Source organism: Dermacentor albipictus, chromosome 10 (assembly GCF_038994185.2).
Source record: "Dermacentor albipictus isolate Rhodes 1998 colony chromosome 10, USDA_Dalb.pri_finalv2, whole genome shotgun sequence".
NCBI classification, from domain to species: Eukaryota; Metazoa; Arthropoda; class Arachnida; order Ixodida; family Ixodidae; genus Dermacentor; species Dermacentor albipictus.
Genome location: NC_091830.1, coordinates 24,429,955 through 24,552,168, shown reverse-complemented (window position 1 = coordinate 24,552,168; position 122,214 = coordinate 24,429,955). Strand labels below are relative to the sequence as shown.

General features: G+C 43.6%; 6 protein-coding genes and 1 pseudogene across 10 annotated transcripts; 4 read left to right on the top strand and 3 right to left on the bottom strand.

Annotated features, from left to right (window-relative positions):
• Nucleotides 1-5,298: 5,298 nt before the first annotated feature.
• LOC139050421 (golgin subfamily A member 5-like) lies at nucleotides 5,299-29,027 on the bottom strand. Of its 2 annotated transcripts, none has more exons than XM_070526773.1 (15): nucleotides 28,838-29,027; nucleotides 25,018-25,453; nucleotides 22,540-22,833; nucleotides 19,849-20,068; nucleotides 17,893-18,016; nucleotides 16,753-16,849; nucleotides 15,856-15,962; nucleotides 15,367-15,590; nucleotides 13,309-13,414; nucleotides 10,724-10,822; nucleotides 9,924-10,073; nucleotides 7,714-7,789; nucleotides 6,778-6,877; nucleotides 6,275-6,338; nucleotides 5,299-5,522 (listed from the first exon to the last, which is right to left on the bottom strand). In XM_070526773.1, the coding sequence occupies exons 2-15, from the start codon at nucleotides 25,445-25,447 to the stop codon at nucleotides 5,415-5,417; spliced, it is 2,199 nt and encodes a 732-aa protein (XP_070382874.1). In that variant the 5' UTR covers nucleotides 25,448-25,453; nucleotides 28,838-29,027; the 3' UTR covers nucleotides 5,299-5,414. The 2 variants fall into 2 exon arrangements, with proteins under 2 accessions (XP_070382874.1, XP_070382875.1); XM_070526774.1 differs by lacking the exon at nucleotides 28,838-29,027 and adding an exon at nucleotides 28,648-28,800.
• A 175-nt stretch (nucleotides 29,028-29,202) lies between these two features.
• LOC139050424 (diphthine--ammonia ligase) lies at nucleotides 29,203-51,849 on the top strand. Of its 2 annotated transcripts, none has more exons than XM_070526779.1 (8): nucleotides 29,203-29,570; nucleotides 29,656-29,747; nucleotides 33,090-33,274; nucleotides 36,312-36,385; nucleotides 39,217-39,335; nucleotides 45,681-45,745; nucleotides 47,818-47,909; nucleotides 50,525-51,849. In XM_070526779.1, the coding sequence occupies exons 1-8, from the start codon at nucleotides 29,548-29,550 to the stop codon at nucleotides 50,664-50,666; spliced, it is 792 nt and encodes a 263-aa protein (XP_070382880.1). In that variant the 5' UTR covers nucleotides 29,203-29,547; the 3' UTR covers nucleotides 50,667-51,849. The 2 variants fall into 2 exon arrangements, with proteins under 2 accessions (XP_070382880.1, XP_070382881.1); XM_070526780.1 differs by having other exon boundaries at nucleotides 45,681-45,749; nucleotides 47,822-47,909.
• Nucleotides 51,850-54,881: 3,032 nt separating this feature from the next.
• atms (RNA polymerase II-associated factor 1-like protein antimeros) lies at nucleotides 54,882-79,062 on the bottom strand. 2 transcript variants are annotated; one of them, XM_070526775.1, is made up of 15 exons: nucleotides 78,723-79,062; nucleotides 77,983-78,075; nucleotides 75,217-75,338; nucleotides 73,418-73,484; nucleotides 72,181-72,282; nucleotides 71,170-71,275; nucleotides 68,385-68,453; nucleotides 67,114-67,202; nucleotides 65,850-65,966; nucleotides 65,756-65,773; nucleotides 65,458-65,475; nucleotides 63,301-63,426; nucleotides 60,890-60,992; nucleotides 59,738-59,876; nucleotides 54,882-57,825 (listed from the first exon to the last, which is right to left on the bottom strand). In XM_070526775.1, exons 1-15 carry the CDS (start codon nucleotides 78,788-78,790, stop codon nucleotides 57,605-57,607), a joined length of 1,458 nt encoding a protein of 485 aa, XP_070382876.1. In that variant the 5' UTR covers nucleotides 78,791-79,062; the 3' UTR covers nucleotides 54,882-57,604. The 2 variants fall into 2 exon arrangements, with proteins under 2 accessions (XP_070382876.1, XP_070382877.1); XM_070526776.1 differs by lacking the exons at nucleotides 65,458-65,475; nucleotides 65,756-65,773 and having other exon boundaries at nucleotides 78,723-79,059.
• A 933-nt stretch (nucleotides 79,063-79,995) lies between these two features.
• On the top strand, nucleotides 79,996-94,377 carry LOC139050423 (zinc finger protein 782-like). Of its 2 annotated transcripts, XM_070526778.1 has the most exons (4): nucleotides 79,996-80,227; nucleotides 87,076-87,157; nucleotides 90,534-90,677; nucleotides 92,280-94,377. In XM_070526778.1, exon 4 carries the CDS (start codon nucleotides 92,425-92,427, stop codon nucleotides 93,388-93,390), a length of 966 nt encoding a protein of 321 aa, XP_070382879.1. In that variant the 5' UTR covers nucleotides 79,996-80,227; nucleotides 87,076-87,157; nucleotides 90,534-90,677; nucleotides 92,280-92,424; the 3' UTR covers nucleotides 93,391-94,377. The 2 variants fall into 2 exon arrangements, with proteins under 2 accessions (XP_070382879.1, XP_070382878.1); XM_070526777.1 differs by lacking the exon at nucleotides 90,534-90,677.
• A 3,990-nt stretch (nucleotides 94,378-98,367) lies between these two features.
• Nucleotides 98,368-106,075, bottom strand: LOC139051064 (uncharacterized). The gene is made up of 5 exons (XM_070528114.1): nucleotides 106,059-106,075; nucleotides 105,921-105,953; nucleotides 105,622-105,680; nucleotides 98,718-98,862; nucleotides 98,368-98,580 (listed from the first exon to the last, which is right to left on the bottom strand). The coding sequence occupies exons 2-5, from the start codon at nucleotides 105,933-105,935 to the stop codon at nucleotides 98,464-98,466; spliced, it is 336 nt and encodes a 111-aa protein (XP_070384215.1). The 5' UTR covers nucleotides 105,936-105,953; nucleotides 106,059-106,075; the 3' UTR covers nucleotides 98,368-98,463.
• A 486-nt stretch (nucleotides 106,076-106,561) lies between these two features.
• LOC139051063 (oocyte zinc finger protein XlCOF6-like) lies at nucleotides 106,562-119,856 on the top strand (annotated as a pseudogene).
• Nucleotides 119,850-121,615, top strand: LOC139050841 (oocyte zinc finger protein XlCOF6-like; the record flags this gene model as incomplete). The annotated part of the gene is made up of 1 exon (XM_070527633.1): nucleotides 119,850-121,615. A coding segment is annotated over one exon (1,152 nt), but the record flags the coding sequence as incomplete, so codon positions are not given.
• Between the last annotated feature and the right edge of the window lie 599 nt (nucleotides 121,616-122,214).

The window sequence follows — 122,214 nt, the reverse complement described above, 5'->3', positions numbered from 1 at the left end:
TCAGACTTGAGCAGCTACCCGGAGATCATTTGCACTCTTCGGAGAGTCCTATGTTATGCGAACCAACTGCTTGGTTGTTCATAATGCTCCATTTATGCTTTTAATAGTGCTTCCTAAGGTGCAATGCAACGAGAGAAACTTGCATTACACATACAATACGAACATCACTATGTATTGTGAAAACAGCTTTTCATTACTTGAAAGAAGTATTTGCTTTTGGCATTATTTGATTTGGTCTAAAGAACTGCTATTTGTGCACCCCCAGTGCCTATATATGAGTCTGCAACAATGTGGCATCTCTAAACCTGTATCTACACTCGATCTCGCGAGTCGCTTGTGGAAGCTGCAGGACACCTTGGCCAATAAGAATGCCGAATGCCCCTCGAGATGTGTTCATCAGCGCCATGTCGTCTGTTCAGAGACTGCTGAATTTTCAGTGTACGACGTATATGCACAAAAGTCCTAACGTGTCATGTATCACTGTAACTGATGATACCAAGCCAAAATAAATCTCTCTAGTCCTGCCATTAATCAGTCAATTACACACAGAACCATATTACGCCGTGCAAGAGTATTGCCTGTGTACTTCTCGAACCTTCAGAAGGGCTGCAAATGACTGGCGAGGTTGAGCATAGTCCACTGGCTTGTCGAAAAGCTGTAGCTATTCTTATAATCGCAACTGCACTGTTTGCATCAGGACGTGGACCCAAAACAAACTTTAAGAGACCAGTTTGCCATTCTCGTGCGTACACAGGACAACTGCAAAACGTGTGCAAGTGTTTCTGGCACCAGACAGTGTTCACGGTATTGACCAATGTTGCTGCAACCTGGTGCGTGCAACACGCGACACCAAGGTGAATCCAGTGAAAGAAAGGTGTCGCCTAGTATGGTGATGTACCATAATTGTTTGGTTTTGTCTGAGCATGCGAGGCATACAGAAACTTGGATGTCAAAGAACACCTATACGATAACCTATACGAACACCTATAGTATTCTTTCAGAATCCTATTTTCAATCGTGTATTGTGGAAGAATGTTCATTAATCGGAGAAAATGAAGCTCAGCATCCTGAATTTTGCACCAGTAACTCAGCACTGGTATGTCATTGTGATGTTGCAGAAATTTGAACCAAGTTTTCCATGTTTCAGCCATTTTTCCATGGGAAACGTTCTAGCCCAGTAAAAAAAAAAACATTGGGATTTCCAATTGGACCAATTGTTTTTGAACATAATTGGGATCAGTGTCTCAATGGGTCTCTCCATTACACTCTGGACCAATGTGAACAAAAAAAAAATAAGCAGAAACCCTAGGTGGGTCTTGACCTTGATACAACACAGGTATACTTGAAACTTCTTTTAAGAAGCTTACTCATGCATGGACTATGCTAATTCAATGACATACCCACCATTCACAACTCCACTGCAGTAGATGCATGTCAGGTGCCATATATGTAAGCAAAATTTGATTAAGTGGTGCCAGTGGTTCAAGAAAAATTGTTAAAGTTCCTAGACGGGATCACAAAAAGCCAAACACTTCTCTCTGTTGATCACACCAAAATACCAAAACCTTTATTCGAAGACTGGCATTACAATTATACTATTATTTACCAATTATTTTGTTGTTTCATGCAATTACTGATCCAGCAACTTATAATTGGCATATCAAGCCCCAATGTCCAATTGGAACAGACTAGGCTGCACTAAAAAACCTAATTGGACTCGATGGATATTTGTTTCGTTTTTTGACTGGGTGAAACTTTCAGGATGAAGCTTTGATTTCTCTAGAATGCATTTCTCTAGAATCCACTAACGTAAGGGTGCTGATTTTTCTATTGCAGTAGTGTAATTTAGGCTAATACAGTATAGCTTTATTTTCCTGTAGTGTCCATTTAATGTATGGGGTGTGAAGGAGGTAGGGATTGTAGACTGCCCATAAGTGCGATGTACCGCTGACCAAATTCTAAAGTGGACTAGCTGGAGCACACAAGTTCATACCTTTTCTTTCTGCAATCACTGGTACTAAGGCGATTTATTCCCCAGGGCTTACTTGGGAGGATACAGAATGTCTTGCCAAGAAATTGTACGTTTTAGCCCGTCACTGGCATGGAGACAACCTACTGAAGTACATCTGAGCCACATTACAACAAATAAGCTTCTGACACACCTTCGTTATATCCAGTATTTGTGATAAGCATACATACCGTACATACTTTGTTACAGTGCAAGAAGACTCTGCACAAGACACACTGGCCGAGCAATGATGTATGTCTCTATGTCTTTTCATGCTGCAAGAAGTATGCTACCTTGCCAACTCGCCAAACCATCAATTCTGCTATATTTGCATGCTGTGATGGGCAAGAAACTTTTTAGATTTTGTCGATCGTTACATCCGAGAACTTGTTATATCTGTGTTCGTTTAAGGTTCGACTGTGCTATATCACACCAAGCGAGAGAAAAGTATATAAAACAACTATCACATTGAAATACTGCTCACGCGCTTTAAACCAATTCCTAATCAAGCAGTGGGAAGTTGATTATTAGGATGCAGCAGATTAGGATCTGTAATGACTATGATATCGTGTTTGAAGCACGCAGCACAATTCCTCACTGGAATGTGGTCTAATTAATTAAGGTAATTAACATGCTGGGAAGCACAATTGTTAGCTAATGCAGGAAGTTTAGCATGGCCCTAAAGGTGCCTGATAATAGTTGCACTGAAGTGATGGCCCTAGGCTAGTTTGGAAATGTGCAGTTAAAGCGATTTTATCCGGACGGGCCCAATTCAAAGAAACACTTGTCTACCGGGACTAGACAGTCCATCCTTACTACTGAGTAGTTGGCGAGGCTAAATGGACAATATGCAAGCTCCACATGTGCTCTTCACACAGGTAATCCGACCGAATCAAGGTGGCGAAGGTTGGGCTAATATCGCTACTTGGCTGGGCTAGTTGCCCAGCCAGAATCAAATAAGGCGTTGGTGTGTGTATTAGTGCTCCCATCACACTCTTCCATTCAAGATGGGCGTTTCGGGTTGAGCAGTGCTGTCAGCAGAAGCTTGGCAATCACGGTTTGGGCAAGTTTACATTCTGCCTGATCCACACTGCTGTGAAAGTGTTTTCGGTGTCCCTGGGTCTGTCACACCATTGAGGATAGCCTTTCCTGTGGGCTTCTCGGCTATCACATAGAGAGAGATATGTTTACGGGATACCTGTCGACAACCGCCTGCGTTGCTGACGAGGGTACATGCATTCAGGGAAGGGGGGGGGGGGGGGGGTGCACAGCTGGCCAGAAGCAATGGGCTGTGGCCGCACCTTCTTCAATAATGCAGGTGGTTATCACAAAGTGTAACTGCAGGTAGCCACGGCCATGCGCTGGACCATGCTGGGGCCCTTATTGAGAATCATTGGTTAAGCCGAATGTTTTGGATTCTAATAAAAATTGCTAAACAGTGACACATTCACTGCAGTTGGACTATGTTATCGAATACGCCAGGTGTACCAGAAAAGACCGAAGTATTTCACAAAGTGGATAAAGAAGTGGTGGTCGCAGCCCTGGTCAGTAGGTTCCAGCTGTGGCTACTGCGACTACAGTCAAGTCTCTATATAACTAAAAAAAATTATCACCGCTATTACAGTGTAACAGAAATATCCTTATATCGAATATAGGGTATAAGGAAGCAATTTTTGTGTCGGATGCCAGTTTGTTATAACGAGCTTGAACTAGAAGCAGCAGTCCCTACAGAGGTTATATTTCTGGTGATATTTCTTGCACCAGTGGACACTGGAAGACGAGTGATAATCACCTATTTGTTTTAACGTTAGGTGCCTTCGTGAACAGTTCACATTAGGGAAAATGTTCTAATACAAGCCATTCAGTGCTAATGGCAAGTATGCTTATCAAACACACACTAAAGAGAAAAATTGTTTGAGCTGTATTAGTAAAGCTTCTGCAATACCGAAAAGGCCATCGTTACCTTGAGAAGAGGCTTGAGAAACCAGAAAAGATGCAAAATATGAAAGATAGGTGGCGACACAGCCTTTAACTTTCCACATCAGCATGCCATGATGTCGTGGATTTTGACAGTGTGCTTGAGGGTAGTTTTTTATCAGTAAAAATAGAACTACATTGTATTTTTAATAATTAGCAAGTTTTGAGAGCTTTTACCGAGTCCCGACGTCCCCCCCCCCCCCCATAAAAAAGAATATACCTTGAAATCTACAATGTCGCACTGATATACCGGCACAGGGGTAGGGGCGCAAAATCTGAACAATGAAACTTTGACCTTCATTTGCTTCTGTAATAATGAACCTATTACAACAAAATTAACAATATAGTCAACTTCCGTTAATTACACCTTGATGAAACCAACAGAATTGATCAAATTATCCGGTGGGTCGAATTAAACATGATGCAGAAAAGAAAACCTAAACAGGCTGCCAATTCATTTGGAGTATTTGACCAATTCTAAACGCCCCAAATCAAATGCGCACCCACTTCCTATGTGTCCGAAGTAGTAAACTATGCGTAGATGTGACATCAAAGCTCCTAAACAAAGTAGAAACCTAACGCTCGTCTGATTATTTAGTAAGAAATATGGTTGCACAATTACAGCCCATTATCTAAAGTCGGCTTCACCACACGGAATTTTTTTTAAATTCAGTTTCTCTGCAGTACATCCGCCTTATGCGGCAAAGCCTGTAAACGTTGCGTTGCGGTTTTTTGTATCCGATTGCACCGCACAGGGAATTTTCAGCCCAGTTTTCTTTAAAAAAGAAGTGCGTGTTCGGAACAGGTAAATATCTTCTTCCTATCGCAGGCTGGAAATAATCGTTTTCAACGTAAGATGACATGTGCTTAACGTATTCACTGTCCCCTAAACTTCGCTGAGACAGGCACTACCACTACCGCCATTATGGTCACCATAGGGGCAAGGCGCATGCATTCTGACCGGTCAAGTTCAAGTTACCTGGCGAAGGCCAATTTTAGGATCGAAATAACAAAAACTTGGGCCCACAGAAATGCGTGGGCACCAGCCGTGACCTTCGACCGGGATCAAATTAACCGGAGTTGAACTAACAGCCGTCTAGTGTATGGACACTTTAGAAGACTATTTTATCAGTCTAAACTAGTTTAGGGTTTCTCTTTAGCGTCCCTTTTACATATCTGAGCTCTGGGCATATGTTACACCAAAACAAAAAACTGAAGTTAGGTACGTGGAAAGCCTTTGCTTCACGTCCTAACAGGTACAAGCAACAGCCATACCCTCACAACCATGCAGCATCCAGACACATACTCACTCATTAGTTAACGAACATCCCGTTGCCCCCTCAACATTTATTTCTAAATTGAGAGCCTTAAGAAAAAGAAGTGCACGTCGTATAAACACAATGTACAGGGAAGACTTGGCTGCCCGCGGTCAGGTAAGATTCTTGGAGACTGCATTCGCCGTCTGCTTGATGTGTGGACCGTGGATCTCCGGCTCGTAGGTCAGCAACACGATCATGACCCAAAAGTGCATAAGGCCCTGTGGTAGTGCAAAATAAAAACGTGCATGAGTGTCAGGAATTCAACAAATGTCACATTATGTGATGTATACTGCTCTACTAGCCTTGGATCGGTGTCCTTGTAAAATGAGCAAGTTTATGTACTGGCACCAGTTGAGAATGGTAAAAGTTTGCACAAATTCTGAGAACCACAGACTGAAATTCAGAGTCGTAGCGTTTACTCACCGCAGTAGCGTAGTAGTTACGGCGTTGCACTGCTGAGCTTGATGTCGCATCGGCCACATTTCGATGAGGGCGAAATGCAAGAACGCTCATGTACTCAGACAGACGCACACGTTAGAGTAGCCAAGGTGGTCAAAATTAATCCGGAGTCCCACACTACGACATGCCTCACAATGAGATCATGGTTTTGGCACCTAAAACCCTGTTTTATGAGCTGTAGGCTTTTCAAAGTGTACGTGACCAACACGTTACTGCACTCTTTTAAAAGACAGCTCTGGGAATTTTGCTAACGTTCTGAAATAGTGGCTCTATGGTACTGCAGCTGCTTCCGTGCTGTAAATATCAAGGTGTTTCATAGAATTAAAAGCACAACTACGCAGCTAATGACCCTTCACTAGGCACCCATTCTGTTAGTCTAATGAAAACCACCCGTTATCAACTAGACTGCTAGAGTATCAGTTACCCATATTTTTGGGGACAAAATAAATGCTGAAAGCTAAACAGCAAAGCAAGACTGAAGTCTACTGCCTCTGTGTAAATCCTTTCTTACCATGTAGATGAGGATGAATATTCGGGCCAGTGGGTAGCGCCTTAGAAATAATCCGGCACGTACGCTGTTAAAAGGGAAAAGAAAGAGAACTTATACAACAAATAAGAGGGCAACGAATATTGTCATTGTTATTATTAGACAAACAATGCAATTATACCAAAGCAAACTAGACAGTCATAATAGCTATATCCCATGCATACACTGTTTAAAGGCACAACAGCCAAAAACAATAAATCCCCAGAAGCAGATCGTCAGGGCAGTCGTTAAAAGGGTGAAAGCTGTTCTCTTACCTGGCTTCGAGCTACACATAAGGCTACCATTGTAACAAATGAAAGCACAGTGACAAGTCACAGCAACAAGCGATCAAAAGCCAAGTGGAATAATAGTTACTATGGTCTACAGTGGCACCAAGGCTCTGGTCCGGTGGCTCTTTTATAACATTCTTTTGCCATTCTAACACAGGGAAGTGTCGGGAGTGCAGGTACAGAGGTTCCACAACTTGCCTCAGGGAGTCGATGACTCCATACGCCCTCTTGACCTTCCGGGTCACGGTGCCATCGAAGGGAGATTCGACAAACATTCCTGGAAGCCGCGCCCTGGGATCTGTTGCGAGAGATGTGCGAGACGCTTTAACAACACCAGCCAGAACTCTCAGCACTGTCGAGCCACATCTAGAGTGTGGGTGGCAGGAATCACTCACCCGACTCATCGGCTGAAAGGACAACAGCATTGGGAGGACACAAAAGTTTGTGAGTCATTTGCAGCGAGATAAACGTTTGGTCGAAGCACACGCAACACGGCTAACTATGCTGCATGCTTGTTTCCCATCGTTCATTACATTCACATCTGCATGCAAGCACGTTACACCCAAATCTGCATGCCAATGCATGCCGTCGTGCGGCATACGCGGCATGTCTCGTCTCCTGTGGTATGCGGTTATTGCATAGTCTGCAACAATCGTCTCAGATTACTCAAAATGGGATGGGGAGGCAAGATGATAACTTGATGAAGGAGCAGGCCTTCATGCAAAGTCTGAGATATAATCAGTACTACAATATAAAATGCACGCCCCTTCCTTCAGTGCTTCAATAGACAGAGATACCGAGAACGATCAGTATCTGCCTTATACAATATGGTTTACCACATAAAAGATGTTACAATGGTCTTGAACCGAGAAAACTATATGTACAGTACGGCACACTCTTAAACGGAACACCTGATTAGTATTCATCAACCATCACTTTAACGTATAGTCATCACAGGAAGAAAGCACCTATTATGCATTAGGTCGGACTATAATGGTGAATAATTATTACTGAAGCTTTCGTGTCAAAACTCAGCTGCAGTCAGTCCAAAAATACCAATCTGGTGTTCCCTTTCACAGTGAGCGATACTGTACTAGGCTCTTATACACAATGTTTTTTTTTTTTTTTACTTACACTCATCCGGCTGTCCAAATCCGGCTATTGCTGTGTGTGGTTTGGGGCTGTGAGTCTGAGATTCCTTCAGCTGACGCTGTTGGGTGACAAAACACACCATCAGTTTCAGTTACACGACGAAAAAGATCAGTCATTGACCAAAATTGTGAAATGCAATCATCCTCAGCCGCCCACTTCCGCCACTGGTTACATTGAGAGGTGCGAAGTTAGCTTCTTCTTTTGTTTTTTGAATTAAAACATCAACTGCACATTCCATGCGACAAATAATGCGAATTTACAGCTTGTGTTAAATTCTTTACTCTGATTATGCAAGCTTTGCAAAACTCTCATTCAAACAATGCTGACATATTCTAAAGTCATGCACAAGATATTGTTTTTTTCTGATTTAAACACAATGCTCACGCAAGTAAGGTTTCCTGAACAGAGGCCCAGCATATTATAATATCACCAGTTGAACTTCAATATAAGAATAATAGATAAAGCAAAGTAAATCTAAAATGTTTTTTAACGATGTCAGTGAAAAACAAAGAGATGCTTATAACAAATACTGGATATAACAACGACATTTTCGAGCCAGATACGACTCAGTCATAACGAGTTTTGACTATGTATTATGTATTGTTTGTTTGAACAGGAATTTCAAAAGTTGCATGGAGCACATAGTGCAATTTGGCCTGCTCAAGTTGACTAATCACCTGAAGAGACGGGTGCTAATAGCACAACAAATCGCAATGTCCAGGTAGCAAACTAAAGAGGATTTATAAATTAGCTTTGTAGTTACTCATTTACACGTTGCTTAGTGCAACAAACCTATGTGGAACAGCATAAGGGAGGCAACAAGCTTCACCTAATGAAAAGCCAATGCTAAGGACATTAATTTCACATGTGTTACACACAACAGGTGGAATATTGTTTTTAATATGTTCTATTCAGTGAAGCCTGTGGAGAACAAGATTAGGAATGTACTGATCGGCTTCAATTTTGTAACTGCGATATGTACCCTAAAGTGAATAATTCAAAAGTTGATTAATCATTTTTTTTTTATAACTACTAGGACATTCATAACTGGTCGTGTAAGTAATGTTGGCAGGCCCAGGTAGTCTGCCCCGAACAGGCCGAATTGCACTATATTCTCTTCGGGTACCAGTTATTTCTGTGCTCTAAAATTTTACTTTCACCACATTTCTTGCATCTCCAGAATCACAAAAAGCATGCAGCTGCAGTACGCATTAAAAAATTTTTTATCTTCAGTGAGTTCTCCAAAGTTTACTGAATGTGGACTCCATGCAAGAACTCTCTAAAGTAACGTCACATCCAAGGACATCAACTATTCCACACGTACAATACTTGGAAGTCACATATCCAGCCACTTGAAAAATATGCCTGAACGAAGGTAACCCACTACACGACATACTGACACCAAGAGCAAACACCCAGTTATCTACGTTAAAACTATACCTTAAACAATTTACGCATTAAAATTTGCAGAACATGCGCATCCAATCAAAAGTCTTTCTAGATGCATACGACACACTTTCATTATCGCTATAATCATAACAGCTTTTGTTTTTGATGCAGTACCTTTGCATGCACAAGTGTGAGCGTAGCACATTAAAGGGACACTAAAGCGAAACAATAAATCAGTTTAGAATAATGGAGCACTGTTTGAGAACCCTGCTGGCAGTCATTTCAAAAAAATAGTTCGATTATTAGATGAGAAAATGAAGGTCCAAGTATCAGTATTTGAATTTCGCGCCGAAACCCCAGCGCCGGTACGACAGCGTGACGTCAGGGATTCCAAAGTATGTTTTCGCATTTGGGCCGCGTTGGCTGAATAAAGGTTCCCGAAACTTGCCATATTTAATAGTTGGTTCCTTTAGAACACAATGTAGTCAATCTGTACGGTTAAATATAGTTAGTAGGCCCTAGAAGATGCCATCAAAATCCAAGACGTCACAGCCCCCAGGTGCGGGAACTCAAGTAGGCGTCGCCACCCGTATTTCGTTCTTTTGCTTTTTCTGGCTTACCAAACGCCTTGTCGTTGTAACGGTGGTGTTTTTGGTGTTTTAGAACGGTAATTTACTGATGCAGAAGAAATCATTTTTCCCTTTAGTGTCCCTTTAAAGGGATATGCTTCGTGTGATTTCTTCAAATGTGAAATAGGAAGTAGACCCCCGCCAGTATTTGACCTGGAGAAGATGCACGGTTACCTCGAGTCTTTCCAGCTGGAGAACGAGCGAGTTCTTCTCAGTGCTCAGGGCTTCGACCAGGGTCTGCTTCTGGATGAGGCTCTCGGTGAGAGCATGTAGCCGGGCTTCCAGCTCTTCCTCACTAGTTGAGCTCATGGACTTGGTCATAATCTGCGACGGCAGTACAAATGCATTGTGGTACGAATGTGAAAATGTGCCTTCCATCTTTAATGTCTTGGAATTCTTTTTTAATGGCTTCTATACCTATTGTTTTTTTTTCTTAACATTTCTCGAAAGTACAAGTCGCAACAAGTGTGCACGAGGTACGCAGATTTGAATTACGCAAAAGCTTTGTTAATTTTTATCTCCTAGGAGCAGCAAAAGCATCAAATTAACAGGTTGTCAAATTTCTGAATATCTACAGAAAACCCGTAGAAGTAGTTTCGTACAAATATCAAGGATCATGAATGTACATCAGAGCCCAATGCAAGTATTGGATCACAGTGAAACCGTGAAACAGTGTTTGCATGAAGCTATGCATGGCGCTCTTTGGCCATACCTGGCCCTTGCGCCATCAAACATCAAACATTCATTCATTGCATGGTTTGATCTGGGATATACCTGCTTGGATGCCATTCTTTCTTTATGTGTCATGCCTCCAATAACTTTAATTTTATGATGTCAGTAGAAAGAGTGTAACCTACAGGAGTTTAAATCAAACGGTAACATGTTCCAAAGTGAGATAAATGAAAATCTTGCAGTCAGTCTGCCATAATTAGCACAGCAGTGAAAAGGAAAAAAAAATAAGAAAGGAAACCAGCCTGTTTCCGTAGCTTTTCCAGCTCCAATTCACGCTCACTGAGCCTCTGCTGCAGGGCTTCCTTGCTGCGCCGAAGCTCTTCTTTCAGGAACGCGATCTCCTGTAACGTTGAGAAGCGGGTTTGCAGTGGCGTGAGTAACACGGCTCTGCATTTATATTATAATTACTCGATTCTATTGCATACCTTTCTCTCTGGAAAAGTTTACTAAACAATAATGGCCGTTTTGAATTCGAGTACAAAATAAAAACTATAGTGACAGGCTATCATAACGTTTCCGTAATCCAATACAATCTGAATGTTGCTGCAGTGGCTACATTATGTTAGTGCCTGCTCCTTAAGTTAGTTAAGTAAACTTAACTATAGCCTAACTAAGCTTAACTATAGTTAAGCTGCCGCAGTCTGCATTGCATTAAAAGGCACTTAAAGGAAGCAAAAGTCAGTTTAGACAGGTAAAGTACTATTGATTACCAGAGCGTAGAAGAGGCATACATTTAGCACTGTGTATGTCTCCTCTACTTATCTCTTGTTTTTCACGTGCTAGTATTTGACGATCATGAGTAACCAACTAGACAGAATTTCAGCCCTAGTGAGGCGAGTACAGTCGAACGCCTCTATAACAAAGAGTTTGGGGCCTCCAAAATCATTCACCATGCAGGTCACTTTGTAGTAAAGGTCACGTAGCGCACAGCTCACAATAGAACCGGTACAGAATTATTCCTCTGTAACACAGGTCACTTCGTTGTAGAGGCACTCGACTGTATGTTCTTTCAAAACTCTATATTCTGCAATTTCATAGCAATACGTTCATTACATTATAGAATAAAATTAAGATCAGTGTTTCTATTTTAATGTCGTGCTTTGAAAACACCAGCACGTCAGTATGATGTGCCAGACTTTAATGTTATTTTTCGGGGGGGGGGGGGGCATTCTGGCCTCATAAAAGTTCTTGAAACTTGTTAAGTTCTTGGCTTTTTTAGAAAACAATGTAGTCCATCTTTATCTATAAAAAATTAACTAGGCTCGGACAGACGCAGTCAAAATCTGTGACACCACGGGGACTTGGTGCAGAAATTTCCAAGGCAATGTTGTGTTACTACTCATTTAATATTTGCGTGTATTCTGACATACCAAGCCCCTTCTCACAGTAAGGTGGGTTTTTTTGGTATTGTACAAGGATAATTTGCAAATACAGCTCGAAGATTTTTTTTCTCTTTAGCATCCCCTCAAGAAATACGCCATCTCAAATGTCATAGACGTCACTGAAGATGCTCTTGGTGGTTGCTAGCGGTAACGAGGCCTCTGAGAGTGACAGTGAGAAGTTCTCAGTGTACTGTAGCTAAGATACAATAAATCATAGAGTTACTACAACAAACTCTTTAAGAAAAGCTACCCATAGCGCTCATGGATTGAAATAACCACAAGGGCGCCGCCATGTTGCTACTCTGTGCAGGCACGCAGGCACAGATGGCGAGACGAGGTTCAAACGAGACTTGCAATCAACGCGATCCCAAGTGTCCATCAACATGGTGGCGCCATCTAGTTCAGACGCCTGCAAATGCATTCTTTCACATACTGTAAGTTTTACATCAACATTTTATAAATAGCCATGGGATCTTACTGAAAAATATCTGGAGTGAACTTTACACATTTTCTATATCTACGTGCTACATGTATATGCTTGTTTTTGCATCATATTTGGGATATTTGTAGCGTTACAAAAATGAGAGGTAGCAACATGGCGGTGCCTTTGCGGTCGCCACTTTCTTTCACCCAGCTTTTCCTCGAGAGTTAGTATACTAACTCTATGCAATAAATCAAGTGAAAAATCGCCATTACGCCCTAGCTCTCTTACCATGAAAACTTGCACGAAATATGGGGGGTGAGGCGAGGCTTTGCATTTACATTTTCTCAAGCATAAAGACTGTGCATGTAAGGACCGAAGGCACATTAGAACTGAGTAAATATAGTAATTTCACTGCACACCACCATCCACATCTCGGCTCACAAAAGACTTCAGAAAATGCATGCGAACTCCAAGTAGGACTTAAGAACAGTGCCACCTGGGAATGAACCCACAAAAACTTGCAATGATTTCTAAACACAGTTCTTAGGTGACGCTGAAGCATTTGAAGAAGTCAGTCAAGTCTGAAGTTTACGTGATGGCCGTTAGATACTTTCAGCTTCACTGCAACTTTTGTGATGAATTATGGACTTTTACATATGGATCTCATTATGGATTTTTGCTACGGACTCTGCTGAGGTCTGACCAGTACATGCACGAGGTCTACACAGCTCTGACAGTGCTTCAATTCAGTACGTTGTCTAGCCCGCCAGTGGCGATCATTAGAAAATTGTCATCATCATCAGTCTACGCTCACTGCACGATGAAGGCCTCTCCCATATATATCAATATAACGCTGTCTTGTGCTAGGTGACCCAATTTTATGCCTGTGAATTTCTTAATGTCAGCACACCACCTAATTCTCCACTGTCCTGGAACGTGCCTCCCTTCTCTTGGCACCCATTTTGTCACTTGGAAACTGTCAGCAGCCTCCGAAGGCGCCAGCAAAAGGAGCTGCACTCACTTCTGTAGCCTGCCGCGCCTCGAGGTCGGCCTCCTGGCGCTGATGCCGCTCCTGTTTGAGCTCCTTTAGGAGGTCTCGCTGCTGCTCCTGGGAGGACTCCAGCTCCCTTTCCGATGGAAGAAGAGGTGGAGACGTACTTTCATCAGTGACGTCAAAAACAGCAACAGTAAGAGAAGAGAGGAAACAACATTGAACAGTGATTTGCAGGAGGAATATCCTGGCAGCCCAGGCAAACAACTGCACAAACAACCCATTAAACGTGGAGGTGCGAGCTACTGCAGAGAGGATGCACACGAAAGCTATATTCTTAGACAACTTTCTGTCAAAATGAAGGGAAAACTATGGCAGCAAAGTGTGAAGAAGCAACAGCGCTTCTGAAAAAATCCCACATTTTTCCACACCGGCTAAGTTTAGACCAGGGTAGAGAAAACAAACACCTTATTTGCAGAAGGGTTGAAAATTGATGTTGTTAGTATACATTGAAACTCTTGCAGGAGCGCTAAATGAGGGGACAAGAACAACACATTTGCAGCAGGCAAATCAGACAAAACACCACCGAGCGTTAAATATTAATTATTTATTATTAATTATAAATTAAAATCATTATATTATAAATTAAAATATTAATTCTTTTACTTTCCTCTTCAGTGTCTTGGCAAGCACAAAACCATTGTACCTTAAACCTACGTTGATTAGCTTTCCTACCGAACAGGTTTCCTTTCACTGTCACTGAAAGTTGCCCATTAGTACAGTGGTCCAGTTAAGTCCGTTACGAGCAGGGCCGCTGCTCGGACCGTGTTACAGATAAGTTTGCTTGTAAGCAAACAACCCCTCTACAGCCTGCCAAGCTTATGTCTGTGACGTGCAGCAACTGACCAAGGTGAATGTAGAGGCTACATGAAACAAAAGACCATCATACAGAGCGATTCATTGTCACAAGTATACATTATCCTTGTGAAGCCCTTTTGCCAATGCATCCTTCGTAGGCATGTGAGAATATTCAATGTTTACTTCGGCTAAAATTTCAGTGTTCAAAGTTTACAAAGTACTTGAAACAAATGTATATACATATTTTTCTGCACATAATCTACACCCCCAATTACAACACCTGAGAAAGAAAAAAAAAAACAAGGTCCATGCATATAACCCTGGATATAACTATAACAATGGTCGAATCTTAGTAAATACAGTCTCCATTCACAAGTACATGAATCGTGCAAGTCATGTCTTGAGTCAGCTGCTCCGTTTCCCCACCTCTTCGGCAACGCTGATGGCGGAGACCTTTGGCCTAAAGATGGTTGCACAGCATCACAGACCTTGCTGCCGCGATTCCACACCTCAAGTTGAAATTCGCATATAAATCACATGGCAATTTATTTGCTAAATTTATTTAAAAATTTTGTCTCTGTGCTTGCAGAATGAAACACCTTAAGCTCGCTTGTAGACAGAAAGCATCAAGCTCAATTTGCGTGACACAGCACAAACTGCCAGTGCCACAAGACAAGGTTGCACTTCACAGCATCGCGATGATGCACGATGGCTGAATGAAAAACGATATTCCTTTGCAGCGACTGAAATAGCGTATAACTACACTTCATTACACTGAGGTTCTGAATACATGGCGTTCTATGGACATGAAGTCCTAAAACGTTAATTACTCTGTTATATTGAGAATTTCGTTATACTGAAGTTTGTTCTATCGAGGTTTAACTGTACTACATCCAAAAATGATGCACTTTATGATATCACAGGTGCATCCTCGCACAATACCAGAAACATAAGCCACGCAGTGAAACTCTCATGGTAATATACTGTCATTCTTGCCCTCTTTACTAAAGCGACTTTAAATAGTATGCTGCACAAGCCACCGCAGTTTAGTTCTCTTCAAGCAATGACGAAATAAACATTTCCTATGTCATTCCTTGACACGTGTTGCCAGCCCAGTTGCCTTGCCGTGACCACAACACATTATTTACACCTTTCTTTGTGTGTTTTGTTGCCTTTGGTGCAGATAGATAGAGGTGCGGCTCGGCAAACAGCTGAAGTTGCACTACTCACCTGCGGAGGGAGCTCTCTTGTTCATGCAGCTCAGCCGAGAGGGAGTCTGCATGGGCCTGCGTCTTCCTCAACTCGTTGCGGAGGTGCTCGCACTCCTGCGTCACTGCCTCCAGCTCGGCTGCGGAGGCAGCGTTGAAGCGGCTGCCGTCGACTTCCGAGCTATCCAGAGCCGACCCACTCGCATTGGCTGCGTCTTTCAGGCTTGCAATCAGCTTCTCCTTTGACTGTTCACAAAGAAGAGAAAAAAAAACAGGGGGGTTAGGACTACAGTTAAACCCTGCAATGACCTACTTTTTTCTTAGCTTACTAATTTAGCAATTGACTCACTTGCTGATTTATCAAATAAGTGATTGGTTAATTGACTGACTTATTGGTTTATCGACTAACTCAATGATCTACCAATCAATCGATTTGTCGATTTTAATTGCTCAAAGCAACACATGGGTAGAGAAGGTTAGCCAATCAATTTCTTCACAAGCATCCACTCACCTGAAGAATTCTCTGCGCTTTCTGCTTGTAATCAGCGAGTTCTTGGCGTGCCAGTTCCAAACTGCTACGTAATGAAGACACTTGGCTGCCCGACTCCTTTGCATGCGCTGTTTTACAAACAAGAAAGAAAAGGGCGGTTAACAAATCATTTAATAGCTATGAATAAATCTTTGGACTGAGCTAGCTTTCTTCTTGTTCATTCAAGAATGAACTAAAGAATGAACTAATAATAAAAAACGCTCAGCCTTACAACATCTGCGAACCTTCACTGCACAGAAAGCCTAAAGATATGCAAAAGTGCTGCGTGCAAGATTTAGAACATCGCAATAATATCGACAACGTACCGTGAAAACGTTTAATATTCAACGGATGCCCCGAGATATGAGAAAAGATACGATCTTGGAACAAGTTCACGTGAGGGATGGGCAACATTGCGAAAAAGTCATAAACGCTGGGCCAAGATTTTGCAGAAAAAAAAGCATGAGGACTGCTACACTGGGAAAACGGAAAAGTGTGACGAAGGTTGAGCCAGGACGACAGCCCACGTAAAGGGGCCAAAGAGTGTACCCTGTCAACGAACATCTCAAAATAAATAAAATGAAAGAAAGAAATACAAGCTCAGGAAGGAACAGATAAATAGTAGCGTGAGAAAGAGACAGCTTAAATATTGCAATGTGCTACAAAGTTGCAAAGAGCACATTTGGGCAGGTGGGGCAATGACAGTGCCGTCCCATTCCAAACACACAGTTGCACATTTAATCATGCACGACCAACTCAAGCAGGTTCACACACACGAAAGAGGCACAGCGGTGTTAGAAGACGAAATAAATCAGAGTTGTCGACAAAGTGGCAAATGTCCATGTGCATGCAGTTGCGAGGTTAGAACGGACACCTTACCCTTGTGTTCGGCAAGCTGCTTCTGAGCCAGCGTCAAGCTCTCGGACAGGTTGGAGACTTCTTCCTCCATCTTCAGCTGCCTCTGCATAAATTCAGCCTGAAAAAAGGACATGACAATGGCAATGAAGCTGGTAATTTTTTATGACACCACACCTCTAAAACTGCTGAAGTATGCTAGGATGGTAATACTTGTGTGTCTCGGGGATGAATTTATTGATATTAACTGCAAATGGGGAATGCCACTTGTGCGCCGTTATATTTAATTCAGCACAACGACGACAAGTGCTGCACACGAAGGATGTTTTCTTCTATTCACCTAGAGATAACTGTGATCTCTTTATTCCTGGTAACATTTTAGTTCCACAGTCGGCACACAGTTAAATTTCAATCTATTGAAAACAGATACAACTTGATGGACATAACGAAGTCTAAAATTTGGTTGGCTATGAATGCATATGCGAGTGAATGACACTGCAAAGTGCATGTTCATAACTCAGCGTTGTTTACGTGTCACGTATCGACACAGCAAACTGCCAACGAGCGATCAATATCAATAGGAGACCCTTCGATTGCCTGTCAGAAACATGAAACCCGTGTTTTGCTTGCATACTCCCAACTGCGATTTTCTTTTCTTACCGATATTGGTGCGCACAATTAAAACAAACATCAGTTATAAATCAATTATAATAAAGGTTATTGATGCGTTAGCATTAGGAGTGTCAGAGTGTATGTGTGTGAAGTGTGAGTGTGAGAAGCTGGTCATGCAGCAGAGGCATGCGTGTGTACGCATATATATATATATATATATATATATATATATATATATATATATATATATATGGTGCAACTGACAGTGGTCTGCTCTGGACCACCGTTAGGTGCAATTCGCTTCTTGAAGAAGATGTGTCGAGTTGTCTCCTTGAACAACATGTTACAAAGTGGCGAACATGGTTTAAGTCATGGACACGGGACCTCAAAGTGGTGCGACGTAACGCGAACACATTTCTCTCATATTGACCACTAAATCATCACTACAATTTTATTTGTGATGGGTGCGACTGCATTACATAACAACAGTGTAAAGTAGGCTTTGTAATGAGCATGCCCAGTGTCCACAGAGCTACAAGCCAGGCTCTGCACCTGAGCATGCCGGTGGTTCTCCTGCTCCTTCCGGAGGGCCTCTTCCATCTGAGCCAACTTGTCGCGCAAGGTCTCGACAGTCTTGCCCTGGACTTGGGACAAGTCCGTTTGGTCCCTCGTCAGCCTGCAACGCAGTGTGAATGAAAGAATGAATGAATGAATGAATGAATGAATGAATGAATACATTATTGTTCTAGAGGGTGCTACTACGCTTAGAAACCTTCAGTCCAAAGCTTTATTGGTCAACTTTTCCAAGTAATACAGAATGCAATCTACCAAGTTGCCAGTTCTTGATGAGAGAGAGTAAAAAAAAGACTTTAATGATAATTTCATCATCATCAACATTTATGTTCACTGCAGGATGAAGGCCGCTCCCAGTGATCTACAATCGTCACTGTCTTGCGCCAGCTGACCCCACTGTATCGCCTGAAAATTTCCTAATTTCATCACATGGCCTAGTTCTCTATTGTCCTCGACTGCGCTTCCCTTCCTTTGGCACTCATTCTGTAACTCTAATGGTCCGCCGATTAAGTGACCCTATGCATTACATGTCCCACCCAGCTTAATTTCTAGCTTTTAGTGTCGTCTAGAAAATCAGCTACTCCCGCATGCAGAGGTAGAGCATCGGTTTTTTTGTACTCAAGGTTCCAAGTTCTAATTTTTGTTCAAGCCACTACATTTTCAGGCTTGGAGTGGTATCTGAAACTGGAAAAAAAAATTCTGAGAGCCAGTGGGTCTACACTGTTCCAGGTGCAGCCAAATTAGGGAGGCCCACTGAGCTTCAGCAAGACACTGCCTCGCCAGAGCAGGAATTTGCGTTCCTGGTGCAGTACCTGGCCACTAGTATGTTTATCATGACTATTGCAATTAACGAGACTCTAATAGCCTATCAAAATGCTCTTCACATGGAACCCCAGATAATTAGAGTGAAATATTAAATAAATATTAACAAATAAGCCAGTCTTGTGTAGGTGACTGGCAATCAAAGGCCAGATACTGAGGGAGCAAAGAAAGGGAAAGGTGACATACCAATACCGGGTGTTCTTTTTTACTTTCGACCCCACAGAATTTTTTTAAATTGCCTGAAGCAGATAGCGTATTTCTAGTTACTGAGATTGATTACTCGATGCGGCTGGCATTACTTGCATGAGAAACCGAAAAACATACCTGACAAACTAACAAATGTTTCCTGATGAGCTTCTAAATAAATTACATCACAGCACACACTGCAATTTACAAAGTGCAGCTGACAAGTTCGCAAGGCAGGTGATTCGGACATTGGGGAATCGCACACAGCAAGATAGCATGCCAAAAGCAAAAACACAGATGTTTAAAATGTGTCACATACATATTGAGACATTGGATATTGCATATTGGATATTGCATATTGGACCTTTTCTGCAATTTTGACAGTATGTGCAAACTTTTTCAGTGTAAGGAGTTAGAAGGTACATGGCTGGGTGCTTGCCCTCGGTGACACGATGCCGCCATGTAGAAGTCCACTTCTATCATTGTTTCTGACCAAATTTTACATCATGTGTTCGAATGGCTAGATAGGCACTTTCCAACTCTGCTAGGCATAAAATAGCTGATGTTTTCATATCTGACGTACACTTGCGAAAAACTCGCTGAACAATCGAAAATTCCTTATCTGTTTCGCTGCAGTACTCTTTTAACGACCTCAAAATGCAAGAAATGTGGTGAAACTAGATTTTCGATGAACAGAACTGCAGTCTGACGCGGGTGAGTGAATTAGAGGTGACAAACCAAAACGGGTGAAACTGTAGTGTCGTCCAGCTTTGCAACAGCAGCCTCCTGTATTTGCACCAGCTTGCCTGGTGCAAACTCCAATTGCGTCTCACACGTGTACAGTGCAAGCAACGCTTTTTCTTTGGAGCAACAGTACGTTTCAGGCCCCTATTCTGTTCTGAAATTCTCAACAAAAAGAACACGCACCTCTGGTTCTCGCTTCTGAGGTCGTCCACCAGTCGCCGCTTGGCGGTCAGTTCTTGGTCTGCTTCCTGGAGCCGGACACGCAGCACAGCGAGCTGCGAGTCCTTGGCCTCTAGGGCCGAAGAGAGGTCGCGCTCGCGGGCCTGCAGTTCACGAAATGCCGAGTCGCTGGCCGACACCTGGCTAGACCAGTGGTCGAGGCGGTTGTGGAGGCGCTGCTTCTCTGCAGACATGACCCAAAGAACGAGGTTCCCCCTTTCAGTCTCAAGACACAGTTCACCGAACTGAAAGCTTTTCTGTCTCTGGGCTTCATTGATTCGTGGTGCTTTGATGTGACCAAGAGACACAGGGGGCTTTATCCTAAATTTGTTTGAAAGATAGTCTGCATGCATTTTTTTTTTTAATGACATCGGAAAGATGCCACCCATAACTCTGAAAGAATCCATCACGTGAGCTCCAATTTTTATTAGTTCGCAATAAACATGCAGACCAATGAGAAGTAAAATGTACAAATCGACCCATTCTGCCACATAGTACCAAAAGAAGAATAACCAACAACAAAAAATGGAAAGAATGCTATGAACCATGCGATCAGCAGTGGAAAGGAAAATAAGGTGCAAAAAATATACAAGGTGGAAGTGTAGAATTTGAGAGTGACCATGAGTAGCCAATATTTGTGACGGTCCATTGGTAGATTGGTGCCTTCCAGCCTTTATTTTTCATATAGTCTATTATACATTAAGAGGAAAAGTGGAGTAGAACGTGTCACATAATGCAGAGGACAGATAACCGAAAGTCTATAGTATAGTAACATAATGGGTGCCATAGGAAGAAAACTATAGTAAAGGGCGGTGAAGGAGTACATAAAATACAAGACTAGAATATTTTCATGCAGGGGATTCAGTTTAACTAATACAGGACTGAGGTACTCCTAGAATGTTGCTGGGAGATGGCTTGACCCTACAGCGGACTCACATAGGCTACTGCTAGTAATGATCATGACGTTACTTAGAACAACGAAACACTTGCATTCCTCTGTCCATTGAAAGACCTCATGTGTACTTAAAAGGAACACCTAGCTGGTAATAAAGCCAACATAATTGAAGCACTTCTACTTTATCAAAAGTCAAGGATGGTTCACAGGATGCATTAGGCTGACATCTATGCCTTCAGATATAGTCTGCATGCATTTTGTGTACTATGTTTTATACTTAGCAGGCAATATTATGGAAGGTACGCTAGTAGTGAGGTCATATACATCTTTATGTGTTTTGCAGGGTTGTTGTTTGGGATCTGCGGTGCTTTCTGCAGAATAACTACTTTGCGTACTGTGACTGCAACTTGTGGTTGCAAGATTACATCGAATCATGCATTACTTGCGCCCTTCTGTGTATCTGGTACGCGACATATGTTTCGGTTGCAAACTCAAACAGGACGGTGTAGCCACATAAGAGTGTCATTCCGTTCATTCGGTGGTAAATATGATCCCATCTGGGATGTCACCCATGTAATAATTACGTCACATTTTGCAATACGGTTGACTTCCATTAATTCGACCCTGATTGGACTGACGAAACTATCTGGCGGGTTGTATTAGACAAGATGCACAAAAACGCCAAAACACGCTGACAATTCATTTGGCAGTATTTGCCCCAATTTTAACATGCCCCCAAATCAAACGCACGCATGCCTGCTTTCTATGTGTCTGAAGTAAAAAATCTAACATAGAAATGAAATTAAAGTCATTAAACCTAAACAAAGTAGAAACCTAATGCACACCTGATTTCTTGGCGAGAAAAATGGGCAACGTTCTAATATGCGTTGCATAATGGCAGCCAACTAACTAAAGTCAGCTTTGCTGCACAGCCACTTCCTTACAGTCAGCTTCGCCACAACACATCAATATGCAGTAAAGCATATGAACGTCGTAAATGCTGTTTTGGTTTCGTATCCGACTGCACCATGTAGGCAATTTTCGGCGCAACCATCTTGGAACAAAAATATAGGCGCTTGCTAGAACCAGGTAAATACTAAATAACATAACCAGTCATTGTAAGCTACCATTATTGCTTGAAAATCTTCCTAGGGCAGGCCAAAAATAGGCGTTTTTGGGAAGATAAAAAAAAATTGTGTTCAATGATGTTCCCTAAACGCTGCCAAGACATACCACTAAAGGAGTCACTATTGTGCTCACCATAAGAGTCATGCGTGTGCACGTTGACTGGTCAAGTTCAAATTATTTGGCGAACGCCAATTTAGGATGGATATAACAAAAGTTTGGGCCCATAGAAATGCAAGGGCGCAGACCCAGACCTTTGGTTGAGATGAAATTAACCGAAAAATTTTGTTAACCATAGCTGAATTAACAGAAATCCACAATATACAAGCACGAGGTTTAATTTTACACAGAATTACATGATGCCTACCTATAGCCTTTCTTCACATAGGATGCATTACTTTTGGTCATGACTGCAAGCAGTGAGAGAGTCTTTTTATCTATCATAGCTATGTATGAAACTAAGTATAATTCAGTGGCAATTGGCTGTTAAATACTAACTGCAAGTTTTCTTAACAATGCACTGTACTGCATACTTCACATGAATGAACCTTCACTTGAGTGCACAGTTTCTTGGTGTCCATCAAGGTTCATTCAGGCAGAGTTTTCCTGCAAAACATGGGGGAAGAAAAACTCACCTGCGTCAGCGTTCTTGACCCTCTGCAGAACCGATGCCATCTCTTGGTTCAGCGTGGACACTTCCTTCCGGAGCATTCTGTTTTCTTCCGCGAGGCTGTCTTGTACCGCTTCGGGCGCATCGCTTCTCATGGAGGGTGCAGATGTTTGGAGTTCCTCGTGTTGAATCGAAGCTCTCCGCGAACCTGGGGCTGCTTGATCTGCAGCCACCGATGTGCTTGCTTCCCCTTGGGCTGTCGTCGTCGTTGTACTGGCTTCTGACAAAATTACTGTTTCCGTTTGCGACACTGTTCCATCTGTGAGGAATGTTTGGTGGGAAAGGTACGGCCAAACATTATTACATATAGAGCATGGGTCATGAAATACCTAATTTTTCTCTCTTTTTCTTTCGTCTTGCAGGTTGGCATTGTACTGTAATGAGCACACGGAGTGTACTGTCACATTTCACTAGTACGAGTACATCTAGAATAACTTTCATTACTATTGTTTGTGTTGCAAGGATGATGCATCTGGTAAACTTGATTTAAATGTTCTTCCCACTGCTGTCTGTAATGCAGAGGAACAAGGTCTCTTCAGGCGACGTATCATCTTTAACCTCAACTCCCTGGTCGGAGTATTGTACAGAGCATGCTCAGTGGTGCCAACTTCTTGTAATCTTCTGTCTAAATCCAGCAGTGCAGATTTTTGGGCTAGTTGGTTCGTGCATCAGTTGAAGTCATATCGCTGGATTGACACGGACAAGAAAGACGACAGGGAGTGCACTATGGACAAGACTAAGTCCTGTCATCTTTCTTGTCCTTGTCAATCTAGCGCTATGACTACAATTTCTCTGTAAAATTATTATTATTATTTAATGCTGTCGATTGCGTTCAAACTGTCTTTGTAACATCCTGTATATATTATATTAAATGAGCACAGAACCAGCCATGCTGTTAATTCAGCTTTCTTTACTAACCTCCACACATCGCATGAACAGCAATAAATCTATTACTAGAATTTTTTCCAAGTTCCTTCACAAAAATCGCAGCCTCTGGGGCTTACAGTAAGGCACAATAAACACGCTGAAAGAAACCAAACTACTTGAAGCAAATCAAAATCGAATCAAGTTGCAGGGTCTGATGTTCCACAGCAGCAAATGGGCTGTGAGAAATGCTGCAGTGTGCGACTCCGGATTAATTTCGACCACCTGCCACTTCTTGTAATCTTCCGTCTAAACCCAGGAGTGCAGATTTTTGGGCTAGTTGGTTCGTTGCGACAATTGAAGTCATAGCGCTCTATTGACACCTAAATCGAAGTACGCAAGCGTTTTTGCATTCTGCTCCCACTGGAATGCAGCCATGGCGGCAGGGAATTGAACCCCTGACCTCAGCAGCAGATTGCCAAAGCCACTGGTCTATCATGCCAGGTACAATAGCGCAGAATAGGTGTGCGCTAAAAGAAGCCAAACTATTAGGATCCATTTTACAATACATTTACCGAAGCCACAACCTTTGTCGCTCCACTGCCGTGGATGGCGTCAACAATTTGGGCTTCTTGTCCAAAGTGAACTGCTAGCAGTTAGAAATACCTGCACCTTGCTGCACGACAGATCGGTGTCAAGCTACCACACATAGAGAAGCAGGAACGAAAAAAAAGAGAGAAAAAGAAACTACACTAAGAGTAAAAAAACGCAGCATTAATAAATATCTTAAACATGCTCCCACTCATATTTGGCAAACAGGCCCCATATCGTTCTTTTGACAGAAAAAGGGTTACTAGTACTAGCAGGAATAGTAAAGGTAATACTTAGTAGTGAAGGCTAAACTAGTGTCTCAGAGCCAGTACATCAGTGCTGGTACTATAGCCCAGTACTTCAGCCCAGTACATCAGCATGATATCACAAATTTAAATGTGTTTTCTTGTACTTGGGCTGTTTTGGCACAAGAAAAGCTCTCAAAACTTGCTAGGTTGACAAAAAAAAAGACTTCTTGGCCTAGCTGGTATATTTGCTGGGACACAAATATGCCACTAATAGGACATGCGCAAAAAAGAAACATGCACAGAAAACCCACCTGTGCCATTGCCAACATGTCTTTCTTTTTTTGTGTGTGTGCCACTATTGTGGAAAATATGTGTTTTTGCTATGCTGAGCCTCTAGTTCCTTTAGAACACAATGCATTTCATATTCCTAAAAAATTGTGACCATTATGTGAAGCAATTAACCGAAATTTAAAAAGTGAAGCTGAAATCTCAACTAGGCATAAGTAGTGACAGTCACAACCCATGACGTCACGACGAGATGGTGCAAAGGCTTCAGAAAGGCACTGTCACCCGGTTTTCATTTTACCAAGCCTCTACTCATGGTGCGAGTGTCCACTCTGCTATTGAAGAAGCAAAATTTAATACTACAGCACAACTTCATATTCAACCTTAATGCCCTAATAAGGAGCTGTGAGGACAAACAAGCAGCAGAACTGCACCTTCTGGCAAAGGGTGCTTACCTTGGACCTTTGACAAAGAGCTTTCACCGGCTCCAGCAACGTCTCCTGCTTCGGTCAATGATTCCGGGGCAATTTTCAGCTGAGACGAACTACGTTTCGGAGCTTGTGGCGCAGGCTCCGGGCTGTTTAAATATTCCAGCAGCTTCTCGTCACTGGCCTGCTTTTCGACTCGCTTCGGCTTGACGCTGGTCGAGCTTGCGGCTAGGGAGAGGCCTCTGGACGGCTTTGGGCTTCGCGAGAACCCGCCAGACACTGGCGGAGAGGCACTGGATGGCTCGGGCTGAGGACTCCTACCGGGGCTCTTTGTGTACGACATGAAGCTGGTCTTGGCGTTGGGCAAGAGCGGTTTCTGAAGTGCCGACGCGGCCGTCTGGTCGACCTTGGTGAGAAGGTCTTCCGCCCGGCTCGCAATGTCACTGAACCACGACATTGCTTCCTGTGGAGAGGAGAAAAAATTAATTAAATTTTAGGGTATTACATGTGAAGAACACAATCTCATTACGAGGCACACCGTAGTTGGAGGGGGGGAGACTCCAATTTAATTTTGACTGCTGGGTTTCTTTAACATGGACCTAAATCTATGTATACAAGCGTTTTTGCATTTTGCACCAATTGAAATGCAGCCGCTGTGGCCAGGATAGAAGCCATGACATTGAGCTCAGCTGCACAACGCCATATCCACAAGGCTAAAGTGGAGAGCAACATTGATAAATTAACAGGATGTGAACATGGGAGAGTTGGTGTTCCATAGTAAACTTGCAAAAGCACATTACAAACAGGACAGAGGCAAAGAAACAAATACAATGAAACACAAGCGCCATCATGTTTCTTAATCTTGATTCTTTGCCCCTGTCCCCGCTTACACACACACACACACACACACACACACACACACATATATATATATATATATATATATATATATATATATATATATATATATATATATATATATATATATATAAGCAGCATTGTTAAAGTGTGTAGTGCACTTTTGCAAGTTTATTATAATCAATACAGTACTTTTCTGGCTGTGATGCTAAACACAGACATTAGGTGTGTCTGCAGTATGTTTTATACTGCCATCAAGAGATGGCACCACCAGCATAAATATATATATATATATATTAAAATTAAATTATCGGGTTTTACGTGCCAAAACCACTTTCTGATTATGAGGCACGCCGTAGTGGAGGACTCCGGAAATTTTGACCACCTGGGGTTCTTTAACGTGCACCTAAATCTAAGCACACGGGTGTTTTCGCATTTCGCCCCCATCGAAATGCGGCCGCTGTGGCCGGGATTCGATCCCGCGACCTCATATATATATATATATATATATATATATATATATATATATATATATATATATATATATATTTTTTTTTTCTTTTTTTAACACAATCGCTTTGAGTTGGTGACTGGCTTGGAGTAAGTGTGTAACACGTGACACAACACTGGCCAACATTACAGATGAGATGTGGCTCTTTTTGGTCATCCTGGGCCCTTGGACCTAAAGCCCCATACATCATCATCACACCTAGGATATGACGAGCAAGAAGAATATGGGAAACTGGCAGGTCTCTTCACTTCCCCCATTCTGCTTGCTCATTACAGAGCGACATTCTCGACTTTGGCAGCGTTGATGGGGAGGGCTTACTGGCAAGCTTCTTGCTCCCTACTTTATGTACCATGTGCCACCTGCCATTGAAAAATCTGCAGCCATGGCTGCAAGTGGCACTGGCTAACACTTCTAGGGCTATATCTAGTACACATGCATAAATACTGTAGAAAGCATAGAGTCAGTATACCAACTCTAGAGGAAATGCTGGGCGAAACAAGTGGCATTAACTGCAAAGACGCTGCGGTGTCACTAAGTCTATTTTTTGTAACGCTAGAAATAATCAAAATATGATGCAAAAGCATGCATTTACATGCAGCATGTACATATGGACAGTGTGTGAAGTTCATTCCACATGTTTTTTCACAAATATGTGACAGTATTTAAAATCTTTTGGTGTAATATTTACGGTGAGTGAAGGGGTCTGTTTGCAGGTGCTTGCACTAGATGGCACCACCATACTGAGGGAGTCTCGGGATCGCATTAATTGCGCACTTTGTCTGAATAGCATCTCGGCTTCTGCGCATACATGCCTGCACACAGTAGCAACATGGTGGCGCCCTTGCAGTTACCAGTTTCTATGCATGGGCGCTATGGAGAGCTTTGCCTTTAGAGTAGGTTATATGTATTAACTCTATTGTAGAAAGTGGACTGGGAGTCCACTTTCTGCTATTACGACAGCCCAATGGTAGAGGATCAGCTACACAATGCGAAAGATGTGAATCCAGCTGCCACCTGCGGCTAGTAATCTTTTCGTCCATTTTAATTTCCATTTTCCTTATTATTTCTATACAACTACTATTAAAAAAAGCAGTTAATTTCTTCAATGCTTTCCTTGGCTTCACACGTTCACTGCAACAGCACTTCTTGAAGTCTCGATTCCTATGCGTCAAGACCACCGTGGTCAAGACCCACCAGTGGGTCACTTGCCATGTTGCGTTGTGACCCACCAGTGAGTCACCAGGGAGTTGTGCTCCTTTGGAATTTCCTCAAGGTGCAGAGAGATGGTGCCATGGTGCATCATATCAGAAGCCACTCTTCCGCTCCATTAATTTCTAGTAAAGATGTTGCTTTTGCAATGCAGGAAAGCTCAGGACAGCTGCGGTGACCCACACTGCAGTAAACATGTTAATTTGTTGTCTGTTGGTTTCGCGTAGTTGTACTATAAACTGTACGAGACGGCTTGATAAGACCACCAGAGGTTCTTGAATATGCACTGAAACCTTTGAACTTGGGTGTTTTAAAAATATTGTATCCTCCAATTCCTGAATGCTACGGATATGTCATCATTTGTCTGCGATTGGCAGAATTGTACTACTACATAGGACGTCATAACTACATCACTGCAACTGCCAATGTTGCTGCTACTTGAATAAAAAACCTGCCCACCATTGTATCCCTGCAAGGTCATTTACTTCTCGCAGTACTAAGTTAACATCTGGCAGTAACAAGATGCTATCATAAAAACCAACACTTCCCAGACGCACAGAGCACAAAGAAGTCCTGCGCGCTGTAAACTTGAGTGAAACGAAGTAATCGCAGCAAGTTCTCCTTTCGCCTTTAGCAAAAACATTACCTGCCCGAAACAAAATGTTCGTCGCGGACACGAGTCGTGAACGTGATGCGAAAGTGTTCAATTTCTCGACGTTCACGATACGTGTAGTAAAAGCATTACCGGCGCCTTCACACAACATAAACGTACGCCACGCAGCAAGTATGTATCAACAATGTTCTCGCTAAACGTACGCGATTGGCAAATGAATGGGCTTACTGCCACGAACCCGCGCAGGCGCAAACAGCGTCATTCCGCAATTACATTATATTTCCTTTAGCGTTGACAGGGAGCGTATATATGTCGAACAGCCGACAACAGAAAGTCAACGCTATCTGACGCTAACGTCTCATTGCTCTGCGGTGTCTCACGAGAACGCGACGCTCAAATTGATCTTTTTCCTGTAACACAAGTACTCTTGCCCGCAGCTAGTACAAGCTTAGAAAAGTCGTCGCACCGATCAACAGCGGTGTTGACACCGGTTTCAAAGATGTATCGCCGTCACGATCGTTGGCGAAACTGCATCAAGCTTCAACGGCAACCATCTCCGAAGCAGAAACCACCGCTGCATTACGATGACCAAGAGAACCAAGAAAATGTAGGCGTGGACGAACTGTAAACAAGACGTGCGGTGATGTCGCGCTTACCCGGGTGGGAAATGAATGTCGGGGGACTTCGTTATCCTTGACCCGATCCCTCGACGCTTGGCACGGTTGTGCTGAGAAACACTCGACGTCACTATCGTGAAATACTCGCGCCGAGATAACGCGGTAACATTGTTTAATGCAACGTAGTTGTCATTCGCAACCGCACAGTCTCCGATGAATGCTGCTCAGTTCAGTTTCCGATACTGAGGAGCAGGTACAAACCACTTACGTGTCGCCTCGTAAGTTTCGAAGTGATATAAATCGCTTCGAGAAAGATAAATAAAAACAACAAATGCAAAAAAGTGCTACCCATGCTCTCAAATTCTTTTTCTATTACCAAGAGGCGAACAAAGTTCTCTTTTCTTTCATTTATCAAATAAATTACGAGTTGACTGACGTTGTCGCGATTGCGACTTGCTGTTTGAAACGCTGGTATGTCGCCATTTTTAAATGTCTCGCGTGCTCCAACCAATTTGCACAACAAAGTCCAGGGCGCGTACATTAGTTTCGCTTCGCAAGTTGGCAAAAGTGCTTGCGTTGGCCGCAAGTCTTGCGGTTCAGCAAAATTTCATCTGGGTAATCGGGCGCCTCCGGCTACGGGTGATCAATTCCGTGACGGTCCTCCAACTGGACGTGTGTCGTGCCTCAAGTTGCCGAGCTGCTGATTCTCAAGACGCATTCACTTCGTGACAACATCGCCTGCGCGCGTCATGAAAGTGTTGGCATTGGTTAGGTGAGTGTGGCGTCGTTGTAGCTTTCCTCTACACGTAGAATGAAACTTAACGCCAAGTAAACGCCTCCGATTTTCTATCCTGCAGCGGCGGGAAGGACAGCTGCTTCAACATGATGAAGTGCATCGAGAATGGTCACGAGATCGTCGCCCTGGCCCACTTGAAGCCGAAAGACAGTGGTATGTGGCGCTTTGCTTTGAATAAACTTGGGATAGTGGGCATTACCGGATGCGTAGACCCTCACAAGTGTCCTGTTGGCCTCATATATAGATATGTGCCGTTGCCGAAATGTCTAATTGCACCTAAGTTTAGGTTTTCCCTCCCTTCGATGTTTGGCCATCGACGCTTGCTCGGCGCCTTGAAATGCACGTATGGCGTACTTAGTTTGTTTTAAATACTAAGGAGGAGCAAAAAGCTAGCCGTTCATCATACAAGATGTTCGCGTTTGCTCCCTAGCTATGTTACTGGCGGGTTTAGCTGGCAAAATCTAAATTTTTGATAATGGCAGCTTCGGGTGTTTTTGGTGCAGTGTAATCAAGATGACAAATTCTGCTTGCATGTTGAACGTGTGAAAAAGAATGTGGTAGCAGACGCAAACTATTCACAAAGGCATATATTACTTGTATCTTGATAGACGGAAACATTCAAATAATCGGTCCTTTGTTTTGCAATCAGCTGATGCAGGAATGATTTATAGTGTCAAACCTGTACGTTACCTCAATTACGCGGGATATTTAGGGCGTGCTGTCTGGATAAATTATACACATTTTTTCTTGGAAACTCGCAATCTGTTAAACCATATTTATCTACAACTGCAGTTGACAATGTGCTGCAGTGTACCCCGTAAACATATCTTGCAAATGTCAAGAGTGCAATCCAGCATCAGCAATATACAGCAAACCCTCGTTAACTCGAACTTCGATATCTCAGAGTATCATTTAAGTCAAAAAATTTTTCTGACTCGATGTCAGCCCAATGTATTTCTCGCTTCTCGTCTGGAAATGCTTTTGCACCGTGCTGAAAATCTTGGCTGTGAAAGTGTCAGGGAAAAAGTCACTGCCTAAACATTTCCATACTTAGCGCCTCGCTGTGATACAACGCAAAAAGTGACGGGACTGCAAGTTTGCAGCGAATTCCACTATATTCTGTACCACTCTTATCATATCCACCGTTCGTGGCCGCCTGCGATCTCATTATAATGCTGGCAAAGTGTTGCTCTGACCCCTGATGAAACATAATAACCACGAGAAGGTGCAAATGACCTCCACAAGATGCATGTTCATGTGTGCGTGTAGCATCGTCAGTTTGCTTATTCACTGGACACATCAGTGCCTACGTGTTTGCTTGGCTCTTTAAGGAGGGATGGAAGCAGAATTTTAAGACAGGAAGGAAGGAGGGAACAAACAAACAAAAACAAGAAGGCGCCATCGTGAATCCCGAATAAAGTTCTGATGTTGTCGAAATCGCGACAACATCAGTCAATTTCTATTTTATTTTGATAAATGAAAGAAAAGACAATTTTGTTCACCTCTTGGCAATAGGAAAAGAATTTCAGAGCACACATAGCATATTGTTTTCATTTGCGGTCTTTGTTTATCTTTCTCGAATACGAATAAACTAAAGCAACAGCTAAGAGTGGAGTGCGGCATCAGGAACAAAAAAAAAGAGAGAGAACTTGCAGGTCGCATTAGCTACATAAGAATAAAAAAATAAGTATGGTCATTTAGGGAAAGAAAAAAAAACACTCGTGTGGTACCACAACCTGGGTGTATGTTGTCAGGATTGGGGGCTCAATCCCATCGTCCGTGGTCCTTTGCCAAGATTGGAGTACGGCATGAATTCGAAGGTAGCTGGCCCATGCCGTCGTCCAACTTATTTATGCTGAGATCGTTGATGAAGTGAAGAACTGTTTCTCATCGAGAACGAGGAAAAGGGTTTACTTACAGAAATTAAATCACTCTAACATGACTGCTTGAGAAAAAGAGTATCAGTCCAACATGACTGCATGAGAGAAGTGACTCAGTCTAACATGACTGCTCAAGAGAAGTGTCCTCAGCATTCGCACAACCACAGTTTTTATACACTCGATCCGCCGGCCATACGAGGCGGCGACTGTTCGTTTACTCATCACCAACTCGCCGCTGCTCTGCAGATCAGTTTACAGACACAAAGGCACGCACATTCTGATGCCCAAACGACGGCGTTGGAGGGGTGCCGTTCCGGGAAGTATCGGTGCCGATCGAGGGTAGCTCGTTGTTTTGCGTCACGCCGAAGCGCGAGAAGCACCAAAATACGGCTTCCCCACGGCAGCTTGTCCATGCGTGTCATATCAGGTCCACGTTGGGGAACTCCGAAACCATTGTTCACACACCGAACTCATCCCGTCACAATGTCGATGGGGCTGGAGGAAGGAAGCGGTTTTCAGCACAAAGGCCGCTTCTTCGAACGCCTCCTAGCTGCAGTGACGGAGGGGGTGCGGAATGCGCGTCTTGCCCCCCTTGTCGTAATCGGGTGGCAATCTTGCTTAGCAGCTCGCCATTCTTAACAGCGCAAAGGCCGGTTCTTCGAACGCCTCCTACCTGTAGCGACGGAGAGTGCGGAATGCGCGTCTTGCCCTTTTGTCGTAATTGGGTGGCAATTTTGTCTTGTAGCTCGCCATTCTTAACAATGTTAGAAGGCCTCAATTAATCAATTTGATCTGAAGTCTTCGACTAAGGCATCTCTATAGTCCCAGTGTTGCATTTAACTGTTGGTTGGTTCTTTGGGTTTGACATCCCAAAGCAATACCTGGGACCTGAGAGACACCGTAGTGAATGGCTTTGGAATAATTTTGATCACCTCATCTTGTGTGACATGCACCTGAATCTAAGTAGACGAGCGTTCCCGCATTCCGGTCCCGTCAAAATTGCAGCCACTGCTGCTGCGAATTGAACCCACGACCTCATGCTTGGCAACAGAACACCACAGCAACCGAACCAACATGGCAGGGGGCACCTAACTGTGACCTTTGTTAACCACACCTGCACTAAATTGCTCTGCAAGAAAAGACTGACCGTGCAGTGCTGACCACACTTGAAGCAAGTGCGGTCACATGTTTGAGATCACATGTTCGATCCCAGTCGCAGCAGCCACATTTTGATGGGGGCAAAATTTAAAAATGCTTGTGCACTTAGATTTACTCGCATGTTAAAGCACCCCAGGTTGCAAAATCAATCATATCGTGGTTTTGACCTGTAAAACGCCAGAATTTCATGTGTTTTCTTTTTTTGTGTGGAGCGCAAGACAGAGACGACTTGCGTTTCTACAAGCAGCACATATAATGGACACACTTCCCACGCAGTCTTTTAACCAGACAACCACGTCATTCCAACGCCGTAACATCTCCTGCTTATGGGGCGTGGGTGTGCCTGCCGAGGCAAAGCGTTGAAACAAATCTGACAGTTACATCTGGATGCCCAACACTTTCAAGTAGGTGTGCATTCGGGAACTTCATCGTGGCCATCATCTGTTGTCTCTTGCAGATGAGCTCGACAGCTACATGTACCAGTCTGTAGGCCATGAAATCATTGACCACTATGCTGAAGCTATGGGGCTGCCGCTGTTCCAGGGGGACATCGTTGGCAAGCCGCACAACCAAGCGAGCGAGTATGAGGTCACGGAAGGGGACGAAGTTGAAGATCTTTTCAAGTTGATGACAAGGGCTAAAGTGAGTAGACTTGGCAGCACGAAGCTAACACAGACAACATAGTTACATAAAATCGAGGGAGATCTGCAAATTAATGTTACCAAGAGATCACTTTCTCTAATATTGACTGGCTTTTAGATAGCTTTGATGAAGACGCTGAAGACGCATGAAATGTTGCAAATGTGAAGCACAGGTGGGCCAAGCATCTAAATAATTTTTATGAAGAACCATGTAGGCCATTGCTAAGTAAAATATTCTGTGATTCCTGTGAGACTTGTTACTTCAGCGTCTTGATGAAATATGCTCTGAGTTTTACAAATTATTGTAACAGCATTGAAACAAGAGAGCGAACTGTTCACAGGAGGATGGAGACTTGAAGGGATTGACAATGGTAGAACAAGGAATGTCACTTCTTAGCAGGACTGACAACTGCAGTGGAGCATACAAAAACACGAATACAATGGCAAAAAAGGCAAGGAGGTAAAAAAGAAATATATGAGAACATTCACGCTTGAGTACACATTTGTTGAGACAATGAATGAATGAATACAGCATTTATTAACTTAGAGTTGGCTCTATGGCCTAAGTGTGAAGCGCTGGGTAATTGAACAAAGGAAAGAGGTGGGACACCATGGGAGTCAGCGGCCGAACTCAAGGGTGTCACTCAACTCTTCTAAAGAAGGCGAATGATGCCTGCTTCACAAGAGATTGCAGAGAGGGCCTCGAGAGCACACCACTTGTCTGTTTGCAGTTGGATTCAATGCTCAAGGTCTGCTGCCAAGCCCCAGTGGTTGAAATGTTGGTCAGGGAATGCACTGCGATCTTATAGCAGGCGATAAGCGGTTGTGCTGTGCGGATATCTGTTTTACATGCTGGGTACAGGTGTGCTTAATTTGGGGGTGCTGCATTTGCTGTGGTATGCTTACCAGCAGAGCAAGACATCTGGAGTTACTGCTGCGCCAGTTCCGGCCTCCTGCACTAGAATTTGGCACCCTCATAGTTGTCCAGGGGGCACTGGATCTGGTTTGTGTGGTATTTGTTGCACCAGCCATTCCCTAATGTTACACTTTTTTTGTAGCAACTTCGGAATGAACTCCAAATAAAGGATCCAGGAGCGGCGGGAGGCTGGCACTATCGTCACAATGACAAGTGGTAGATAGAATCTCACTCGCTGCGTCATGTGCTGCCTGGTGCTCCGAGATCTTGCAACGTTTGGGTACCAGGCGTACATGCGTAGTAATGCCAGTGTTAACCAGTAAATGCCAGCATCATTGTTTGGTGAGGTGGATCAGAGGGCTCCTGGCTCGTGTAGCTGATCGTAGTGCTTGCACAGCTATTTTGGCTGTCTGTGAGAACGCGAGGCGTAGATGTTGGAGGCGGTTTGTCGTTGGTTGCATGTAGAGCTTCAAAGCTGACTGAAGCAATGTTTAGTCAGTTTTGGTGCAGGCTTTAAAAAAATATACTTCTAAAGGTGTAAAAAAATTGTAGTACTATATTTTCAGCACACAAAACTAATATATGCCTGAAAGGAATAGAGTTGATAATTCAAAAGTTGCAAAGTTAATCTTATTAACCGATTCATCCATCAGTGACTGTCATGTATGTCCTGAAGTCTGCCACAGTGCTCACTCTGTTGCCAAAAATATAGCCTCTTGATCTCTGCTGCACCAAGTTTTAATAATCACTTTAAATGTTCCTCTGGAGACATGGTATGATACTTTCTCAATGACCTGGGTATTTATCAATCTTGTCTGGATAATAACAGGTTGATGCCTCATTTGTGTGTCCAAATTAACAGTGCCCACCTCTGGCCTTTATACTCTGAAGCCCAAACATGCTGTAATGTCTACTTATTCTGACTTCTAGACTAAACAACATGTCCACTGTGTGTCTTGCTTCTTTTGCTGTTTTTTTTTCAGTATGCTTTGCAGTTAGACTCCATAGACTCTGTAATTATGGTTCAGAGCCTCAATTCTTCAAAAGCGTCACAAATAATTACTGCCCCTCTTGTGTGACCCATTCAAAATGTGCACTTAGTGCAGCATTCCTTTGGATTGGAAAACGGCAGACTATCCGCATCACCGTATGCGGAGGTGGTGGTCCCATGGTATCACAGACTACTCAAGAGCGTATCTGTCAGTTCGGTGCAGTGACTGAAGGCCATACAGTGCCAAATTGGCCCTTCCCATCGTACAGTTCTCTTAGAAATGCAATGAGACTCGCTATCCCCGTTTCTCTCGTTGAGTGCTGAATGGACTCTCCCTTTGGCATCATGGTCGTAGCAGGTTTGTACATGTCAGGGTTTTCTCGTTACCACAAGACTACCATAACAGGTTTCGTTAATGTCGCGAGTCTCTTGTTTCAAGTCTGGAGCCATACTGTACTTTGGCTTGTGATTTGAACTGGTCATAATTCTAAAATAGTAAATTATTTATTGTGCTCTCGGGGAATTGAGGCTCCATAGTATAATTACTGGTTTAATGAGTACCCAATGACAAAAAAAAATACAGGACAAAAATTTGCTGTCAGTTCTGCTTTAAACAAGAAGTTGTGGGTTTCATTCCTTGTTGCCGGGGGCACATTTCAATGTGGAAAAAAATGCAAAAAGGCAGGTGTGCTTAGATTTAGGTGCACCTTAATGAGTCGCATGTAATCAAAATTATGCAAAGATCTTCACAACGACATCTCTCGTTTCCCCTGTATTGCTCTTATACACTAAACCCTGCAAATCAAGCCATCAATCATTGTCTACAGGGATGTTTCATGTGTTAAATATATGTAAAGCATGTTGATGATGGGTGAATTGTTGAATTTGATGAATCTCTCTTCACTAGCCAGTAAGTTAAATACTGATCTGAAAAACATGATAAATTGATGCTTTAACAGTGGGTTAAAGGCTAACCCTTCAGCAAATGGCTCAATATGGCCACATACTTTCAGAAAAAAAGCTTATTAAAGTGGTGGAAGTAAGGTCTTCTATGTGCCGCCATTGATGATACCTTGTCCTTTTTGTTTTCTTTTCTTTTTTATCTGCCCTGCACCTTCTTCCTTTTTTTAGGCGGCAGTTGACTATGAAGCTGTCTCTGTTGGGGCCATTTTTTCAGACTACCAGCGTGTACGTGTTCTTAACGTGTAAGCCACCTGCTAATCTCTGTCTTGTCTCTATTTGATGTTTTTCAAAGGAGAGTTTGGTTTGGTTTTTAAGTATGGTCAGTTTAGATGACTCGGAATGGTTTTTACTGGGTTCAACTTCTGAAACGCCTACTGCGGTGGCTCACTTGCTATGGTGTTTCACCACTGAAGAATGAGGTTGAAGGTTCGATTCCCATGCTTAACTTCCAATCCATTTTGATTGAGGCGAAATTCAAAAATGCCCACGTACTTGTTTAAAAAGACACTACAGAGAAACTGCAAGTCAGCTTAGATTGATATTCTTTCAGAACTCTTATTTTTGTTGATTTCACAGTAAGAGGGTGATCGCTACAAGAGAAAATGGACGTCTAAAGTTTAATTTTTTTTTTTAATTTCTTGGTGAAGCCACAGTGCCGGTAGGTCAATGTGCTATCACAGATGTCGCAGTATTCTTCAAAATTTAGCTGATTGTGGCAAAAGTAAGCGTTACTGAAACTTGACAAATTCTCTCTTTGGCTCTTTTAGACAGAAGGCATTTGATGTTTACTGATAAAAAAGTTAGCTAAGCTTGATCTGAGGCCCTCAAAATCTGTGATGTCATCGCGAACTGGTGCGGGAACTTCAACACAGCATGGCCACCCATTATTCGTTCTCACTTTTTTTCTGGCTTAGCAAGCCTCATCTCACACTAAGAGTGTTTTTTTTTTTTGGTATTGTAGGAGGGTAATTTTGGTGATACACCTGAAATAATTTTTCTCTTCAGCGCCCCGTTACGTGCACATTTAAGGAACACCGGCAGTTGAAGTTAACGTGGAGCCATCCACCATGGCATCCCTCATAGCCCCGGTGTTGCTTTGAGACAAACTTCATCGTTCAATCAAGTTATGAACCAAATTTGACAAAATATCTGGCATCTAAATGCAAAAATGAGTCTCTATGTAGTGACTGAAAGATACTGTGGTAATATTGAGGCTCTCAGTCTTTAGTATGGAAATTATATAGAAAACCGCATGACCTGAAATTTTCAGAATATCACGTACTTGACTCTGTAGCTCTAGTTAGACTTCTCTATGGGGTGTTTCAGCTAACACTTCCAAAAATTTTGTGCGCTACACCTTTTGACACCTGCCGCGGTGCCTGAAGGACTCAGGTATTCTGCTGCTGCGTCCTAGGTTGTAGGTTCGATTCTCGACTGTGATAGCTGCATTCTGATGGGGGCGACATGCAAAAATGCTCATGCGCATACCTTTATGTGCATATTGCGGAGTGCCGTGTGGTCCAAATAGGGATGTTTATTCCCGTCAACACATACATGTTGAAAGAGGAGGCAAAAATGAAAGTGAGAAATCGCTTGACGCTGGAACCCCCCACTATAGCATGCTCCATAGGCAGGTAGTGGCTTTTTGACTTAAAATCCTACAATTTGATTCTGACACACATTATAATGCACTTTCTAGCCCAGACAGGATGGATACTAAGGATATGCTGCATGGATACCTGTATTGACTGGTTTATTTCCTTTCTATCGAGTGTTAACAGTGATAACTTAAGCACAGTCAATGTATGCTGATGCCATGTAACAAATTTCTGCAAAGTAACGTGGTGGCTTCTATATATATGGTGCTGATATATCGTGCATCCCGGAAAATAGTTTAAGGAACAGCTAAACAAGGTACAGCTGAGATCAAGAAATCATTCTTCGACAACATGTCGTTCATGGCAGCTGACATCAGGATCTACGCGATAACCACTATAGCGAATAAATAAACTAAAATTTGCTAATTAATATGTTAAATGAGAACCATAAAGGAAATGTTTGTAACTGCAAATAATTGAGGTCGGCCGATGTGAAAACCGTACCAATTTGCCGGCAATATGGAGCTTAGCAGCACCCTTGATTCATGTGTATTGAACATGTGCAGCAATATGCATTGCTGTTCCAGTTAACGTTTGTTCCCAATGCATTTTACCACAGCGTTAGTCATATCTTGACATCTGCCACTGCATTTAATTTGTTGCTGTGAAAAATCTCTGCTACTCCATGTTTAATAATTCACTAAGGTCTTGCCAAGAACAGCCAGTGCACATGCGTCTATGTGTGTGTGCGTGAGAGAGAGAGAGTGTGTGAATATGCATGTGTGTGCACATTTACAGTTTAATTAGTATGTGTCTGTTCAGTTTCTTTTCATTGCTGTGTTTAAATTGCAAATTTGTTATTGGCCCCTCACCATGGGCCCTCTTGGAAATCTTGGTTATGCAGTAGAAGTTGGAAAGCGGCACCCAGGGAGTGTTCTGCCACAATAAATTTTAGAAAGAGTTTAGTATTAACCAACATATTAGCACATGTAACATTGTGTGGCCATGAAGCAAGAAGGTGAGCTGCCCTTTCCATGGTAGAGGCTCTCTCTTATTGTTCTGACCAGCGCTGGCAAGCAAGATGTCTCCAGAGTTATTACCAATATTTTAGTATTTTCTTTCTTCTTCTTTTCTTTTTCTTTTTTGACTGCACAGTTTGAACATACAACATATGTTACGGTTAAATAAATGCATGCAGACCTTTGTGAAGAAGCTGTAAAAGTGGCCCGTAGAACTGTATCGGTACTAAACTGTTCATATGCAATGCGCTGTTCATAGTCACTATATTGAAATAGTGGTCCCATGCGATGCTTAAATCATAACTACCGCTTTCTTTTTCTCTCTCTCTCTCTATTTTTCCTTCATTGTGGCAGCGAGGCAATATCCCGTGATGAGGAAAGTATATTGCCTTGTGACTAAAATTAGGTAAAGCGAAGTGACATTCCTTCCCCCTGCCTCCCCTTGTGATTTCACAGGTGTGACAGGCTAGGTGTCACAATGCTGGCCTATCTCTGGCACCGTGACCAGGCCCAGCTTCTGAGGGAGATGGTGGACTGCAATGTCCATGCCATCCTTATAAAAGTTGCTGCCTTGGGTAAGTTCTCCACATTTAGATTTAAGTTTTGTACTAAAATTACTAGAAGGAAAACTGGCACTTATATCTGTTCACGCCACTGGTGCAATGCCTCATCTATTGCGGTGTTGATGGGTGGTAAATTTAAATGCTTTGAACTTGAAGAAGCTCGACAATTTGTTTGAAATAAATGGATTTGGAATTAAAGGAAACACATTAAATGGAGGACCTGCAAGCAACGCTGCATTAGGTGGAATGCGTACACTAAGCTAGTGCTAGAGACGAGTTCTGAAAGTGTTGCTTCACGGCAGCACAACGCACATCCTGCGCTGGTGGCTGCAAGTGAATCATACGGCAAAGCACGTTCCTTCAAGATTCCCATAATGCCTTACCGGCAGCCGTTTTAGGCTGCACACTGCTTTCTAAAGTGGTGCGCTAACCTGTGTTACAAGTATGCAAACAGTCTAGATGAGTGTTTGTTGACACTTCGATTAAGAAGTCTTTGTTGGGATTAGGTGGATGGAAAAAAAGGCTTCTTTAACTTGTTTTTCTTCTGGTGTTAAGTGTGTGTGCAACACCCAAATGAAGCCAAGGGAAAGCCTAAGGGAAAACTCCTTCCGTGCCATACTATTATCCCAAATTCTGACCAAAGATGGCCACATTGTTTTAGTGTGCACTTTTTTTTACAAAATACACTGTGGGCAATGTTTTAAGTGTTTATTTATTAAAAATTTCAATCATTATTGCAAAAACTTAAGCTTAGCAGCACTATACCAAATACTGTGCGACACTAACTCTCAGATTACAAGCCGAGCGCATCGGGGTCTTTGTCACTTGGAGAGCAGTGGACCTCATTCGGAATCACTTGGATTCATCTCTGAAGTCAGCTTTTCTTTTTCTCAGTGAAACCATTAAAGCACAAACTGCCAATGGTGCAATTTTGAAAGACCCAAGTTGCCAACTTTTTTAATTATGCAAACTAGAAGTGAGGCGTGCAGACAGGACACAAGAGTAGAGAAGTGGACAACACGAACGCCGACTATCAACTGAAGGGAGCACTCAGGCGAAAAATGAAAGAAGACACAAAACTCATCTGCGCATGCTCAGGAATGGTAACACCACGTGTCAATCGGGTACACGTGCTGGTCTACGTGAGAGATAACTGTTAAGGCACTTAATCTCTTCCTTATGTAAAGTAATCGAAGGCTGACTCACGCACGCACTTCCACCATTATAGATATGCCATGCCTCTACCATAAGACGCGTATCTTCATTCTTATGCCTGTACAGTATCGCGCATTCATCTAACTTTGGCTTGCAGTTACAATCTCGGCAATGTAGCGAAAGATTAGAAGGCGATCCACCGGTTAACGACCTTTTATGTTCCATTAGCCTCTGATTGATACACCGTCCCGTTTGCCCTACGTAGAACTGGCCACAGCTAAGGGGAATTTGATATACCACACCCATACGACATTCTGTAAAACTGTTGTTCTTATTGTGCTTCACTGGACAAATATCTGTTCGTTTTTTGCCTTTAACCCGCTCCTTTTTATTCTGTACGGCAGCGCATATCTTACCTAGCTTATTGGGAGCAGTGAAAGCAACATTAACATCATATCTACTAGCAACTTTTTTAAGCCTGTGCGACACTGAATGAATATACGGAATAGCCACTACTCTTTTTTTGCGATTACTGCTTTCTGTGATTACGTCCGTCCCCCTGGAAACCGACTTCTTTAGGCGCTCAGCTACAGTGGCCACCGCTACATTAGGATAACCTGCTTCTAGTAGGCGCCGGACCTGCGCATTAAAACTGGCGCTCATTTTGTGCATGCAGGATCTTGTGAGGGAAGACTTAAGGCACGACATGGCGATTCCGTTTTTTACTAATTTAGAATGCTTGGATTGAAAGTTTAGCAACGGCTTCGAAGATCTTGGGGAGTACTGCCAACAAACATGATTTTGTTCGAAGATCAAGGAAATGTCAAGAAACTGAATTACGCGTCGCTGAGGTAATTCCTTGGTAAACTTTAATCCTCCCCCATAAAGTTTAAATTGCTCACTTACTGAGGTAGCAACCGAGTCTAATTCTTTCCTATTGCAGAAAATCAGGTAATCATCAACGTAACGAAATATCTTGATAACGCTATCACCTAAGGCTTTCTCTAAGCAGTTGTCAACCTTACTCAGGTAAATGTTGCTAAGAATAGGGGCAACCTTTGAGCCAATGCAAATGCCTGATTTCTGCAGAAAAACGCCATCTCTCCACCCAATCAGCGTCGACTTCAAGTACATTGAAAGAATTTCCAGAAAAGCTCCCGTGGAAACACCGCATCTGTCAATAAAAGCCGACTCTTGCACTTGTTCTTTAATGCACTCATTTACGGAATTTAGCAACCCGTCATGCGGCAAGGAATAATACAGGTCTTCGATATCCATACTAAAAGCTGTACAATCAACCGGATTCTCCTCTCTTAAATAGTGAACTAGCGCCTGAGAATTACGTAGGCAAAAGGGATCTGAAAAAATTGTTCCTTGTTCCCCTACTTATCTGCACAATCCTGCTTCGTTAGCTTCCTTAATTGCGATATGTATGTTCCGCGCTAGAAGCATGTCGTGGTTTAGTCGTAATCGTGTCGTCCCATCGGAAGTTCAAATGATGTGCGGCTTTCTTCAACCATCAACTGGGCATGCCAGGAGGATTGGAGCTATTCTTTCCGCTGAATCATGGCGCCAAGTTAGGTTCTACCAGGAGTGTCTAAGGGTCCGTTGCGCGGCCCTGGGAGACGGTCACCTTTGGAACCGCCCTTACAACCATTGGAATAAGTTAGCCATGCAACATGCGGACATCCTATGGAGGATGAAACTTCCGGAGCTTCAACAAAGTAAGAGGAGACACCTTTCTAATATTTCACCGTCAAACAATGTACTGGTTCTTGGAGACGCCATAGTAAGTGATAACCATAGAAGAACCCTTGCCTTAGGCCCTAAGCACTGTTTTAAGCCAAACATTAAACCCGTTGAAGTTTTAAGCTTACCGCGCTGCATAACTAGGTTCGTTCCGGAAGAAGAACGCTCACGCTGTATTTCGGATTGCATTGCTAGCCTTAAACAATCTAATTCCCATTTTAAGACGCCTGACCCTGTCCGACCGTTAGTTGATTACCTTGTGGAGCATAAACTTAGACCTGTAATATCTGACAAGGAAGGTTATTTCGTAATTATGCCAGATGACGTGTTTTCAGAAAAAGCGATTTCAGCCATAGAAAAGAATTTGCAACCTGTCAAACTCAAACCTTCGGTAGTTAAGCAACGTGCGCTTGACCTCTTGTCAAGACATAATCTTGATAGGCTTGTTTGTAATGTCAAGAAAGCTAAATCCCTCACATTAGAACTGTTTTTCTCGGCCAAGACGCATAAACAAGAAATTCCTTTTCGTGCTATAGTGTCAGAGAAAGGGACGTGGCAGGTTTGTGTCGCTAGTTACCTACAGAACTGCCTAGCTTCACTAATTTTTTCAGATCCCTTTTGCCTACGTAAATCTCAGGCGCTAGTTCACTATTTAAGAGAGGAGAATCCGGGTGATTGTACAGCTTTTAGTATGGATATCGAAGACCTGTATTATTCCTTGCCGCATGACGGGTTGCTAAATTCCGTAAATGAGTGCATTAAAGAACAAGTGCAAGAGTCGGCTTTTATTGACAGATGCGGTGTTTCCACAGGAGCTTTTCTGGAAATTCTTTCAATGTACTTGAAGTCGACGCTGATTGGGTGGAGAGATGGCGTTTTTCTGCAGAAATCAGGCATTTGCATTGGCTCAAAGGTTGCCCCTATTCTTAGCAACATTTACCTGAGTAAGGTTGACAACTGCTTAGAGAAAGCCTTAGGTGATAGCGTTATCAAGATATTTCGTTACGTTGATGATTACCTGATTTTCTGCAATAGGAAAGAATTAGACTCGGTTGCTACCTCAGTAAGTGAGCAATTTAAACTTTATGGGGGAGGATTAAAGTTTACCAAGGAATTACCTCAGCGACGCGTAATTCAGTTTCTTGACATTTCCTTGATCTTCGAACAAAATCATGTTTGTTGGCAGTACTCCCCAAGATCTTCGAAGCCGTTGCTAAACTTTCAATCCAAGCATTCTAAATTAGTAAAAAACGGAATCGCCATGTCGTGCCTTAAGTCTTCCCTCACAAGATCCTGCATGCACAAAATGAGCGCCAGTTTTAATGCGCAGGTCCGGCGCCTACTAGAAGCAGGTTATCCTAATGTAGCGGTGGCCACTGTAGCTGAGCGCCTAAAGAAGTCGGTTTCCAGGGGGACGGACGTAATCACAGAAAGCAGTAATCGCAAAAAAAGAGTAGTGGCTATTCCGTATATTCATTCAGTGTCGCACAGGCTTAAAAAAGTTGCTAGTAGATATGATGTTAATGTTGCTTTCACTGCTCCCAATAAGCTAGGTAAGATATGCGCTGCCGTACAGAATAAAAAGGAGCGGGTTAAAGGCAAAAAACGAACAGATATTTGTCCAGTGAAGCACAATAAGAACAACAGTTTTACAGAATGTCGTATGGGTGTGGTATATCAAATTCCCCTTAGCTGTGGCCAGTTCTACGTAGGGCAAACGGGACGGTGTATCAATCAGAGGCTAATGGAACATAAAAGGTCGTTAACCGGTGGATCGCCTTCTAATCTTTCGCTACATTGCCGAGATTGTAACTGCAAGCCAAAGTTAGATGAATGCGCGATACTGTACAGGCATAAGAATGAAGATACGCGTCTTATGGTAGAGGCATGGCATATCTATAATGGTGGAAGTGCGTGCGTGAGTCAGCCTTCGATTACTTTACATAAGGAAGAGATTAAGTGCCTTAACAGTTATCTCTCACGTAGACCAGCACGTGTACCCGATTGACACGTGGTGTTACCATTCCTGAGCATGCGCAGATGAGTTTTGTGTCTTCTTTCATTTTTCGCCTGAGTGCTCCCTTCAGTTGATAGTCGGCGTTCGTGTTGTCCACTTCTCTACTCTTGTGTCCTGTCTGCACGCCTCACTTCTAGTTTGCATAATGAATCCTTACCAACTAGCTCAGCTTTCTGTCGTTCCAACTTGTTTAACTTTCTCTGGCAAAATAAACGCATTCCTGCTTACACTACCTCACAAACTGTGTGCTGCCATCTACCAGAAGTGTGACAAGCACTAATACGAAACCAGCTTGTCCATGGCATTGCTAGAAAAATGAGAAGTACTGTTGTTGGCTGTTCTTACCCAAAAAATGTGCAGACAAACCCAGCTCTTTCAAAGTATGGGAAGGGTTGACTGTGTTATTAATTTATGTGTAGAAATAATAGTGAAAAGGGGAAGTGGAGGTGTAAAAAGAAGGCAAATTACTATCAGGTTAAATTTTAATTAGAAACAGTTAATTTTCTCTGTTTTTTCTGGCTTCTTTGTGGGTTGGTTTTGTAATAATAAATCGAGTCCCTTCGGTTACCTTGATTCATCTCACTTAACCCCTTCAGGCTCTCTGTGCAAAATTGTGCATGCCAAGATAGTGCATCAAAAGGAAAAGCACTGATGAAAATAATGATGTTTAAAACATGTCACACACATATTGAACCAGTGTCCCGTGCATTGGAGGCGAGTTAATCAAAATTAATCCGAAGCCCCCCACTACAGCGCGCCTCAAAATCGTATTGTGGTTTTGGCACGTAAAACCCCAGAATTCAATTCAATTCATACTACATATCGAAGCACTTTGAATTAAACCTGTGCTGCAAGTTTGAGTAATACACATAAATTGTTTGCTATAATTAGTCGGAAGGTAGACAGTTGGGTACTTGCTCTTGGTGTCAGTATGTCCTCATGTAGCAGATTCACTTCTTTCATTGTTTGTACCAGTGTTTTACATCAGGCGTGTCTTTCATGCTAGACATAAAATAGTTGATGTTTTCACATCTGCAATTCTTGTGAGAACACTTGCATGGAGTTCGCATTCTGTAAACATCACAGAACTCACTGAGGAATCGAAAATTTCTAACCGTTTTACAGCTCTCCATGATACTGAAGAAATGTGGCTAGACTAAGTTTTCAATAGACAGAAATAATCAGTGCGTAAAGGTGATAAAATGTGCATGCCTTAGTTTAAGTCCACAAGCGTTCTTTACAATTAACTACTGCCATGGGAGTATGGCTGCAGTGGCTGAGATCCAAACCCGCAACCTCGCGGGTGGCAGCAGAACAAAATTTTATGCTGAGTCGCTGCATCAGATGGGCTAGAAAGTCCAGTCATGCTTTGATGTCAAGTCCGGTTCATGCTACTTTATCAACGGCTTCAACATAGGTGTTTCACATTCCTATAGGTCTGGAACCTCACAAGCACCTGGGGAAAACCTTGGCCGAAATCTACGACCACATGATCTCAATGGTAAGTTTCATGACCTCGACTGGTCGAGGCTGAGTTGTCTTTAACCCAGTCAAGAGGAAGGAATGTGACAGCTGCCATATTGGCAGTTCTTACCTGTTTTTGTACTATTGCACTGTAAGATTGCACTTCGGGAGGAAATTTGCAAAGAGACATCATATAACACACTTAATGTGTTGCCAGTCACCAGAGGGCCATGTCAGGTATTCCTGCCACATGGAAGGGTGTGTCTTTTTGTTGTGCATAGCAGGCAACTGTATGAAGGCTAGACAGATTTCTCTTACTGTTGGCATATTTGCGACTAAAACTTACAGCGTCACTTATGAAAGAAGGATATTAGGTACGCGCCATGAAATTAAGGTAAGGTTAGGTCACCTACTTTTACGTCACCAATATGTGACGTATCTATCGCACGAAAGGGCATCGTAGATCTCAACCTATTTACCACCAAATGACTGGAGAGACGTGTTTCTGTGACGACCGGCTACAGCGCGTCACTTGCGCTTGCGGCCAAAATATAGTGCATCACTTTCAAGATGCACAAATATGCACAAGTAACATGCGATTTTACATAAACACACATTTACGAGTTGCAGTTGTAATATATGAATTACTGTAAAATCCTGAGAGGTAGCCCACCTAAACTCGAAAGAAAATTGAGTGGAAATATGAGGTGGGCAACTTTCCGGTAAACCTGTCTAGCAAAGTTGATGGTGTCAGTGAAATATTTCTTTAGTTTTGTTAGCTTAAGAACTTCACTGAATAAAGAAAAGCCGCAGTTTGACCCAAAAGGCGAAGCATCGATTGCGATAGCGAATTATTAGTCAACTACATGAAGTAAGAATAGTAGCTTTATTGGCTGTATAAGCTTGTAAACATTCGCTCTCTAATTGAAGTAATTGAAGTAATTGTCATGGGTGCACAAGCAAACATGAACACATCGCACTCGATGACCACAGACACTTGCTGTCAAAACGCTGGTCTGAGGAAGCACGGCAGCTGCAGCGAGCGAATTGAGCTTTGTGCTGCCTCTCGCTTCAACGCGAACTAAGCGGCGAAAACACAGCGCACACGAGGCTATCGGAAGTCGGCGCGCGCTGTCTCCATTGAAGGTCACTTTAAATATAGGGCCTACGCACCTGCGCCATACGCAGCCACTGCTGTAGTAGAACACAACCTCCCCTCCCTCGGTGCTTTATGCGCGATGGAAGATGCTCACCCTTGCACACTTTCACTTGCATGTACAGCATACGGTGCGTGGAAACAATGTTATCGCACTTGGATTTTATACGGAACATCACGATGACGACGAAAAAGTGCCTGGAGTGTCCATATAATTGTTGTCGCAGTAAAGCTGAAAACACTGATGCAAATAGCGTAGTATTTATTCAAGAGCGAAAGAAAATTTCATTTCTGCTGCGGGTGCAGGCGTTTATAGAAGAGATTGCTACGGTGCCTCAGTGGCTACAGCATTGCGCTGGTGAGCACAAGGTCCCGGGTTCGACTGCCCGTTGTGGCGGCCGCATGTTGATGGGGGCAAAATGCAAAAAAACAGCCGTTAACTGTGTTTTGGGGTCATGTATATTTACTGTTGCAAAACGTCAATACACTCCAAGGCATTGTTTAACACAACATTTTCTTTACCCGTTTTATCTTTATCTATACTTCTAAAAGAAAACTTCATTGAAAAAGACAAGGTGTTGAGTTTGCTTTGCTGCTTCAATGTTTTCAGTGTACTATTGGGCTCCTGAATAAGTGACAGGGAATCCAAAGCACTTCGTTAAATCAAAAAGAATGTTCATTGTTTCTTTAAACTGAAGTTTGACTACTAAGTTTGTGCACAATTACAACCCTGCTAAGTTCTTGAAATGAACATTTGCACATTTTTGAGAAAGTGTTTGCTTTTGTACCCTGACAGCAATGCTTCTAACACAAGAAATGTTATTCGAGGGTCTGGACTTCGAAAAACAGCTCCTGCGCATAACGAGTTAAGGAAATGATCATTGTGGTCTACCAAGCGGACAACTGTGATGGCAATGAACTTAAAATTTATTTGTTTATTTGATACTTCTCAGGAAGAAAAGTATGGCCTCAATGTCTGTGGTGAAGGTGGCGAATACGAGACTGCCACTTTGGATTGCCCGTTGTTTCGCAAACGGATTGTCGTGTGAGTTTGAATGTTTGTTTCAACACTGGCCTAAGATGATTTTAGGACAGACATACCAGACACTGTGGATATAATGAAAATGTTTTTGTTATATCGAATATTTGTTACAACCCTACTTGCTGATATATTGGTGGCAAAAAAATTGCGATCGGGCCTATGTGAACGAAACGCCAATGTGACGCCTCCAAAGGGCCCCAGAAAGCCCAACATATCATTTTTTATACTCCAGTTTTGGTATGGCAATATGTAGATTTAACTGTGAGAAACATCGCCTGCTGTAGTGTTTTTGATGAGCTGGAGCAAGATTTGCTCTTCTGTGTAGTTCAGCAAACAAATTACTAATTAGTTAATTGATATGCTAATTATCTTTTTACTCAAATACTTAGTACCACGTTGTTTTCTCATACGAATGTGCTCTCTGTGTCAACAAATAAAGGTGATCAAGTTATCTTCCTTGAATGTGGAATGATGCTTGGCCTTTCTGTTAGGCTGCTGAGCACGAGGTTGCGGGATCGAATCCCAGCCACGGCGGCCGCATTTCAATGGGGGCGAAATGCGAAAACACCCGTGTACTTAGATTTAGGTGCACGTTAAAGAACCCCCAGGTGGTCGAAATTTCCGGAGTCCTCCACTACGGCGTGCCTCATAATCAGAAAGTGGTTTTGGCACGTGAAACCCCATAATTTAATTTTTTAATGCTTGGCCTTTGTGGTGTTAATACACAACCATCCAATCAGCAGGGTTATTTTTTTTAGAAAGCCACAATTTTTTTTTAACCGGCCTAGGAAAAATGTAGCATCACCCTTCTACACGAAGGCATTTTTTTTTTTTCTAGAAGAAGTGTAGCAAGAAAACTACACTTCCTACACCGCAGTTTCAATGAGTGTAGGCAGCAGACAGCAGACAAACAGGCTGGCATTACAAATGCACAGCACCGTTTCGTCTGCTAATGTCGGCGCCATCTGTTATTACACCCGTTAGCAAAAGTATATGGACCAGGGATTGCCCGATAAAGCCAATTTTTTGCTCTGTATGTAAATGCAAGTTGAATTTGAGCACTGCATTTCAAACTTGGCATTGTGATCTTTCCAGTGTACTCGTAAATTTGAGTTTAGCACGTCAGCTGCAAGGAAATGTAGTTTTTTTCGGCGACCCTGTGGTCTGTATAATTTTGCTCACGAGTGTACATATATGTGGCGATGACGGTGAAGGTACCCTATAGGGAAAGTTCGTTGCAGGGATGGCTGCGAAGTTTTGGAGTGATTGTGTGTCTCAGAGGAAGGTGAGCTAATCTTCCATGGAGGTAAAATGATTGTACTCACGGATGACGAATATACGGACAGGCTGTTTCAGATGCTGCGCTGTATAAGCATACAGAAGCTATCTTCGTGTGCTGCACATTTGCATTGAATTTAACTGCAATATGTCTAGATTTGTTCTTGAAAGGAAACTAGTATGTACATCAATTTCAGTGCTCTGGCAAGGGCATGTAATCAGCCAGTGGATGCAAAGTCGGACAAAGTGGGATGTCGAGCGCCTTTTGTCGGCTCCGATTGGCTACAGTCCAGTCATACAAGTGCAGCACAAATTCAAATTCAAATTCTTTATTTTCGAGAACAGGTTTTGTGGTTGACAGGGCTAAAAGCTGCGGTCTGCAGCTTGAAAGAGGCCCGGACACCATATTCAAGGCAGGGCTTGACGTCGACGTGAATGTCGAACCGTTAAACAAAAACGTATGGAACAGAAAATAACAGTTCATCAGAATAAGAATACATAATACCAGATATAATGCTTCATATACAGAAGCAGATATATATATACATACATACGTACATACATACATACATACATACATACATACATACATAATACATACATAATACATACATACATACATACATACATACATACATACATACATACATACATACACACGTATATATAAAAGTCAAATATAATGAAAGAAAGAGGGGAAATAATGTATGTACATGTATATACGTATACATATACATACACATATACATACATACACACATATATATGCACACATACATGTATATATATGAATTCACATATGCATACACAGAAACACGCCATAACCTCTTCTCGACATTACACTCGTCCGCACGAGCCTGCATAAAGTGGAGGTAAACAATTAAATAGCCCTAGCGTCAGCATGTGGGATCAGCACGTTGATGTAGTGGCTACTGGGCAGCCAACCCAAGCCACTGGCCAAAAGACTCGCAGGTGTCTAGAGTGTGCCATTTCAAGTTGTTCTTGCTGTGTATTTGGACATATTTTGCTACCAGAATGCTTAGTTTGAACTGTGAAGTGAACACGTATTTGCTGCACTGTAACTGATATTATCTCAGGTCTTGCATTTCCACCATCGTTATATTAGTAGAATACTCAATGAAACAAAGGCATGGCCAACCCATCCTGAGTTGGCCTTCTTAAGTTTACTTTGGAGTTCCTATAATTTCTCTTGTATATGCTCGTTATAACCGAGGTTAGAGTGTATATCTGCATGTCTTGCATCATACTTTTTGAAAGTGCATTACTGCCTATGGCATCCTGCCCTCATCTTTGTCTTTTGTTCGTTTTTTATTCTCTAGAGATGAAAGTGAAGTCGTAATTCACTCTGATGATGCATTCGCACCTGTGGGCTACCTGAAGATAAAGCGAATGCACCTTGAAGATAAGCCACGCTGTGATGAAGACGCACAAAAAACACCGGAAGTGTCATTACCACGTTGATTATTTGCTGATAACAGCGAGTGTCGCATTTTGTTTTGTAACTGAAAGCATATTTTCCACTTAGAAACTGAGAATGCAGATTAATTTTTCTAGCGGTGTTATGTTCCTGCAAACAACCCATGCCTGTTTACAAACTGCAGTCAATACACAGCTGGCAGAAGTACTGTTCTTGAAGCAAATTTTTGCTCCCTTGGGCTTTCTGTAATCGAGCAGTGTTATTCGTTCAGTTGAAATGTGCACAAACACATTGCACTGAAACCATCAAAGTTTGATTATCAAAGCCAGTTTCCTGGCTGATCTGCCAAGATATGCTGCTGGGACAGTTGGTAGCGCTGCATTGGTAAAATGCTATGAGGCGCGTGGGTTCCTCCGTGATGTATGGACGCATTGAGTACATTTGGCAGGTAGCCTTACCTGGCAACAAGACAAGAGATGCATTAATGGATGGTTACAATACAATTACACATGCTGCTGCCTGTGCTTCAGATTCTCTCTTTCTGGATCCTCCAGTCATATGCCAGTGCTCTAGCATAGCGCACTGCATTTGACAAAGGAAAGCTGTATGTGGTGTACATGGCATGCCAGTTCGTAATTTTTTTCCCCACTGCCCAAAATGGACTGTAGATGGCCAGGACAGTGTACACACATATTCACACACACACACGCACTCATCTGGGTTACGGGTGCCACTGGTATATGATTGCCATCACAGTAAGATGACTTAAGGTTTAGAGGCATGACTGTAGAGTTTCAACTGCTTGTCATCTGGCTGATATACTGTTTACAAAGCAAGTTCTTGATCCATAGGGGATCTTGTGTGGTCAGAAGTGTGGTTCATTTCATTGAAATCTGCACACAACTGACATCAAAGGCAGTACAGCTGTTCAAGCGCATTCTCACACTTTTCGGAAGTAATAGGGGTCTGTTTGGTGACTCACGGTCTCACTCAAATGCAGTAGCAGTTGCTCCGTGACGGTTCCACGCAGGCTGAGTTGCAGCAGAACGACGTTGGCTTTCACTGCTGCAGCCGTATGAACTCCTAGCTGACCTCCAACATGAAACCGCTATACCACGACACAAGAAACAAAAATTGCAGATTACTGGTAAAAAAACCATGCATGTATGCTATTGTCCATTCTAATGAGACATATCATCACGCCGATACATTCTTTTCAGCAATCAGTTCTAGCCAATAAGTTTTGTGTGCTCGGTTTTTCACTGGTATGCTTTTGATGCTTTATTTTCCGATTTGAATGTAATGCGTCTTGTTTTGTTTGTTCCTGATTTGCTTCACAGCAACTTTACTGTGTGCCTGTGTGGTTCTCTGTTATAGTTGTTACTGTTGTTGTTTTCTTGACGGACCATTAATATGTAAACGTCACGTACCCACTCGTGCCTTGGCTACCGAAAGGCGGCCGGCAGTATTGAATAAATAAATAAAATAAATATGCAAGGTAACTTCTACTTTATAATCCTTGATCATTGCATTTCAATGCAAATTCAGGTTTTGACGCATGTTGCGTTGCATTTATATTTGATATCGACCACACCATTGCACGCCGGCCTTCAATGCACAAAAAACATTGTGGAACTCCCTTTAAGCTTGATTCGCACGACGGTACGGATCGCTTATTCAGTTGGCAGACAAGTGTGACGCCACTGTGCGGCAACAAATCGCGCTGCAAGCAGCTCATCAGCCGCTTCGTTGAGTGAGGTGTGATTCGGTGGCACTGAACCACGTCATGCCAGTCTGCGGACAAAACTGGTGATCTGTCCCATCGTGTGAATGCAGCTTTATTGTAAAATTGCCAAGGTCAACACTTAATGACATGACTGCAGAGTGCCAAATGCTGGTCACCTGACCTTCTCACTTCACAACCTCCAACATGCAAGTTGTGCACAATGGCAGGTGTGCTTAAGCTTTGTTAGATGCAAGGCAATCCAAAGGTAACAAAATAAATATAAATTCAATTATTTGGAAAGTGCACCGAATGTTTATTTTTATTGAGACCATACAGAATTTTTTATTTTGCCTGTGGCAGATTGTACTATTCTTGTCCTTTAGCTAGATCTCTAGAAGAGGCAGACATTACGAGACCAGGAAATTGAACTGCATCAACAACTGTTTAAAATTTCACTAATTCAGTTTTGAACTCGTAGCACTTATTTTACGGTGCATATTGCAATTCACAAATTGTAGCCAGTGAATCCGCAAGGTGTACTTACTTGGAACAGGTTCTCTCAATGACAGCAGTTTCTTGATATTCATTGCCAAAGTGCACAATGAAATACATTGCTATTCCAGTTATTTTTGTGCTTCTATGCACAAAACGGCATTTTATTTAAAGAGTGAGTGTAACAGCCGCACATTTTTAATGCAAGTTTGACAGCGCATATGTGAAACTGGTACCATCCTCAATTCACTCCTTGCAAACCTCACCAGCTACAGTTGCGAAATTGCAGTATGTATTGCAGAACAATTAGTTTATTAGGCAAGTAATGGCTGCCCCTTCAAGCAACCAAGTTCAAGCATTAGTATTCTATCTGCCGCAGGCATTACTTTTGAATTCTGTATAGTTTAAAGGAGGGCACCTAACATTCAGCAAGAGTGGAATCCCTGGATGGCCGAGTGCCCACAGGGAAGCACAGGAGAGCATCCTGGCTCCAGCACACGACTCATACACAAGACACTTAGACAGTGGCAGCACGGGGCGTCACAAGATTGCTTGAATGCTAATCGCATTAGCGTTGACAGTCACCCCAAGACGATTTCTGGCAAATCTTTATTCGCATTGGCTGCTGCACCTATTGGGAACTTTCTGTAACTATTCATAAGTGGACTTAGTTTCAGGAAAGCACTTCCTAGTGGCGCACTTGAAAGGATAACAAGAACAAATGACAACAAGAACAAGAACAAAAAGCTTTCTCGAATAAATCACTTACGGAAAGTTTGTCCACACAAGTGCTCTTTCTTCGTGGCATCCAAAATGCGCGAAATACAGTAGAATCTCGGTAAACTGAAATTGCTTGGAACAGGATAGCAGCCTCCTAATTGGTTGGTTTTGTATTTAGATAATGCAAAAAAACATTTGTTCATCGTAAAAAATTTTCGTTAATCGGAATCAAAATTTTTGCCACTTTCTGTAAACGCAACCACAAAAGCAAGCTCGAAGATTTTTTTTTGCCCTGGCACTTGTCTTTTATGCAGAAGGCCATCCTTAAAACGTGGTGGCAATGACACACGCTATAAGAATTTGGTAAATTTTTAATGTGTAGCACGTGCAGTCCAGTCAACTTGGTGGCATCACCACTTGCCCCCCCACAGATGACTGAAATAAGAACACTGAATTTTGGACACCTTAGAGCACGCCATTCAATAAATTGCCCTTCACCAGCCTGATCTCGCGCTAATTCAGCCACCGAGTCTAGCAGCAAGAGCATTGTTCTTGCTTCGGTACATCGCTGGTGCCTCCTCAAAACCAAAACTTGCAAAGCCTAGCCAATCCACAAGTTGCCAACCATGGCCAAACCACAATACAAACTAGCTGCTACATTCACTTTTTGAAGCCTAACATTTTCTAACAGTGCTAAGATGGTGTGTGGCATACAGTGCTGCACCTCTGCATTTACTTCTCAGTAAACGGAACTTCTGTTAACTGGAACATTGTTCCCCGGTTCATTGACGTTCCATTTAAGGGGGGACATGGCGATTAAAAGTATCATTATTTATTTATGAACCAAACTTGATAAAAATTGGCATGCTTATTTAGTTCCTTCTCCTGATTCTAAAAATGCAGTTATTTTTTTGTAGGTTCATTATTTCATTACATAATTAAGAAAACAATGTATTTTACAATGCCTTTTTTCTTACTACAATAGACAAATAACCGCTGCACAAAAATAGACAAATGACATATGGTCCAATAGAAGAAAGCACAAGCTTCACAACATAGGAAGAACTTTTATGATTGGATCAGTATTTCCTACTTTATAGTGCACTGAACTCCATTGTTCTGAACATGGCCTTGCATTAGTCAGACAAAAGACAAATTTTAAAAACTTTAAACAAAGAAACTTGAAAAACTGCTTCCTATGTTTGGTGCTCCAAACATCAAGCTTCATGATGCAAAAAAAATTAATACTATAACTATGATAGCTACTGATATATCACAGTAAATGTCTTGCTGGGTGGGTAAAATTAGTATTTCGAGAAAATCAAGAAAACAAATAAATGTCACATTTAATTGTGAAGGGTCACAAATGTGTGCACATACACATTCCCAAAACATTAGTAGGCTCCTGGGGCATAGTCAGTTTGGGCATTTGTGTCTCTGTGGCGCTTTTTGAAGAAGCACTGCACATTTTCTGCCGATGCATGCTTGTGTTCAGATGCGGCTGATCGGCGCCGATCTTTTTCCGCCATGCGCTGCATACACTTTTCGCCAGGATTCATCGAGAGTTCTTGCAAAATGCTTGCCGAGGTTCTCCTGCAGCCAGCATTGAACTTCATGACTGCTTCCGCCACTGCAGCCTCAACGCTGAAGAGTGATGCGTGCTGCTCCTTCGGTGCGAGCGCCCATATTAGCGAGTGCAGGCTTTCATTGTTGTTCTGTGTTTTGCCTCGCTGGCAACGTTCAAGCAGCATCTTGTCAGAGAGCCGTTGGTAGATTGGCAGTAATGCCTTGCTTACATGAGCAGGTAAATTGTAGCGGTGCTTCGGCACAGGTTGGCCTTTGGCCTTTGCAGCATTTTGCCGGCACCAGGAATCGGGACCTTCTGGGCAAAGGCTATGATTCGAGGTGACGTCATTTGATGTTACGTGATAGTAGCTTGCCATCACGGCCTTCTCCATGGCTTCAATGTCACCAGTGTGGGACTTCAGAGCCCATCCATAATAAGAGCTCAGTTTGTTGACCAAATCTCCAGTCAACCTTCCTCTTCCACCAAGTGGCTCTGAGCCAGGCCCCTTGTGCTTTGACAGGGCATTACGTAGTGCTGTCCCCATCCTCTTATGGACATGGTTGACACAATCCTCGTTGTCAACTTCTATAAAGCCATATACTTTGGCCTCCTTTAGGGCCAAGAAAGTACGGCTGTCACCGTCCGACAGCACAGTTGTGTATCTTAGGCTGTACTTTTCCAGCGATCTTTTGAATAAAATGAGGCCAGCCTCCACCTCCATTTCACCAGCCTTCTTATCCGTATTTTTTTGACACTCATGACTGGCTTTCCATTCTTCGTATGAAGGGTCACCAACTTTTGGTCCACGCTGACAACCGGCACAAAAGTTGCTCAGCACAACGTAGTCCAGGACAAGCCCCGTGAAAAGTTCAATGACGGCGCCGACACCGATGTGCGAACTGTGCCCGCGAGTCATCCAAGACCCGTCGTACGATACAGCAACGTTGCCCGGGTTGCCGAAGTTTAATTGGCTGTAAAGCTGCCGGACCGACTTCGCGCATTCTGTTGTAAGCGTCTCAGCTGCCCGGGTCGCGGCGGGCGTCAACTTCGTTTTGACGTACCCCTGCCACGTTTTCGTATGCAGCCCGCAGTGCGATATATTCATTGTTGCGAAAATATCATTGAACGCAGTTTGCCGATTGCCGGTGCTTTGCATCGCGCGCGCAGCCAGAATGTTGACGGTAAACGGATTCACTTTCTGAGTCCCATTCACACGCGGCGAGCTCCACGCTGACGCTTTGTCGCCGCATTTCGAGCATATGAGCACCAGACTTACTGCAAGGCCATATTCGCGCTCCTTCCGGCTGATTTTCGCGCTACCGCCGCATGTATTACAGTTCATATGCTCCAGAAGTGCGTTCACCGATTCCAGGCACACCACGGTGAAAACTGTGTCGTCAATCGGGCCGGCCGCGACATCGCCAGCGGACAAGATCTCCGACTTACGGCTCACTGCTGCGGTTGATGCGAGCTCTTGTAGTTTCTCGTCGGATCTCATGTCGATTACCTCCAAATCTGAAGGCGTTAGCATAACGGTGTCACGACGGACGCGGCTGGCGTTTTCGTCGCAGCTACTCGTTGTCGCACCACCTAGGCCTAGCACTCGGTCGGCTCCATCAGTTCCGTCGCTTGACGCCGTTGGTGGCTCGTCCTCAACCACTTGCGACGCGGTGGGGCGTTTTTTGAAGTTGTTGAGCATGGACTTCTTCCTTTTCTTTCCATACTTGTGCTTGGAGTCAAACTTTCGGAGCGGAGGAGGCATCGTCGCGCGTACTCACACAACGATCGTATCGAACATGGCGTCTCGCCTGCGCCTCTGCTGCGGCTAGCAGACAGCTCGGGAGTGCGCCCAGCCAATCACGTGGCGTTATCTCGTCACGTGCATGCGACAGCGAATGAGAACGCGCGTTTCACCTATTTTTGCCGCCGGTTTTTGTATTGAACCAGCAAGCCTAACGAAGCGGCAGCGCGCGATATTTGAAGCCGAAACCGCGTTCTTTCAAACGAGACCAAGATGGCCGCCCTCAAGGCACTAGTACGCGAGCGCGGCGTCATTGAATGTGTGTCGTTTTCGCGTCGACACACGCGAAAAATCAGGTGCCCTATCTGTTTTTAAATTGTTCGTATGGCTGAAATATGACCTTACGAGATTGGAAACTTGGCAGATAGGGAGAATAATAGATGTAGATTAGAGAAATGCTATTTTCCAAAATTCGTTTTTTTATGATATTTTGGGTCTAAAGACCCGTGTCCCCCCTTAACAAGATTCTGCTGCAGTTCCTCACCATAACAAGTGCAAAGTGGGTAAGTGCTCATAATTTCAAAGGGCTAACTTGTACAAGATTCACTCGTTTGTCAAGATAAATGACGTCGATAACGAAAAAAAATGGGGGGACACTTGTTTATTTAGGAGAGGTTGCAGAAGAAGCATTATGTACAGCACAGTTGCGAAACATTGCAGTGTCACTAGCACACACTCAGTCACTGTCACTTCCACTGCCGAAGATCTCCTCTTCGTCACGACGTTTCTTCTCTTCTTCCTCCTCTTCACTCGACGAAGATGCGGATGATGACGATGATGAACCGGACTTTTTCCTCGACCCGGCGGGGCTCTGTTCTGCGTTCTCGGCCTCGCTCTCGGCCTCTGATTTCTCCTCCGCCTCCGATTTCTCCTCGGCCTCCGACTCTGCCTCTGAGCCTGTGGTAAGTGGCAGTGAGAAAATTAATTACCACGAGCTCTTGGAGAATGAATCTACACATGTAATAACAATGTTGCAGTGTTATTACTACTGACACAAGGGGCTTTCTCAATGTGATTATATTTTAAAAAATGCTGTGTCTAATTACAGGCATTGCTTGTACGACAATGTTATAGACTGCAGTAAGCACAAATTGTATTCACAGTTCACAAATGGTATTCACGAGGGTACCGTGGTACCCTCGTGAATACCATTCCCACTTCTAATGCATATATAGTAGCAGTCTTTTATGTCCCCATAGCACATGGAGGAGCGTCCATGAAGCGGGCAGCATAAATATAAGAAATGAAAATGCATATGTAAACATAAGAAGAAATTAAATGGAAGTTGCATATCGGTTGATCAGTATACAACCCAAAAGAATTTGGATAGTACGGATTAATGAAATTCAAGGAATAAATGAAGACACGAAAAATGAAACAAATCAAACCAAATTTAGCTATAATAAAGGAAACAATACCAATGCCCTTGCCACTACTATAAGGAATTTTTCTTTTTAAAAAGCTGCATCCTGCCACCATTCATCGTTTAACCCCTGAGGATGAAGTCAATTTGTACCTGAAACGTCATGCTTATGACACCTTTTTATTGGAGATATTACAACCTTATCCACTCGAATCTGATTGATTCGAACATGCTTAATTCGAACTCCAATGGGTGAAAATGCCCAGTAATTTGAACAAGCAGGCATTTGCGACTGTTAATTCGAACATACTGTGCTCCAACCAGCATTCCTCTGACTCCACCACAGAGGAAGAGCTTAGGAGAGACTCCTCAACACTGCACGCAAACAAAAAAAAAAGGCCGTGGTGGAAATTTGTGCACAGGCGTGTGCAGGCACGCATCACCGATTACTTGTGTTTGTGTCGAGGTAGTGACTTCAGTCAGTGTTGCGGCACCGCCATGTATGCCACAGAGTCAATGTATAAGAACGTCTGAAATTTCGGACGCAAAAAACCTTCACCGTCCGATTTTCCAGACTGTTTAGCTTGGCCGCAGGTCCGAAACGGCATTAATCGAAGCCGCCACCACCACCGCCATTTTGATTACCACGCCGCCTCGAGCCGGTGCTCTCGCACGCAGATCCGCTGGCAGCCGTAGCCACACCACGGCAACTACGGCACACTAGCCACACCACGGCAACCACCACGACTGCTACGAAGTTTTTTGCGGTTCGGTGCCGTGTTTTTCATGGAAACGATTCGCCACTATTAGCAATGGCGCCGACTCAGTCTTCGTAATCCCCGCTAATGGCTTCGGAGCGCGGAAAGCGTAGCGTGTTGCGTAATGTCGGTTCCCGAAAGTCAACTTCGCCCCAATACAGAAGTGCGGCGGTGAAGCATACCAGAAGTTCGAAGGGGCAATTGTTACGGGACATGGCGCGTTTCCTTTAATTATACACGCGTGCACCCGCCATCTCCTATTACAGTGCGAGCACCGATCCGGCCTCACAACTCACTATAAATTGTAAATACGGATGAATAAATCTTGTGGAACTTCCCAGTCATGTGTTAGCTTAGTGCACCTGCACCACTGCAGGTAAGTCCTCCATTTAATTAGCTTCCTTTAATTCGAACAAATTTTCGGGCCCCTTCGAGTTCGAATTACCAAGATTCGACTGTACTTAATTAGCCCAGCCAGACAAGTAATCCTGTCTACATGTTTATCTTGCAGCAATGAAACCGCATGGAATCCAAAAAAATTCCTGAAATGGCTGAGGAAGTTTTCACTACGCCCAAAAGTCGGCGGTGCTGCCCAAGGATAACAAAACAGGGGCTGTATTCTGAAATGTTCGCCCCACTGCTCCCTTCAAAGCGTTCTTTTTTTTTTCCCTCCGAGACGGTGCCTCACCTTTCTGTTCGGCAGCCTCTTCTTCCTTCTCTGCTTCCTCTTCCTCCTCCTCCTCTTCTTCCTCCTCTGCCTCTTCCTCCTCCTCCTCTGCTTCCTCTTCGTCTTCCTGCGGCTGCTCCAGCTGGGTGAGCCTGGCTTGCTGCAAGTGGGCATGGGCGAGAGGGAACAGACAGTGAGGACACCACGGCAACCACCAGAGCACAACTCGCTGCCTGTAGAAAGAACGCCGGCATTTGGTCTGGTCTGGCATTTGGTCCATGGAAATTAAGGGACGTACACCAGGGCACGATTTGCACAAAGCCTTTCACCCATGGGGAAGATCTGTCCACATTCGAAAAGCCTGGCGCAAGTGACATTTAATTTGCCACAGCTGTTAAGTGACACCTGCTGCAGGCAGCGCGAAGTGAGCGTCACATTTCACTCTGGTGGCATTGTATTACGGCGTCGCACACCAACTCTATTTCGTTTGTTTTCCGCCACCGTCTAAATAAAAACACTATGCATTATGAAAACCACAAAGCGCGTCTTGGGCCACTAGGGTCCCAGCAGCCTCGACACATGTCGGAGACTCGTGCAGCGGTTATTCTCGTTAAGTGGGCACGTAAAAAAACTTCCCGCCAAATGCCCCCCCAGTGAAGCTGCTGCCTCGGGCTAAATTTCAGCAGCAGAAACGTAAGCTTGCCAAAGCCACAATAATGACAATGCAAATTTTGGGCCTCTTGGCATGCGTCGGCATCTCATGATGCTGCAGTGACTTGCGCAACGCCTCCCAATACGCGGATATCAATTACAGTTGAGCCTGCCAAATTTTCTTTGTGACTTCCGATCACGTGTTTTCTTAGTATTTACATTTTTTTTCCCGCAAAGTGAGTGATTGAGGGTTTACTGTATCAGACTCCCCATAAAATTTAACAAGTTTTGCATGAATTTGTTATCATATAACTTTATTATCTTTGTAACTACATGCATGAGCACATTATGGATAACCACTCCATGTGTAAATTATACAGATATATTTCGAGCTGAAAAAGTCCAGCTCACCCAAATCGCAGAACAATGATGCATGCAAATTATTTTGGCAGCTCCTCACGCATCAAAATATAAGCAGTTAAAGAAAAGAATTTAAAAAAAGAAAGAAAGAAAGAAGCTTACCTGCGTCTTGTGTTCCATCTCGTTCAGCGGTCGGTGTCGCACCACCAACTTTGAATTGTTCGGCTGGACGCCAGGTTTGAGACGACGCTTCGTCAGCCGCACTCTGAAAACGTTAACAGTGCATTGCTCGTTGCGTCTAGTGCATCAACATCCCACATAGTGTTTTCTAAAACTCGCCGCTTTTATTGTTCCGTAAAGTGCCAGTCACTCGAGGCAGAAATTTATTGCACGGCGGTATACAGCAACGTCTACAGTCAGCTCAGGGCGTCAAGTCCTCACATTCAACTTGACATAGCAGTTTCACAGACCCTACCCTGAAGCATCAAGTATGCCACTTAAAAGACCAGGTGCAATAAAATTTTGCGCTTCGTAAAAAGCCTTGATTCAGATCAATGTAGGCAGAAAGCTGCCTGAATGCAAAATGTAATGTTTGAAATACAGGTGCATGCGTTACAGAAGGTTCACAAGAATAGGTATTTCTTTTATACCAAAACTCAAGAAAACGCAACCATTCCTACTAGCTGCAAATGATGCAGAAACTGGAACACCGCGAAGCATCGTGGCGCGTGGGCATAGTGCTCTGAGATCGGACACCACCCTTGGCCTGCTGGAGATCTCGGAGGCCATGTTCTGGTATCAGCTAACCACCATGCGCCCATGTTGTCTGCTAAGGCACTATTCAAAGGCTGCTAATAAAACAGCAATTAGGCAATTACCAGCCGTACAGCTTTGCAAAGATTTCTTTGATGCTATATACTAATCATTTGTAACCAATTTAACCTTAGTGAAGTTTTGTAGCAAGTGTGCTTCAGGGCCCAACTCTGGAAAACTGTATTAATTGGCTAGACAATATCTTCATTAACCCGCAACAGCATTATCACAAACCCAATTAGGTCCACTGCAATACGGGAGTCTCCTTCGAGGATATCCAAGCACCCCCTGTGTCGCATCAACGAAATCAACGCTTCGGAACCTAACCACTCTGTATTAGTTATCTGCCAGCTTCGGGTATGTCTCCTTTCCCTTTGCGCTCATTAAATCACTTAAGTAGACCATCGATTGGTTTTTCCAATGAAATTACCTACCCTGACCAACTCCATCTGCATCTGTTAATCTCAACTAATGTCATCTGCTTACGTTTTCTCATCTACACTTCTAGGCATGTTTATCTTCCTTACACATGAAAAGCACATTGCAGTACCTCAACGAGTAGGAACCTTTCAAAATGCTGATAACCAACTCACACAAAGATACAACCTATCAATGAAACTGACTTAGACATTCTGAACATGCAATACCCCTGTTTATTGGTGCTAGGCACAGTTGAGCATTGAACAAGCTACAGCAAATGACACTGAAATCTTCCACATGCATACTGTATTTACTCGAAAATAGGTCAAGCATTAATAAAGGTCAACAAAAAAATTATCAGAATATAGGTTGACTCATTGGAATCGGCGCGTTAGAATTGAGTACGACCCTAAATCTGCGTTACCTTATTGCCATTGACATTTCAAAATGGCCGCCTCGTACATGCTCCATGGCTAGCTGCCGTAGCTTCCTCCATGTGCTCTAGTATGTGTGGTTAGGCATTAGTCTGCCATCTGTCTTCCCATTTTCTGCATTTGCTCAATCAGCATGAAGTGCCATTCATCATGATGCCACATTTTTGATGCCACAACAGGCAAAGCAACACAGTTGCTTTGCCGCAACACAGCAACACAGTGACACAGCAACACAGTGAAGCAGGACGTGCTAGTGACGATCTATTTCGGCGATACGATCACCTGGGCCTTACTTTGAAAGCGATCTGCGACGGGGACAGAGTCCACTGCATGCTGTGTTTTCGCCGCTTATAGTTCACGTTGAAGCGAGAGGCAGCTGCTGCTGTGCTTTCTCAGTCCAGTGCTTTGACAGCGAGTTTCCGTGGTTATAGAGTGAGATGTGTTCATGTTTGCTTGCGCGCGTGTGACAGCACGCTTGTTAATTTAGTTGGTACAGTACTGTACGTGTGCGCATTAGAATCGGTGCACAGTAGAATCTAGTATGTATGGTACTTGTGTTTTGCACGACTGCGGCTTCCACGTATGATATCGACGTGCACGGCAGGGTGTTTTGGTTTACGGTCTTGGCCCTCGTGGCTCGGGCAGCGGCCCTGTTCCACATTGGAACTCCATTAGCTCGGCACTTTTGCTAGCTTTGATCACAAATATAGGTTGAGGTTCTCTGGTCATTAATATAGGTCGATTGCTAATTATTGGTAACATTTGTGAAAAAAAAAAAGTTCGACCTATATTCAAATAAATACGGTACGCTTTTCAGGATAGCGCAGCTAATGTGTGAAGCAACATGGCTGCACAGCTACCTATAGTTTCCAAATGGCACAGTCAAACAGAAAAACACTAAGTTACCTTGTTTCGAGCTCGTTGTAATACACTCCATCTTCTCGGAAGACGAAGAAGTAATTCTCTTCGTAGCCTTTCGATGCCTTGTTCTTCACATTCCAGTTGTACTCACGAGCCATCCGGTACTCGTACCTGTTAGCATGCATGAAGAATTTCTCTCAGACAAGTCACGTCTAGGTCCACAGAGCTGTGAAAAGATTGCATACGATAACACAGCCAATTTTTTTTTTTTTTTGCTTAAGTGTAGTGGTACTAGAACAGTAACCAAGTGACTGGCTGATTTGTAAATCGATTTAGGTGTGATTGGAAATGTTAGCTGCTAACTTTTATGGGTCACTAACTGTACCTTTAGTGAAGTGGAACACAATAGAAAATGCAATCCCAAGAAGGTGCTCAACATGCTCATTAAAAGAGCACACTTGTGAAATATATGCCGATCAATCGAGTACTCAAATAACCAAGCAACAGAGCTTGTTAAACATAGCACTTAGTGATGCATGCATATGTCATTTACTCAGCTTTCTTTTCATGCAACAACATTTGAACAATGGCACTAAGACATTAAGTTCTAATGCCTAGCTTAGTTCTTTCCAAACTGGAATGATAGTCATGGATGCATGAAAAGTATTGAGCTGCTTTAGTTTGCATGGCTTCCAACACCGAGAGTTGGGACTGTTCATAACATTATCATACCGAGCTTACGTAGTGAACAATCACAGGCCAAGTAAGCCAACTGGCACATTGGTTGGGGAGTGACTCAAGTTTTGCGTAAGCAACCAAGAGTTTGTGATGCGTTAGCATTGATGTCTACAATACATATGCATTTCCTTTATTCAATGAATGGTCGGCTGTAAGATGCATGCCTAAGTACAACAGAGCCTTGTTGCTACGTTTCCGTTATGTATGTTTTCCCGGCGCCAACATTCGCAATTGAGAACACAAAAAATGACCCAATAGAGTTATGCTCATTTTTTACCGGTTCATACGTTCCTGGAGAATACAATGTTTCGGCTATAACATTCAGTGCCTCACCAAACCGCGATCCGGTTTTCCGGTCGCTAGATCCCATGTAAAGGAAATGCGCAAGGTGCACGTGATCGAGAACAGTGTATAGCTGCCCGCCGCGTCAGCTTCACCGCAATACTCGCTCGCCCATCTCATGCGAAAACGCCAGTGTGCACTCACGTTTCTCATTTCGGTATCGATAAATCTTCTCTGGGGTCATGCCACGTGGCATTCACAGCTATCACCACAAATTCTATTACAGTAAGCACCTTTGCCTCTTCGTTTCACAGTGCATAGTGCCATCGGAAGCGTAGCGCTGTCCGATAAGCGATAACTGAAACACACCGCCATTCCCTGCTGCAGACTGCGATCATATAGGTTTTCCGGCCGCTAGATCCCATGTGAACAAGAAAAGACTCGAGGTACGCGCGACCGAGAAAAGTATGTAGCTGTCCATCTCGTATGAAAACGACGGCGCGCAGTTTCTTGTTTCGGCACCAGCAAATCTCTGCCCGAGTCATCACACAGCACATTCACAGCTATCACCGCCAAACCTCTTGCGATAAGTATCTTCACCTATCTGTTTTACAGTGCGTGGTGCATAGTGCCATTGGTAGCATACTGCACACTTTTAGTAGGCGATAATTCAAACGCACCGCCGTTCCCTGCTGCAGCGGCACGGTGTGGGCATCACGTTTCGCCTCGGTGGCATTCGGCGTCGTCCACCAGCTCGATTTCGTTTCGGTTTCCGATCGCCCTCTTAAAACACCACGCAATAAGAAGACAACAAAATGCGTCTCAGGATACCGGAGCAACTCCTGCTCGTCGCATGTTGGTGTCTCGTGCTGCAACGATCTGCACGATGCTTCGCATTACGTAGAGTCAGTCAAATTTCTTAGTTACTTCGGATCGTACATTCTCCCAGTTAGTACATTCTTCCGTGCGTTTTTTTTCCGGAACGGAAGAACGAGGTGCTACTGTACTTACGTGACAATACCGAAGGTATTGCAAAATTGTTCACAGTACATGACAAGTTAGAAATTGGCTTAACGAGTGAATGATGCAAGTAGTTTAGTGTTTGCGACATTTTAGCACAAATGCTCAGGATATGAGTTTTCCATGTAAGGTCGGGTGTTAGATGCGAGCCTGAGTACTTACGTGACAGTGCCCGAGTTACTGAAACACAGTTTATAAAATGAAAAGTTAGAAAATTGAGCGTCAATGAGCAACAGGCGTAATTACTGTCTCAAGTATACGGCCAATATCGGCCCATTGTGACACACTGACTTTAAATTGGGAAGAGCTGTCTAATGTGGGACTACTATGACTCCGTGTAAGATGCAATATTCCTCCGACCTTCTGTATTACTCGAGGCAGTCTTCGTGAGACTATCATAGATATTCGCAACATGTGTTTTCCGTGAAAAACTGGCTCAAAAGCAAGCCTGAATACTTACGTCGGAGCACCTGATGTACTAAAATATTGTTCATAAAACATGACAAGTTAGGACTGGCTGTTTAGAAGTGATGGAGGCTTCTTTTTAAACTCACTCGTCATCATCCATGTAATCCATGCCTTCCTCAGCGTCCCTTTTTCGTTTCTTGATGGTGTCTTCGGTTGGGAGGAAGTAGGCGACGAACTGTTCTCCACTCTCGTCCATCACACCCCTGAAAGGCAATGAATGCGTCATCAGACATGTTGAGCATAATTTGGGGAAAAGTCTCCAGAAACATAGGTAATTCCAAAACGAAGGATCTGTGTAGACTGATTCGTACCAGGCAAAGCTGTGACGACAAACGTACACGTCAATCTCGTAAGTTGTGAGTCATCGAAACTTGACCATGTGTGTTTTTCAGCATACCCTTTGCAATCATTCAGCAGCTGTGATATTCTGCCATCCTTAGAGCTTCCTACAAAATTTACTGGATGACACTGTCGGACTGCTATCATTCAGCTACCATGCGAATTATGGTTAGTACATGTATTTGTACAATTTTCATGCTACCGGCTTCAGATGTTCTTGAGGTGTTACTTATTATGCCTCATCTTTCACTGCCAAGAAGTTCTTGTTGCTGTCCTTCGCCATCCAATTTTCTGGACATCTTGCCTTGACTGCAGCTCCCAAACGGCATTAATCGAAACCGTCACTGCTGCCATTTTGATTATCTCACAGCCACGAAGTGGCGCTCTTGCAAAGCTAAGCCTAGATGCATTGACGTTCACTACCAAACTTCCTGCTGTTTGGCGTTGCCTTTTGCACGTTAAAAAATTTGCCGCCTCTGCCATCATCGCCGATGGCTTCTAAGTGCGGAAGGCACGGCAAGAACTAAGCACTGCATGATGCTGGTTTCCAAGAGTCAGCTTCACCGCAATACAGTGGTTTTACCTGATGCAGTATATGCGATGTATTGCGGTGAAGCATACAAAGAGTGAAATTGGGCCACTGTCACGGGACACAGCATGTGTTCCTTAATAGTACACCTGCGCACCCGGCATCTCCTGGCGCATTACGAGCACTGACACGTTCAATAAGGGCACTGGCAGGCCTTCAGAGCTATTTCGGACATGCCTGTGGCGAGTTGAGCCTTTGAGAGCCGTAGATGCATTAATTTTGATCAAACTGCCTGATTTTTTCGAACGTTTTCATGGTCCCCTAAGGAGTTCGGAAAATTGTAGCCATCATTCTGATGCCGACCGAACCGCCGAGCTTGCGGCTCTTATAGATGCTAGTGCCAGAGCTCCCTCTAGAGGTTATTGCAAGAAACTATGCATCAAATTAACGTGGGACAGTTCCAAGAGCGGAAGCTCCCTTACCTGATCATGGCCTGAGACATCTCTTCCAATTGCGTGATGGGTGCTGGATCTGAGTCAAACATGACTTGCGCAAATGGGTATTTCCATAACTAGAGCAAAGAAATAAAGGGAGGATAAAAAATGTCAAGTGCTATCCAACAACGTTACAAAAGGGGCCGACGGCTTTCATTCCAGATCAGCCAGTGCAGATTAAAACTAACTCAGTCCCAAATTAGGGTGATCATAAACGAGCCCTTGCGAACCTCTTTTCAGCAGCCCCACAGTGAAATTTGCCTTCCTCAATCTTCAACAGTACTACTTGCGACAGCGACAGCCAAAGAGAACACAGGATCTGTTCAGCAGATGTCCAGTGTTCTGTCTTGCTCTTCCCTGTCGTAAGTGCCATATTTGCAATCCTAAGACGTTTGTACTCCTCTGTTGAGGTTTGCCTTTAATCTGCTTGCTATCTTGCAGCTGCCTGAAGAATGCTATCGTTATTGTGTCATCATCATGTCGTCATCATATACCCACTGCAGAAAAAAAGGCCTCCTTTATCCATCTCCAATAACACCTCTCTCTCGCACCACCAGGCTTCATCCCATGCTCCGCAAATTTTTTAGCCTTATCACAACACCTAATTCACTGCCACTCCAACTGTGTTTCTCTTCAAAAGGCATGCACTCCACTAGGTTAACAGACTACCAGTTATGTGGTCTATGCATCACATGGCCTGCACAACTCCCTCCCCCCCTTTTTTTCCCCTCATAATCTCAACAAGAATATCAGCTAAATGCATTCGCTATCTAATCCACATCTTTCTCTTCCTATCTCTTGATGTTAAAAATTTCTCGTTACATCGCTTGTGCAGTTTGAGTATAAATGCGGCATGAGACGGAAGACTGGGCTCGGTCACGGAGTAAGACATTTAGGAGGTGAAACTCCCGTCAGCGCGATCGAGGGCGACCAGATAAGGTCACAATTGTTGTATGCGCCGACGGGACCGTATGCAGTGGCAGCGCCATGTGGCGTGTTGTAGAAGCCACAGCGAAAAAAAAAATGCAGCGCCTGGGCAGGCTGCTCCGGCGCGCTCTCAATGGCGGTAATTTCTTTCCACGCTGCCGGGCGCCACCTGCACGATAACGGCTCCGCGGACTTGCGACTTTTTCTGGTCGCCGCAAACAGCGGAGTTTCCTCTCCTAAATGTTTCTTGCTCCAAGGGCTCGGTGCACCACTGGGTACGCTTGGTTAACGGATGCAGACTATCACAAATGAGTGCACCTAATCTAACTCACATCTGAGTCTGGGAACAGTGGAAGCACCTCCACCGGCCGAACGTTGGGCTTGCTGTAGTGGCCTTCAATCTAGAAAAGGCAAGCAATTAAAGAAGCCAATAAGTCGTGGTTCAACAAGGCGTAGGTTCGAGCAAGTTAGACTACGTTCGATTAGATCAAGGTGGTCCGCAGTGCGGGCCGAGTAAGCAACATTGAACAGGCACTGAAAAATGAGTTGCTTTGCTCGCAACTAACCAACGAGCCCCCAACATGCAACTTAGCAGTGTCACGTATGTTTCATTCCTTGCCTTCTGTTTGTGTTTCTGTCCAGACACTTTAAAGGGGTGACGCGGCCCTCGAAATCCAAAAGATAGCGAAAAAGTCAATTTTCGAAAAACAATATTTTTGGGTTGCATTTCTCATAAACTACCTGTTCTGTAATTATCAGCACCTAATTGAGCCACAAAGTAAAAAAATGACACTACTTTTGAGGCCACCGCGGCCCACAAAACATGCGCGAATTCCAAAATGAAGTGAAACTTCGCGCGCGCGCCATTCCCGGCCCATGCGGCCTGCCGGCGCCATCTTGGTGTCGTTTTGATCGTGAATTCTTTGTCTCTGTTCTGCCGCCTTGCAAAATGGCATTGTCAGCGCGGTTGAGGCGCTGTTGGCATTTTCCCGCGATGCAATGCACTGATTGGCCGGAGCAGTGCGTTAAGATCTCACGTGCTAAAGCACGCCTGCCATTGGCTGCTTCGCGGGTGGCAGCAGCGGCTGCTCCCTTCGATGCCACGCCTGCCACGCTCGCGTCGTTCTTGCCCCTTGCTCCGTCCGCTTCAGCAGACGCCTGCTTGCGAGTTGCTCATCGCCTTGCGCTATCTTTTAGATAATTTTCTCAGCTTTTTTTTTTTTCACTATTTCTTTGCTATATGCGATGCCGTCAACGAAGCCCAAGACAGTGCAGATGTTAGGTGCGTGGAAGCGCGATATGTGACTTGTACGAGCATCGAACTTCCGATCTTCCGCAGCGAATGCCGACTGCGTAGACGTTTTCAGCGACGGAACTGTGCTATCGGCTGCCGCCAGTTGAAAATCCAACACATTGAGTGTGCCTGGAGCTACAAGAGCTAATTAGAAGCTCCATAGGAGCTTTCTAATGAGTAACACGTGTTCAACTTTAAGGCCCGTTTTCTCGGAATGAATTTTTTTGCTAGCAGTGGTGCTGGGGAAGGCGATACCTAAAGAACCGCTCTTCAAATCTGTGTGCCGTTTTTTTTTAAATTCTGTTCCTGAATGACTTTGCCAGGGGTAACAAGCTTTTTTGAAGGCTGGTGCAGTTAATTTATAATACGCAATTCATTTTTGATGAATGTGGTCATTACTGGCTACATCAAATTTAAAGTTGGGTGAAAAGTTTTTGGAGGGGAAATTTAAAAAACGGGCTTTGTAGCCCCCTGGGATATCTATCAAGGGATCATCACAGTGAATTTCAGCTTCCTACAATGTCCCTGGCATTTCTCCAGGCTCTTCCTCAGGCATATACATGAACCACCTAGTTACACCTCAATAACTCTAGAACTAATAAACACATCCTCATGAAACTTTTGCAGTTCCTCATAGTTCAGTGGTGCGAACGTACCCTGAAAGTTTCATCCGGATATCTTTAAAAATAAAAAAAAGTTCGGTCTCCAGGGTAGCCTCTCCCCTTAAGAGGAAGCTTTAGCTCGGGCCCAACTCCGACGCGGCCTATTCAAATACATGTAAAAACACAAAAACGTTTTTCTAAGATAACCCCTGGACCGATTTTAATGAAATTTGTTGCATTTGAGAGAGAAAGTTAAATTCTAGTGACTGGTGGAAGCGGAATTTTGATTTAGGGCTTGAATTTTGTTAAAAAGATTTTCAAAAATTCAGAAGTTTGAAAAAAATAGAAGCACGAAGTTTACAAACCAATAGCTCTGCATCAAAAACAGATATCGCGATTCTGTAAACGGCATCCATTAGACCATTCAAAGCGGACAAATTTGATGTGTCATTTTATACGTTACATGAATTTGTTACGTTATTTACGAGGGTTCTGCAAAAGTTGTAATAACACATTGATACATTTTTTGATGTTCATGTGTAACATATCAATTTTGTCCGCTTTAGATGTGCTATCATATACAATTCACAGAATTGCGATATCATTTTTTCTTGCTGGGTTACGGAGTTCTAAACTTGATAGTTTCGTTTTCTGAAAATTTGCGATTTTTGCCAATTTTTTATAAAAAATTGACAACATAAATCGAAAATTCGAAACCAACAGTCACTAGATTTTAAGTGTTTCTTTTAAATGCAGCAAACCCCGTCAAATTTGGTGCTGTGGTTGCCGAGAAAAACGAATTCTCCTTTTACATGTATTTAGATAGGAGCACTCGAGCTAAAGCTTCCTCTTAAGCACTTACAGTTTACACCATGTTCCGACAAGGTGTACACGAACTTCCAACACTAGTTATAAGTCGGTACCTGTCCCCAAAACATAAATCCAGGCAATTGAAATGAAGAAACAATGGGTGATGTCTAAAACATGGCGGCCGAAACGTGTTTACGGCTCCAGCGATCGGCGTTGGTGTATGCTTGGAAAGCATAGCCCTTGAGATCACTTTTTGTTGCTTGCAGAGAGCTATTGCTGGGGCGTGAATTTGAACACCACTTACAGAAACGCGCGTAGTGAAGGGAACACGCAGGGGTGTGTTTTCACATAAGTGCAACATGGATGCTGAGATGAAAAAAAAAAAAAGAAACAAGAGAGAGAGAAACGCACTGGCTTCTGGGCTTCTTCAAACGTCTTGTTGATGGCATTGATTTGACTTTCTCGGTCCATATACAGGTCCTCCTCCTTGAACAGCTTTTTGACATTGTAGCCGACCCTGCGTACAGAAAGTATCGGCTTGGCTTCAGTAGGCACGTACCGAGGGGCTCAAGTATGGTGTACGGACCTAACCTAACTAAAAGTGAATGGGCACAAATTACAGCATGAGGAAAGTGAATTCAAGAAGGGCAGAAATTTAGCTTTGTTTGTGCAACACACTGCAAGGAAAGCGCAAAAATACACCTGCAGAGGAAGAACTAGCTCGTGTGTCTCCGTGCATTTTCGCACTTCGCTTGCAGTAAACCGTGAATACAGTGATGGGAAATGACTGTGCAAGTACAGCATGAAAGTACATGTTACAAAAAGAGAAAAAAAGAAAGATTGTTGCACAAGTAATGTCTCATGACTATCGAGTAGGGTGCAATAACATTTCAACATTACACTGTATCAAAATGTGGTTCATAAGCTTGTCATGGTGATGGGGGAATCATGCAAGCCTGACATGAAAATACACATGGTCATACCTGATGAATGCCCTGCCACCCACATCCCCTCGATGTTTTATGAGAATGGAACAGCATTTCAGCACTTTATGACACAGTTCAAAAGTTTGTGTTCATTGTGACTAGACCATGACAAAGTTCAAAAGTCTATGTTCGTTGTAACTATATCTGATAGTTAAAGTGATTCCGGTGCTCCGAGATGATTCACTGCCCATGACAGTGAGCAGGCAACGTGGTATGCCTAATTATAATGCATATTTTCCTAATTTCAGAATATTGTAAACCTCCTGCCAATGGCACGGCTGGAAATTATCATTAACAGTTTTTTTTTGGGGGGGGGGGGAGGGGGTTTGTTCTTGACTGGAAATGGGAGGGTGAATACAGGAAGGGAGGTGGTTGGGCAAGCCACACACTAACACAGAAATTTCAAGGAGGTGATGGAGGGCGTGGCATTACTCACTTTGTCTCGGTGTTAACACCGGTCTGACCGTATCGACTGAACTCGGTCGCAATGTACTCCGTCTTCTTCAGCCATGGGACAACCAAATTGTGATGTCTTGACCTGAAAAAGAAAGCAACAAAAAGCTATATGTTTCCTGTTAGTTCTGCTCCGCGGTACCCATAGTTCCATACATGATGTTCTGTTCCACATCAGTTGAACAGCTGTGCTCGACCAATAGCACGCAGATGGTACCCAGCAGTGATGGTAATGGTAACATTTCACTGAAATGTCGTCGTTACATTTCTTGCACAAAAGATTGTTCACCTCTGGAGCATGCAATAACGACTCTCCAGTGATTATGGGTTGAATAAACGGCGCTTCTGAAATACCAAGGTCAGTCTTGCCATGTGCGGAACTTTTAAGAGCTGCAACAGTTCCAGTTACACAGTTATAATTTCCCTTTTTTTTTCCCCTTGTGTAGTGGGAGGGGCAAGCTTGGGGCTTTTATTTATTTTAATTTTGATTTTCATAAATTTTTTACTCGATCCTTAACATCTTGGAACTTCGGTTGCTAACTCAAACACAACGAATTTCACTCAAAACTGTCTAGCGGTTGTTAATGACACTGTGTCCGTGTTTTACGCGTGCTAGTATTGACATGAGGAGGGCAAAATCTAACAATTTTTCTTAAAAACAATCAAGAAGCGTGGCTGAAACATTTCAGTGATTAGGAAAGTTAAAAATGAGCTTTGCTAAGCTGCATTTTGCTAATATTTTTCAACATAGCTCACGTTGATCACGAATGTGAAACAACACATAGGCATTCCTTTCCTTTCTTATCAGCATTAATATTATGATTAATGTCGCTGCTACTACTTCTCTCACTACAACCTGTAGCTGCATACTACTAACACTGCTACTAATTCCATTGCTACACTATTACTTGTAATACTACAACGTGTTGCTGTGTTGTAGTACTACCCCAATACAATTGCTTCTATTTACTACTACTTCTGTCGCTTCCACTAGTGCTACAATTATTGCCACCGCTATTAGTGCTGCAAAGTCGGCAGTGCTGTGCGAACACCCACAAGCGACGTGCAAAAATGCCAGCTTCAGAATCGATATCCATAATTATCACTGCCGCACTGCCCTGCAGAACAGATGGGTGCATTCAGCATAGACCTTATCTTTATGCAAATCACACCGATCGAAGCAAAAATCCAAACAAACATGCACAAATTGACTACAGCACCGTTTAGAATCTTGCGGTGTGAGGGTGTCTTCTTCCAGCAGCTTCTCGTCGTCGGGATGCAAAACAGCTGCAGGCGATAAAAAAAAATACAAGGCACGTTCTCATCAACTTTGTTGACAAGAATAATAAGGGTGGACAGGTTACAAAAGAAGTCATAATGCATCCTGTGCATACTTTGTTTTCGTAATGCAGCACACACACACATCACTGGTCATACACACAATGTCAATGTCACACAGAAACTTAAATATAGACAGTGACCCCATTATATTCAGCCAAGTACAAATAAGGCGACTTCATTCACTATCCATTACGGGACAACACTGCAGAACAATGCCACTGGTAAAAATGCAAATAGTACTGCGCGGCAAATCTGATTGTCAGAAATTTCAATAATTTAAAATCGCTTATCGTCACTGTCAGAGGCCTCATTTCAACTATCAAAGACACGAAGCATCTCATCTCTGGCGCCGTCCCTAGTATTGGAGGTGTCATATTTTCTAAATGTGCTGCCGGCCATGACAGCCTAATGAACTTGTGGGTGGAGCAAGCACAAAGCTACAGCAAGCTCTCATAGCAGCAGTAGCATGCATAGACTTGATTACAGAAATGTTTAATGCCACTGACAATACCTTGTCATTATTGTAGTTTTGGTGTCATATTTGCTTATAATGTGCACGTCGTTTTTCAACAAATGTTTGCAGAAGAATGTGTATTAGAACTGAGCAAACACGGCACTTTGATGCCAGTACGCTTGCAGACCAAACTTTACGCAATGCATTTTACCAAGCTCTTGAAAGCCTCAAGTAAACTGCATGATGCGACATTTGTTATGTACAATATACTATGGTCACATTTAACCAAGCATGTGGGATTTTATGTATAATAAATACAATAATAGAAGCAAACATTATACAAGTTGCAATCCAACTTGTAAGTAGACATCACAAGTAAAAAGACAATTCTTTTTAATATCGTAAGTATGAAGTAGCGAAACAGTGAAAGAGCAACATTATTTTTGAACTAGTAACTCAGTAGGAATAAAATTTGTTATGTTAGATCAAACAGCAAGCTGATAAACCACAAATACAACAAAAATGTAAAGAATACGCAGTCAGATGTGCGTTTGTATAAAGTGCAGTAGTAGCAACGCTAAAATACAGCAAGAAACAACTAATTCAGCAACTGACAGTAGCCACAAAGAAAAGTTTAAGCAATTTGCCGGTATGCATGCTCTCGCAAAAGCAAAATGAAAAGAGTGAAAATGCGTCGATCTGACGAACCCTGGATTAATTACATTTAACTGTTCAACACCCAAGCATAAACAGTATTTGTCTTACCAGTTTGTAATGACATTACCAAGGATGAATCTTACTTTCTCACAGCCCAATTTGTGTCGCTCTGCAGCAGTGACTAATACGCATCAACTCCTTCTACCGACAGCTGCTGGATTAGGGCATTCATGCATATCTTTTTGTACTTTACATTTGTTTTGCTGTCATGAGTGTGTAGAATATTTCTGCGAGCTTTTGTGTTGTTTGAGACAAAGCTTGTGCTGACCTCTTACTCAAAGCTTCCAGTGAATAAAACAGACAACACCACAATTAATTTCTTTAAAATGAAAATATTATGTGCACAATACTGGCAAAGTAAACAAAAAATTGATATATTCCATGCACTTTTCCAGAAAAGAACTTGGGGAGTAAAAGGGTCAAGCCCCAGCTAATATGGTTTGGTTTATATATCTGAAGCCAGTTGCTATTTCACATGATTTTCACATGTCAAGGAGCTGAGCTCACCATTTGGGTCAATCTCGTACGTTTTTGGGTCAATAAGGTCAATTGTGACGCCGAGGTCGTGTTCCGTGAGTAGATCATGCTTGTAGTTTCGTTCAAGTGAAGTCGCTTTGTACGAGACAAACCTAAAGTGAATGAAAATGCCGACATGAAGAACCAGAAAGATAACAAATGCAAACTCGCTATTTGAATTCTGACGTTTAAAAAAGGCTTACATATGATAAACACTATTCAAATGGACACTAATATGCCAAACTTTCTTTATTGAATTCTGTGCTTAAATTTGAGATGCAATAATGATGGCACAGATTTTTGGGTTATTGTGCTGCAAAAGTACAAAAGCAGTTTGGTTGAGTTTTTGTGCATTCATGAATGCACTGTAATCATTTTTTTTTTTTAATGCAATAGGCGGTATCCATAACCTAACATCTAGGGCATGCTTTTGGCTCCTGCAATCGCTTCTACTGCATTCAACCAGCAAAAGCATAGCCCTTAAGATCTGCATTTTTAAATACAGAGCCTGTCAGGTGTGGATTTGGACACCACCAATTTTTTACACATTACCATAATCTATGACACCAGGCAGTACCTCCTCTAAGTAGATGCCTGGAAAACAGCATGAATTTTGTGTGCTTACACATAGATCACAACGCGCGGTAATCATCTGCTCAAGTTTTACCAGTTGCGGCCAGTATTTTGCAAGCATCCACTGCAGGGGGCGCTAGTGGCCATACCAATTGGCAAGAGGAAAAGGGAAGGGATGTGTGTTTTTGCTCACGTCCCAGGTCTAGTTATAGGGGGCGCTAGTGAGAGAACTCAAGCACAGTGGCGTCACCTGCCTGTCCATAGAGTTTCTAAAAATACCCTAGAGGGAAATGTGGCGCTAGTGTCTACGGGGGTTCTCATGAGCGTCTCCTCAACCTACATGGGAATGATGGGAAGTACAGGCTTCGGATTGACTTCGGTCTTTAGACTAGTGGCGTTTGCTTCTGGCGCAGTAAACAACGCTATACTCAAATATTATCGCGTAAAATCTAATTCTATTTCCGCAGTATGTTATATAATGCACAACACGCTACATAAACTTTGCATGACGTTGAGATGGAAGCATGGTTTACTATGGTTTGTCAGCAGGACACACCAGGGTATGCATACTCGTGCGATTCTGTTCTTAATTTAACGTCAAAGAATAATTATTTATTCATTTTTGCAACAGCAAAACAACCGTGCATGTACTTATATAAAAATACTCATCAAGTATTTCTGGAAATAAAAATGTTGTATTGTGACAAAGCGTTGCGCCCTTGAGAGGAATTCTACAAGTGTCGTCTGCTACGAAGCCTGCTCGCTGCAAACGCGAGACTTTTCTCGCAGACGACAGGCACTTGCGAACTCTCTCGCTCTTTCGAAAGGTTGCGTCGGCTGTCACAATTGCTGAACGCCTTCAAGTAATTTTAAGCACATCTGCTGCCGTGCTAGGTAGGACGCTAGTGGCCTCCTACGAGTATGCTCCATCATATTTTATATTGGCGTACCGCTTCCGAAGCGTTACAGCGTGGCTTTGCGGGTACCCATTGTGCGACACTAGACTACAGCTAGGAAGCAGCTATCTTTCCTACCACAAGTAAGTTTGTGTTCTCAAAGTCCTAAAACACGCATTTCAATGAGCACATAAACGAGCACATAATGAAGCCCTCAATAAAATTTGATTGTCAAGCCACTAGAAGTACAATTGTATATGTCTTGTATCAGTAGTGCCTTCTTTGTTCTATTCTGAAGTTTCATAAAGCACGTAACGCTACAGTGCCAACCTAACACACTTAACAAACAAAGGTCTAAACGCTCAAAACATGTTCTTTCAACGTTTACGATGCCGCCGCTTTCTCGTCACGGCTTCGACGCCACACCGCGACACAAGCATCGTCCCAGTCGCTGGCCCAGCGCGCTATCGCCACTCTGAGCAACCTAACAAACGCAGAGAGCTTTGCGTTGCACTGTCCAACTGCAGGTTATAGCAATTGCGCTTGGAGCGAAACCGAAACTTTTAAAAAAATACTTGTACACTAGTTTGCCAGTCAACAGAATGCCAATCCGAAGCCTGTACTTCCCATCATTCCCATGTAGGTTGAACGATCGCAGCGCCAGATTTGCCTCTAGGTATACTAATATGAAACTCTATGTGCCTGTCGCCACCTCTTGTGGAAGTGGGCCAGTAGCACATCCTGAGGACCATAATTCATGCAGCTAGAATTTTAATTTTCTTCAGTTTTCATATAGCATGTGTGTTGCGGACTGCTTTGAAGTATAATGCACATTTATTTTTAAAACTGGAACGCAACAGGAAAGATGCTGCTACAAGGTCTTTGTCCTGTACTTTATATGTTACGCAAGGCATCAATGTCATCTAACAATATATATTTGACAAGGTAATCACAATGACCGATCCTATTCTTTAACATGAGTATACAGCTCTTCAATGTAAACAAATAAGTACAAGTTAAGATGGCACTTGACATTCCCTGTTTACTTTTTTTTTCTCCATGTAATTGTTTAAACACGTAGCCTTCTAATGCAATAATGTTGTGCAAGAAAGGCAAAATCCCAAGCACAATTAAGCAAAAGCTGTAACCGAATTCCCTTTAGATGCCAACAACCCTTAAGCACAACGTCGAAGCACTGGTGAGTCAAGCGAACTCTCTTGAAAACAGCGCCATTCTCATTCCATTAAGTACCCGGATGAAACTGCAGCATGCCAGACGCATTTCTTACCTGTTTGGCTCGAAAGGGTAGGCTATGAACTTTGGATCAAATGGTATATCGGGCAAGGTGTTGCAATATTTGACTCGACAGACCAGCTCCGACCTGCGATAGAAAGCGTTTCAAACACTGCCTTGCCAAAAAGTAACAACGTAAAAACATCGTGATATGTGTGGAAGACACCGATGCTACGTACTGGACACGAACTTGCGCGCAGTACAGCCGTAGAAATCTGTCTCAACAGGAGGGACAGGTGATTTCAGAGGACATCCGATGTCAAGTAGCGGCAGTGACTACAAGACACTCGAAACAGTCGGACAATAAACCGTTCCAAATTTACCAGAAGAGTTTGGGAGCGTCAGGTTCTCCACAACATGCGGAAATCGCGTAAAATAAACCCGACCACAGTACGCCGAAAAAGCGAGAATCTAATCGCCCTAACTTTACAGAAGGGCTAGTTTAGAACAGACGCTACTGTTTGTGTGTTCACAAGTTGCAGGTAAGAATCGGTATGTCTTGACCACGTCTTGAAGCACGCAAAACAGAAACTAGAGGGTGCGGGCTTAAGTTCGCGTAGTCGAGGGAAGTGGTTATATTTTAGACGCGCATTTACTCCGAGAATGAAGGCTGTTTGAGAAACAGGTGGTTTTAACTGGATCAGCAGTTAGTGCGCACAAACAATTTCCTCCGCTGCTCAGCGACTGAAGGACGCCACTTCGAGGACGTGACACAAATTTCGCCGTAATGCTTACCGGCGCTCCCCGGGTTTCTTGCGGTCTCTTTCCACGGAGGAAGACCCGGACTGTATTGTGGGAGCCATAGAAAGGCTATGCTGCGACCGCGATCACGTTGACTCGGGCACTGTTTACGTACGGTGAAATCAACGGACTGCGCAAGGATCGGCTACAATGGAGCCATGACGGCGTTGCCATATCGATGCCACGGAACTGGGCATGTGAGGCTTTAATTTCCTGTATCGTCACTTGCTATGAGATAAATAAGCACAAACTTGCGAAGATTGCGTTTCCGAAAATTTTGTCATAAGTGCTTCCATTAGCCGCTATCTTGCATCAACGCTCTTCTAAGATACCAATAATACGAATAATACTGACAATATTGTGGTCTTCAGAAAGATGGCAGCTATGACGTCACATTTACGTTAGACGTCTGCGATAAGCTAAATGCGTCGCCTTTGAGATGTAAGCTAATCGATGCAATGTGAAGTTCACCAAGGCGTTCTGTTCAACCTGCAAGACGTGCGGTGATGACGGGATAAACTCATTTAGAGGATGCCCAAAGATTTGCCCACTTATGCCATCTAGATTTAAAATGCATGGCTAAAAAGCTATACTTTTGCTGGTTGAAGACGCCGGACGCAATTTCGGGAGCCGAAAATATGTCTTAAGCGTCAAGTTTTGGAGACCACCTGTTGGCCCAGGGGGTAATGCAACAGGATTATATTTTGAAAATGTTCACTACTATGTTTTTTTTTTTAAGAGCAGGGTCCAAAATCTGACGTGAATGACGTGTTTCAGGCTAAGCAAAAGCATAGCCTTTAAGATCCGCAATTTATCCTACAGGATGTTATCAGGGTTATCCTATTAACCGTGGATTGAAGAACGACTGACAAATATTGTAGAAAGTAAATGGACTAGGAGAGTGTTGAGGTATTTGTCCAAAAAAGAAACATTGATTCACAGTGGACGAAAAGAACTAGGAAGCTCACCAGCAAGTTTGCGGCCTGTATGATGAGTAACAAAGCAACAAAGAATGTCAAGCGGAAAGTCAGAAATGGATGACGGCAATGGTAAAAAAAAACCTGCCATGAGTAACTACTTAAGAGGGGGAAAAAACGCAATCAGTAAAGAAACAATTTATGGTAACTCAATGGGAAGCTCATTATTTTTCGAAGCGAGCCATAAGAAGCAGAATCAGCATGTGCTTGCTGCGGCAAAGCTAGGGCAACGATGGAGCATGTTTTATTAGAATGTGCAGATATCTGCCCAGTGGTCATTCCTTAAAACATTATGGCCAAGACAGTTGGCCTACATTTTCTCTAGCTTTGGGCGATGCCGCTTTGTCCAACCTGGCAACACTGGCACACCGCGGTTTTTCAGTCTGTTTTCATGCACATGGTCTTCAAGACTGTTTTGCATGCTGATTCCTCACGTGGTTTGTGGCGCCTGATTTGTTGCGGCGGCTTTTTTATGCTGTTTCCAACACCAATGCACCCTACCTCCTGCTACAAATGACAAGCGTGAGTATCGGTAGTAATAAACACTACACTTTCTTGCCTGACGGCAAGACTACAGGTTTTCCCGCTCAGTTTAATCCGAACGCCATTGAAAATAATCCAGGTGCCCTCCAATTTAATCTGAGTGCCAGCATTTTTAATCCCAGTGCCAATAATTTAATCCAGGCGCCATCACTTTTAATCCCAGCGCCATCCGAATTAATCCGCGTGCCAACTCATTTAATCCCTGCGCCATCCATTTTAATCCAAGTGCCACACAATTTAATCCCAGTGCCAGTCAATTTAATCCTGTTGGAAATTGATTGAGAACCGAATAATTCTTGCAGAAGAGCTCGTAACAGGCGTCATGAATGCCGTGTATTCATTGATGTGATCACTATATTGGCGTCTGCACTACAGGAGCACAGTTTCCACGCTACCGGTCTTGTCATGGTTGCTTCAGAAACACTTCCGTGTGTTATGCCGCTCGCTCATTTCCTCCTTCTTGAGTCGCATTCCCGAGTGACAAGAGACTCACATAAGCGAATGGAATGGAATGGAATGGAAAACTTTATTGACTCTTTTAAGGTTTTAGCGGGTCGAGGCCGAAGTCTTAATTCTTGAAGCTTGGGTCCAATTCAGCCATGGATGGGCCCCGAGTCCAGGGCTTCACTGAGCCGGGCCGCCTCGCACGCGTGCACTATTTTAGAGCTCTTTGAGCCTCTAGCTCGCGGCTGGTGAGCCAGCTCTCCCATTGCTCCGCACTTGGTGTTTTGTGTTTGTGGAATGCCTGGTTTCTTGTACACTCCCATGTAATGTGGTATAATGTTGGTTTAGCTCCACACCACGGACAGGTTGCGCTATACTGCGTGGGGAACATCCTACTTAGTATGTGTAAGTTTGGAAAGGAGCCCGTTTGCAGTCTCCGCCAACCTGCGGCCTCCTCCTTTGTTAATGCTTTATGTGGTGGGGGATATTGATATCTTAGCCCCTTATAGAGGTAAGTGCGGCAGAATCGTGACGGATATTAGGCGACTTGGGTCACAATCATGACATGCGATTTCCTTCCCTATCGCCTTGCATATCGATCGACAATGTTCGCAAGGGTCAAAACTTGCTCACCATTACTCAGGCACTTGGCATAATCACTAAGCGATTCAATATAGCTCACTAATCTTGTATTTTCTATGCACTCTTATGCTTCCGTCATGCATACCAAATGAAATGGTTCTGAGAATGTAACAGCTTATCCTTGAGCGACATGATTAGCTCACTTGTGACTCGCTCGACGCCACCGCCGTCGCACCTCTCCTAACCTGCCTAACTAACATATCAAAGGAAATCGCTTTCAAAGCTAAAAAACATGCCCCCTATCAATGACTCAAGTGACGTGATCACTAGTGACTGGCGTGATGTCACCACACTTCTCACGCATGCACTATCCTAAACTGCCAGCATGCATATCAAACGAAGGGGCTTATAAAGGATAATAACCGGATAATAGCCAATGACGCGATCACTAGTGACTCCCATGACGTCATCATGGTTTTCACCCGACCATGCACTCTCCTAACCTGCCCACATGCATATCACACGAAATGGCTTTTGAAGAGCAACAACCTGATCATTATCACAAAGTCAAATGAGCTGATCACTAGTGACTAACGTGAAGTCATTACGGCTCTCACCCAACCATGCAATCTCCTAACCTGGCAACATGCATATCAAACGAAACGACTTTTAAAGAGCAACAACCTACTCATTATCACAACGTCGAATGGGGTGATCACTAGTGACTGACGTGACATCTCCACGGTTCTCACCCAACCATGCACTCTCCTAACCTGCCCACATGCATATCAAACGAAATGACTTTTAAAGAGCAACAACCTGCTCATTATCACAAAGTAGAATGAGGTGATCACTAGTGACTCACCTGACGTCACTACGGCTCTCACCCAACCATGCACTCTCCTAACCTGGCGACATGCATATCAAATGAAATGACTTTTAAAGAGCAACAACCTGCTCGTTATCACAAAGTAGAATGAGGTGAGCACTAGTGACTCAGCTGACGTCACTAGGGCTCTCACCCAACCGTGCACTCTCCTAACCTGCCGACATGCATATCAAACAAAATGACTTTTAAAGAGCAACAACCTGCTCATTATCACAAAGTAGAATGAGGTGATCACTAGTGACTCACCTGACGTCACTACGGCTCTCATCCAACCATGCACTCTCCTAACCTGCCGACATGCATATCAAACGAAATGACTTTTAAAGAGCAACAACCTGCTCATTATCACAAAGTAGAATGAGGTGATCACTAGTGACTCACCTGACGTTACTACGGGTCTCACCCAACCATGCACTCTCCTAACCTGCCGACATGCATATCAAACGAAATGGCGCTTAAAGAGCAACAACCTGCTCATTATCACAAAGTAGAATGAGGTGATCACTAGTGACTCACCTGACGTAACAACGGTTCTCACCCAACCATGCGCTCTCCTAACCTGGCGACATGCATATCGAACGAAATGACTTTTAAAGAGCAACAACCTGCTCATTATCACAAAGTAGAATGAGGTGATCACTAGTGACTCACGTGGCTTCACAACGGTTCTCACCCAACCATGCACTCTCCTAACCTGGCGTCATGCATATCAAATGAAATGACTTTTAAAGAGCAACAACCTGCTCATTATCACAAAGTAGAATGAGGTAACCACTAGTGACTCACGTGACGTCACCACGGCTCTCACCCAACCATGCACTCTCCTAACCTGGCGACAAGCATATCAAACGAAATGACTTAAAGAGCAACAACCTGTTCATTATCACAAAGTAGAATGAGGTGATCACTAGTGACTCACCTGACGTCACTACTGCTCTCACCCAACCGTGCACTCTCCTAACCTGCCGACATGCATAACAAACGAAATGGCTTTTAAAGAGCAACAACCTGCCCATTATCCCAAAGTAGAATGATGTGATCACTTGCGGATCACGTGACGTCACTACATTCGCACGCGAGCGTCAACTCCCCTTACCTGCCGGCACGTATATCAAAAGAAATAGTTTTCAAAGGGCAGGTAACTGCTTACTATCGCTCATTAACATGACGTGATCACTAGTGACTTATAATGCGCTGTTCCGAGTAACTCGCTCAAGATATCGTGTTAGAGAAGAGACGCATTGACACGCGCAAACCGTGTTATGATGGTGACTCACATGACGTCCCCATGAAGGCTATTTAGCACGCACTCTTCATTAAGGGATGCAATAATATAAGAAATATTTTTAAAAGGCCAAAATATGCGAATTGAGTCACACCTTTTCCTTACAAATGAATTGGTCATCATGGAACGATGGTTCTCATTTTGCCAGAAACCTTGTCATGCTACCGACCTCGAAAGGAAATATCCTTGTATAGGCTTACACTTTGATGGTTGCCTCGCGTTAATCAAATATAAGTGGACAATTGACGAATATCTGAATCTCGGATGCGAGGGATTGAGTGCGCCTTCTTTTCTCCTAAAGCTCGAGTATGGACTGCAAGAAGTACAACCGAAAAATAGCGTCGTGATGTATTTTATGAGACATCTTACTCGACACGAGATGTACAAAGGTACGCTGAGATCTTTTAAACGAGAAGATGTAATTTATTCGATGCGGTATTTAATTTCACAAGATACCAGGGCACTTCCTGAATGGGAGTATAGAAACAAACCGAGAACAACTACATGTCTTCCTCTCTAAGTGCACCCTGAACGAAAGAAAAGTTGTGCCTAGCAAATGCAGCGCAATCCACGCGTTGCACAAGTGCCATTGCGTGTTGTGCATGCATTTACAAGCAACGAGTGCCTGCGCTCCTTTTGTGTGGCTCCTTGTGGAGTCACCAGCACTGCGTCGCGCCGCTCACTGAGGTACTGTTTAACTTGACATTTAAACTTTGAGAAAACTTCCTCTATCGGATTAAAAAAAGGGCTGTATGGCGGCAGGCGCTGGATGGAATGGTTCGAGCTGACCAGATTTGCCTGTTCTGCGCGATTGTGTGCGGGAGCGTTGTCGAAAATGAAGACAGCCTCTGCATCCGGCTCCTCAGAGTCAACATGGGCCGAAACATTGGTGAGAAAGTCATTGAATACGATCCAATGTACTCTTTCGACAATTCGCCAGTGCAGCACACCGTTTGCCGACATGCAGGCGATGATGTTGATGTTCGCGCCTTTCGTCGAAGTCGTCGTCTGGAGCGCTGCCGTGCCCTTTTTTGCGCGGCCGAATTTCCTTGAGCACCATATATTGTAATTCGTTTTGTCGACGTAAAAGCGGCAAACTCGGGGCCCATTGGTTTGTAACCATTTAAAACTCTTTAAAAATGTTTCTTATAATATTGCATCCCTTAATGAAGAGTGCGTGCTAAATAGCCTTCATGGGGACGTCATGTGAGTCACCATCATAACACGGTTTGCGCGTGTCAATGCGTCTCTTCTCTAACACGATATCTTGAGCGAGTTACTCGGAACAGCGCATTATAAGTCACTAGTGATCACGTCATGTTAATGAGCGATAGTAAGCAGTTACCTGCCCTTTGAAAACCATTTTTTTTTATATACGTGCCGGCAGGTAAGGGGAGTTGACGCTCGCGTGCGAATGTATTGACGTCACGTGAGTCACTAGTGATCACCTCATTCTACTTTGTGATAATGAGCAGGTTGTTGCTCTTTAAGCGCCATTTCGATTGATATGCATGTCGGCAGGTTAGGAGAGTGCATGGTTGGGTGAGAGCCGTAGTAACGTCAGGTGAGTCACTAGTGATCACCTCATTCTACTTTGTGATAATGAGCAGGTTGTTGCTCTTTAAAAGTCATTTCGTTTGATATGCATGTCGGCAGGTTAGGAGAGTGCATGGTTGGATGAGAGCCGTAGTGACGTCAGGTGAGTCACTAGTGATCACCTCATTCTACTTTGCGATAATGAGCAGGTTGTTGCTCTTTAAAAGTCATTTTGTTTGATATGCATGTCGGCAGGTTAGGAGAGTGCACGGTTGGGTGAGAGCCCTAGTGACGTCAGCTGAGTCACTAGTGATCACCTCATTCTACTTTGTGATAATGAGCAGGTTGTTGCTCTTTAAAAGTCATTTCGTTTGATATGCATGTCGCCAGGTTAGGAGAGTGCATGGTTGGGTGAGAGCCGTAATGACGTCACGTAAGTCACTAGTGATCAGCTCATTTGACTTTGTGATAATGATCAGGTTGTTGCTCTTCAAAAGCCATTTCGTGTGATATGCATGTGGGCAGGTTAGGAGAGTGCATGGTCGGGTGAGAACCATGATGACGTCATGGGAGTCACTAGTGATCGCGTCATTGGCTGGGTGATAGTGAGCCAGTTATTATCCTTTATAAGCCCCTTCGTTTGATATGCATGCTGGCAGTTTAGGATAGTGCATGCGTGAGAAGTGTGGTGACATCACGCCAGTCACTAGTGATCACGTCACTTGAGTCATTGATAGGGGGCATGTTTTTTAGCTTTGAAAGCGATTTCCTTTGATATGTTAGTTAGGCAGGTTAGGAGAGGTGCGACGGCGGTGGCGTCGAGCGAGTCACAAGTGAGCTAATCATGTCGCTCAAGGATAAGCTGTTACATTCTCAGAACCATTTCATTTGGTATGCATGACGGAAGCATAAGAGTGCATAGAAAATACAAGATTAGTGAGCTATATTGAATCGCTTAGTGATTATGCCAAGTGCCTGAGTAATGGTGAGCAAGTTTTGACCCTTGCGAACAATGTCGATCGATATGCAAGGCGATAGGGAAGGAAATCGCATGTCATGATTGTGACCCAAGTCGCCTAATATCCGTCACGATTCTGCCGCACTTACCTCTATAAGGGGCTAAGATATCAATATCCCCCACCACATAAAGCATTAACAAAGGAGGAGGCCGCAGGTTGGCGGAGACTGCAAACGGGCTCCTTTCCAAACTTACACATACTAAGTAGGATGTTCCCCGCGCAGTATAGCGCAACCTGTCCGTGGTGTGGAGCTAAACCAACATTATACCACATTACATGGGAGTGTACAAGAAACCAGGCATTCCACAAACACAAAACACCAAGTGCGGAGCAATGGGAGAGCTGGCTCACCAGCCGCGAGCTAGAGGCTCAAAGAGCTCTAATAGCGCACGCGTGCGAGGCGGCCCGGCTCAGTGAAGCCCTGGACTCGGGGCCCATCCATGGTTGAAGAGGACCCAAGCTTCAAGAATTAAGACTTCGGCCTCGACCCGCTAAAACCTTAAAAGAGTCAATAAAGTTTTCCATTCCATTCCATTCCATTCGCTCATGTGAGTCTCTTGTCACTCGGGAATGCGACTCAAGAAGGAGGAAATGAGCGAGCGGTATAACACACGGAAGTGTTTCTGAAGCAACCATGACAAGACCGGTAGCGTGGAAACTGTGCTCCTGTAGTGCAGACGCCAATATAGTGATCACATCAATGAATACACGGCGTTCATGACGCCTGTTACGAGCTCTTCTGCAAGAATTATTCGGTTCTCAATCAATTTCCAACAGGATTAAATTGACTGGCACTGGGATTAAAATGTGTGGCACTTGGATTAAAATGGATGGCGCAGGGATTAAATGAGTTGGCACGCGGATTAATTCGGATGGCGCTGGGATTAAAAGTGATGGCGCCTGGATTAAATTATTGGCACTGGGATTAAAAATGCTGGCACTCAGATTAAATTGGCTGGCACCTGGATTATTTTCAATGGCGTTTGGATTAAACTGAGCGGGAAAACCTGTAGTTAGTATCTTTCAAACGATCCCCATCGGCGAGATAAAGCATGTCGCCCGCTCGTTTCAGGATACCACAGAGAGCTTGCGTGATTGAAGTCGAAAGAAGCTATCCTGGAGTCGGTGAAGAAAAGGACGAATTCCCAGAGAAAGTACGTGAAACTTAATATATGCTTTTACCGCAAATGGAATGTAACGGAAAAAAACTTTATTATGCAAGTTGGGCGCACACTGGCCCGTGTTTGGGAAAACGATAAAAAATGAATCGGTTGGCGACAGTACTTAGCAAAATAGTTTGAATCTCAAAGTAGGGGAATTTCGCTAAGGAAGTGCCGATTTTACCAACTCATTTATATTGATGTTTAACTTTTGCCGTTGAGAGCACCACTTACCACACTTATTCATCAGCCATTCAAATTTTGAGGCCAGTGTTAGAAATTAATTTGCTCATTCCGTTCCTTAATTGGTTCAACTGCAGTGCTGGTAGTTCTGCTGCTAGCAGTGGAGTATAATTCTCTCGTGATGTGTATGAAAATTCATTTTGACTGAAGCATGCCATGATAGCTGCCTTGTGCAAAATGTTATCTTGCAAAGTGATATAGAACTGCCCTGGTCGTGTCGATTCACTAGAATCCCGAAATTCCATACGAGGAAATTACACAGAAAGAACAGTTCTCATTCTGCTGGCAGGATTGTACCTCTCAGCCGTTCTGCTGATGGAGAATATTGATCCTGACTGGAGAGAGAGAGTGGACAGAACGGGTGTATGTGCCTTCTTTGTGTTCTAGCACATACCCTTCACAGTTGTAGAGGTGGTTTTAAATTATCTCAATCTACTTGTTAAAACTATGATGGAGTGCCTCTACTTAGTCGTCATGTTCCAGTGCTCTGCTGCTTCTCATTTTTACTGGATATGGCTGACGTCCTTTTGTCTTAAGGTTAGCGTGAGGCCTATTAATGTGGTTAAAAGCTGGATGAATACAGGAGCAAGAAGCTAACATCTATTTTTAGTAGAGAGCAGTGGCTAGGTCTGGACAGGTAAGAGGAGAAGAACTGCTGAGTCTTCCGACTTCACCACGAGGATATGCAAATTCGACAAATGAATAAAACTGCCCTTCTTTTCTGTCTTAAAGGGAGATTGCTTGCTTGCACGTTTAAGACACCTTGCTTGAAACGGCACAGTCACAGTCAGGCCCTGTCTGCTTTCACTTGCGTTTACCCAAATACTGGACTTGCAAAACGCTATTGCCGTAGTAATCCCCCGGTGTAAAGTGACGAGGAAATGCAAGTTATGGCGCCGATCGGATAGCGGCAGTCCGATGCACTGCAGCCAGTCCGCTCATCTGCTGCCTTGCAGAGGGACACAGTGTCGCAGCTTGACATATTGCCACTTGCTACGTTTGCAGCCCACAATGCAACAAAGTCGAATCATGGTGCTCGCAAAAACACTGGCTGGCTCTTGACTGCGGAGCTCTCGTCAGAATGGAGCACGTTGTAACACAAGGAGACGACGCTTGCTGGGTGCCGGAAGTGCTTAAGTGTAGTGAGAAATTGTTCTCGTACATTCTCCTTCTGTTACTTTCTTTTTATAGAAACAGATTAACTAACATTTCAACTATTACGAACAACATTTGTTCATCATAAAGTAGGGGAAATTGTTGATGATGTGCCCTGGGCAGCAAGTTGGATAGCTCGCCCTACTAAAGTCATTGGGCTCAATGACGTCAAATGTGTCGGGGCAGCTTAAAGGACCCCTGAAACGGCTCGGACAAATTTTGTTGGCGCGTAGGGTACAGCTTAACTAGAACATTCGCACCACAATTTAAGTGAAGCGTTACATATTAATGGAGCTACAAGCGATTAGAAGCTACCCTCCTCCCTAGCCATGCTTTTTCCTCCTCAACTCGCTCGCCGAGCGAGCGGCGCTAAGCTCCGCCTTCACTGGCACTGCGTCACGATGCGACGTCACATTGTCCACTTCCGGTTGTTTTGGAGCATGCCCCCTCCCGCGCAAGACCTCTCTGCTAGCCGCTTGGCCGTCGACCAAGAGCTATCGAAGCAGCGTGCGTTACGAGCATTCTGTCGTAGCGCCGAATGTGTCCTGTTTTTAACCTGTCGTTTAATGCTCTGTTTTACTCTGTCCTCGTGTCTGGCATACTTACTGGTTAGCTTCCTAGTTCCTTTCCGCCATTGTGATTGAACACTCTTTCTGTATAGGTATTTAATACCTTAGCTGCCCACCTGTTATCGTCCAATTTTTTCAGGCGTTTTTCGCATACGCTTTTACTCTGAGCTTCCCGTGCTTCGAACGATGCCCAGCCCATATCCCCCTGTACTGCTTCGTTTGTGGTTTTCCCGTGCACGTCTAGTGCTAATCTTCCCACAGCTCTCTGATTTACTTCTAGTCTCGACTAAACCTCTGCCCTTAAACACAGGACCCCATCCCTGAAAGTAAGCCCCGGCAACATTACTCCCTTTCAAATACCTCTCAGTACCTCATACCTGTTGTACCCCCACAATGCCCTATGTTTCATTATCCTGGCATCTCTTCGCCCTTTTGCTATGAGAGACTGTTCGTGCTTTTCCATGTACATCTGCCCTTTGTTTATCCATACCCCGAGATATTTGTATTCGGCCACTCGGGGTATTTCATGGCCTTGTATTGTAAGCTCCTGATCAGTTGTATCGTTGAAAAACATCCCACCGGACTTAGCTGCAATAAAACTGAAATTAAACTGTCCCCTTCGTCTCCACAGTAAGTAAACAGAGTTTGCAAATCTTCCTGGCTATCTGCTAACAGTACAATATTGTCAGCATATATTAAACCCGGTATTCGTTGCTCAACAACCTTTGCACCTAATCTGTACAACAGATTATACCCTAGATTGCTTCGTTGTAACCTTCTTTCCATACTTATCATATAAAGCATGAACAGCAGCAGTGATAGAGGACAACCTTACCTTAATCCTTCGTTACCTTGACAGTTGTCATACTCTTAATTCCTTCCCATGTTATTTCAACTTTATTTTCTCGATATATTTCCTGTAGAAAATCAATTACCTCATGACTGATACCTTCATCTTTTTATATGTTCCACAGGAGTTCCCTGTTCACGTTGTCGTGTGCACCGCTTATGTCCAGGAAGGCTAAATACACAGGTCTATTTTCCGCCTAAGCTATTTCTATGCACTGGGGAAGCACGAACAGGCTATTATCTAAGCGCCTGCCACTTCTGAAACCGTTCTGAAGTTATCCGAGTATTCTATTACTTTCTACCCATGAGTGAATTTTTAATTTCACCGCCTGCATCGCCAACACATATATAACTGATGTTATCATAATTAGTCGGAAGGATTTTATGTTGTTCTTATCACTTTTCCCTTTATAAATCAAATTCATTTTACTCTATCTCCAGCTGTGGGGACTTTGCTCATTTGTTGTGACGGCCTTTAATGCTTTTATCACGTTTCCTTGCTTCTTGGGCCAAGTTCAATAACTTGATTGGAATTTTGTCTATCCAACTGGCAGGCGTGCGGGCACCAGCGGGAAGCAAAGCGGGCACTAGTCTCGCGCGCTCTCTCTCGTCGCGCCGAGTTACCAGAACGCCGCCCACGCCTTCGCACAGAGCGCTGACAGTGCTCTGTTCTCTCACCTAACCTATCTTCCACCGTGGTATGTACGGTTCTACTCTACTAACTCACCCTCGATGCCTTCTAATCGGGTTCTCCAAGGCTCAGTACTGGGTCCTCTTTTGTTCCTGGTTTATATTAATGATCTCCCAATAACACACCTCCGTTAAAATACGCTTTTTGCAGATGATTGCGTTTTATATTATACAAGTAAATCTCCTAGTGATCATGTTGTCCTTAACAATCCTTTTGCTAAATTCTGTAGCTTGTTCCAAGCTTGGCAAATCAATATAAACTTTTCCCAAACTATCCATGTCCTTTACATGATACTAATGCCCTTCCTTCTTTGCCTATGCCTTTAATAGTATTGCTTTCAGTTGATTGTTCAAATTGAAATATTTAGGTATCCTACTAACAGACAATTTGTCATGATCAAAACACTCTGCTGTCACCTGTAATAAGGCCCTTAAAAGACTATGTTATTTGCATAGTATGCTGCATCTTTCTGCTCAAGAAACAACTAACATTTAAAACCTTCATTTGCCCTATCCACGAATGTGGCTGCGTTGTATGGAATCCATACAAGACACCGTGGCGTCAAAAAAGTAGAATCAGTACAAAAAAGGCAGTGCATTTTGTTTGTTGGAGATATGAGAAAGACTTTTCGCCATCTAACTCTCTTTCCCTACTTGGTCTCACTCCTGTTGCCGAGGTTCGTAAACTTGAATGCCCTAAATTCCTTTTACATGTTAATAAATTCTCCTCGTCCCTCCTCTCTAGATAACTATTTGACTTTTTCCAAACCCTCATCCGTAAGGAGTCGCCATGCTCTAAATATTTCAACCTTTCTTGCCTGCACTGATTCTATTAAATACAGCTTTTTTCCATCAACAATTGAAGTCTAGTTCATTACCGGGCAACATCCATTCACTACCACTGAAAATTCTCGCGAGCTTTTTGTAAATGTTTGTATGTTCGCTGTTCATCCCACTCCTGCAATAGCCTTATTGAGGCTGCAGTATGTATAAATAAAATGAAGCAGGATAAAACTCTTGTATTTAATATAAGACAACGTCCAACATTATGAAATTGCTTAACCTGTGTCCAGTTTCTTGTGTGAATGCTCATCAAAACCACAGAATGATACAGGTGCTACATGCCATGAATGATATATATAGATATTAATTTTTTTTGGTAATGTTGAAAGTTGAAATGAGGACATATTTATAAGTTGCATTGTTTAGTTGTGCAAGTTTTCTCATTTTTGTTTTTTTGTTCCTTGATGTTTGCAATTTCTTTATATTCACTCCTGCGTAGACTCGAGTGAGTCTGCATTATATATAAGTAAATTTCGAAAATGTAGCAGTCTACCACGAGCACTATGATGAATCCCAGTTTCAGACAAAATGCTGAGGCTCTTATTTTGGTCATGAGGCCCGTGGTGGTATAACTAAATGTTCAGGTTGTTGCACTTCGATACAACAGCAGCTTGGACTAATACTATGCTCCAAGACTTATTGAACGGTGAAAAAGGGGATATCTACACCAAGTATCTATGTTTCATTCTTCTGGCATTTTGTCATTACATTTTTGTTTTGAAGTGAAATGCAGTTGTCAGGTAACATGTCTTCTTTTCCTTGTGCAGCATTGAGGCATTCCAGCTGTCAAGGAACTGCAGTTGGTGAATTCACACCAAGGATGCGACCACAGCTATAACTCCTGTGCGTACGAGACAGACAAACATGGTCTGAAGCACCCACCATAATCGGTGCAGGCTAGCATCCGATTGAATGCCATTTGTTCCTCTGGAGCTTCTCGCCAATATTGAACCTGACGCAACACCTGCCACCTACAAAGGCAAGAGGCCATTTCAGTGCCCTTTATGCCCACAAAGCTTCTCACAAAATGTTCATCTGAAGCAACACCTGTGCTTTTACACAAGTGAAATGGCATTTCAGTGCCATTTATGCCCGCAGAGCTGCTCACAAAAGATTCACCTTAACGAACACCTGCGCACCCACACAGGCGAGAGGCCATTTCAGTGCCCTTCATGCCCTCAGAGCTTCTCACACAAGTCTACACTGAAGAAACATGAGCGCACCCACACAGGTGAGAGGCCATTTCAGTGCCATTTATGCCCGCACAGCTACTCACAAAAGAGTCACCTTAACCAACACCTGCGCACACACACAGGCGAGAGGCCATTTAAGTGCCCTGCGTGCCCGTACAGCTTCTCACGAAAGCGTCACTTGAACGACCACCTGCGCACCCACACAGGCGAGAGGCCATTTCAGTGCTCTTTATGCCCTTGTAACTTCTCACACAAGTCTACACTGAAGAAACATGAGCGCACCCACACAGGCGAGAGGCCATTTCAGTGCCCTTCATGCCCTCAGAGCTTCTCGCACAAGTCTACCCTGAAGAATCATGAGCGCACCCACACAGGCGAGAGGCCATTTCAGTGCCCTGCATGCCGGTACAGATGCTCACGAAAGAGTGACCTTAACCGACACCTGCTTGCCCACACAGGCGAGAGGCCATTTCAGTGCTCTTTATGCCCACACAGCTGCTCACAAAGGAGTCTCCTGAACGAACACCTGCGCACCCACACAGGCGAGAGGCCATTTCAGTGCTCTTTATGCCCTCATAACTTCTCACGCAAGTCTACCCTGAAGAATCATGAGCGCACCCACACAGGCGAGAGGCCATTTCAGTGCCATTTATGCCCGCACACCTGCTCACAAGAGTCACCTTAACAACCACCTGCGCGCCCACACAGGTGAGAGGCCACTTCAGTGCCCTTCATGCCCTCGAAGCTTCTCACACAAGTCAACACTGAAGAATCATGAGTGCACTCACACAATTGAGAGGCCATTTCAGTGCCCTGCATGCCCTTGAAGTTTCTCACAGAAGAGCAGTCTGAACCAACACCTGTGCACTCAAACAGGCTAGAGGCCATTTCAGTGCCCTTTGTGCCCTGGAGCTTCTCACGAAAGAGTAATCTGAATCAACATCTGCGTACCCACACAGGTGAAAGGCCATTTTAGCACTCTTCATGCCATCAGAGCTCACTAAACAGTACTCTGAACCAACACCTGCGCACCCACACAGGTGATATGCCACTTCAGTGGCCTTGATGCCCTCAAACTTTCTAGCAAAAGTCTGCACTAAAGGTTCACCTTCGCATCCACCATTGTGTGAGCCTGTTTCAGTGCCCTTCGTGTTGGACTGCTTTGGACAATTTGAAGACTCACGTGTGCATCCGCACAGACAAGATGCCATTTCAGTGCTCTTTGCATCCTTCAACGTTTCCAGGAAAGAGTACTCTGAACCAACACCTACACGTCCACATAGGTGAGATGTCATTTCAGTGCCTTTCGTGCCTTCAAAGACCTCGCGAAACTCCACACTAAAAGTTTACTTGCACATACAGTAAAGTAAGAGGCTCTTCGAGTGGTTTTCATACTTTCCAAAAGCTCAGGAATGTATAGGTCCCCAAGCCAGTGCACACAGGAGATCTTTGAAGAAAAAAAATTCAATGTTCTCTGGGTTCATGTGTAAAGGTCACATCAGTGCATCTTTTGCCAAGACGTCTTTCCCAAGCACACTTGCTGCACAGTAGTGCTGAGTTGTGGAACTTGTCATTATTTCTTGGTTATCATGTTCTCAGTTTTTTCATGGAACTCCAGTGTATATATATATATGTGTGTTATTTCTCTTAATAAAATGCTTCGAAGTTAGAATTAGTCTGTGTGCTTCCGTGTCCCCAGTGTCAATTTTGTACTTCAACTCTACACGTGGGTTACCATATAGCCTGCACCCAATTTTTGCCGTGATCTTGCTGTTAGACTCATATTCTTGTTGCCAGTAGGCTCTATGCATGTGACAGTCTTTGATGGTCTTTTCATTATTATGATGTTTAAGCTCTTTTTTTCTTGCATACAAGCACTTCTTTGCTACAATAAAGTATTTAGTTGATAATTACGAAATCAGTTGTGTAGGTCTGTTTCAATGCAATAAATAAGACACTTTTATAAATTCTAATGCTTTTGTATTGCTAATTGTTTATATTTGAATGGCTCCACTAATAGCATGTAATCTTTCAATTCATTAACATTTTCTATGCGGAATGCTTCAAAATAATAAAGTGATGGCACTTGTACGGTGGTTTATTGGCATTTTATGCTCATATGAGAAATATTCAGCAATAGTAATTCTTATGCAATACTCTTATTATTGTGCATTTTTGAAACCTAGTATGAAAAGCTCTTGCAAAGGCTGTGATTAAGTTGTGCTCCCAAAGCTTTGCACACGCATCACACATAATATGCTCCTTATTGCCTTAGAATGTCAACTTTCCGGCACATTGAGTACTTCCATTAGAGTGGGCAAACTTCCTGCGTGGTTCATGAAATATGCTTGTGAGGCTTTCGTAAATACATGTGTGAAGCTCTCAATACACTTATAACAAAGGCCCTTTTCGATGCGCATATAGAGTTGCTAGCACCTTTGCCTTTACCTGGGCAGTGGGAAAAAATTTGAGAGAGCCTTATTCGCGCTTCAAAACAAGCAAATAATGAAAGTTTAGTGATTGTCATTTATCCGTTATTACCTAAGACCCTTCAAAACATTTTGTTCATCGCTGCTAGCATTCCTCTCATTCCCTTTAAGTATAACTTGGCTATAAGCAGCGTACCTTGAACAACAGGTACACAAAGAAATCAAACATTGAAAAAATTCTGGACCTTGTGCATACCCCAATTTCTTCTGTTCTTGTTTTTTTTTTCGTGTGCTGTGCTAAGAACCAAGTTATAAATCATCAACTAGCCTATCGGTCGGTCTTAAAGGAACACTACAGAGAAACACTTAATGAGCTTAGATTGATAAAGTCAGTGTGAAGAACTTGTTTCGTCTATTTGGGGATAATCTTAATTATTAAAGTGTGGTGGCATATATATATATATTCGCTTGTTTGCACTGAATGAATTTAGGCTTCCCTTTTGATGAATAAATTTTTTTTTCGGCGACTTCAGATAGTTTGGGACTCGTGGGATGTACCTGCCCACCACTTTCCGGCGACTTTCGTCAAAATGAAACGATTTGAGGCCTTTTAGACCAGGTACGACAACTCAAAAGGCTTCAAAACGAACTTCGGAACTAAAAAGATATGCTTAGTTAGTATAGAGCTGCTTACAGAACACTGCATAATTAGTGCCAAAAGGCCTTAAACCCATATGCGCTCATTCCACCTGCACACAAGTCTGTCCGGAATAGGATGTTTAGATTTATTCAAAATATATGGGCTAATCCCAGAGATATTTAATCCAATGTTAGATGAAAACTTTTCAGGCATGACAATCCCACAGATAGTGCAGTCTGAACTGCAAACCACAAGGTACACTGATGTGCCCAAGAATTTTCTTTCATGTCAAAAGCTGTTGAATCACCTTTCTCGAATGTATAAACAAGTCATTAGTCATCATTATCTTTTTTGAAGTGTGTACGTCGCGCAATTCTGACTAATGTAGGGTAGTTAAATTTAAAATATTCAGGCCCTCCAAATGCTATCGCACATGAAATCGAGTTATGACCGCCTGTGTGGTGATGCAGGTGAAGGTCTAAAGCAGGTGCCATCAAAAACCCATTGTGATGGCAGTGCTTCATTGCACCTAATCAAGTGTATGATGGCAAACAATAAACATGAAACGCACACTTTTTTTTTCTCTTTTTTTAAGGGATATTTCTTAAGTGTACAGCACTAGAAACGATCTGCTATTTCAAGGTTGTCTCTGGCTCTGCACCGAACCGGGACTAAATGTGACACAACTTATAGAAAGATCAGGACGGGTTGCTCACTTAACAAATTTGAGGTGTTCGAAACAAGGTTAGTTATTAAGTGTCAGTGAGAATATCAAAGAGGGTTGCACGTTTGTGTTGCTACCAAATTCTCCCCAAGGTAGCAAAAAGTACAGTTCTGGAGCTTCACACATGGAAGCACAAAGACTGCTCTTTCTCCACTAAATGAAACTGCCCTGATTTGGACTTACAAAGGCACAATCTGGCTCGGCAGTAAATACATTGCGTTTGAGTGCACGCAGCCTAGAGGATATGCATATAACTTGGCGCTGAAGTAAAGGAAAATATCACTGCTTCAATCTGTGCACAATAGATTCTACTCTGAAGTCTTCAATAAAGGGAAATAAGACATCCACCCAATTGTAGCAATTGCTACAGAGGAAACCCATATGGGTTCCTCGAAAAGAAAGCTTCGCAGTTGACGTAAAATTTGTCCTGGTCTGGAACTCGAACTCGGGACCACTGCCTCTCCGGGGCAGCCGCTCTGCCATCTGAGCTAACCAGGCGGCTAGCAGATAATTACTTCCTTCCACCTTGCGGGCTCCTGCAGAACTATTACGTCAAGCTCTTGCCTTTGCATCAGAGTTGTTGATGAGTTCGATTTCGCCCTTTGCTAGCTGCCTGGTTAGCTCGTATCGTAGAGCGGCTGCCCCAGAAAGGCAGTGGTCCCGGGTTCGAATCCCGGACCAGGACGAATTTCTTGTCAACTGCGAAGCTTTCCTTTTGAGGAACCCGTATGGGTTTCGTTTGTAGCAGATGCTACGATTAGGTGGATGTCTCATTTCCCTTTATTAATTACCGCCCTCCACCTTGCGGGCTTCTGCCGAACTATTACGTCAAACTCTTGCCTTTGCTTCAGAGTTGTTGATGAGTTCGACTTCGCCCTACCATCTGCTAGTCGCCTGGTTAGCTCAGATGGTAGGGCGGCTGCCCCGGAAAAGGCGGCGGTCCCAGTTTTGTGTCCTGAACCAGGACGAATATTTCATCAACTGCAAAGCTTTATTTTCGAGGAACCCACATGGGTCTCTTTTGCAGCAATTTCTACGATTGGATGGATGTCTCATTTCTCTTTATTTAATAATTCGAAGCATATTTAGCGCCAGCAAACAAGGACGGAAGGGAGACGACAACACAATGCGCTAACTTCAACAACTTGATTTTGAGGAAGTACACCTATATAAACCATGCACAGTGGCGCCACCTTATCCAAATCTTACCCATCCATAAAAGCCGTCTCCTTATCTAACAGGTCGATTGAAGGGGCACTAACACACGTGTCTCTATTCCGCCAGATAGCCTGCGCTTCAATGATCTCTCGCACGTCTTTATCTAAAATATGTCGATTGACAGACCCGTACCGTAAGCCAGCTGCCGGGTGCTCTATGAATCATCGAAAAGCGCCAGTGGGATGCGTAGAGAGTGTTGTATTTGAGCTTCCGCTGTCCTGTGGGAAAAAATACATCGGACAGACAGGTAGATGTCTTAGTGACCGATTACGGGAACATTGCCAAGCTGTGAAAAATAAGCAATACGGTCATCTGTCAACCCACTGTCAAGAATGCGGCTGTGCGCCGATGTGTGAATCCTGCCGGGCTCTTGCGAAGCACAAAGATAAAGACGTGCGAAAGATCATTGAAGCGCAGGCTATCTGGCGGAATAGAGACACGTGTGTTAGTGCCCCTTCAATCGACCTGTTAGATAAGGAGACGGCTTTTTTGGATGGGTAAGATTTGGATAAGGTGGCGCCACTGTGCATGGTTTATATAGGTGTACTTCCTAAAAATCAAGTTGTTGAAGTTTGCGCATTGTGTTGTCTCCCTTCCGTCCTTATTTGCTGGCGCTAAATATGCTTTCAATTTACCAACACGCCCTACAAATGGCAATGCTACAATTTATTAATTCCCTCCACCTTGTGGGCTTCTGCAGAGCTATTACATCATACTCTGAAGTCGTTGAGGAATTTGTGGCGTTGTTTAGTGAGAGACGTGCAATGTGCACACTACCAATCTTGCACAGCTGCTGGATGACGTAGCGGTCCTGGCTCTTTGCTGTATGCTTTGATCAGCCAGAAAGGTGGTTGCCAGGTTTCTCTGAAAACAAACAAACAAATGCTTATGCACATATACACCCAGAAATATTTAGAAATGCAGTGCTTCCCGTGCATATAAAGAATGTGCAAACGCGGCAAGAAAATCCACAACAAGCAATCAGAGCGCTCTGTACGTACATGCATGAACTCGGCGACCACCATAACTGCTAATTGCACTGCGATGCCTCCTTTACTAGATGTCTGCCGCGTCGCTAGTTTTCCCTTGGAGCGGAGGTTTCTGTAGTTCAGGGTAGTCGCGGAGAGACAGCACTCGCTGCCGACCCTAGGAAAAGGAAAAGTGGGCAGAGATTGTGGAGCAGTTACATAGAGAACGAATAGGGGTGTATGCAGTTACAGAAACGCACCTTAGACACCCAGGAAAGCCGCCAGTTATTGAGAATTATGTTTGGGAAGGGTGCAACAGGATTAAGTCGGAAAGAAAGGGAGGGGGAGTCAGAATACTCATCCATCAGGGAGCCAAATGGAAAAGAGTAAATCCAAAATGTCAAGAGCACCTCTGCTTATCAGCTACAATGAGTGGGAAAAAACTTGGCTGGGCCTTACGTATGTGTGGACCGGAAATAATTGCACAGAGAAGAATAAAGAGTTAGTGGAATCCATAAGCGCTGATATTAAGGGTTTCGGGAATGGTGCTGAAATTGTCCTATTAGATGACATGAATGCCCACATACAGGATTTAGATGGCTATACCGACCACAACGGGAAGTCAATGCTGCGTCGGCTGCTTCGAAAGCACTGAAGCGAGCTGAAAACGAAAGCTTTAAGTCCCACCTGCGCCGCGGTTCTGATTAAGTGGTGAGGCTTTACCGCCTTGGCTGTCTGCTTGACAACATTTGAAAGTACTATATAGGTAGTGGCTGCCTTTGGAGGCGTGCAGCATGGTAGGACACTGCTTGGTGCCGCAGTGCTGGACGCACCCAACAAATCCCGGTGTCAGCCTTATTCACACGTAGCCACAGGGCAAGGAGCTGCGTGAAGCTTGGCTGGCGAAACTTAGAACCAGCAGACAGCCATCGACTACAACTCGGGTATGCAGCAAGCGCAGACGCGAGGACAGACAGAAACTTCATTGCAATTGTAAAGATTTGAAGGATGGGTGGTCGAAGCCTCTCAGTCCAGGGCGAGGAACATTTTTGCTACGGCGCCGGGACTGCGCAATGTTCAGTGAGTAGCAGAAAACGTGCACCGAGGCGCTCGCCCGCGCCCGCTGCCCGGCTAATGTCATGAAGGTTTGGTCCATGAACTTGTTTTTGGATAGATTGGATGCGCTGTGTAGACAATCACAAGAAAGAAGATGGGACAGGCGCCTGTCCCGTCTTGTTCCTTCTGATCGTCTACTAAGCGCATCCAATATTCCAAATGCAATAAACCTACTTGCCCAACAACGCATTCTGCTATGACCTTGTCGATGCTAGATACTGGCAAGTTCACTGGAACAGAAAGGGAGCGTTAAGATGCACATTAAAAAAAAAGGCACGGCATATGGTCATGTTTGTGTTATGAATTAATGCACTGGATTACGAAAATCAAGCGGAAGAAATCGCACGCTGAGAAGACCAATAAACATACAGTGCGATGCAACTTGAGAAATAATGAAATGTCGAAGAATTTAGAAGGCAAAAAAGAAAGATTGAATTGTCGCGAGGGCACATCACAGTCGCCGTACCTAGGCGTCGAAGTCTCTTTAACGGAATTATTTTTGAACAGTTCTGATAGCGCCCACACAACAATGGTTGCTAGTGTACTATCAAATGCTCTTATGCTGCGGCCTAAAGCTCACGGCATGGTGCGAAAACGCGCTCACAGCGAAAGGAAAACATTGTGTGTGGACATGCATGCAGACGCGCAGTCGGTCGCTGCGAAACCGTGCGATCGCTGGATTGAGGCTGCATTCTGTTATGCCCCATATAGTTATACAGACAGCCCACTATAAGAAAATATTTCACATCGTTTACCTTCGGCGTTTGCCTCAATTTCACGCAAGAAGCCGGTTCGGGAGACTCCATCCCGGCGACCACGCGCAGTGGCGTTCACGTATGCTGTACGTATTCGGTAAAGAAATAGCGTCTGTAATCGATTCTGTGCTTTCAGTATGACCAAGATTATTATATGGACAGTCAAAAACTTCCCTCGTTTTGAGAGTACCTGCATAAATGTCCAGGAGGGTTGCCGCGTGGTGTTTTTATTGAGCGCCGTAAGCGAAACCTATGAGGAGCGCGCCACGTGATCCCGCATACTACGCCAGCGAGGCGCTTCTGATAGATGGCGACTCTTAACTCCTTGCCGCCAATACTTTTGCTGGTTGAAGACACCTTACGCGATTTCGGGAGCCGAAAACACATCCCAAGCGTCAAGTTTTGGAGACCACCTATTGGCTGAGGGGATAATGTAACAGGACTATGTCCAGAAAACTTTTACTATTCAGCTTAGTTTTTAGAAAGGGGGGTCCAAGATCTGACATGTATGACGTCTTTTAAGCTAAGCAAAAGCATAGCCTTTAAGATCCGCATTTCATCTCTAGAGGACGTTGCCCTATTAATTGTCGATTGAAGAACGACCGACATTGGCACCGCAATTTGGTAGTGGTAGCGGCAGGGCTAAATGATGTCCTGTATGGTGAAGCCGCAAAAGTAGTGGAAAGATTAGCAAAGGGAGTTGACGATTTAAGGGCGATAGCACAGCAAGTCCAGATCGTGGTATGCACAGTGCCGGAGGTGCAAGGAAGGAACGGAGCAATTGCCAAGGACGTTGTGGCTGTTAATCGTGTGATAAGAAAGCTAAACCAGGAGAAAGGATTTGAAGTGGCAGACATAAACAGAGAAGTGCATAGAGCAGGCTTTGGCAGAGGCTTTACACGAGATGGCATCCACTTTAATGGTAGGCTAGGAGCCGAGATCGGCTGGTGCCTGGCAGGTCAGGCAGTAGCTTCTTTAGGGGGTCCACTGCGCCTCAAGGTGTAGGGGTAGGCAGAAACAGTGTAGAAAGTGCAACAATAGAGGAACGCCAATAAAATGGCCACTAGAAGGTCCAGGCAGAAAACTACAAAGAAATGTAACACCAGGATCAGGTACATAAACATGCAAGGCGGTAGAAAGAGAGCGAGGTGGTTAGAAATAGAACAGCAGTTAAAGGACGAAGAAGTAGGTGTATACGCGCTATGCGAAAAACATCTTGGGGATCTAGAAGACCCACCGTTTATTGAAGGCTACGTCTGGGAAGGGAGCAATAGAACAACAACGGAGAGGAAGGGAGGAGTAGGTATGCTTATACACCAAAGAACAAATTGGCAAAGAATAAAGTTAACTTGCAAAAAACATGTCTGGGTGTCAGGTAGAATTGTCGGTAAAAAGGCATGGCTAGGAGTAGTTTATTTAGGGACAGGGGACAAATGCAGGCAAGAAAACAAAGATCTAGCGAAGTGTCTCGATGACGATATAAAGCAGTTTGGAGAAGATGCCGATATTTGTCTACTGGGCGACATGAATGGCCACATCGAGGATCAGGATGGATACACAGATTATAATGGGAAGTTGATGCTAGACTTCTGAGAGCGACACAACCTAGTTCTAGTAAATAGAGACACTAAGTGTGAAGGACAAATCACGTGGGAGTCCCGTAACAGACAAACGACCATTGACTACTGCTTAATGTCGCAGGGGTTGTATAGCAAGCTCGCAATGATGGAAACTAACGAAGAGGGGAAGTACAGCCTCGGAAGTGATCATAAGCGTATTAGTCCACAGTTGGGAGCCCCACTCAAAAGAAAAATGCAGGGAAGTCAAAAAGAGTACTCAAAATTAAATAACGAACAAATAGCGCAAATAGCGGCTGGCATAGAGGAAGCAATAGAGAAACATCCCATGGAAAGGTGGGATTATAATCAGAACTACTCATTAGTACAAAAATAAAAGAAGTGAAAGGAGTAAACTGCTGGAGAGGAAAGAGGAAGCCACAAAGTTGGTGGAATAAGGAAATTAGAGAGGTCATCGAACAACGATGGTGCGCATCTCAGGAACACAGAGAAGCAAAGAGGGCGCAGTTATCTGAAGAGGAAATAGGCCAAAAATGGGAATATTATCGACAAAAGAAACAACAAGTGCAGGTCCTCGTCCAGGCTAAAATAAAGCAGTTTTCTGACCACTGGCTGGCTGAAGTTCGCGATGCAACTAAAGGGGGATCAAGAAAATTCTGGAACCATATAAGGTGGCTGGGTAAAGCTAATCACAGAAAACAGGAACAAATTCACGATGCCGAAGGAAATTGTTTAGAGGGAGGTGACGCTGTGAACTACATTGGTTCAGTTATAGCAGAGTCATTTAGGAAAGACAATAGGGTAATAGCCCCAAATGAGGGAGCAACATAGAATAGCATAATAGAAAAATGCTTAGAACTGACCAATCTTAACTGGAAAAAGGCGGAAGCAAATGTTCCAAAATGCACGTCCTCGGGTATAGACGAAATTCCAATCAAGCATATAATGAACTTGGCCCAAGAAGCAAGGAAACGCTGATAAAAGCATTGGAGGCAGTCATAACAAATAAGCAAATTCCGCACAGCGGGAAACAGAGTAAAATGAATATTATTTATAAAGCGAAGGGTGATAAGAACATAAAATTATTCCGACCAATTATGATAACATCAGTTATAGGCTGGCGGTGCAGGCGGAGAAATTAAAAGTGCAGTACGTCATGGGTAGAAAGTAATAGAATACTCGGAGAACTTCAGAAAGGGTTCAGAAGTGGTAGGTGCTTAGATGATAGCCTGTTTGTGCTTACCCAAGGCATAGAAATAGCTAAGGCGGAAAATAGACCCCTGTATTTAGCCTTCCTGGACATAAGTGGTGCATATGACAACGTGAACAGGGAACTCCTGTGGAACATATAAAAAGCTGAAGGTTTCGGTCATGAGCTAATTGATTTTCTACAGGAACTATATCAAGAAAATAATGTTGAGATAACACGGGAAGGAATTTAGAGTACGACAACTGTTGAGGTTCACAAAGGATGAAGGCAAGGTTGTGCTCTATCACCGCTGCTGTTCAGGCTTCATATGATAAGCGTGGAAAGAAGGTTACAACGAAGCAATCTAGGGTATAATCTGTCGTACAGATTAGGCGAACAGGTTGTTGAGCAATGACTACCGAGTTTAATGTATGCGGACAATATAGTACTGTTAGCAAATAGCCAAGAAGATTTGAAACTCTGGTTAATTACTGTGGAGATGAAGGAGACAGTTTAGGTTTCAGTTTTAATGCAGCTAAGTCCGGTGGGTTGTTTTTCAATGATACCACTGATCAGGTGCTTACAATACAAGGCCATGAAATACCCCGAATGGCCGAATACTAGGGGTGTGCGAATATTGAAATTTTCGAATACGAATCGAATACGAATAAGGCGAAAAACTGTCTTCGAATATCGAATCGAATATCGAATATATGTGTAGTATTAAAAAAAATGCAAAACGAGGTAACAATAGCTTCATTACCCTTTTAAAAATAATATTGCATTTTACGAGGCTGCTTCAGGTTAAAGAGGCAGTCATTATAGGTAATGCACTCAGGTACTGTCAGGTAATGCTCTGTCAGGTAAACGCTTGTTACAGATTATCGCCAAGGAAAATTGACTGCTCAACATGTTCAGAAATTAAGGGCACTCTATGCACTGTGACATCATTTGTCCAGGTAACATTTTCTAGGTGCATATTTTATTGAGCATACTTACAAAGCCCGAAAGTACATCATATATCGTTATGAAAGAGCCCTGGAATAAAGCTTGGTAAAAAAAAATTTAAACTGATCATGTCTCACAGGCCTGATGCAGATAAACTGGAACAGAGCGTACACATTCATAGTAAGATTCGTTACAGCACTTAAGATCACAGCGCTGTAACGCTGTGTCGTCGTTTGGTACCTTCTTTTGTCCCTGTTTTGTGTTGCGCTGTAACAAACCTTACTATGAATCCCAACAAACTGGCCCAACTTGCCATCTTGATGCAGAGCATACAGAAAATGAGCGGATCATGTGAAGCTCTCAGTGAATAAACATGTTTTTACGAGAATGTGGAGCAAGCATATAATTCGTTAATTGCTAAATTATTCTCAGTCTGTCCGAATATTCGCCGTTTCGACCATTATTCGGCCGTCCTCGAATATTCGGGAACTTACGAATATGCATTTCTCGAATCGAATACGCTTCGAATAAGGAAAATATTCGATTCGTATTCGAAATTTCGAATATTCGCACACCCTTACCGAATACAAATACATCCGGATATGGATTAACAAAGGGCAGATGTACACCGAAAAGCACGAACAGTCTCTCATAGCGAAAGGGCTAAGCGATGCCGGGATAATGAAACATAGGGCATTGTGGGGGTACCACAGGTAGGATATACTGAGAGGTATTTGGAAGGGAGTAATGGTGCCGGGGCTTACTTTCGGGAATGCGGTCCTATGTTTAAGGGCAGAGGTTCAGTCGAGACTAGAAGTAAATCAGAGAGCTGTGGGAAGGTTAGCACGAGGTGCCCATGGGAAAACCACAAACGAAGCAGTACAGGGGGACATGGGCTGGGCATCGTTCGAAGCACGGGAAGCTCAGAGTAAAATCCTATACGAAAAACATCTGAGGAAATTGGACGATAACAGGTGGGCAGCTAAGGTGTTTAAATACCTATACAGAAAGAGCGTTGACTCACAATGGCAGAAAAGAAAGAGGAAGCTAACCAGTAAGTATGCCAGACACGAGGACGAAGAAAGACAGAGCATTAAACGACAGGTTAAAAACGCGGAAGGTAAAAATTGGATAAATTCAATGGAAAAGAAACATAGTGTGGAACTATATCGATACTGGAAACAGCAGATCAGGAAGGAAGCGTTCTATGATAACTAAAGAGGTAGTGCCCTACTCTTTGAAGCTAGATCAGGATGTCTTAATGCGGCGCCATAAAATGAAATTTAATGAAGATGAAGAAGACACATGTACTGTGTGTGGTAACTATGTAGAAACAATAGAATACCTCATACAAATATGTGATGGTATCAAGCCCGATGTCGATGCGGCCACAGTCACCCTTCCTGAGGCCCTAGGGTTCAGAGATAATAATAGTCATGTAAATAAATATGCAGTGGAAATTAGCAAAAGGCGATTGGAGGATTGGTGGCAAAAAAGCAGAGATATTACATAAGGCTAAAAGGGTAGGAAAACGTACTTAAAGAAAATTGAGAAATTCAATGAGACACAACACAGATAAAAATAAAAGGCAAAATAAAAATCTGAGCATGGTGGCAACTGCCATCGCTCCATTAAAAGGGGGCGCTCCTACCTTCCATCCATCCATCCATGGATTGAGGAATGACTGACAAATATGGAAGAACGTAAATGGACTGTAAGAGTTTTGAGATATTTGTGCAGAAAAGAAAAAAATTGATTCACAGTGGAGGAAAAGAAGTAGGAAGCTTACCAGCAAGTTTGGGGCCTGTAGGCCGGGTAACACAGCAACAAATAACGTCAAGTCAGAGAGGCTTAAATATTGTCATGGATGGCGGAAATGGTAAAAAAAACCTGCCATGAGTAACTACTTCAGAGGAAAAAATGAAATCAGGAAACAGACAATTTATGATAACTCAAAGGGAAGCTCATTACTTTTCGAAGCGAGATCGGGATGTAACGCCCGCCCAACTATAAAGCGAGATATAATAAGGAAGAAAAAGCATGTGCTGTTATAGAGTGTTGGCTTGCTGCGGTAACGCAAGGGAAACGATGGAACATGTTTTATTAGAATGTGATATCTGCCCAGCGGTCAATTTCGGCACCATTGGACTCCTTGAAGATACACTCCTAGGCAAAGTTACACCCTTTGGAGTGCTCCTTGTGCCACACAACAATAATCGTCATCCGCCGTGATGCGTTTGCTTTCGTTTAGTGACGAATGGGAGGGTCTGCTCACCAGCAGCGAGCTCGCAGCCCAACGGGCAATTGTGCAGCACGCCTGCGAGGCAGCAAGAGCGGTGCCCTCGAATAGGGGCGCCGACCTTGTGAAGCGGCCCGGAGTCAAGACATGAAGACCCCGGCCCACCGCCAATCTCTCGGAGATATAGAGGAGTAAAGTTTTTCCATTCCATTCCATTTTTTATCGCTGCGAGCCCGGTACTTGCCAGTAACGAACGGCATGCGCGTTATCAGCATGATAGCATTCATGTCAGGAAAGTAGCGGGCGCGGAGTTTTCAAGAAAGGAAACGCATCAAGGCAGATGACGATTATCGCTGTGTGGCAGAAGAGGAAATCGAAAGAGTGTAACTGTGCCTAAGAGTGTTATGACATTTGAACTACAATTTGTCTAGCTTTGGGCAACACTGCTTAGAGTGATATGACATTTGGACTACAATTTCTCTAGCTTTGGGTGACACTGCTTCGTCCAACGTGGCAACACTGGCGCACCGTTGCTTTCATGACTGCTTTTCGTGCTGATTCCTCACGTGCTTTCTTGCGCCCTATTTTCGGTGTGGCGCGCATTTTATGCTGTCTCCAACACTAATGCACCCTAACTCCTGCTGCCAATGACAAGCGTGAGTATCGGTAGTGATAAACGCTACACTCTCTCGCATGACGGCAAGGCTAGTTAGTATCTTGCAAAATATCTCGACCGGCGAGATAAAGGATGTCGCCCGCTCGTTTCAGGTTATCACAGAGAGCTTGGGTGACTGAAGTCGAAAGAAGCTACCGTGGACTCAGTGAAGAAAAGGACAAATTCCCAGAGAAAGTATGTGAAACTTAACATATGCTTTTACCGCAAACGGGATGTAACGGAAAAAACTTTATTATGCAAGTTGGTCGCACACTGGCCCGTGTTTGGGAAAACGATAAAGAAAGAAATCGGTTGGCGACAGTACTTAGCAAAATAGTTTGAATCTCAAAGTAGGGGAATTTCGCTAAGGAAGTGCCGATTTTACCAACTTATTTATATTGATGTTTACCTTTTGCCGTTGAGAGCACCACTTGCGACACAGCCATACAAATTTTGAGGCCAGTGTTAAAAAGTAATTTGCTCATTCCGTTCCTTAATTGGTTCAACTGCAGTGCTGGCAGTTCTGCTGCTAGCAGTGGAGTATAATTCTCTCGTGACGTGTATGAAAATTCATTTTGACTGAAGCATGCCATGATAGCTGCCTTGTGCAAAATGTTATCATGCAAAGAGATATAGAACTCCCCTGGTCGTTTTGATTCGCTAGAATCCCAAAATTTCTTACAAGGAAATTACACAGAAAGAACAGTTCTCATTCTGCTGGCAGGATTGTACCTCTCAGCCGTTCTGCTGATGGAGAATATTGATCCTGACTGGAGAGAGAGAGTGGACAGAACGGGTGTATGTGCCTTCTTTGTGTTCTAGCACATACCCTTCACAGTTGTGGAGGTGGTTTTAAATTATCTCAATCTACTTCTAAAAACAATGATTCAATGCCTCTACTTAGTCTTCATGTTCCAGTGCTCTGCTTCTAATTTTTACTGGATAGTACTGATGTCCTTTTGCCTTAAGGTAGCGTGAGGCCTATTAATGTGGTTAAAAGCTGGATTAATCCAGCAGTAAGAAGCTAGCATCTATTTTTAGTAGAGAGCAGTGGCTAAGTCTGGACAGGTAAGAGGAGAAAAACTGCTGAGTCTTCCGACTTTGCCACGAGGATGTGCAAATTCGACAAATGAATAAAACTTGCTCTTCCTTTCTGTCTTAAAGGGAGATTGCTTGCTTGCACCTGCGAATGGTCACTTTGATGAATGCTGCTCGAAGCAGTTTAAAACCCGCCCCACATTCAGTGTTTCTACCGGCGTTTTCTGGCGTTGGCGTCTCCTGACGTCGTCACATAACCGGCACCAGGGAGAGCATCCAGCTACATGAGCGGCACGCGGACCAGCACTGATTGGTCTGCAATCATCGGGCGGCTGCAGCGATCTCTTGTGAGTGCGCCACCCTCAGCATCGATGCCAGGTGACAAAACGCCGTAAAAACGCTGAGTGTGGGGCGGCCTTAAAGGGCACCTGAAACGGTTTGAACAAATTTTATGGACACGTAGGGCACAGCTAAAGTTAAACACTCGCACTACAATTTGTGTGAAGCGTCTCATATTAAGAGAGCTGCGGAAGATTGCGAGTTACCCTCCTCCATAATTGTGCATTTTCTCCTCGACTCATTCGCCTAGTGATGGGGGCTAAGCTCTGCCTTCACTGGGTCTGCATCATCATGGCACGTCATGTCGTCGACTTCCGGTTCTCTAGGTGCGAGCACGCGAAGCCTCTCCAAACTCAGCCAGGTGCTTGGCAGTCAGCCCCAAGAAAGAGCTATCAAAGCAGCGTGCGTTGCGAGCATTATGTCACAGCGCTGAACCTGTCTGTTATTCCGGTAACCACAAGGCGAGCTGGGCATTTTGACGGATAGCGAGAGGCACAAACTCAAGCTGATGAAGGAACTTTAGCTTAGACGTACGTGAGTGGATTGATCGGTCTGCACGGACTAGCCACCTGTGGGCACAGAGCTTTTACACGAAGTGTAAGACATTTTAAACATTTACAAAAACATGTTGTGTCCGGTATTCCGGTAACCACAGGCAAGCTGGTCATTCGGCAAATGACTGGAGGCATAAACTCAAGCAGATGAAGGAACTTTAGCATAGACGTACGTGAGCATCCTGATCGGTCAGCATGGTACAGACAGTTGTTGGCGCAGCCCTTAAGCAGTCAAACAAAGCGCTAATATTGCTCTGACCAAGTGTAAAACATTCTAAACATAAAAACAAGGTGTTGATGATTACACTCCTGCGAAAAATCTACACCACCAGCAAAGAAGATTACACTTTGTTGCTGCTACTGTGTATGGTTGAGCTCTGTGCCACCAGGTGGCTGCACCGTGCAGACCATTCACATTTGCCCTTCCGCTCATCTCATGGCTCATCCCAGCACAGTCAGCCGGTCAGACCCTGTCCCCTTGCGCTTGCGTTTGCCCTAATACCGGACTCGCCAAACGCTATTGCGTTAGTAATCTTCCGGTGTAAAGTGACGGCCACAAACGCGCAAATCCTGGCGTCGATCGGATAGCGGCAGTCCGATGCGCAGCAGCCAGTTAGCTCGTATGCTGCCTTGTAGAGGGACACGATGTCACAGCCTGACATATTGCCAGTCGCTAGGTTTGCAGTCCACAAGGCAACAAAGTCGAATCATAGTGCTCGCGAAAAGACTGAGACCGACTTTGACCGCGGAGCTCTCGTCAAAATGGAGTATGTTGTAACACAAGCAGACGACGCTTGCTGTCTGCCAGAAGTGCTTAAGTGTACTGAAAAATTGTTCTTGTGCCTTCCCTTTATGTTACTTTCTTTTTACAAAAACAAATTAACTAACATTCCAACTATTACGAAGATCAATTGTTTACCATAAAGTTGGAAAAATTATCGATCACGCGCCCTGCTCAGCCAATCGGATAGCTCGCCCCACTGACGTCATACGGGTGATTTCCGTCATATGGGTAGGGGCGGCTTAAAATTCCGCCGAGCAGCGTGCTGCGATCGGCAGCTATGTGCATGTTTAAAACCTTATAATAAATTACACGCTTTGCGCGGAGCACTTAGATGTGTCAATTAATGATCAGAAGGACCCACTCTAACGACTCAGTATGTCTGTAGAAAATCGTCCAAATCGTTTCAGGGTCCCTTTAAAATTCAGCCAAGTGATGTGCTGCGATCGGCAGCAATGTATATTTTTAAATCTTATAATAAATTACACGCTTCATGCAGAGCACTTTCACGCGTCCTATTCTAATTCTAATGAATTCCTTCTAATTCTGAAGGACCTATTCTAATGCTTCGGTAGGTTTGTATGAAATTGCCAAATTGTTTCAGGGTCCCTTTGAGGCTTACTGGGCATTGTGTTTCACCAGCTATCATGTCACTGCCTTGCCTGATTGGCGAAACTAAATTCTTTTCTTCTGCCCTCACCATTTCCTTTCTGCTCAAGTTATTGGAAGCAAGAAGTGGCTAGCACTCCTGTTCTACATTTACATATTTTTTTTTGTTTGGGAATGCCCTCCTCACAATAAAAGAAATATTCGAACACTTAATCTCTTACTTTAGCTTGATTTCGCAATTGTCTTTAGTATCTTTCTTGGAACACATCTTAATGATCTGGTAAGGATTGCAGTGTTTCATAGAAAAGAGTCTAGAAAAAGCTGGAGTCGTGTGAAAAGATAAAGAGTAATTTGGTCCTTGTTATGAACATCGTCTGGCAGTTTTTTTCATTGAATTCTTTATTCTACACTTAATTCACGTATAACACACGTGCCAGTTTTTACATCCAAGTCTGTAGCATTGAATGTAGCCCATGAACCCTACTGTGTTGTATCCTGTAATAAAGAAAATTGCTCTTGTATGGTCGGTGTAAACGGGAGTGTTGATGTGCATAGGTTTGTGATGCCAACAACTATTTTTAGAACACATATCAACCTCTGTTACCACTATATTGATAATGGCGCCTTCACTTATACTGCTACTTTCACTTCTGTATTGCAAGCTGCATGGCTGAATGAATATATAGACAAGGTCACAACGGGTAACACTTGCCTAGATGGCTTACAGATTTCTATTGGCAAACGAGTTAAGATTAATAATGGTGCAGAAAGGTTTGTGAAAGAAAAATTGGCATTAACCTGTAAGTAGTAGAAATCTACAAATGAAAACCATTTGGATTTCTCAGGAAGAAAACTTCACAGTTGACGAAAAATATGTCCTGGTTTAAAAGAGTACCGACACAAAAATTTTTGATCTTGTTTTTTCTGCTGCACTAAGTAGCTAGTAACCCAGTAATCACCTCACGAAACAGCACTGGCTTCAGAGCGCGACAGGTAATTATTTTGAGTCTTGTTTGCGACCAGTCTTAGTTTCGGTTTAAAGAGCAACAAAATGGGCTGAAGAAGGAATGTAAACACAGCTGGACATGTGACCTCACAAAACTCTGACGTGCGCACGCCGGTACGCTCGCCAGCACGACGGCTTCGTCTTCCTAATTCGTCTGCTATGCCTACAGGTGCTTTGCGATTGGATTGCAGAAACATTAATAAAGGTCCTGCTTTGCGATGCCCTCGCCATCATTGTCCTCCTTGTTTTTATTGTCCCACAGCGACTATTTCCTGTTTGTGGTAGCTGCCGCCGAATTAGACAAGGCCAACCACATTTGATCGGATCCACCACAATGCAGCAACTTGGAAGGTGCGCCTAGCGACGGCTATCAATGTGTGCACGCACCGGTACGAGGAGTACGAGCCATTCGTTGAGGGTGCTTTGAGAATGAAGCATATTCCGGAGCAGAACACAAGGCAAGGTAAAAGTCAACCCAGCATCAGGCTTGGGGGTACGTAGTCTTGGTGGAAGAGCACTGGACTGCTCTAGGCTTGGTCGGTTTTGTTTATACCAGGCAGGCTTGAAATGAAATGAGCAAATCCGGCTGGTCTTAAGTAGGGTCCATTCTAAGCGTCCAGCGGCACGCACGAATTTGGACCACTTCTACTGCTGGGAAACAGTATATAGGCCTAGCTCACTAGCCGTCAGATCCGAGGCCAACGGCCCTTGCGACCTGTCCATAGCTGATAATAAAACCTCTATATTCGACACAATCAATGCCTGCACGTTTATGTCGCTTAAAAGCGATAATACAATTAGTCTTCGTTACACCATTGGTAGTGTTGACGAAACAAGTTAGCCAGGCGAGCCACTTTGCAGAGACGATTTCAGCGGCAGCTGTGCTGTCCTCTTGAGAGTCGAAATTGTGGCAACGATTTACTATATCACGCAACATTTTATAACATGCACACTCTCAAGGTCACTTTACTAGTTATTTTGTGTCAAAAACATATTTTAGCAGATTCTTGTACTGCCGTCAGCAGCGAAAGAAGTGAACCTCACGACCAGGGAGAAAAAAAAAATTACGAGGATAATCGGAGCGGCGAGAAACTTGCTTGCAGGGCCCGCCCCAATGGCAGCGCAAACTTGTGACGCAGAGTTTTCTCCATTGTTTACATTCCTTGTCGATGTCGCGAGGTGCCGCGCATTGCGGTTGGCTGTGCGCACATACTTTAAAATTGAATTTAATTATGTTCTAAGCCGTATTCGCTGTTGATATATTGCAGATGTGTGTGTGTGCCCACGTAAATCGATTGCACACATTAACTCGACTTCGAAATTTTGTGTCAGTACTCGTTTAGTGTGTACTTAAAGGAGATAGAAAATGGCGCCCAAGCAGCAGCCACAGTCTTCGTCCTTCTCTCTACACACCTTCATCTTTCTCTTCCCCGCAACATATGACTAGAAATCAAAAAGAAACAAAATTATAAGATGTGTCGTTATGGCGAAAATCACAATTTTAGCTCTGCATCCCCCATTAAAGTGTGAAATCATCGTCCTATCTCACTGAACTCGCTTTGCTGCAAATTGTTGAAGCACGGGATCTGTCGGCACCTCAAACAATACCTAGAGAGCAACTTCGTGTCTGAAGTCCAGGATGGTTTTATGGAAAGCTTAAGTTCTGTATAAGCTCTCTGGAGTTGCAATAGACACTACAAATGGACATCAGAGCTACCTCAAAAACCGTGTTCTGTACGTCGAGGTTGGCAGTTCTATTTCTGAGACACTTTCCATGACGTCGGCCATACTACAGGGGTCAGTCTTGCGACTGATTGTGTTGCCAATGTATGTCAATGGCATACCAAACACCGTAGATTCCAACTTAAAATAAAGTTTTTCACTGATGCAGCACACAATAGTTATATCAAAAGCCAATGAAACTAGCCTCAGCAATAATCTTGGTAAGGTTTGCCACTGGTGTGAAGAGTGGGAAATAGGCTTAGACATTAATGAGTGCTCTGTTATGAAGATAAGCAGGAAGAAGAGATCTTTACAATTTCCCTATTTCATTTGCAACATTGTACTTAATAATGTTTCTGACTATTAGTACCTCAGGGTGGAACACATAATGGAACACATGAGGTGGAACAAGCACATTGAAAACTTTTGTGTGAGCGCTTTAAGAACTTTAGGGAACCTCCTTGCAAACTTTCAGGCGGCAGCATACAGATAAAGCTTTTAGCATTCACTATGCTTGGTAGAGCTCTCCTTGAATAAGCATTAGCTTCGTGGTATCACAACGCAAAAAAAAACTTCCTAAATTAGAATGAGTACAGCGAATGGCAATTAGGTTCATCTGGAATCACTACAGAACAACTGACAGTGTGTCGCAGATGGTGAGGACTCTTCACCACTCGACGCACCAAGTGTCTTCCTCCCATAGGGATAGTGGCTCACCTGTGGAACTTCGATTTGATCATGTATTTATCGACAGGGTATGATACAATTGGGATAGCACGTCCAATACTCTTGTCAGATCACCTGGTGGCTCAGCTAAACCCGCCGAAACCCTTCCTAGGGCCAAATCTCCTTGACTTCACGGTACTAGCAAAAAACTCTCCGTTTTAAATGTTCATGCAAGAAGCCTTGTCAGCACTTTCTCTAAATTTCATTCGTTGGTCTTGTCTTGCTCGCCACATAATATCAGTGTTACTGCTACCTGGTTACGTGATGGTGTGTATGATTCTGAAATAACCCTCCCTGACTTCAAAGTGGCTCCGAGAGACAAAATTCGGGAGAGGAGGCAGTGTTGCTCTATTTGTTACATCTCACCTCCACTTTTCTGTACCCTCTGCCCAGCCTGATACTGAGTCTTTGTGGTGTAATGTCCAACTTGCAAATATGGCTTTGATTATAGAGCTCGTTTACCATCCACCTGCTTCTAATATTGAGTATTCACACAATCTAATAAATTTTTGCATAGTTACAATACTTCTTCATCCAATGTTATCTGGCGATATTAATGCTCCTAATGTTGATTGGTCTTCAATGAAAGTGAGCGGAGATGAAGTAGCTATTGGGCGGGAGATGGTTCACATTTGATTGACCTGTGGCATGCACCAGATCGTTCAGGGTTTCACTCGGTAAACTTCAGTCCTTGAGCGTGTTTTGCTTACATCCCTTTTTAATTCCGGTTATCAATGCGATGTTATTGATGGAATATCGGACCACAATGCTGTGTAAATGTCAGTTCCAGGCATCGGCCCTAAATCCCGCTATATCTACTGCACATTTCCCGACTTTAACGGCGCTGATGATTTGGCAATTACAGACACCCTGTGCTATTCCTTTGATGAGTGTGAGCTAATAAGTACTAGTGATACTAATACTTTGACAAGTTTCCACGAAAATCTTGTCAGTAAGGGTATACACGTTTTCATTCCTTTAAAAACAAAGAAAACAAACTGAAAGTTCTTTAATAACTAGAGACCTTTTGCGTTAATGATGTCTTGTGGCCAGATTACATCGATCAAAATGCTCTGGCAACTCAAGAAAACTCATGCAATTCGTTAGCACCAAAAAGAAGCTTGGTTCTTAAATCAATGTTGCAAAAGATTTTCATTACAAGGTAACCTTGACAAAATAAATGAAGACAAATCGCTGTAAATGTTGCAAAGCTATCCTACCACCTGGGCCATCCTCGAACACATTTATAATTAACAATGTTGCAGTTTCTGATATGCAGACTATACCTACTTCTTTTAACGCCTACTTCCAGTCTTTCTTTACGACTGATAACTCGGTAATCCCTGTTTTTTAGGGTGTTATTAAAACCTAATCCTAAACTCTGACACCCAAAAGTTGTTTGGTCCTGACGGTATGTCGACTCTTTTTCTCGTTCGATACTCCCTTTGGTGTGGCACAAATCTATTTAGAAAATCTCTTAATGGCCACCCTTCGTCCCTCATGGAAACTAAGTTGGGTAACATTCAATTCTTATTTAACTATAGGCTTATCTCCTTAACAGCACATTCATGTAAATTACTCAAACAAACATGCTATCTTTAAGACATTGTGGAATTTCTTTAAACTAACGAGATTTTACGTACTTTCCAGCATGGTTTTAGGCATAGCCTCAGCAGTATAACTCATCTGACAGAATTCTTTTATGACATCAGCAGCTCTTTAGACATAGGTGACCAGAGTGATGCTATATTTATAGACTTTTCAAAGGCCTTCAACACTGTCTCACACCCTAAACTTATGCACAAGCTATTTGCTATTGGCGGCGAGCTCCACCACTGGAAAAGCTAGCGCCACCGTCTGCGTGACATGGCATGAGGGATGAAGTGGACACAGCAGCTGCGTCGGCTGCTTCGGAAGTGCCGAAGCGAGCTGAAAAGGAAATTTAAAGTCCCACCTCCGCAGTAGTTCTGATTAAATGGTGAGGCTTTACTGCCTTAGGTGTCTTCTTGACAACATTTGAAAGTACTATAATAGGTAGTGGCTGCCTTTAGAGGTGTGCAGCATGGTAGGCTACTGCTCGGTGCCGCAGTGCCAGACGTACGCAACGGAGCTTGGTGTCAGCCTCATTCACATGTAGCCACAGGACAAGGAGCTGCGCGAAGGTTGGCCGGCGAAACTTAGAACTGTCAGGTAGCCATTGGCTACAACTCGGGTATGCAGCAAGCGCAGATGGAGGAAAAATTTCTGCTATGGTGCCGGGACTGCGCAATGTTCGGTGAGTAGCAGGAAACGCGCACTGGGAGGCTCGCCTGTGTCCACTGCCCGACTATTGTCATGACTGTTTGGTCTATGAACTTGTTATGCTAGATACTGGCAAGTTCACTGGAATGGAAAGGGGGTGGTAAGACGCACATTAAAAAAAAGGCATGGCATATGGTCATGTTTGTGTTATGAATTAATTCACTGGATTATGAAAAACGAGCAGAGGGAAATCGCATGCTAGAAGACCGATAAACATACAGTGCGACACAATTTGAGAAATAATATTGAAATGACCAAGAATTTAGAAGACAAAAAAAGAGTGAATTGTCGTGAAGGCACTTCACAGTCGCCGTAGCTAGGCGTCGAAGTCTCTATAATGGAATTATTCTTGAACAGTTCTGATAGCGTCCACGCAACAATGGTTCCTAGTGTACTGTCAAATGCTCACATGCTGTCACCTAAAGCTTGAGGCACGGTGCGAAAACGCACTCGCACCGAAAGCAAAAGATTGTGCGTGGACATGCATGCAGGCGTGCAGTCGGTCGCTGTGAACCCGTGCTATCGCTGGATTGAGGCTCCATTCTGTTGTACCCCATTTGGTTATACAGACAGCCCACTATAAGAAAATATTTCACATAGTTTACCTTCAGCGTTTGCCTAAATTTCATGCAAGAAGCCGGTTCGGAAGACTCCATCGCAGCGACTGCGCGCAGTGGCATTCCCGTACTGTACGTATTCGGTAAAGAGGTAGCGTCTCTAAATGATTCTGTGCTTTCAGTTTGCCCAACATTGTTATATCAACAGTCAAAAACTTCCCTAGTTTTGAGAGTACCTACATAAATGCCCAAGAGGGCTGCCGCATGGTGTTTTTATTGAGCGCCGTGAGCGAAACCTAGGAGGAGTGCGCCACGTGATCCCTCATATACCCAAGGGAGGTGCTTCCGACAGATGGCGACTCCGTAACTCCACCCTGCCAATACTAAAGGAATGCATCCTTGGTTGGCTGGATATCGGATTTTCTTTCCCAGCGCACACAGTATGTACGGTTCTACTCTACTAACTCACCCTTGATGCCTTCTAGTCGGGTTCCCCAAGGCTCAGTACTGGGTCCTCTTTTGTTCCTGGTTTATAATAATGATCTCCCAATAACACACCTCAGTTAAAATACGCCTTTTTGCAGATGATTGTGTTTTATATTATACAACTAAATCTTCTAGTGATCATGTTGTCCTTAACAATTCTTTTGCTGAATTCTGTGGCTTGTTGAAAGCATGGCAAATCAATATGAACTTTTCCCAAACTATCCATGTCCTGTGCATGATACTAATGCCCTTCCTTTTTTGCCTATGCCTTTAATAGTATTGCTTTCAATTGATTCTTCAAATTGAAATATTTAGGTATCCTTCTAACAGGCAATTTGTCATGATCAAAACACCTTGATGTCACCTGTAATAAGGCCCTTAAAAGACTAGGTTATTTGCATCGTATGCTGCATCTTTCTGCTCAAGAAACAACTAACATTTAAAACCTTCATTTGCCCTATCCACGAATATGGCTGCGTTGTATGGAATCCATACAAGACACCGTGACGTCAAAAAACTAGAATCGGTACAAAAAAGGCAGTGCATTTTGTTTGTTGGAGATAGGAGAAGGACTTTTTGCCATCTTTCTTTCCCTACTTGGTATCACTCCTCTTGCAGTGCGTCGTAAACTTGAATGTCTTAAATTCCTTTTACATGTTAATAAATTCTCCTCGTCCCTCCTCTCTAGATAACTATTTGACTTTTTCCAAACCCTAACCCATAAGGAGTAGCCATGCTCTAAATATTTCAAGCTTTCTTGTCCGCACTGATTCCTTTAAGTACAGCTTTTTTCCATCAACAATTGAAGTCATTCATTGCCGGGCAACATCCATTTACTACCACTGAAAATTCTCGCGAGCTTGCTTGTAAATGTTTGTATGTTCATTGTTCATCCCACCCCTGCAATAGCCTTATTGAGGCTGCAGTATGTATAAATAAAATGAAACAGGCTAAAACTCTTGTATTTAATATACGACAACGTCCAACATTATGAAATTGCTTAACCTGTGTCCAGTTTCTTGTGTGAATGCTCATCAAAACCACAGAATAATACAGGTGCTACATGCCATGAATTATATATATATAGATATTAATTTTTTTGGCAATGTTGAAAGTTGAAATGACATATTTATAAATTGCATTGTTTAGTTGTGCAATTTCTCCAATTTTTGTTTTTTTGTTCCTTGATGTTTGCAATTTCTTCATATTCACTCCTGCCTAGACTAGAGTGAGTCTGCGTTGTTTATAAGTAAATTTCGTAAATGTAGCAGTCTACCACGAGCGCTATGATGAATCCCAGTTTGAGACAAAATGCTGCGGCTCTTATTTTGGTCATGAGGCCCATGGTGGTATAACTAAATGTTCAGGTTGTTACACTTGGTTACAACAGCAGCTTGCACTAATACTATGCTCCAAGACTTATTGAACGATGAAAAAGGGGATCTTTACCACAAGTATCTATGTTCTTTCGTTATTCTGGCATTTTGTCATTACGTTTTTGTTTTGAAGTGAAATGCATTTGTCAGGTAACATGTCTTGTTTTCCTTGTGCAGCATTGAGGCATTCCAGCTGTCAAGCAACTGCAGATGGTGAATTCACATCAAGGATGCGACCACAGCTATAACTCCTGTGCGTACGAGACAGATAAACATGGTCTGAAGCACCCACCATAATCAGTGCAGGCCAGCATCCGATTGAATGCCATTTGTGCCTCTAAGCTTCTCGCCAATATTGAACCTGACGCAACAACTGCCACCCACAAAGGCAAGAGGCCATTTCCATGCCCTTATGCCCTCAAAGCTTCTCACAAAAAGTTCATCTGAAGCAACACCTGTGCTTTTACACAAGTGAAATGGCATTTCAGTGCCACTTATGCCCGCGCAGCTGTTCACGAAAGAGTCGCCTTAACGAACACCTGCGCACCCACACAGGCGAGAGGCCATTTCTGTGCCCTGCATGCCCATACAGCTGCTCACGAAAGAGTAACCTTAACGACCACGTGCGCACCCACACAGGTGAGAGGCCATTTCAGTGCCCTTCATGCCCTCGAAGCTTCTCGCGGAAGTCATCTGAAGACTCATAAGCGCATCCACACAGGCGAGAAACCATTTCAGTGCCATTTATGCCCGCACAGCTGCTCACAAAAGCGTCACCTGAACAACCACCTGTACACCCACACAGGCGAGAGGCCATTTCAGTGCCCTTCATGCCCTCAGAGCTTCTCGCACAAGTCTACACTGAAGAATCATGAGCGCACCCACTCAGGCGAGAGGCCATTTCAGTGCCATTTATGCCCGCACAGCTGCTCACGAAAGAGTCTCCTTAACAAACACCTGCGCACCCACACAGGCGAGAGGCCATTTCTGTGCCCTGCATGCCCGTACAGCTGCTCACAAAAGAGTAACCTTAACAACCACCTGCGCACCCACACAGGTGAGAGGCCATTTCAGTGCCCTTCATGCCCTCGGAGCTTCTCACACAAGTCTACACTGAAGAATCATGAGTGCACTCACACAGTTGAGAGGCCATTTCAGTGCCCTGCATGCCCGTACAGCTGCTCATAAAAGCGTCACCTGAATGACCACCTGCGCACCCACACAGGCGAGAGGCCCTTTCAGTGCTCTTTATGCCCTCAGAGCTTCTCACACAAGTCTACACTAAAGAATCATGAGTGCACCCACACAGGCGAGAGGCCATTTCAGTGCCCTTCATGCCCTCAGATCTTCTCACACAAGTCTACACTGAAGAATCATGAGCGCACCCACACAGGCGAGAGGCCCTTTCAGTGCTCTTTATGCCCTCAGAGCTCCTCACACAAGTCTACACTAAAGAATCATGAGTGCACCCACACAGGCGAGAGGCCATTTCAGTGCCCTTCATGCCCTCAGAGCTCCTCACACAAGTCTACACTAAAGAATCATGAGTGCACCCACACAGGCGAGAGGCCATTTCAGTGCCCTTCATGCCCTCAGAGCTTCTCACACAAGTCTACACTAAAGAATCATGAGTGCACCCACACAGGCGAGAGGCCATTTCAGTGCCCTTCATGCCCTCAGAGCTTCTCACACAAGTCTACACTAAAGAATCATGAGCGCACCCACACAGGCGAGAGGCCCTTTCAGTGCTCTTTATGCCCTCAGAGCTCCTCACACAAGTCTACACTAAAGAATCATGAGTGCACCCACACAGGCGAGAGGCCATTTCAGTGCCCTTCATGCCCTCAGAGCTTCTCACACAAGTCTACACTAAAGAATCATGAGTGCACCCACACAGGCGAGAGGCCATTTCAGTGCCCTTCATGCCCTCAGAGCTTCTCACACAAGTCTACACTAAAGAATCATGAGCGCACCCACACAGGCGAGAGGCCCTTTCAGTGCTCTTTATGCCCTCAGAGCTCCTCACACAAGTCTACACTAAAGAATCATGAGTGCACCCACACAGGCGAGAGGCCATTTCAGTGCCCTTCATGCCCTCAGAGCTTCTCACACAAGTCTACACTAAAGAATCATGAGTGCACCCACACAGGCGAGAGGCCATTTCAGTGCCCTTCATGCCCTCAGAGCTTCTCACACAAGTCTACACTGAAGAATCATGAGCGCACCCACACAGGCGAGAGGCCATTTCAGTGCCATTTATGCACGCACAGCTGCTCACGAAAGAATCTCCTTAACAAACACCTGAGTACCCACACAGGTGATATGCCACTTCAGTGGCCTTGATGCCCTCAAACTTTCGAGCAAAAGTCTGCACTAAAGGTTCACCTTCGCATCCACCAATGTGTGAGGCTGTTTTAGAGCCCTTCTTGTGGGACTGCTTTGGACAATTTCAAGACTCACGTGCGCATCCGCACAGACAAGATGCCATTTCAATGCTCTTTGTGTCCTTCAACGTTTCCAGGAAACAGTACTCTGAACCAACACCTACACGTCCACGTAGGTGAGATGTCATTTCAGTGCCTTTAGTGCCTTCAAAGACCTTCTCGCGAAACTCCGCACTAAAAGTTTACTTGCGCATACAGTAAAGTAAGAGGCTCTTTGAGTGGTTTTAATACTTTCCAAAAGCTCAGGAATGTATTGGTCCCCAAGCCAGTACACACCGGAGATCGTTGAAGCAGAAAAAATTCAATGTTCTCTTGGTTCATGTGTAAAGGTCACATCAGTGCATCTTTTGCCAAAAGACTTTACTTTTCCAAGCACACTTGCTGCACAGTAGTGCTGAGTTGTGAAACCTGTCATTATTTCTTGGTTCTCATGTTCTTACTTTCTTCATGGATCTCCAGTGCATATATGTGTGTTATTTCTCTTAATAAAGTCCTTCGAAGTTAGCATTTGTCTTTCTGCTTCCGAGTACCCTTTGTTCATTCTGCACTTCAAATCTACACGTGGATTACCATCTAGCCTGCGCCCAATTTTTGCAGTGATTTTGCTGTTAGACTCGTATTCTTGTTGCCAGTAGGCTCTATGCATGTGAGAGTCTTTGACGGTCTTTTTATTATTAAGATGTTTAAGCTTTTTGTTTTCTTGTATATAAGCACTTTGCTACAATTAAGTATTGAGCTGCTAATTACGAAATCAGTTGTGTAGGTCTGTTTCAATGCACTAAATGAAAGACTTGTGAATGGGTATTGCTAATTGTTGATATTTCAGTGGTTGCACTAATAGCATGTAATCTTTTAAATCATTAGCATATTACTATGCGCAATGCTTCAAGAAAATTAAAGTGATCGCACTTGTACAGTGGTTTATTGGCATTTTATGCAGTTATGAGAAATATTGTTCAGCAATAGAAATGCTTATGCTATACTCTTATTAGTGTGCATTTTTGAATCCTAGTGTGAAAAGCTCTTCCAAAGGCTGTGATTAAGTGATTATCCCAAAGATTTGCGCACGCATCATGTATAATATACTCCTTATGTCCTCAGAATGTCAATTT

Coding starts and splice junctions, on each gene's coding strand:
- LOC139050421 (XM_070526773.1), bottom strand. CDS start 25,447: ATGTCGTGGTTCAGTGACATTGCGAGCCGGGCGGAAGACCTTCTCACC. Junction 16,850..17,892: donor AGAACCACCGGCATGCTCAG/GTGCAGAGCCTG, acceptor TCCTTTTTTCAG/GCTGAATTTATGCAGAGGCA. Junction 6,878..7,713: donor ATTTGGACAGCCGGATGAGT/GTAAGTAAAAAA, acceptor CTCTCGCAACAG/ATCCCAGGGCGCGGCTTCCA.
- LOC139050423 (XM_070526777.1), top strand. CDS start 92,425: ATGCCATTTGTTCCTCTGGAGCTTCTCGCCAATATTGAACCTGACGCA.
- atms (XM_070526775.1), bottom strand. CDS start 78,790: ATGGCTCCCACAATACAGTCCGGGTCTTCCTCCGTGGAAAGAGACCGC. Junction 71,276..72,180: donor GGTGTTAACACCGAGACAAA/GTGAGTAATGCC, acceptor TTCTGTACGCAG/GGTCGGCTACAATGTCAAAA. Junction 67,203..68,384: donor CACTGTTCCCAGACTCAGAT/GTGAGTTAGATT, acceptor TCTTTGCTCTAG/TTATGGAAATACCCATTTGC.
- LOC139050424 (XM_070526779.1), top strand. CDS start 29,548: ATGAAAGTGTTGGCATTGGTTAG. Junction 36,386..39,216: donor CGTGTACGTGTTCTTAACGT/GTAAGCCACCTG, acceptor GTGATTTCACAG/GTGTGACAGGCTAGGTGTCA. Junction 47,910..50,524: donor TTTCGCAAACGGATTGTCGT/GTGAGTTTGAAT, acceptor TTTATTCTCTAG/AGATGAAAGTGAAGTCGTAA.
- LOC139051064 (XM_070528114.1), bottom strand. Junction 98,863..105,621: donor CTTGATACCATCACATATTT/GTATGAGGTATT, acceptor TCCTTTTCCTAG/GGTCGGCAGCGAGTGCTGTC. Junction 98,581..98,717: donor TGGTCGCCGAGTTCATGCAT/GTACGTACAGAG, acceptor GTTTGTTTTCAG/AGAAACCTGGCAACCACCTT.